The 132,339-nt window shown below is 47.0% G+C and overlaps 3 protein-coding genes across 7 annotated transcripts; all 3 read left to right on the plus strand.

Annotated features, from left to right (window-relative positions):
- The first annotated feature begins 19,647 nt into the window (after positions 1–19,647).
- Positions 19,648–20,418, plus strand: LOC138657295 (uncharacterized). The gene has a single exon (XM_069744990.1). The coding sequence runs from the start codon at positions 19,648–19,650 to the stop codon at positions 20,416–20,418; it is 771 nt and encodes a 256-aa protein (XP_069601091.1).
- Positions 20,419–22,695: 2,277 nt separating this feature from the next.
- On the plus strand, positions 22,696–23,901 carry LOC138657302 (uncharacterized). The gene has a single exon (XM_069745002.1). It carries the CDS (start codon positions 22,696–22,698, stop codon positions 23,899–23,901), a length of 1,206 nt encoding a protein of 401 aa, XP_069601103.1.
- A 57,761-nt stretch (positions 23,902–81,662) lies between these two features.
- On the plus strand, positions 81,663–118,923 carry NAGK (N-acetylglucosamine kinase). Of its 5 annotated transcripts, none has more exons than XR_011317041.1 (11): positions 81,663–81,737; positions 88,521–88,605; positions 89,487–89,585; positions 110,835–110,976; positions 112,293–112,403; positions 112,488–112,600; positions 116,096–116,183; positions 117,257–117,354; positions 117,700–117,778; positions 118,239–118,519; positions 118,648–118,923. XR_011317041.1 is itself a non-coding variant. In XM_069745114.1 (10 exons), exons 1-10 carry the CDS (start codon positions 81,712–81,714, stop codon positions 118,427–118,429), a joined length of 1,032 nt encoding a protein of 343 aa, XP_069601215.1. In that variant the 5' UTR covers positions 81,663–81,711; the 3' UTR covers positions 118,430–118,923. The 5 variants fall into 5 exon arrangements, 3 of the variants coding, with proteins under 3 accessions (XP_069601215.1, XP_069601216.1, XP_069601217.1); XR_011317042.1 differs by having other exon boundaries at positions 81,694–81,903; XM_069745114.1 differs by having other exon boundaries at positions 118,239–118,923.
- The last annotated feature ends 13,416 nt before the right edge of the window (positions 118,924–132,339 follow it).

Here is a 132,339-nt window from a genome sequence, read left to right on the forward strand (position 1 = left end):
GCCCTGGGGACCAAGCTTCACCTGTGGGAAGTGTTACCATTTTGCTGCAACAACATCACCCCAGAGGACCCCTTTAAGCAGGGTTGGTCCCTATTGACCGAGAACCACAGATGGTGTCACGAACAATAGGCTTTATTCACAATTCCCCTTAAAAGAGGGCGCCCAGGGCCACGGACTGGGACGCAGCCACCATGACATCCCCTTTAAGACCAGACCCGGTACTGAGTACCCCACGGCCAAGGTGGGAGACTCATCATGAGCACAGCTGAAACGTGAACGCAGCCTCAACGTGTTATTGCAGCCGAAACGTGTGAATGCAGCTGAAACGTGTGAATGCAGCCACAAAGTGTGAGCGCAGCCTCAACATGTGAGCGCAGCCGAAACATGTGAACGCAGCTGAAACATATGAACGCAGTCGCAAAGTGTGAGCGCAGCCTCAACTTGTGAGTGCAGCCGAAACATGTGAGCGCAGCCGAAATGTGAAAATGTAGCCGCAAAGTGTGAATGCAGCCTCAACGTGTGAGTGCAGCCGAAACATGTGAACGCAGCCTCAACGTGTGAGCGCAGCCAAAATGTGAGAATGCAGCCGCCAACTGTGAGTGTAGCCTCAACATATGAGCGCAGCCTCAATGTGTGAGCATAGCCGAAACGTGTGAGCGCAGCCTCAACAAGTTTTTGCAGCCGAACTGTGTGAACGCAGCCGCAAAGTGTGAGCGTAGCCGCAAAGTGTGAGTGCAACCGCAACACGTGAACCCAGCAACCAGTGAACCCAGCCGCAACATGTGATATAGTCACAACATGTGAGCGCAACTGCAACTTGTGAACACAGCCATAAAGTTAGATTGCAGCCACAACGCGTGAACGCAGCCGCGACATGTGAGCATAGCTGCAAAGTGTGATCACAGCCTTATAAGCCTCAGGCCACTCCCTCTCTTAAAGGTGTAAATCCAATTATAATCTCACTAAAAATCTTAGTAAAAGCTATAAAAACTAAAACAAATGAAATACTGACCCAAGTAACAAGTGTCATCACATCTACACTCTAGCTGTAAGGGGACGACAGCACCATGGGTACCTGCGTGGAGGGTCCGGAACTGAAAAGGCTGCATCCTCTGTTCCCGGGGAGATGCTTTAGTGAGGCGGACCTTCCTCTGTTGCCTGGGGGAAGCTGGAGTGAGGCAGAACTTCTTCCTGACCGAGGGGGGCAGGGATATAAAAGGGGAAAGCGCATGCAGCAGAGGAGTTTGGCACCAACTCAGGGCAGCGCGCAGAGAGGTGAGCGGCGTGCTCTGCTTCCCGTTCCCCCACCGAGTACCGACGGTGTGGCAGCCCCCATCTACTGCAAAGGGGCCACACCAGAGAAAGAGAGAGGCCGAGAGTGCTGCAGCAATCCAGAGAGAGAGGGACTGCGGCGCACAGGGAAGCCGTGTGTTCAGCAGCAGGGACCAATGAGTGCTGCAGTCCCGGAGCATGCGTACAGCGCAGGCCTTCGCCCAAGCACCGCCACCGCTGACAGAGACTGTGAGGAGAGACGTGCATGGTGCTCATTGGTCACCACAGAGCGAGGTGTTGAACGTTCGGGGCTAGTGAGTATTGTGTACGTGCTGCCAGAGATCGGGTGCAGCACCCCGCCGGAGAAGCAGCGCGCCAGTGGTTGTCGGAGCTTCAATCTTGGCGGGAACAGGCAGCGCGCAGCATAGAGAGGAAAGTGCAGCTCTCCCAGTAGCTGACAGAGATCGAGGTGCTCTGTGCTTCATGGCCGTGAGTACAGCGCACGTGCCACAGAGAGAACCGAGTGCTGGGTAGACTTGCATAACCCACTGTACCAGCACATACTTTCCCGCTCACAGGCGACCCTGATTTTGCCAGTGTATATTTGCTGTGCCACGTTGTGCTCGTACAGTACTGTGGCCCGCACCCTTATCAGCCACTGCAGCATATGGACTATGGGTAGCGGAAGGTACCGGAGACACAAGACGAGGCATTGTTGGTAGACTTGTTCTTCTCTTCTTGGAATCCGTCAGACCTGAGATTTCAGGTTTCGCTGTTGCTCTGGATGTGACTGAAGAATAGAATGTAACGAAGTGAAGCAAAGTTCCGGAACATTCTATCTGCGGTTAACCCCTCACGCTTTGACTCTGAACTCTGTTTGCTCCGACACCATTGCCTTTGTCTTGTGTAAGTCGACCCCGATGGTCTGCAGACGGAGACTGAAGACAAATACTATTTCCTTTCGTTCCTATTGTCACGGTGCAGGAAGTCTGCGGCAGCGCTGCGCGTACGAGACGGTGACAACAACGTATAGCTGAAAAGTGACACCTCAATGCCAGACGGGATTAGACAGATCACATAATAGTGATATTAAAGGGCAAGTCTGCCCTAAATGTATCCAGGGAAGGAAGATCGGGGGTTTCTCGGGTGACCACCAACATGGCCGCTATTACCCAACCAACGGGAACCAAGTCAGATTTCTTAAAGGAATTTTCCATTTTCAAAAAAGTGGAGAGTTATAAAATATTAAAAGACCTAATACTTATATGTAAATCCCTTGCCTCTTCAGCGCCTTATTATTTGCGCCTGTAATTTATAGCCCTTTTGTCCTCAGAGAAGGGGGCACCACTAAAATCACTGCACCCCTATAAATATGTCCCTACTTGAGTAATCGGAACAGCACTTTATAAAAAAAACATTATTTAAAGGGATTCTCCAATTTGGACAATCTATACCTTACTGGGATTTCCCAGCAGTGCCCCCGCAGGGGAGAGGAAGTATTACACATCAGTGTCCATTCATATTAATGAGTCGCCTGAGAGATGCTGAAAAGCTCTGGTCCTCCCAAGTGAGAGAGAAAACGCTGATTACAAAGATTGTCGCTTCCTAACCACTGGAGGAGCCCCATCTATGAACGTATAGGGTGGGCTTTAAAAAAAAAACCATTAACCCCAAAATGACAGAAGAGTATTGTCCCACAATAGAGAAGCCGAATCCAAGCTACAAAGTCTAATGCTGCAGCTCCTTGCTACATTTCTGACTTTTTTTGTCGTTTTTTTTTCACCTGTTTTTCCCTCATTATTAAGTTGCGCCTTTTTTAAGGTCTTTTTTTTATATATGTTTTCGCCTGTTTTTTTCTCTTTCCCGATTTGTCCAGCTGGAGTGACCTTTCATTTTAGTGGAAAATCTTGCGCTAAAAAGTAAAAAAAATGTTAAGGACAAAAAAAAAAAAAATACCCCCGATTCATAACTCATGTTTTCTTATGTGACTTTTCCATTTCTGTCTTGTATTTGTTGGCATTTTTTTCTGCACCAAAAAATGGCGCAAGTGGTTCATTAATTTTGCACATGACGGTCTTCATTTTTGTCTTTAGCCTTTTTTGAGAGCAAAAAGATGCAAAATTTGTGCAGAAATTACTGACCTACAAAAAGATGGACATTCACACAAAAAACATGCAGCTTTTCTAAAAAGTCGCATATGATGAATTATTGAAAAATGTCTGGAATAGCCGCAATGACGTAAAAATCCGAAAATTAACTAAACAGCAAAAGAAAAGTTTGTGAACCCCGTGCGTCACTTTGGAAAATTTAGAGCAAAAAAGTCATTTAAAAAAATACAAGGGGCTGGATAAGTTGGGCTTTACATTTTGAGACAGAAATTTAAAGGGTTTTTTTTGCCTTTCAACAGAAAACAGCGGCGTTCTTACTAAAACGGATAGGACAAATAGGTAAAAAAAAAATTGAAAGGGAAAAAAAAAACTTTAATATTCCGGGAAAAAATCGCAAAAATCTAAAATAAAAGCTTAAATTCTGGAGAGAATAAAAGACAGAAATCTGAAATAAGAAAAGAGAAATCTGAGAATTCTTTATTAATAAATGTGAAATAAGAATTTTAAGATTTCATCAGGAGCCTGAACCGGAAGGAAATCTCAGATAGAAAAGGCGAAAAAGACCGAAATTAGAATTCTGAGAGCAAAAGTCAAAATTCTCAGATAAAAAATAAAATCTAAATTCTAAAAGTCAGAAAATAAGAAACTGTGAATTCCTCAGTGACAGAGGACAGGAGGGTCAGAACCCGGGGAGGATCCGCAGCGTCCAACGGGCCAGGAGCCCACACAATCACTGCAGGAATTCCCAGTGGATAAAAGCCAAGTAATCAGTGTGACCCTGACACACGTGTGACCCCCACCCATGTCAGGAAGTTGTCTCCTGTGGGACCCCCTGCCGGGGAGCGGTAACCAGGATTCTTCCCCCAGAACCGCTGCCAGTCTAGACACCGCTTTCACAGTGGGATTAGGAGGTAACTGCTAGTTTTCGGCTTAGGAGGAATCAGCCGCGGACGCCGCCAAAGGAACATTGTGTCCAACAAAGAAAATGTATTTCCTCACCTCGAGCGAAGAACACCTGTCACCTGGGGGGCATGAGGAGCCACACAGGGGGCACCGGCACAGGAGGGGTTAACAGGGGATCAGACTTATCGATAGATCTATTAGCTATCTACTGAATCTACAGAGGAGAGAGATAGATAGATAGATAGATAGATAGATAGATAGATAGATAGATAGATAGATAGATAGATAGATAGATAATAGATAGATAGATAGATAGATAGATAGATAGATAATAGAGAATAGATAGATAGATAGATAATAGATAGATAATAGATAGATAGATAGATAGATAGATAGATAGATAGATAGATAGATAGATAGATAATAGAGAATAGATAGATAGATAGATAATAGATAGATAATAGATAGATAGAAATATAATAGACAGATAATAAATAGATAATAGATAGATAGATAATAGATGATAGATAGATAATAGATAGATAGAAATATAATAGACAGATAATAAATAGATAATAGATAACAGATAGATAGATACTAGATAGATAGATAGATAGATTAATAGATGATAGATAGATAATAGATAATAGATGATAGATAGATAGATAGATAGATAGATAGATAGATAGATAGATACTAGATAGATAGATAGATAGATAATAGATGATAGATAGATAGATAGATAGATAATAGATAGATAATAGATAGATAATAGAGAATAGATAGATAATAGATAGATAATAGAGAATAGATAGATAAATAGATAATAGATAGATAGATAATAGATAGATAATAGATAGATAGATAGATAATAGATAGATAATAGATAGATAATAGATAGATAGATAGATAGATAATAGATAATAGATAGATGATAGATAATAGATAGATAATAGATAGATGATAGATAGATGATAGATAGATAATAGATAGATAGATAGATAGATAATAGATAGATAATAGATAGATAGATAATAGATAGATAGATAATAGATAGATAATAGATAGATAGATAGATGATAGATAATGGATAGATAGATAATAGATAGATAATAGATAGATAGATAATAGATAGATAATAGATAGATAATAGATAGATAGATAATAGATAGATCTATAGATAATAGATAGATAATAGATAGATAGATAATAGATAATAGATAAATAATAGATAATAGATAGATAATAGATAGATAGATAGATAATAGATAGATAATAGATAATAGATAGATAATAGATAGATAATAGATAGATGATAGATAGATAGATAGATAGATAGATAGATAGATAGATAGATAGATAGATAGATAGAACAAATGGAACAGCACAACTATTTAAATAGGTGCAAAATCTCCCAGCAATGAATCCATACACTTGCCAGACATCCAAGAAAAAATAAGTAGCAGGACTCCAAAAATTTCAAAAGTAAAGTTGGACTTTTCTCAAGCCTTGAGAAAGTCTTTTGTATGCCAAAACGTCACCACGCCATGTGGACCTAATTAAAGTCCACCTTTACTTTTGAAATTTTTGGAGTCCTGCTTCCTATTTTTTTTCTTAGATAGATAGAAAATAGATAGATAATAGATAGATAGATAATAGATGGATAGATAGATATATAATAGATAGATAATAAATAGATAATAGATAATAAATGGATAGATAATAGATAGATAGTATATAGATAGATAATAGATGAATAGATAGATAGATAGATAGATAATAGATAGATAATAGATAGATAATAGATAGATAATAAATAGATAATAGATAATATATAGATAATAGATAATAAATGGATAGATAATAGATAGATAGGTAGATAATAGATAGATAGATAGATAATAGATAAATAGATAATAGATAGATAGATGATAGATAAATAGATAATAGATAGATAATAGATAGATAGATAGATAGATAGATAGATAGATAGATGATAGATAGATAATAGATAGATAGATAGATAATAGATAGATAGATAGATAATAGATAGATAGATGATAGATAGATAGATAATAGATAGATAGATAGATAGATAATAGATAGATAGATAATAGATAGATAGATAGATAATAGATAGATAGATAGATAGATGATAGATAGATAATAGATAGATAGATAGATAGATAGATAGATAGATAGATAGATAGATAGATAGATAGATAATAGATAGATAGATGATAGATAGATAATAGATAGATAGATAGACAATAGATAGATAGATAATAGATAGATAGATAATAGATAATAGATAGATAATAGATAATAGATAGATAGTAGATAGATGATAGATAGATAGATAGATAGATAGATAGATAATAGATAGATAGATGATAGATAGATAATAGATAGATAGATAATAGATAGATAGATAGATAATAGATAGATAGATAATAGATAGATAATAGATAGATAGATAGATAGATAGATAGATAGATAGATAATAGATAGATAGATGATAGATAGATAGATGATAGATAGATAATAGATAGATTGATAATAGATAGATAGATAGATAGATAGATAGATAGATAGATAATAGATAGATAGATAATAGATAGATAGATGATAGATAGATAATAGATAGATAGATAGATAGATAATAGATAGATAGATAGATAATAGATAGATAGATAATAGATAATAGATAGATAATAGATAGATAATAGATAGATAATAAATAGATAATAGATAATATATAGATAATAGATAATAAATGGATAGATAATAGATAGATAGGTAGATAATAGATAGATAGATAGATAGATAATAGATAAATAGATACATAGATGATAGATAAATAGATAATAGATAGATAATAGATAGATAGATAATAGATAGATAGATGATAGATAGATAGATGATAGATAGATAATAGATAGATAGATAGATAGATAATAGATAGATAGATAGATAATAGATAGATAGATGATAGATAGATAATAGATAGATAGATAATAGATAGATAGATAGATAGATAATAGATAGATAGATAGATAGATAGATAGATGATAGATAGATAATAGATAGATAGATAGATAGATAGATAGATAGATAGATAGATAGATAGATAGATAATAGATAGATAGATGATAGATAGATGATAGATAGATGATAGATAGATAGACAATAGATAGATAGATAATAGATAGATAGATAATAGATAATAGATAGATAATAGATAATAGATAGATAATAGATAGATGATAGATAGATAGATAGATAGATAGATAGATAGATAGATAGATAATAGATAGATAGATGATGGATAGATAATAGATAGATAGATAGATAATAGATAGATAGATAATAGATAGATAATAGATAGATAGATAGATAATAGATAGATAGATGATAGATAGATAGATGATAGATAGATAATAGATAGATAGATAGATAATAGATAGATAGATAGATAGATAATAGATAGATAGATAATAGATAGATAGATGATAGATAGATAATAGATAGATAGATAATAGATAGATAGATAGATAGATAATAGATAGATAGATAATAGATAGATAATAGATAGATGATAGATAGATAGATAGATAGATAGATAGATAGATAGAACAAATGGAACAGCACAACTATTTAAATAGGTGCAAAATCTCCCAGCAATGAATCCATACACTTGCCAGACATCCAAGAAAAAATAACTAGCAGCACTCCAAAAATTTCAAAAGTAAAGTTGGACTTTTCTCAAGCCTTGAGAAAGTCTTTTGTATGCCGAAACGTCACCACGCCATGTGGACCTAATTAAAGTCCACCTTTACTTTTGAAATTTTTGGAGACCTGCTTCCTATTTTTTTTCTTAGATAGATAGAAAATAGATAGATAATAGATAGATAGATAATAGATGGATAGATATATAATAGATAGATAATAAATAGATAATAGATAATAAATGGATAGATAATAGATAGATAATATATAGATAATAGATAGGTAGATAATAGATAGATAGATGATAGATAAATAGATAATAGATAGATAGATAGATAGATAGATAATAGATAGATAGATGATAGATAGATAGATAGATAGATAGATAATAGATAGATAATAGATAGATGATAGATAGATAATAGATAGATAATAGATAGATAGATAATAGATAGATAGATGATAGATAGATAATAGATAGATAGATAATAGATAGATAATAGATAGATAGATAATAGATAGATAGATGATAGATAGATAATAGATAGATAGATAATAGATAGATAGATAGATGATAGATAGATAATAGATAATAGATAGATAGATAATAGATAGATAATAAATAGATAATAGATAATATATAGATAATAGATAATAAATGGATAGATAATAGATAATAGATAGGTAGATAATAGATAGATAGATAATAGATAATAGATAGATAGATGATAATAGATAGATAGATAATAGATGATAATAGATAGATAGATAATAGATAGATAATAGATAGATAGGTAATAGATAATAAATAGATGATAGATAATAGATAGATAGATAGATAGATAGATAGATAATAGATAGATAGATAGATGATAGATAGATAATAGATAGATAATAGATAGATAATAGATAGATAGATGATAGATAGATAATAGGTAGATAATACATAGATAATAGATAGATAGATAAATAGATAATAGATAATAGATAGATAGATAAATAGATAATAGATAATAGATAGATAGATGATAGATAATAGATAGATAGATGATAGATAATAGATAGATAGATAATAGATAGATAGATAGATAATAGATAGATAGATAATAGATAGATAATAGATAGATAATAGATAAATAGATAATAGATAGATAGATAGATAGATAATAGATAAATAGATAATAGATATATGATAGATAATAAATAGATAATAGATAGATAGATAATAGATAGATAATAAATAGATAATAGATAGATAATAGACGGTGGCGCAGTGGTTAGCACAGCAGCCTTGCAGTGTCGGGGTCCTGGGTTCAAACCCCACCCAGGATAACATCTGCAATGAGTTTGTATGTTCTCTCCGTGTTTGCGTGGGTTTCCTCCAGGTTCTCCGGTTTCCTCCCACATTCCAAAGACATACTGATAGGGACTGTAGATTGTGAGCCCCATCGGGGACAGTGATGATAATGTGTGCAAACTGTAAAGTGCTGCGGAATATGTTAGCGCTATATAAAAATAAAGATTATTAATATTATAGATAATGGATAGATAGATAATATAGATTATAGATAGATAATATATGAAAACATTTATGAAAAAAATTACTGTAATTAAACAATATGAAAATTGTAAAAAACACAATATGAGAAAATATATATATTTTTTTTAAATCTATGATAAAAGGCATAAAAGTACCGAGGCCCCAATTCATCATTTGCTATTTTTTTGTGTCACTTTCCTTTCTTGTTTTGCGGTATTAGTTGACAGTTTTGGCGCCAAATTCTTCAAAATGGTCCACACTATTCATATATTTGGAGCAGTCAAAAATGTTTTTTTTTTCTGTCTTGAACTGTTTTTGCAACTTTTTGGCGCCAAAATTCTAATTTTTCGCAAATAGTGGCGTACTGAAAAATACATCAAGCAAAGCGAAAACATATGAAATTGTTAATCTCAGCCAACAAAGCAGAAATCAAAAACCTCGCAAAAAGCGCAAATAGAAAACTGAATTGAGAGCAAGTGAAAAAGGTGGAAAACACAAAACAAGACAAGAACAGGTGCAGAGTCAATGATGAATCGGGGACCTCGTGTTATTCCAAAACTTCTTCAGAAATCATGTGTCTTTTGGAAGCGTTTATGAAGTTGGGTTTTCTATCCTCTAAAACCCACATCACAGACTCAGTGTGAACTAATCCGATGATCAACCAGGGAAGAAGTAGAAGCGAGACGTGTGAGGACCAGCCTGGATCACGTAGGTCACATTTTATCTCCCAAAGTGGCTCTAAAAGAGAAAAAAATAGTAAAAGACCTTGTGCTTGGAATCAGACAGATCTGTAGGTCCTGATTGTGCTGCCATATGGTAACAGTGACATTTACTCCACTGATATACAGGTCCTTCTCAAAAAATTAGCATATAGTGTTAAATTTCATTATTTACCATAATGTAATGATTACAATTAAACTTTCATATATTATAGATTCATTATCCACCAACTGAAATTTGTCGGGTCTTTTATTGTTTTAATACTGATGATTTTGGCATACAACTCCTGATAACCCAAAAAACCTGTCTCAATAAATTAGCATATCAAGAAAAGGTTCTCTAAACGACCTATTACCCTAATCTTCTGAATCAACTAATTAACTCTAAACACATGCAAAAGATACCTGAGGCTTTTATAAACTCCCTGCCTGGTTCATTACTCAAAACCCCCATCATGGGTAAGACTAGCGACCTGACAGATGTCAAGAAGGCCATCATTGACACCCTCAAGCAAGAGGGTAAGACCCAGAAAGAAATTTCTCAACAAATAGGCTGTTCCCAGAGTGCTGTATCAAGGCACCTCAATTGTAAGTCTGTTGGAAGGAAACAATGTGGCAGAAAACGCTGTACAACGAGAAGAGAAGACCGGACCCTGAGGAAGATTGTGGAGAAGGACCGATTCCAGACCTTGGGGAACCTGAGGAAGCAGTGGACTGAGTCTGGTGTGGAAACATCCAGAGCCACCGTGCACAGGCGTGTGCAGGAAATGGGCTACAGGTGCCGCATTCCCCAGGTAAAGCCACTTTTGAGCTACAGAGAAGCAGCACTGGACTGTTGCTAAGTGGTCCCAAGTACTTTTTTCTGATGAAAGCAAATTTTGCATGTCATTCGGAAATCAAGGTGCCAGAGTCTGGAGGAAGACTGGGGAGAAGGAAATGCCAAAATGCCTGAAGTCCAGTGTCAAGTACCCACAGTCAGTGATGGTGTGGGGTGCCATGTCAGCTGCTGGTGTTGGTCCACTGTGTTTCATCAAGGGCAGGGTCAATGCAGCTAGCTATCAGGAGATTTTGGAGCACTTCATGCTTCCATCGGCTGAAATGCTTTATGGAGATGAAGATTTCATTTTTCAGCACGACCTGGCACCTGCTCACAGTGCCAAAACCACTGGTAAATGGTTTACTGACCATGGTATTACTGTGCTCAATTGGCCTGCCAACTCTCCTGACCTGAACCCCATAGAGAATCTGTGGGATATTGTGAAGAGAAAGTTGAGAGACGCAAGACCCAACACTCTGGATGAGCTTAAGGCCGCTATTGAAGCATCCTGGGCCTCCATAACATCTCAGCAGTGTCACAGGCTGATTGCCTCCATGCCACGCCGCATTGAAGCAGTCATTTCTGCCAAAGGATTCCCGACCAAGTATTGAGTGCATAACTGAACATTATTATTTGATGGTTTTTTTGTTTGTTATTAAAAAACACTTTTATTTGATTGGATGGGTGAAATATGCTAATTTATTGAGACAGGTTTTTTGGGTTATCAGGAGTTGTATGCCAAAATCATCAGTATTAAAACAATAAAAGACCTGACAAATTTCAGTTGGTGGATAATGAATCTATAATATATGAAAGTTTAATTGTAATCATTACATTATGGTAAATAATGAAATTTAACACTATATGCTAATTTTTTGAGAAGGACCTGTATATCATTGATGTAGAATACATTGTATAGTTACATAGTTACATAGTTATTAAGGTTGAAGGAAGACTATAAGTCCATCTAGTTCACCCCATAGCCTAACCTAACATGCCCTAACATGTTGATCCAGAGGAAGGCAAAAAAAAACCATGTGGCAAAGAGTAAGCTCCACATTGGGGAAAAAAATTCCTTCCCGACTCCACATACGGCAATCAGACTAGTTCCCTGGATCAACGCCCTATCAAGGAATCTAGTGTATATACCCTGTAACATTATACTTTTCCAGAAAGGTATCCAGTCCCCTCTTAAATTTAAGTAACGAATCACTCATTACAACATTATACGGCAGAGAGTTCCATAGTCTCACTGCTCTTACAGTAAAGAATCCGCGTCTGTTATTATGCTTAAACCTTTTTTCCTCCAAACGTAGAGGATGCCCCCTTGTCCCTGTTTCAGGTCTAGGATTAAAAAGATCATCAGAAAGGTCTTTGTACTGTCCCCTCATATATTTATACATTAAAATAAGATCACCCCTTAGTCTTCGTTTTTCCAAACTAAATAGTCCCAAGTGTAATAACCTATCTTGGTATTGCAGACCCCGCAGTCCTCTAATAACCTTGGTCGCTCTTCTCTGCACCCGCTCCAGTTCAGCTATGTCTTTCTTATACACCGGAGACCAGAACTGTGCACAGTATTCTAAGTGTGGTCGAACTAGTGACTTGTATAGAGGTAAAATGATGTTCTCCTCATGAGCATCTATGCCTCTTTTAATGCATCCCATTATTTTATTTGCCTTTGTAGCAGCTGCCTGACACTGGCCCCTGAATATGAGTTTGTCATCCACCCATACACCCAGGTTTCATTGACGGTTTTGCCCAGAGTTTTAGAATTAAGCACATAATTATACATCTTATTACTTCTATCCAAGTGCATGACCTTACATTTATCCCCATTAAAGCTCATTTGCCATTTATCAGCCCAAGCTTCTAGTTTACATAAATCATCCTGTAATATAAAATTGTCTTCCTCTGTATTGATTACCCTGCAGAGGTTAGTGTCATCTGCAAATATTGAAATTCTACTCTGAATGCCCCCTACAAGGTCATTAATAAATATGTTAAAAAGAAGAGGGCCCAATACTGACCCCTGTGGTACCCCACTGCTAACCGCTACCCAGTCCGAGTGTGCTCCATTAATTCCCACCCTTTGTTTCCTATCCCTGAGCCAGCTCTCAACCCACTTGCACATATTTTCCCCTATCCCCATTATTCTCATTTTATGTATCAACCTTTTGTGTGGCACCGTATCAAAAGCTTTTGAAAAGTCCATATACACTACATCCACTGGGTTCCCTTGGTCCAATCCGGAACTTACCTCTTCATAGAAACTGATCAGATTAGTCTGACATGAACGGTCCCTAGTAAACCCGTGCTGATACTGGGTCATGAGGTTATTCCTCTTCAGATACTCCAGTATAGCGTCCCTTAGAATGCCCTCCAGGATTTTACCCACAGTAGAGGTTAAGCTTACTGGCCGATAATTTCCGAGTTCAGTTTTTGTCCCCTTTTTGAATATTGGCACCACATTTGCTATACGCCAGTCCTGTGGAACAGACCCTGTTATTATGGAGTCTTTAAAGATTAAAAATAATGGTCTATCAATGACTGTACTTAATTCCTGCAGTACTCGAGGGTGTATCCCATCCGGGCCCGGAGATTTGTCAATTTTAGTGATTTTTAGACGCCGCCGCACTTCCTGCTGGGTTAAGCAGGTGACATTTAATGGGGAATTTTTATCACTAGACATTTTGTCTGCCATGGGATTTTCTTGTGTAAATACTGATGAAAAAAAGTCATTTAGCATATTGGCTTTTTCCTCATCCTCATCCACCATTTCACCCAGACTATTTTTAAGGGGCCAACACTATCATTTTTTAGTTTCTTACTATTTATGTAGTTAAAGAATATTTTGGGATTATTTTTACTCTCTGGCAATGAGTCTCTCTGTCTCAATCTTTGCTGCCTTGATTTGCTTTTTACAGAATTTATTTAATTTTCTGTATTTATTTAATGCCTCCTCACTACCTACTTCCTTTAATTCTCTAAATGCTTTCTTTTTGTCACTTATTGCGCCCCTTACAGCTCTATTTAGCCATATTGGTTTCCTCCTATTTCTAGTATGTTTATTCCCATACGGTATATACTGTGCACAGGTCCTATCCAGGATGCTAATAAACGTCTCCCATTTTCTTTGTGTATTTTTATATCTCAGGATATCGTCCCAGTTAATTGCACCAAGATCCTCTCTCATCCGTTGGAAATTTGCCCTCCTGAAGTTTAGTGTCCTTGTAACCCCTCTACTACACATCTTTTTAAAGGATACATGAAAACTTATTATTTTGTGATCGCTATTTCCCAAGTGACCCCCAACCCTTATATTTGATATGCGGTCTGGCCTGTTGGTTAATATTAGGTCTAGCAGAGCCCCCCTTCTTGTTGGGTCCTGAACCAGTTGTGAAAGGTAATTGTCTCTCATAGTTGTCAAAAACCGATTACCTTTGCTGGAACTGCAGGTTTCTGTTCCCCAATCTATTTCAGGGTAGTTGAAGTCCCCCATAATAATGACTTCTCCTTGAGTCGCAGCTTCATCTATTTGCTTTACGAGGATATTCTCCATTGCTTCCATTATTTTTGGAGATTTATAACAAACCCCTATCAGTAATTTATTATTTTTCCCCCTCCCCTTATCTCCACCCACAGGGATTCTACATTTTCATTAAATTCACCTATATTATCGTGCTGGATGGGTTTTAAGGACGATTTTACATATAGACACACCCCTCCCCCTCGCTTATCTGTACGGTCATTTCTGAACAGGCTATAGCCCTGCAAGTTAACAGCCCAGTCATGGCTCTCATCCAGCCACGTTTCAGATATCCCCACCATGTCATAATTATGCTCCAACAACATTAGTTCTAATTCGTCCATTTTGTTGGCGAGGCTTCTGGCATTAGTATACATGCACTTTATGTTCCTCTCTGTACTTCTATTTCTTAAATTATTAACTGTTCTAACCCCACCCCCCATGCCACCGCCACCCCCAACTTCCTCATTTGTGCCCAGGTCTCTATCTGCACTATCTTCCCCTCCTATAAAATGAATACCCTCCCCCCCAATTCCTAGTTTAAACACTCCTCCAACCTTCTAGCCATTCTCTCCCCCAGCACAGCTGCACCCTCCCCATTGAGGTGCAGCCCGTCCCTAGCGTAGAGCCTGTAGCCAACTGAGAAGTCGGCCCAGTTCTGCAGGAACCCAAACCCCTCCTTCCTACACCAATTCTTGAGCCACTTATTAACCTCCCTAATCTCCCGTTGCCTCTCTGGCGTGGCACGTGGTACCGGCAGTATTTCGGAGAATACCACGTTGGAGGTCCTTGCTTTCAGCTTGCGGCCTAATTCCCTGAAATCATCTTTAACCCCTTCATGACCAGGGGATTTTTCGTTTTTCCATGTTCGTTTTTCGCTCCCCTCCTTCCCAGAGCCATAACTTTTTTATTTTTCCGTCAATTTGGCCATGTGAGGGCTTATTTTTTGCGGGACGAGTTGTACTTTTGAACGACATCATTGGTTTTAGCATGTCGTGTACTAGAAAACGGGAAAAAAATTCCAAGTGCGGTGAAATTGCAAAAAAAGTGCAATCCCACATTGGTTTTTTGTTTGGCTTTTTTGCTAGGTTCACTAAATGCTAAAAATGACCTGCCATTATGATTCTCCAGGTCATTACGAGTTCATAGACACCAAACATGACTAGGTTATTTTTTATCTAAGTGGTGAAAAAAAATTCCAAACTTTGCTAAAAAAAAAAAAAAAAAAAATTGCGCCATTTTCCGATACTCGTAGCGTCTCCATTTTTTGTGATCTGGGGTCGGTTGAGGGCTTATTTTTTGCGTGCCGAGATGATGTTTTTAATGATAGCATTTCGGTGCAGATACGTTCTTTTGATCGCCCGTTATTGCATTTTAATGCAATGTCGCGGCGACCAAAAAAACGTAATTCTGGCGTTTTGAGTTTTTTTCCCGCTACGCTGTTTAGCGATCAGGTTAATACTTTTTTTTATTTGATAGATCGGGCAATTCTGAGCGCGGCGATACCAAATATGCGTAGATTTGATATTTTTTTTATTGATTTATTTTGATTGGGGCGAAAGGGGGGTGATTTAAACTTTTATGTTTTTTTTATTTTTTTCACATTTTTTTAAACTTTTTTTTTTAACTTTTGCCATGCTTCAATAGCCTCCATGGGAGGCTAGAAGCAGGGACAGCACGATCGGCTCTGCTACATAGCAGCGATCTGCTGATCGCTGCTATGTAGCAGAATTGCACGTGTGCTGTGAGCGCCGCCACAGGGTGGCGCTCACAGCGACGGGCAATCAGTAACCATAGAGGTCTCAAGGACCTCTATGGCTACAATGGAGACGCATCGCCGACCCCCGGACATGTGACGGGGGTCGGCGATGACGTCATTTCCGGCCGCCCGGCCGGAAGCGGTAGTTAAATGCCGCTGTCTGCGTTTGACAGCGGCATTTAACTAGTTAATAGGTGCGGGCAGATCGCGATTCTGCCCGCGCCTATTACGGGCACATGTCAGCTGTTCAAAACAGCTGACATGTCCCGGCTTTGGTGCGGGCTCACCGCGGAGCCCTGCATCAAAGCAGGGGAGCCGGCATCGGACGGTATAGTACGTCCGATGCCGGTAAGGGGTTAAGGACCTTCCACCTACCTCTAACTTTGTCATTAGTGCCAATGTGCACCATGACCGCTGGGTCCCCACCAGCCCCTCCCAGTAATCTGTCCACCCGATCAGCGATGTGTCGGACTCGAGCGCCAGGTAGGCAGCACACCGTTCGACGATCCCTGTCTTTGTGACAGATTGCCCTATCTGTTCCCCTAATAATTGAGTCGCCCACTACCAGCACCTGTCTGGCCTGCCCTGCTCTCCTATTTCCCTCCTTACTGGAGCAGTCACTCCTCCGGCTTTCAGAGGACATGCCTGGCTGCAGCAGTGCTACCCCTGTACTGGCACCCCCCTCATCTGCCAACTTAGCAAACTTATTGGGGTGTGCCAGGTCAGGACTAGCCTCCCTGGCACTCTTCCCTCTACTCCGCTTCCTAACTGTCACCCAGCTTCCTACTTCACCATCCTGCAGCTCCATCCCACCATCCCCCCCCTCATCTGTCCCATTGAGCGTCTGCTCCGTGAGCAGAAGACTCCTCTCCATATTGTCTATGGATCTCAGTGTTGCCAGCTGCACATTTAGAGTCAGAATCTGGGTTTCCAAATGCACAACGTGCTCACATCTCGCACAGCAGTATGCACCCTCGATCGGCTGCTCAAGGATTGCATACATGTGGCAAGATGTGCACTGGATGGCATTAACAAGAGTGGAGCACATTTCCTAATGGGGATTGCACCAGACAGAACAGTTCAATAAATAAAAAAAATAAAAAATAAATACAAAGTATTAATAAAATACAGACAGCAATTCAGTAATTCCTCCCTTGGAAACTCCCTGACTCCAAAGTCACTGAATCACAAGTCACACTTACCGCCGTCCACACTTACACTCAGGCCACACTCAGCTCGCTCACACTCGCTCTGCTGAAGATTTATAGATTTTTTTTTTCTCCCTTAACAGCAATCAACCTTGCTGTCCAAATGCACTTCCAAAAAGCCATTCTCCCACTATCGAGAACGTCGTCTACATACCACCTGCACCAGACCCAGTTTTCAGTTCAGTAGTCAGGATCCTCAGAGGCTTCTTATGCATATTTTTGGAGCGGGCTGGATCTCGCATTGTGGTTGTGCTTGCGCCCCTTCCCTTTGTCCTTTCCCTATCCTTGGTTGAACTTGATGGACATTTGTCAGGAATTCTGAGTGACCTTAACTCCCTTAAAGGGAAAGTTGTGGTCAGTAATCTTACACTTTTCACCCTGGCCACTGGGGCTATTTCAGAATCAGACTTCCCGTTTTGCCTACAGATGACTTTTCAGAAGTCTTATTATCAGCAGAGGCAGAAATACAATGACTGAAAACATAATCCACTAATCACAACAGATGCTAGCACAGCTAAACCTGCTCCCTTCACAGTGATCATTGCACACGCTCATTAGAAGCTTCAGTATCGATTTCCTGTAACAACAGGAAGTGAGAGTCTAAAAAAGCTCCAGTGACCGATGCAAAAATCGCAATATATGATTGTGATATGGAATAAAAAAATAAGTAAATAATATAAAAATATTAAAAATATATATGTAGCACAAAAAAAACAAATTAAACAGGTAATTTCCAGATCACACTTTTTAAGAACAAATGTACCGGTCATATCGAAGTCGAACATGTCCAACCCTTCATTCTGTAGATATCTGAGAGGTGGGAACATGGATATACACATAGGTGGTCGATCGGCGGGATGTGAGGCCAGCATCGATCTACAGTATCGTAAGAGGCAATGATTTTGCACTTCTCCGACCCACAAGATCATTATTCTGGGGAAAATCGAGTTGGTTATTCAGGAGTTTTTCAAAATTTTTTGAGAAAAAACAACAACTCCTCAATCAATTTTCACCCAGTGTGTCCTGCAAACCGTTGAGACAGCACAAAGGTAAAACGTTTAGACAATGAAGAATATTCTCGAGGGCCCGGCCGCGCGGGATGTGAACCGCACAACTATCATATCAGGGTTAACATAAAAGTGTCGCATATAATGGGCTCATGGGGGTCCCACCGTGGCGGGAGATTCAGGAATGGACAGTGGGATTCAGGGTCTCAAGAGATCGTCTTATTTTATCCCATTAGACCAATAGTGAGGATCAATGGAAGGATCTCCGAGGAGAAGAGCCGACTGGGTCACGACTCACCTGATCCCGGCATTTTTGGATGTCGCCTACTAATGTGTTTCGTAGGAGTTTTCTAGCCGAATGTCCTGTCCGTTTGGCTCCCTAAAACAAGGGCGTTATGGGCCAAGTAAAGGAGTCGGTCGGCCGTACGCAAATCTTCTGGATTCTAACGGCTAGAAATTGTTCCACCAGACGAGAAGCTCAGAGAAGAACCTGGAGGTCAGGAGAAGACTCTGTGGGTATCGGCCTCCATCCTAGACCCCACAAGGACAACGACTAGCACAAGGTCAGTCAGTCAGGGTAAAAAAAAAAGGAGAACATGGCGTGAATGTGAACAGAAAATCTGGCAAAATAATGAAGCAATTATAGGAGGATTGTCTTATAATAAGCTCCAACCACTGCTGGCCCTCTGCTAGCTGTTAGCAGGGTGCGGCCCTGTACACGAAATCTGCTCCTCTTCTGCTGGACATTATTGGGAGCACGACTGTGAAGATTAAGGCAGCTCCCTCTCTGCTGATCGTTAGCAGTGATGGGGCCCTGACAACTATGACTGCTCCTCTTCTGCTGTACATACATGCTAGCCACCTTAGGGAGAGACCCAAGTTGGGCTAAATGTAGCGGGACGAAAGAGACCGAAAAGCCCTCTACTTAAAGGAAATACATAGTGGATGCTTTCCTCTTCTGCTGCTCATTTGCAGAGTAGAGGCAGTGACAACTCTGACTACTTCTTCACTGCTGGTCATTAGCAATATTTTTGTGGTTGTGAACTTGTGACAACTATGACTGCTCGCCCTCTGCTGGCCATTACCAGTAGTGCAACTGTGACAACTATGACTGCTCGCCCTCTGCTGGCCATTACCAGTAGTGCAACTGTGACAACTATGACTGCTCGCCCTCTGCTGGCCATTACCAGTAGTGCAACTGTGACAACTATGACTGCTCGCCCTCTGCTGGCCATTACCAGTAGTGCAGCTGTGATAACTATGACTGCTCGCCCTCTGCTGGCCATTACCAGTAGTGCAACTGTGACAACTATGACTGCTCGCCCTCTGCTGGCCATTACCAGTAGTGCAACTGTGACAACTATGACTGCTCGCCCTCTGCTGGCCATTACCAGTAGTGCAGCTGTGATAACTATGACTGCTCGCCCTCTGCTGGCCATTACCAGTAGTGCAGCTGTGATAACTATGACTGCTTGCCCTCTGCTGGCCATTACCAGTAGTGCAGCTGTGATAACTATGACTGCTCGCCCTCTGCTGGCCATTACCAGTAGTGCAGCTGTGATAACTATGACTGCTTGCCCTCTGCTGGCCATTACCAGTAGTGCAACTGTGACAACTATGACTGCTCGCCCTCTGCTGGCCATTACCAGTAGTGCAGCTGTGATAACTATGACTGCTTGCCCTCTGCTGGCCATTACCAGTAGTGCAGCTGTGATAACTATGATTGCTCGCCCTCTGCTGGCCATTACCAGTAATGCAGCTGTGATAACTATGACTGCTCGCCCTCTGCTGGCCATTACCAGTAGTGTAAAGGTACCTTCACACTGAACGATATCGCTAGCGATCCGTGACGTTGCAGCGTCCTGCCTAGCGATATCGTTGAGTTTGACACGCAGCAGCGATCAGGGCCGCGCTTAGTAACCCGATGTTTACCCTGGTTACCAGCATAAAAGTAAAAAAACCAAACACTACATACTTACCTTCCGCTGTCTGTCCTCCGGCGCTCTGCTTCTCTGCACTGTGTAAGCGCAGCAGCCGGAAAGCACAGCGGTGACGTCTCTGCTGGCCATTACCAGTAGTGCAGCTGTGATAACTACAGTAGTGCAGCTGTGATAACCCCCAGAACCCTTCCTCCCAACTACCCAGCCCTCCACCTCCAAAACAAACTTCTCCACCATTACAGAAGACGGACTCTCCACTCTACTCTCAAGATCGCATCTCACCACCTGTTCACTTGACCCACTCCCATCCCACTTCATCCCAAACCTCACCACAGTCTTCATCCCAACCCTAACCCATCTCTTTAACCTATCACTAACAACTGGCATTTTCCCCTCAAGCTTTAAACATGCCACAATCACACCTATCCTCAAAAAGCCCTCTCTTGACCCATCCTCTGTATCTAGCTATCGCCCTATATCACTTCTCCCCTTTGCCTCAAAACTACTGGAACAACACGTCCATATTGAACTGTCCTCCCATCTCTCTTCCTGCTCCTTCTTCTACCGCTTTCAATCAGGCTTCCGGTCACACCACTCCACTGAAACTGCCCTAACTAAGGTCACCAATGACCTATTAACCGCCAAGAGCAAGCGACACTACTCTGTCCTCCTCCTCCTGGACCTGTCGGCTGCCTTTGACACAGTGGACCATTCCCTATTACTACAGACCCTCTCATCCCTTGGCATCACAGAATTGGCCCTATCCTGGATCTCATCATACCTAACAGACCGGACATTCAGCGTCTCCCACTCACACACCACCTCCTCACCTCGCCCCCTATCTGTCGGAGTCCCGCAAGGTTCAGTCCTTGGGCCCCTGCTCTTCTCCATCTACACCTTTGGCCTGGGACAGCTCATAGAATCTCCCGGTTTTCAGTATCATCTCTATGCTGACGACACACAGATCTACATCTCTGGACCAGATATCACCTCCCTACTAACCAGAATCCCTCAATGTCTGTCCACTATTTCATCCTTCTTCACCACTAGATTTCTAAAACTTAACATGGACAAAACAGAATTCATCATCTTTCCCCCATCTCACGCGACCTCCCCAACGAACCTATCCATTACAGTAAACGGCTGCCCACTCTCCCCAGTCCCACAAGCTCGCTGTCTTGGGGTAATCCTTGACACTGATCTCTCCTTTAAACCACATATCCAAACCCTTTCCACTTCCTGCCGACTTCAACTCAAAGATATTTCATGGATCCGTACATTCCTAAACCAAGAATCTGCAAAAACCCTAGTCCATGCCCTCATCATCTCCCGCCTCGACTACTGCAACCTCCTGCTCTGTGGCCTCCCCTCTAACACTCTTGCACCCCTCCAATCTATTCTAAACTCTGCTGCCCGACTAATCCACCCGTCCCCCCGCTATTCCCCGGCCTCTCCCCTCTGTCAATACCTGCACTGGCTCCCCATTACCCAGAGACTCCAGTACAAAAACCTAACCATGACCTACAAAGCCATCCACAACCTGTCTCCTCCATACATCTGTGACCTCGTCTCCCGGTACTTACCTACACGCAACCTCCGATCCTCACAAGATCTCCTTCTCTACTCCCCTATTATCTCCTCTTCCCACAATCGCATACAAGATTTCTCTCGTGCATCCCCCCTACTCTGGAATGCTCTACCACAACATATCAGACTCTCGCCTACCATCGAAACCTTCAAAAAGAACCTGAAGACCCACCTCTTCCGACAAGCCTACAACCTGCAGTAACCACCGATTGACCAAACCGCTGCACGGCCAGCTCTACCCTCACCTACTGTATCCTCACCCATCCCTTGTAGATTGTGAGCCCTCACGGGCAGGGTCCTCTCTCCTCCTGTACCAGTTGTGACTTGTATTTTTCAAGATTATTGTACTTGTTTTATTATGTATACCCCTCCTCACATGTAAAGCACCATGGAATAAATGGCGCTATAATAATAAATAATAATAATAATAATAATAACTATGATTGCTCGCCCTCTGCTGGCCATTACCAGTAGTGCAGCTGTGATAACTATGACTGCTCGCCCTCTGCTGGCCAATACCTGACAACTGACTGCTCGCCCTCTGCTGGCCATTATCAGAAGAGCAGCTGTGATAACTATGACTGCTCGCCCTCTGCTGGCCATTACCAGTAGTGCAGCTGTGATAACTATGACTGCTTGCCCTCTGCTGGCCATTACCAGTAGTGCAGCTGTGATAACTATGACTGCTCGCCCTCTGCTGGCCATTACCAGTAGTGCAGCTGTGATAACTATGACTGCTCGCCCTCTGCTGGCCATTACCAGTAGTGCAGCTGTGATAACTATGATTGCTCGCCCTCTGCTGGCCATTACCAGTAGTGCAGCTGTGATAACTATGACTGCTCGCCCTCTGCTGGCCATTACCAGTAGTGCAGCTGTGATAACTATGATTGCTCGCCCTCTGCTGGCCATTACCAGTAGTGCAGCTGTGATAACTATGATTGCTCGCCATCTGCTGGCCAATACCAGTAGTGCAGCTGTGATAACTATGATTGCTCGCCATCTGCTGGCCACTACCAGTAATGCAGCTGTGATAACTATGATTGCTTGCCCTCTGCTGGCCACTACCAGTAATGCAGCTGTGATAACTATGATTGCTTGCCCTCTGCTGGCCACTACTAGTAGTGTAACTGTGATAACTATGACTGCTCGCCCTCTGCTGGCCATTACCAGTAGTGCAGCTGTGATAGCGATGATTGCTCGCCATCTGCTGGCCAATACCAGTAGTGTAACTGTGACAACTATGACTGCTCGCCCTCTGCTGGCCATTACCAGTAGTGCAACTGTGACAACTATGACTGCTCGCCCTCTGCTGGCCATTACCAGTAGTGTAACTGTGACAACTATGACTGCTCGCCCTCTGCTGGCCATTACCAGTAGGGCAGCTGTGATAACTATGATTGCTCGCCCTCTGCTGGCCATTACCAGTAGTGCAGCTGTGATAACTATGACTGCTCGCCATCTGCTGGCCACTACCAGTAATGCAGCTGTGATAACTATGATTGCTCGCCCTCTGCTGGCCACTACTAGTAGTGTAACTGTGACAACTATGATTGCTCGCCCTCTGCTGGCCATTACCAGTAGTGCAGCTGTGATAACTATGATTGCTCGCCATCTGCTGGCCATTACCAGTAGTGCAGCTGTGATAACTATGATTGCTCGCCATCTGCTGGCCATTACCAGTAGTGCAGCTGTGATAACTATGATTGCTCGCCATCTGCTGGCCACTACCAGTAATGCTGCTGTGATAACTATGACTGCTCGCCCTCTGCTTGGCCAATACTAGTAGTGCAGCTGTGATAACTATGACTGCTCGCCCTCTGCTGGCCATTACCAGTAGTGCAGCTGTGACAACTGACTGCTCCTTTTCCGCAGGCCATTACCGGTGGTGCAGCTGTGACAACCACTTCTCAAAAAAATAAAGGAAACACTCAAATATCACATCCTAGATCTGAATGAATGAAATATTCTCATTGAATACTTTGTTCTGTGCAAAGTTAAATGTGCTGACAACAAAATCACACAAAAACCATCAATGGAAATCAAATTTATTATAACTAATGGAGGTCTGGAGTTGGAATGATGCTCAAAATCAAGGTGGAAAATGAAGTTACAGGCTGATCCAACTTCAGTGGAAATACCTCAAGACAAGGAAATGATGCTCAGTAGTGTGCGTGGCCTCCACGTGCCTGTATGACCTCTCTACAACGCCTGGTCATGCTCCTGATAAGGCGGCGGATGGTCTCTCTTAAGGGATCTCCTCCCAGACCTGGACTAAAGCATCCGTCATCTCCTGGACATTCTGTGGTGCAACGTGACGTTGGTGGATGGAGCGAGACATGATGTCCCAGATGTGTTCAATCGGATTCAGGTCTGGGGATCGGGCGGCCAGTCCATAGCTTCAATGCCTTCATCTTGCAGGATCTGCTGACACACTCCAGCCACATGAGGTCTGGCATTGTCCTGCATTAGGAGGAACCCAGGGCCAACAGCACCAGCATATGGTCTCACAAGGGGTGTGAGGATCTCATCTCGGTACCTAATGGCAGTCAGGCTACCTCTGGTGAGCACATGGAGGGCTGTGCGGCCCTCCAAAGAAATGCCACCCCACACCATCACTGACCCACTGCAAACCGGTCATGCTGAAGGATGTTGCAGGCAGCAGATCGTTCTCCACGGCGTCTCCAGACTCTGTCACGTCTGTCACATGTGCTCAGTGTGAACCTGCTTTCATCTGTGAAGAGCACAGGGCGCCAGTGGTGAATTTGCCAATCCTGGTGTTCTGTGTCCAAGCATCCTACATGGTGTTGGGCTGTGAGCACAACCCCCATCTGTGGACGTCGGGCACTCAGACCATCCTCATGGAGTCTGTTTCTAACCGTTTGTGCAGACACATGCATATTTGTGGCCTGCTGGAGGTCATTTTGCAGGGCTCTGGCAGTGCTCCTCCTGTTCCTTCTTGCACAAAGGCTGAGGTAATGGTTCTGATGCTGGGTTGTTGCCTTCCTACGGCCCCCTCCACGTCTCCTGGTGTACTGGCCTGTCTCCTGGTAGCGCCTCCAGCCTCTGGACACTACGCTGACAGACACAGCAAATCTTCTTGCCACAGCTCGCATTGACGTGCCATCCTGGATGAGCTGCACTACCTGAGCCACTTGTGTGGTTTGTAGAGTCCGTCTCATGATACCACAAGTGTGAAAGCACAACCAACATTCAAAAGTGACCAAAACATCAGCCAGAAAGTATTGGTACTGAGATGTGGTCTGTGGTCCCCACCTGCAGAACCACTCCTTTATTGAGGGTATCTGGATAATTGCCAATAATTTCCATCTGTTGTCTATTCCATTTGCACAACAGCATGTGAAATTGATTGTCAATCAGTGCTGCTTCTTAAGTGGACAGTTTGATTTCACAGAAGTTTACTTGGAATTATATTCTGTTATTTAAGTGTTCCCTTTATTTTTTTGAGCAGTGTATATGATTGCTCACCCTCTACTGACCATTACCAGTAGTGTTTCTGTGGCAATTATGACTGCTCGCCCTCTGCTGGCTATTTACTGTAGTGCAGTTGTGACATGTGTGACTGCTCGCCCTCTGCTGGCTGTTACCAGTAGTGCAGCTGTGATAGCGATGAGTGCTCACCCTCTGCTGGCTGTTACCAGTAGTGCAGCTGTGATAACTATGATTGCTCGCCCTCTGCTGGCTGTTACCAGTAGTGCAGCTGTGATAGCTATAACTGCTCGCCCTCTGCTGGCCATTTACAGTAGTGCAGTTGTGACATGTGTGACTACTCGCCCTCTGCTGGCCTTCAGCAGTACTGCAGCTGTGACAACTATGACTTCGCCTCCTGCTGGACATTAGCAGTGATGTGGCAAGGCTGATAAAAGGGGTTGTCGCTGATGGCAATATGCTGGCAAGCACGGAGCACTTCTGCCTCAGTGGCCCTCTGATATGGAAATGTAGTAAGTGGTGGACGCCCCTATACCTGGGGCTTCAATCTTTCTGGCATTAGTGGCCTAAACGGACAATATGCCACCAGTGTCTGGTCTAGACAAGCCAAAGCATCATGTCTGGGGGCATCCACTGTGAATTAGGGAAGTTTAGTAGGCCTATAATGTTAGGAAGTTAGTATGTAGCTTTGTACTGTCAGCGCCCTTCGTATCTGGGCCACCATTTCACTCATTGCGCAATATGACATCGCCACCTGGTGGTCGTCGCGCAGGTTGCAGTCCCATTCATTACGCAGCGAGGCTCATTAGCTTTCCGATCGTGGCTCTAACACCTGCAGAAAATTGTCCTCAATCAAAGTGAAGATGTAAATAATGTCAATTAACATTAAATCTGTTTCTACAGACGTAGCGGGAGACGCACGAAACACTCCATTACTGGGAAATTCAGGTTTCTAGCAAATATCCCAGGACAGACTATTGTGGCGAGATATTGGAAGCAGGCAAAACAATTTAACAGAAACGGTGAGAGAGGGCGAGAGATCTCCGCAGGAATCGGCAATGGTGGGAGATAAAAGCAGAGGAAGCGCAAGCCCTCCTGCCAATTACCCTGTCTTAGATGACATGTTTGCACGGCGCGGTGTATCGGGGGTCTACAGGACCTCCGCCTAGTTTGCTGCTCAGCATTATTTTGCATAACCCCTTAATAACCGGTCTTTTTTTTTTTTCACTTTCAACTCTACAATTTTTAGGAGACATAAAGCTTTTTTTCTGTGGCTTATGCAACTTCATGAAATTTTCTTTTTTTTTTTTTTTAAAAAAAAACAAACTATTATTTTTATGTATTATACAGTGGCATGTAAAAGTTTGTGCACCCCTGGTCAAAATGACTGTTGTTGTGCAGCAAGCTGAAGATGAAATGATCTCTAAAAAGGTCTAAAAATTGCAAAAAGGAAAATGGGTCAGTGCAAAAGTTTGGGCACCCTTGGATATCTGTGAGCTCAGATAACTTTGACCAAGGTTTCAGACCTTAATTAGCCTGTTAGGGTTATGGCTTGTTCACTATCATCATTAGGAAAGGCCAGGTGATGTATATTTCTCAGCTTTAGAAAAACCCAGCCTCCTCTAACCTTGTGCCAAAAAAACAGCAGCCATGGGTTCTTCTAACCAGCTGCCGAGCACGCTGAGAATGAAAATGGTGAAGGCCCACAAAGCAGGAGAAGGCTATAAGAAGATAGCAAAGCTTTCTCAAGTTGCCCTTTCCTGAGTTCAAAATGTAATTAAGAAATGGCAGTTACTAGGATCAGTGGAGGTCGAGATAAGGTCTGAAAGACCAAGCAAAATTTCAGAGAGAGCTGCTCCTAGGATTGCTAGAGAGACAAACCAGAACCCCTGCGTGACTGCAAAAGACCTTTAGAAAGATCTACCAGACTGTGGAGTTCTGGTATATTGTTCTACTGTTCAGAGATACCTGCACAAATATGACCTTCACGGAAGAGTCATCAGAAGAAAACCTCTCCTGCAGCTTTACCATAAAATTCAGGGTCAGAAGCATGCAAAAGAACATCTAAACAAGCCATATGCATTTTGGAAACAACTCCTCTGGACTGATAAGGTTAAAATGGAACTATTTGGCCACAATGATGAAAGGAGGAGAAAAAAGTACACAGAATTTCAGAAAAAGAACATCTCGCCTACCATTAAGCATGGGGGGAAATCAATCAAACTTTGCTGTTGTGTTGCAGCCAATAAAACATTTCACGGGTAGAGGGAAGAATGGATTTAATGAAATTGAAACAAATTCTTGATGCAAACATATCACCATCTATAAAAAAAAAGCTGAAGGTTAAGAGAGAAGAGGATGGCTGCTACAAATGGAGAATGATTCTAAGCTACCTTCGAGTCGGCAGATGGCAATCACCAATATATATGTAATGATTGCATCTCTTATGGTACAAGTAATGTTATATACTTTTTTACGTGCGGACGTCCCAAGGTCCTAAGTCTAGAGAGTCGACCACGGAAGAGACATTGATGTGACAAAGACTTTGGAAGAGATCGCGGAATTAAAAACGTCACCAGGTCGCTTGAATATTGACCGTGGCTGAAATCCTGAGTCTTCTGAAGTAGGAGGGATAGATGTGGTCCACAGTGGCATTAGAGGGGGTGATATTCAAAGAACTACTCGCTCAACATGAAAGCACGTGGATTGCCACTCTAGGCACCATGGTCCCTAGACGAGACATTGAGGTTTTCCCCTCCTCATAGAACCTTCTCTCTCCTCCGCAGTTGCGCTTGTAATAATCCTTTATATAAGTCACATCTCAGAAATAATAATCCGAAGTGGAAGGACAGGATCCCCATCCATCAGAGTCAAATAATCAGATAATTTCGCCGCCCCCTCCTATTTTTATTACTTTTTATATAATACTATTCACACTCCTTTTATTATTATATGCCCACGGTCAGGCCTTTCATATTTAGAATAATTTTTGCCTACATGTTTATATCGAAGAAAAAAATCTGAGTCCTGCAATTATTGACTTGCATTTTATTTAGCGCCTTGTTGTCTGCACTTTATCCTAGCACCTCATGGCACCATCACATGCTTGATAAAGACCTATGTTAGGATTCATCTGATTTTGGATGATATCTATTTGATTTATTCATTTATCCGAACTGTCCCACAGGAAGAGTATCTGTGGTGCCGATGGCAACCAATCAGAGCTCGACTTTTACCAGTGCGACCTATCAGAGCTGAACCTTTACAAGAGTAACCAATCGTAGCCTAGCTTTCGTTTTACCTCAGCAGTGTAAGAAATGACTGAGGCAGCCATCTTCTTCCTATCAGTTGGACGGTTGTGTGGTGAATACGACATGGCGTATTGGTGACAGTGAAGCCCGATGAGCGCACAGGATCATTCACAGAAACACACGACCGTTCTGCTCCCAATTCCAGAACATCCCAATCCCAGCAGGAGTGACGTAACACAGGATCCATGTCCGGTGCTAAAAATAATGGACCTCATGCATTAGGATGCCAGTAATTGTTACAGACGTCCAGGAAAGGATTGTGAGAAGACCCAGGAAAATGATACCAGCATGGCGTCATGTACTGAAATCCCCTCACCAATTGTCAGCAGTGGAAGGGATAAGGGAGGGGAATAAATAGAAAAATGCGAGGATTTTGATTGACTTTTGGGTATGGCGGAGGTCGGCCATTAAAGTGCATACATGCTCAATTCAAAGTCTATGGAGCTGAAGGAGGAAACTTGGGATCTTGTGATCAGTGGGGGCCCAAATGGTGGGACCCATTCAGGAATCAGAAACTAATCACCCGTATGGGACAGTGTTTCAGTCTCACACTTGGACTTGCGATGAGGGCACCTTTACGTATTTTGACGTGGATGAGGAAGGGGCAGAAAAGGGACTTGTTTGCAGGATTGAAGTAGCGGGATGTTGCCCGCTGTATGACTGAATCTTGTGTTGGGTAAGTGTAATAGAGTGCAGGGTTGAGTATGTCACCACAGAACAGACAGACCAACTGTTGAGGGGGATTTATTAACAGGAGTAAGATTCTCCTAGCAGGGAGTAAACAGGGGGTTAGTAGAGATAAAGCAAACAGTATAACAATACACAGCTAGCTAACTGAAGCTATGAAACAGTTAAGGGGAATAGAAATGGTTAACGAGTGTTATTGTAACTTATCAGTCCAGCGAGGTCCTGACTGGAGGCTCCTTATTCCAACGTGGGTACAGTCACCAGCAGCACTTGAAGATTCTGAAGCCTCTCCTCTGTCTCCTGGGAACTGGAGACTCCGGGGTTAAATCTTTGCAGTCTTTTTCTCAGAGTGAAACAGGAAGCAGGAAGTAGCACAGTCACACTGCTGCAGGAGTCTCTGTATGTTGGGCTGGCAGTCTCTCTGCAGTAGCAATGCTACACACACACTGGGCAGTTTACTTATCACACTCAGGGGTCTTGGCTTGTCACTGCAGTCACCGGGGCTGCGCGTTCGGGTCCCTGGGGCTGCGTGCTCGGGTCACTGTCTCTTCGCTGTCAGAGGAAATGTCTTCTCTGATTACGTAGGCTTCCGAGTCCACACCCTCACATACAGCCTTCACTATGGTGGCTATCACAGCCTCAGTGCTCTCACGGGGAGCACTCTCTCTTGGGGAGTGTGGCGCTGCAGCCTGCTTTCTCTCTGGCGCGCTGTCCCCTCTGTCTCGCGTACTCTGCTCTCCCGCTCTTTTCTGACCACACCCCCTCTCTCTTCCTCTCCGCCCCCAGCAATCACATGGTCTGCTCTGTCCAGGGCAGAAAGACCTCCCCCAACAACCCAGCTGTCCGGCTAAGTGGTTCCAGGTAAGGAGCAGGGAAAACAACCTCCTTTGGGCTCGTCTTCCTCTTCACCCCCTTACATAAGGATAGCATATACATAGGTTAGGTTGTTTAAGGTAATGACATGTGATCATGTGGTTAGCAATCTTTTCCTACATTTATAGCACTTTATATCATTGTCGTATATTCTATGACTAAGGGCAGTTATGCCAGAAACGCAAGAAATAAATGGAAGTTTTATTCAAGTAGTTACCCCTTTTTTCCTGTTTTTGCTCATGGCACACTGCTGGTCGGCAGCACGGATAGAGGTACTTCCTACCTATGAAGCGACAAGGCAACGTGAGGCTTTTCATGTTCTTGCACGTTTGTTCATCTACGGTAGTATTTGGTCTACAGCTATTCCAGCTTCAGGAGTAGTTGCAGAAAGATTAAATAACTTTTGATCGTGTTGAATTTGAGGAAACCAGAAAACAAAGTGGAGACAGTAAAGTAATAATATCTGAACTTGGGACCAGCCGCATAGTGACTGTAACAGGACAGAACGTGAGGCAGAGAAATTAGACGTTCTGGGCTCAGTACCAAGAGAACAAGTAGAAAACCAAAGGAAAAGACAAAGGCGTAAGTCAGGTCATGGTCTGGGGTCAAAATACCAGGAGATAGCAGGCAAAAGGACAAGACAAAGGGATAGTCTGAACACGGTCCAAAGGTCAGACAGCAAAAGATCAGAACTCAGAACAACAGAATCAGGCAAACACTCACCAGGAAGCAGAAACTACGTCTGGCAGGGATCAGGGACAGACAGCTCAGTTAAATAGCTTGGGCAATCTCCTGAACAGAAAACACCTGGAGAAAGTCCCACACCTCCCGGTCTCAGCCAAGCTGTCAATGAAATCACCGACAGCTCAGCACACCCATCACAAGATTGGACAGCCAAGCTGTCAACCAAAACACTGACAACTCAACGTGACTCAGTTTCAATAGTCTGGCGCCGACCGCTGTGCCCGGTGTGTGCATTGGTGGTCTGGCGCTGTGTCCCATTTGTCCGGATAGCGGCGTCCATAAACATGTTGATATACGGGATATCATTGGCTTGTTACCGGTCACGTGACTGTAGTGACCGAGATTACATGTTCCCTGCTTCCATGTTTCATGTCGGGCGGTGCGGCTTGGTGCCGGCCGCTGTGTCTGACGTGCACATTGGAGGCGAGGCATGTATCCTATTGGTCCTAGTTATCACACCCATTGGTGTGTAATCATGAGACATCATTGGTCCATTGCGGGTCACGTGACCGGAACGGCTGGATACTTAACACGGATGTTTATCCACCTGAGACCACGCCCCCTTGAGGAAGCGAGATTTATTCTCGCGAAACGCGCGTCGGGGAGTGAGGTCGTGTCCTGGACTGCATCACACAGACTATGGGTAATTAGCCTTTAACCATTTATACTTGCTGCCATGTGGCAATAAGTGCTCTTGACGATCTTGAGGTTTTGGTGCACGGCTGGAGTTATTTAACAGAGTAGTGGAGGAACTTTCTTACCGTACCTGTCAGTATAAGTGTTTATACTCATTTATATCCAGGCCAGTCATTGTACTTTTATATGGTGCATCATTACCGTTTGCAGTTCAGGTTTACGACCCCACGGCGTTTTTGTGCACTATAGGGATCACACTATCTAGTACATCTTTCCATGCTTATATATTATATATGAAATTTCATTTTCTTTGTATTTTTTATTTTTATTCTGTGTGTTCAATAAATTATTTTTTATATTAATAACTCTGGTCCTCCTATTTAATATGCTATTTTTGAGTTAATATTTCTTTGTACTAGTTCTATACGCTGGTTTTCTTGTATATTCAGTTAAATAGCTTGGGCAATCTCCTGAACAGAAAACACCTGGAGAAAGTCCCACACCTCCCGGTCTCAGCCAAGCTGTCAATGAAATCACCGACAGCTCAGCACACCCATCACAAGATTGGACAGCCAAGCTGTCAACCAAAACACTGACAACTCAACGTGACTCAGTTTCAATAGGACAACAAAATAATCACTCACTGAGTAGAGGAATCATGACCGTGACAATGGCGGTACGCTACACAAGGACTTGGGAGTTCCAGCAATGAATGGCCTGCCCTCTCCCTGGTATCTGGTTCACCTACTGATCACAACATGTGCTATGTATGTACAGCAGAAGCCGCGAGGGAGTTGTGCCCTTACCATACCTGTCAGGTGCCGGATAAAGTACAAAGAAGGTAACTGTAGCACTGATTGCAGCAGTTTAACACATTAGATGCAATGCTGAACTGTAATCATCTAAATGGATGGAAAAAGAAGGTGCCTCTAACCTCCTCATTGGGCCCCCATGACGAGGAGGACTTCTACGAATGATTCCATAATGAAAAGAGAATGGTTCCAGCTTCAATAAAATCATGAAAATTTATTCCAATTTTTAAAATGGAGAAACAACTCCTGGGACAGCACCATAGCACATGCGAGGTAGGCTACCTCGCATGTGCTATGGTGCTGTCCCAGGAGTTGTTTCTCCATTTTAAAAATTGGAATAAATTTTCATGATTTTATTGAAGCTGGAACCATTCTCTTTTCATTTATGGAATCCTACTGCGTCTTGTCAGGACGAAGTTCCGGGCTTCTTGCAATGATCGGTGAGCTGGCTTTTGCCGTATATTCTGTTTACTTCTACGAATGCCCTCACCTGGGACAACAGTGACTGATTTGTTGGTTCATGGTAAGAAAACTCATTTCATCCCATCGATATGACGTTCACATCTGAGCTCGGCCTTTACTTTCCAAAAGGAAATAATGGAGCCGTGTCCTCCTTGTTCTGCAGGAACTTGTCCCCTCTCTTTCCGCGCTTCTTGCGGATATAATGGATCGTTGCAGTTTATCCAGGTTCAAGATTATAAAGACCCCCACAAAAAAAAGTGTTTATGTTAACCCATGATTACTGGAGAATAATTCATGTCTTCAAGTCCCAATTAATTACTTGAACACCTGCAACTTCGCTCCGCCGTCTGATGAATTAAAGGAGAAGAATAAAACAAGAAGCGTTCCTTATAAATTAGGTTGATTAACCATAAAATCAATTAAAATACAGTTCTAATGAGGAATAATTCATGGTAAACTGAATTAGGAATTTAATATACCGCAGGATGATTCCAAAATGGTTTTGTAGGGGCCCGGGGTTAATCAATACACGTGACTCCAAATGCATGTGGTCAGAGGACCAAGAAATGGAACTGAAGGAGAAGTTCCGGATACCCTGTAGACAGACAAATAAGTGGCAACTCTGGACACCAGCGCTGATATTCGAATGTATTCGCTAAAAATACGGCTGTGTTCACGTCACAGTTGAGCCCTACATTTGAGTAAAAAAAAAGTTCCTATCCACCTCGTTGGGCTTGTGTACACAGTTGTAACCAGACGTTTACATGCACTATATAAAAAGGCACGTTTTTTCTCAATATCTGACATGAAATGAGAATAAACCCTTCCCATTTTAAGTCAATTAGGATTACCATAATTATTAATATTTGACAACTCATTTAAGAATTTTTGGTTGCAAAGTTTTCGTGTTTATTCCAGAAGAAAACATGCTCCAAACTTCAAAACAGAGCCATTGAAGGAATATTTGTCGTATATAGTGACAATTGCAAAGGATACAGAATCCTAGATCCCAAGACAGACAGAATCCCAATGAGTAACAGTGTAACATTCATTGAAGATCTAAATGATGACATAGTGACATCACTGGAAACGAAAAATGAGAGAACCGACAATGATATAACTGCAGGAACATCTGATGGGAAAGAAGTGGAAATCGATGAAAATCAAAAAACTGAAAGTCAACAGATACAGCTCCATACATGCCATGGTCCAGTCCGGAGTTTATTTTCTTCTTTCCTCTCTAGGGACTGGTCATGCAGAGGTTAATCTCCTGGGATTTTTACTTTTTTTTTTTTCTCTGGTCATGGATCCGCTGCATAACTTGGCGGATCAAGTGTCCAGTTTGACGCAGCTGGTGCGGGATTTTTCTGTGAAACATAGGTCCCTTGTCACATCTCATACCCACTTACAGAAAAAACTGACTGAGACTGTTAAGACCGTGCAGGGAAACACCTCTCATATTGTTAGTCTACCTGGTGACTCTATGGATGTTGTTTTGCACTCTCCGGAACCCTCGGCTAAACTTCCGGACACGTTTTCTGGCGAAAAAGAAAAATTTTACATATTCAGGGAGAGTTGTAAATTATGTTTTTCTCTTAGACCTCGATCGTCTGGGGATTAGACTCAGCGGGTAGGGATTATTATCTCCTTACTTAGGGAGGGTCGCCAATCCTGGGCTTTCTCTCTGCCCCCTACTGACCCTGAACGGAGGCCGGTAGATAGGTTCTTTGAGGCCCTAGGACTTATCTATGACGAACCAGACTGTGTTAGGGTGGCAGAGGAGACCATTATGGGTCTGGTCCAGGGGAAGCACTCAGCCGAATGGTATAGCTCCGAGTTCCGTCCATGGTCCACTGAGGTGTCTTGGGATGACCCACAGTCTACAAAAGCCGAAGTATGGACAAAGCCGTTCTCAACACCAAGATCCACATTTAACAGTATCTTTGCAAATGAAGAAAAAGGTACCTGAGAGTCTGAGTGACCTCTAAACCTGATTGACTCTAAGCTGGTGGCCCACTATAGATTAGGGACAGTTAGGTTGGAGACTCCCTTAAAAATTGTGGCTATTGACTCTACACCTTTCACAAAGGATGGTCTCCATTTCGTTTCTAAAGAATTCACCCTCAGGGTGGGGGCCCTGCACCAGGAGCGCATGTCATGCTTTGTTTTGTATAACCTCCCTGCTGGCCTGGTGTTAGTAAAAAAAAAAGATGGTGGCTTACACCCATGCCTCGATTTTCGAGAACTGAATAAGATCACCGTGAGAAACACTTATCCTCTCCCACTTATGCCTGATTTGTACAATCAATTGTCGGGGGCCAGGTGGTTTTCTAAGTTGGACCTCAGGGGACCATACAATCTCATCCGTATGCGAGAGGGGGATGAGTGGAAAACTGCGTTTCTCACCTCTGAGGGTCTGTTTGAAAATTTGGGCATGCCGTTCGGTTTAACTAACGCACCAGCGGTATTCCAGAATTTCATTAGCCATGTTTTTTCCGACTTTCTTGGACGCTTTGTGGTAGTTTAACTTGAAGATATACTCATATATTCTTGTGATGGACTAAGTCACATGGGTCATCTTCGTGCGGTTCTCCAGAGGCTCAGGGAGAACTCACTCTTTGCCAAACTGGAGAAGTGTTAATTTTTTACTAAAGAATTGTCCTTTCTAGGGGTCTTTTTGTCCGCTGAGGGGTTTCGTATGGACCCTAGGAAAGTACAGGCCATTGTGGATTGGGTGCAACCCAGAGATCTCAAGGGTCTTCAGCGATTTCACCAATTACTACAGAAAATTCATCAAAGTGTTTTCTCAAGTGGTCAAACCCTTCACTGATCTCATTTAAAAGGGGGCTGATCTCAAAAACTGGTCAACTCCAGATGTGGTGGCGTTTTCTTCATTAAAAAAAACGTTTCATGACTGCCCCAGTACTGGTTCAACCTGATTTGTCTAAACCATTTATCATAGAGGTGGATGCCTCTGAGGTGGGAGGGCTGTGTTGTCCCAGAGGCCCACCACATTAACTTAAGACCCTGTGCCTTCTTTTCAAGAAAATTTTCCTCTGCTGAGAGGAATTATGATGTGGGTAATTGGGAGTTGTTGGCCATTAAATTGACGTTTGAAGAATGGAGGCATTTTTTGGAGGGGACAGTCCATCGTATCACTGTCATTACGGATCATAAGAACCTGTCATACATCGAGTCCGCCAAACGTTTAACTCCAAGACAGGCAAGGTGGTCACTTTTTTTTCCCCGATTTCAGTTTTCCATTACTTTCAGGCCAAGGTCCAAGAATGTGAAGGCAGATGCCTTGTCTTGTAGCCTAGATCCAGGATCACCTCCTGAGCCTCCTTCCTCCATTCTTAAGCATGGGGTGGTGGTGGCTGTGGTGTCCCCGAAATTGGAACAGGAGATTCGTGAGGCCCAATCTCTTGCTCTGTCGTCCATACCTGAAAATAAGCTCTTTGTGCCTGTCGAGTATCGGTTAAGGGTGCTTCGGGAGTTCCACGACTCTGCTCTGAGTGGGCATCCTGGAATCTCGGCCACTCGTAAAGCCATCACTAGGCTGTTCTGGTGGCCCTCGTTGACTTCTGACATCACTGGGTTTGTGTCGTCCTATGAAACTTGTGCCCGTGCAAAAACCTCCCACAACCGGCCGGCCGGGGAATTGGTGCCACTGCCAATTCCGGATAGACCGTGGACTCATCTTTCCATGGATTTTATCACCGATCTTCCCCCCTCTAATGGCAAAATTGTGATCTGGGTAGTTGTTGATAGATTCAGTAAACAAGCACATTGTGTACCATTAACAGGCCTCCCTAATGCTGAGACTCTATCTAAACTATTCATTGAGCATGTGATCCGGTTGCATGGTGTGCCTGTCAGTGTGGTGTCTGATAGAGGGGTGCAATTCGTGGCAAAATTTTGGAGGGCTTTTTGTAAAAGGCTGGGCATCAGTCTGACCTTTTCATCGGCCTACCATCCCGAGACCAACGGTCAGAGTGAAAGGACCAATCAGTCTTTGGAGCAGATTTCACGTTGTCTTGTCACGTCTAGATAGGATGATTGGTGCTCTGCAATACCTATAGCGGAATTCGCTTTCAATAATCGTGTCAATCAGTCCACTGGTACTTCTCCATTCTTCTGCAACTATGGGTTTCACCCTCATTTTGGTGAGTTTTTCCGGCTGGATTCGGGGTGTCCAGGGGCTGATTTGGTTTTTCAGCGGTTGAGGGAGGTCTGGAGGGAGGTTCAGAGAAACATTAAGGAGGCTCAGGGAAAATATACATTTTTTGCGGATAAACGATGCTTTGTGGGGCCGGCTTATCAGGTGGGGATAAGGTATGGTCATCCACCAAAAATATAAGGCTGAGAATTCCCTCTGCTAAGTTGAGACCAAAGTTTATTGGTCCATATGAAATTTTAGAGGTGATTAATCCTGTGGCCTTTCACCTGCGTTTGCCTCCATTGTTGCGGATCCCCAATGTGTTCTATAAGGCACTTCTGAAGCTGTCGGTGCCCTCCTCTGGTGAGTCTCCCTCACATCCGCCACCTGTTGTGGTAGATGGCCAGACCGAGTACGAGGTGGAACAGATGGTGGATTCTCGTATGCTCCGCCGTTCACTTCGGTACTTAGTCCATTGGAAAGGGTATGGTCTTGAGGACCGGTCAAGGGTGCCGGCGTGTTCGGTCCATGCTGATCAGTCCGGGTCTTTCTCGCTCGTCATCCAGGGAAGCCTGGGGGGCCTGTGGCCCCCCCATTGAGAGGGGGGTACTGTCATGGGCCAGTCCGGAGTTTATTTTCTGCTGTCCTCTCTTGGGACTGGTCATGCAGGGCTTAATCTCCTGGGCCTCATTCTGGAGTTAGCTGGGCTATTTCAGTCCATCACAGCCTGCTGACCAGTGTTAGTGATACCTCAGGCTTCCAGTTTAGAGCCTCTGACCCTTGTACCTTGGTGATCCTCCTGCCTTTGACTTGTATTCACATGTATGACCCCGACTTATCTCTGACCTCGTCTCCTGGTATCCGTCTCTGCTGTTACCTTCTCTGTCTGGCTTTTTGATTCTCTGGCTTGTACCCCGACCACGTCTTCCGTCTCACGTTTTTGGACTCCGCGTTCATGTTTGGCTCTTTGACCCTCGACTTAGTATTTGACTATGTGTATTGCTGCTCCTTCTTGTACTTCTGTTCCTGATCGTTTCTGACTTGGTTCGTCTGACCTCTCTTTCATTACCTGTGACACCTGTGCTGTTGCTCTGTGTTACTAAGCTTAGTGTTTAAAGGGAACCTGTCACCCCCAAAATCAAAGGTGAGCTAAGCCCACCGGCATTAGGGGTTTATCTACAGCATTCTGTAATGCATTCTGTAATGCTGTAGATAAGCCCCCAATGTATCCTGAAAGATGAGAAAAAGAACCTGTTAGATTATACTCACCCAGGGGCGGTCCCACTGCAGTCTGGTCATATGGGTGTCACGGTCCGGTCCAGGGCCTCCCATCTTCTTACGATGATGTCCTCTTCTTGTCTTCACGCTGCGGCTCTGGCACAGGCGTACTTTGTCTGCACTGTTGAGGGCAGAGCAAAGTACTGCAGTGTGTAGGCGCCGGGAAAGGTCAGAGAGTCCCAGCGCCTGCGCACTGCAGTACTTTGCTCTGCCCTCAACAGGGTAGACAAAGTACGCCAGAGCCGGAGCCGCAGCTTGAATGCAAGAAGAGGACGTCATCGTAAGAAGATGGGAGGCCCCGGACCGCGACGCATATGGAGCGCCCCCAGACACAGGGCCACGAGTTCTCGGTACCGGGCCTCTCTGGTTCGGTTCTGAGGCTGTCACGGTGGCTAGACCCGGTCCGCGACCCTGCTAAGGGGCGTCCAATAAAGGTGGTGCAGTCTGTCAGGGGTTCGTGACGCCACCTGTGGTGTTCAGTCAGGGTGACCGACGCTGCTGTGGGGTCCGCTGGGTTGATGGAATGGCAGCTGGATGGTATACCTTCCCACAGGTGAATTATGTCCCCAGGGCTTCCCAGTAAGGTAGATGGTAATGGTGTAGGGTGCAGTTAATAACGAGGACACAAGGTTGCAGTCTCTTTACCTCATTACTGAAGACTTCAGGATCCTCAATACAGAGCACGTTTAACAGGGCTATCTGAGACCGGCCGGTCCGATGGGCACATCCAGAGTTTCCTTCGCAGATGGAAATCGTTGCCCACCACTATCGCCTGTGTGTTGTAGTCCTACACTGCTGAGCATTCGGAATAGTCCTCACAACTGCTGTTCTCGTTCATTCGTTCTCTACAGCTCTCTCTTTCTTTGGTTCCAGTTCTTTCTAGTTCAACATCCCCCAAGTATGTTATGGCTAGGACGCACCCGTATGACGGGAAGGCCTGGAGTTCTTCCGGGACCCTAGAGACGCCCCTCTCCCACAGTTGCCCCCTATGTCTTCATAGGTGTTTAGGTGAGACAGCCAACCTATAATTAACTGTCCTGCGGAGTTTGAAGTAAGGCCTAGAGTCAGTTACTCCCGCGGTGTTCCGGCCACCAGCTACGCGCCTCAGTAGGATGTTGCCTCGGTCTCATGGCATGACTCCAACTGGTACTCCTTTGTGCTTGATCTCATTTACACTGTTCCACAATATCCTTCCCTTCGTGTCTCTCTCTTGGATACCGCCGCGGGGTGTGCAGGCGCGGTTCCGTTACGTTCTGTTCTGTTCGCTAGGCACCTGCCAGGTTCCCACGCCTGACAGGGACCCCTCTGTGTCTTCTCCCTGCAACACCCCCTGCCACGGGATGTTGCCTGAATCCAACCCAGTCAGCTTCTAACTAACTTCCTCCCCGACCCCTAGTTTTACCAGTGTGAGGAGTGGCCCAATAAATAAAGCCTTTTGCTCCCCCTAGTGGCCGGAGTGTGAAGTGTAAAGTGTTCTGGTGATACCTGGTCAGGAGAATTCCTTCAGTGCCATCAGACGTACCATCACTCCCCTTAGTGGCAGAGCGTCATACTGCAATGACCAGGTCTCTGGAGCGCTGCACTCATATGACCGGACCAGCAGCGGGACCACCCATGGGTGAGTATAATCTAACCTCTTTTTCTCATTTTTCAGGATACATCGGGGGCTTATCTGCAGCACTACAGAAGTTTCCTTCTTAATGAAAATCACATGATTCAAGACATAATCAAAACATTTGGATTGAAAGATGCAAAACCAGTAAAGTCTCCAATGGAAACCAACTATCTAAAGGAAATAAATAGGGAACATAATCTGTTACCGAATAATGAACAATACAGAAAGGCAATGGGAAAATTATTATATCTTGCGACTGTTACAAGGCCGGACATTGCAGCAGCAGTGGGAATTTTGAGCAGGAAGGTGTCAAAGCCAAACAAAATGGATTGGAATGCAGTGAAGAGAGTAATTTGTCATTTGAAAGGGACTAGAAGTGTTAAACTGAAACTACCTGCAAGTGAGAAATGCATTTTAACCGGATACATTGATTCAGACTGGGCTGGAGATCCAATTGACAGGAAATCTACCAGTGGCTATCTTTTCTTGCTCTCAGGCAGACCAATTAGATGGACTAGTAAGAAACAATCTATAGTAACACTGTCATAGACAGAAGCAGAATATGTGGGTGCAGCACATGCCAGTCAAGAAGTTCTATAGTTAAGACAACTGCTAACAGACTTAGGACAACAACTGAGACCAAGAAAGATGTATGAGGACAATAAAGGATGTCTAGTTCTTGCTCAGATGGAAAGAGTTAATCCAAGAACTAAACACATTGATGTGAAGTTTCACTTCTTGAGAGATCACCAGGAACAAGGAATCCTAAATTTAGAGTACTGCCCAACTGAAGATATGACAGCAGATATTTTCACAAAGGCATTGAAAGCTAAAAGACATCAGAGACTGATGAAGAAATTAGGCTTAACTGAATAAGTCTTTACTGTTGAGAAAGGGTGTTGGCAGATATGCAACAGATACAGACTTATTTGTGTGCAGGAGGAGTTTACACTTTTCTGACAGTAGATGGTGATGTTGTTACTGTAATATACTTAGTTGAATGCAATGCATATACTTGTTGTAGTTTGATTTCACGTTCTCTCTGATAAAAGGTCCTTTAGACTTCCTGTTATGCTGTATTAAGAGGCTGATGCATGTACCTCATGTTCTGTGTAGATAAAAGTTGAATTACCCCATATAATCTACTCTCACAAGTTTCTTCTGCGACCAAACTATGCAACAAATTGCAGGTCTCCTGGATTTAATGTCCTTTGCTAAAGGACATATAAGGTGGGCTCTAAGCCAGGTGCTAGCCGGCACAATTGTATGGACTTGTTGTTGTGAGGGACCCCAAGCTTGTCCTGTAAAAGTCAATGGTCTGCAAATGTCTGGACTACTAGACTCTTGTGAGAGGGCCACACTCTCTATCCAATTGATCCCTGGGAAGAAGGTGGGCATCCGTTGCATTCACAGTGATGCTAAAGACTATCCGGTAGCCAGAGTGGTCATTGCTATGGCGCGAGGTACTGCATCCCATGAGGTCAGTGTGATCCAGGATTTATAGGCCAGGAATTTGTGTTGTTTTGAGACTTGTGGGGGAGGGCAGACACCTCTATTGCTTAGGTAAGAAATGGGTTGGCCCTAAGAAAGTTTAACCAATCCCAGAGTCTGACGGTTTTCCCTTTTGAGTAATGGCAGAAGAGGAAGTAGTATCCCCTGAGGCAGACATTCCAGAGATAGGGGTGACCAGAGAAAATTTGGGGTTCACCCAACATGGGGCCTATCTCTAAATGAAGCGTTCAATAACGTCATAAATGGCATAGCACAGGAGTCGGGAGTTAACACCAGGTTTCCCTATTTCATGTTGAGTGGGGAGTTATTGTATTGGGTTACTATAAGGTGTGGGAGGAGATAGTGGAGCAATTGTTGGACCCTATAGACAAAACGTGTTGGGACAGGTCCCATTCAAATGTCTTGGGTGGCCATCATGGGGTGGACAAAGCTCAAGAACAGGTCATGCGGAGGTTCTCTTGGCCCAGATTTCACCAGGAAATCCTAAGGTATTAAGTCTGTCCCACCTACCAGTTAACCACTACCACCTCTAACTTCCAAAATCCTCTCATGCCGATACCCATCAAGGCAGGGCAACAAAGGGATCCCATTGAAACTCTATCTAGGCGGGACAAGCCATAGGGGAACACTGAGGATATCACGAAGGCAGTGACTCAGTCAGTGCTGAGAACAGATTCAGTGGAACTGGGGCCTCAGAGTTGCCAGGACGTTGCCAGGACGTATGCAGGTGGTTGAACATGAAATCCTGATGGAAGCACGCGGGCGGATGAACCAATAGGGGTATAGAACTTCTGAAGGTTGCCATGAGGTGATTTCAAAGGAGATGAGGAAAAAGTTGAACCTGGGCATCATCGAGGAGTCAAAAAGCGGCGAATCCATCCCAACTATCATTGTGTGGAAACCTGGGGAAGAGTCGCGTTTCTGCTACAACCACAGGAAACTAAATGTGGTGTTGAAATATGATGCGTATCCGAATCCGTCGATGATCAATCATGTTATGTCATGTCGATGATCTCATCGAAAAACTAAGGTTAGCCAGATATATCACCACCCTGAACCTAACAAAAAGTTACTGGCAAATTCTTCTCTCTCAACGTGCAAAGGAGAAAATGGCCTTAACTATACCTAACGATTGCTTCCAGTATACCAGAAATCCACTCGGGTTGCAAGGAGCCACAGCTACTTCCAGGAGGCCATGAACCAGATCTTAGCCCCTCACAGTGGAAGCGCTGCCGTTAGCGCGATACGGCCGTTGTCAACCCCTGAACACCTCCTTCTCATCTACACCCCCCCGAGCCGTGAAGATGTTGTTTTAACATGTTTCAATAAAGGACTCAGACCACTCTAGGACTGGTGACTGCTGCCGCATCTTTTTCTCTATTTCTATACTTGGGTCAGCTAAGTGGTTCTGGAGAGCCAGTCTCGATAGCTTGGTATCCGCGACAGCTAATTAAAGTTGAGACATAGGTATGTGCGGAGGGCTCCCAGGGTTTTGGTGGTATATTGGACTTAACTCTGAGATTCACAGTGCTCTCACAATGCATCTATAGATGTCAGTGACGCTCTGTCTAGAGCTTCCTTTGATAGCTGATTGATGTTGGCCGCCTTGCACAAAAGACAGCAGCGGGTCCCAGCTCTGCTCCTCCTCACTTTCATCAACACGTGGCCTCTAATTCTCTGGCCATATGGTAAAGTTCTGGACTTTTGGGAATTGTGTACTTATCCCAAGGGTGGAGGACACAACCCTGCTGTGAAGTGAGATCTCTAGATAATGTATGGGACCTGAATTAATAAATCCAAAATAGAGTCTCCCTCGTCCTTCTCACATGGTATAACCATAAAGCCAGAACCCAGGAATTTATAGAAAGACAACAGGTGCTCATTATTGTTTCCTCTGCCAACAAGATTTAAGCAATGTGGGAAGGCCTAAATCCGATTGTCAGGAAAATTAATGACATTAACTACATCATTGCCCCTGGACCTTAAGGCCCCTTCACATTTAGCGACGCTGCAGCGATACCGACAACGATCCGAATCGCTGCAGCGTCGCTGTTTGGTCGCTGGAGAGCTGTCACACAGACCGCTCTCCAGCGACCAACGATGCCGGTAACCAGGGTAAACATCGGGTAACTAAGCGCAGGGCCGCGCTTAGTAACCCGATGTTTACCCTGGTTACCATGCTAAAAGTAAAAAAAAACAAACAGTACATACTTACCTACAGCCGTCTGTCCTCCAGCGCTGCGCTCTGCTTCTCTGCTCTCCTCCTGTACTGTCTGGGAGCCGGAAAGCAGAGCGGTGACGTCACCGCTCTGCTTTCCGGCTCACAGCCAGTGCAGGAGGAGAGCAGAGCGCAGCGCTGGAGGACAGACAGCTGTAGGTAAGTATCTAGTGTTTGTTTTTTTTTACTTTTAGCATGGTAACCAGGGTAAACATCGGGTTACTAAGCGCGGCCCTGCGCTTAGTTACCCGATGTTTACCCTGGTTACCAGTGAAGACATCGCTGGATCGGTGTCACACACGCCGATCCAGCGATGTCAGCAGGGAGTCCAGCGACGAAATAAAGTTCTGGACTTTATTCAGCGACCAACGATCTCCCAGCAGGGGCCTGATCGTTGGTCGCTGTCACACATAACGATTTAATTAACGATATCGTTGCTACGTCACAAATAGCAACGATATCGTTAACAATATCGTTATGTGTGAAGGTACCTTTAGTGGTCGATGACAAAAGACCATTCAAATCAACATGCTGAAGGAATATCACGACCGATTTCTGCATATTCTGGCCGTCTGCCACCTCCATAGTAATACCTCCAAGGATGAGGACTTCCCCGATCTTTTCCAGGTTGCCCAGTTGGGGGATCCCTCGAACAAGTGCCCCTGGGCTCCCATTTATTGGATACACCAAAGGATGATATTTTCTCTGTATTGAGACCGAGAGCTTCTGCTTTCTCCTCAAAACCGGGGAGGGCTACTTTCACCAGCCACCATGTGGAAATCACCCCATCCAGCAGGCTGCTTACTGGGTTCCAGAGGGTGTTCAAGGCATGATAAAGAACGAACTGCAGAAGATGAAACAACTGAGTATTATTCAGCCATCACACAGCTCCTGGGCCCCTCCTAACATTCAAGTCCTGAAGAAGAATGGTACAACGCGGTTCTGCTTCGATTACCGGAGATTAAACAATGCCACCAAGAGTGACGCTTACCCCATGCCCAGAATTGATGATCTATTGGATCGGCTGGACAGTGCCCAATTTATAACCACATTAGAGTTGAGCAAGGGGTACTGGCAGATACCCCTATAAAGGGACGCTCAGGAGTGCTTGGCCTTCATTACTCCTTTTGGAGTTTTTGAGTTCCTGGGAATGTCTTTCGAGATGAAAAATGCCACCGCTACTTTCCAGAGACTGGTAGATCAGCTGTTAGAGCAATGTCAGGACTTTGCCTGTGCGTACTTAGATGAAATTGCCATTTTTAGCACAACCTGGGAGGAACATCTTAAACATTTGGGCATAACGCTAGACCGTACCCTGACTGCAGGACTGACCTTCCGCCCTAATGAATGCCAGTTGGGGATGGCTTAGGTGCAGTATATTCGGCATAGAGTAGGAGGTGGGACCCTAGTGCCTGAGCCTGTCATAGTGGAAGTGTTGTCTTGTTGCTCTGTATCATTCTGTGTATTCTCCACCTTTTGAAAGGTACAATAATTAAATTAGCTCAGTTACCATCTGCAACCTGAATGTGCCCATGCCTCTTGAATCTCTGCTGACATTTCCTGCCTATTCATTCATGACCCTTCAGCTCTCCAAATGCCGAAAATCACCCCCTTGAGTGCCTTGATCTCTGAGGTACCATTCCCAGGTCTGGGGTTGCCTGAAAACCATCAACTTGTCTGCTACCTCTATAAGAAGATGGCCTGAGGAGGACAGATAGACAAGTAAGATCGATTCTTTGTGGGATGCAGATGCTAAGGCCAGCACCCCAAAGAGACTTGGAGAAACCCAGTGTTACATCCCTTGCTGCTCCCTGGCCTGGCGTCTCTACCTTACCTGCATCGGCATCCCGGGGTGCTGTCCTTGTGTCCTCTGCGGTCCCCCGGTCCGGCGCCTTTTGCTCTGCTCCGGTGTCTCGGCGTGCTGTCAGTCAGGGGGCTTCGCCGCATCTCTTGGGCTCTTCCTGTTCCGCCCTCAGCTCCCGGGTCCCTGTGTGCGCACGCGCCCGCCAGAAGAGGTAGAGTATTGTTTTGGGGACATTCGTCTAAGCTTGGCAGTCATGCTGGGCTTAAGAAGACACTCTCCCTTGTCTCTCGCCACTACTGGTGGCCTACCCTTCGTCAAGATATCAAAGATTTTGTTGCTTCATGCCCGTCCTGCGCTAATAATAAGATTCCTAGGAAATTACCTTCTGGATCCCTGCTTCCTCTCCCAGTTCCATCCGCTCCCTGGCAACATATAGCTATGGACTTTATTACCGACCTACTGCGTTCTTCTGATTGCAGAGTTATTTTGGTCACCATGGATCGCTTCTCAAAAATGGCTCACTTTGTTCCTTTGCTGGGGTTGCTGTTGTGAATTCAGCTTTTGGGCTCCCTCCGGTGGTTGTAGAGGGTAATGCAGTTGTGCCTGGACTGCAGGATTGGACAGGTGTATCTACTAATTGCAAAACTGACTGGGGTATATAGCTTTGCAGGACTCTTTAGTCCCTGCCAATTGTCCATTGTTTTTGGAGGATTCACATCCCTCTGGTCTCTCCTGTTCACTGTGCTTTTCTTCAAAGATAAGTCCTGGCTTTGTTTTTGCTGTCCACCTGCTGTGGACCGTATAGTTCTGTGCATTTTCATGTTTTGTCTTGTCCAGCTTTGTCTGTGAAGTATTTTTTGCAGCCTTGCTGTGTCTCTGGAGATGCAGATATACCCTCCATGTCTTTAGTCAGATGTGGTGTTTTGTATTTTCTGTGGTGGATATTTTCTAGTGTTTTAATACTGACGGCATAGTACTCTGTTCTATTCTTTCTATTTAGCTAGTATGGCCTCCTATGCTAAATCCTGATTTCATGTCTGCGTATGTTTTTTCCCTCTCCTCTCACAGTTAATATTTGTGGGGGGCTGTCTGTACTTTGGGGATTTTCTCTGAGGCAAGATAGGTTTCCTGTTTCTGTCTTTAGGGGTAGTTAGTTTCTTAGGCTGTGTCGAGGGGTCTAGGGAGTGTTAGGTACCCCCCACGGCTACTTCTAGTTGCGCTGCTAGGTTCAGGGTTTGCGGTCAGTACAGGGGCCACCTTCTCCAGAGTACGTCTCATGCTGCTCCAAGGCCACCAGATCATAACAGTACAACTGGCCAACAATGAGTTAATTGCATCTCAGAAGAAGGGAGGGAAGGTTTTGAGCCATTTTTTTTCCTTAGTCTGTTCCTCCCTCTTAATCTCTGGGTGGCTGCGGAACCTAGTAATAACATGAGTGTTCAGGAGTTAGTTTCTCGTGTGGATCAGCTTGCTGCTAGGGTACAGGGTATTTCAGATTATATTGTTCAGACTCCTGCCTTAGAACCTAGGATTCCCACTCCTGATTTATTCTTTGGTGACAGATCCAAATTTTTGAGTTTCAAAAATAACTGTAAACTGTTTTTTGCATTGAGACCCCGGTCTTCTGGTGATCCCATTCAGCAGGTTAAAATTATCATATCCCTGCTGCGTGGTGACCCACAGGATTGGGCATTTTCCCTGGAAACTGGCAATCCTGCTTTGCTTAATGTTGATTCGTTCTTTCAAGCATTGGGGTTATTGTATGATGAGCCTAATTCTGTGGATCAAGCTGAGAAGATCTTGTTGGCCCTGTGTCAGGGTCAAGAAGCGGCAGAATCGTATTGCCAGAAATTTAGAAAATGGTCTGTACTGACTAAATGGAATGAGGATGCCTTGGCATGATTTATTCGATGAGCCCAAATCCAGTTCCCTTCCACCGCAAAGGGACTGTGATTGTGCTATTGACTTGATTCCAGGTTGTAAGTTCCCTAAGGGTCGACTTTTCAACCTATCTGTGCCAGAACATGCCGCCATGCGGAACTATATTAAGGAGTCTTTGGAGAAGGGGCATATTCAGCCATCTTCTTCACCATTGGGAGCAGGTTTTTTTTGTTGCCAAGAAGGATGGCTCCTTGAGACCCTGTATTGATTATCGCCTCTTGAATAAAATCACGGTCAAATTTCAATACCCTTTGCCTTTGCTTACTGATTTGTTTGCTAGGATTAAGGGGGCTAGCTGGTTTACCAAGATAGACCTTCGAGGGGCATATAATCTTATTTGTATTAAGCAGGGTGACGAATGGAAAACTGCATTTAATACGCCCGAAGGCCATTTTGAATACCTTGTGATGCCATTCGGACTCTCTAATGCCCCATCTGTGTTCCAATCCTTCATGCATGATATCTTTCGGAGTTATCTTGATAAATTCATGGTTGTATATTTGGATGATATTTTGTTTTTTTTGCGATGATTGGGAGTCTCATGTGAAACAGGTCAGGATGGTATTTCAGATCCTCTGTAGTAATGCTTTATTTGTGAAGGGGTCGAAGTGCCTCTTTGGAGTGCAGAAGGTTTCTTTTTTGGGCTTCATTTTTTCTCCCTCATCTATAGAAATGGATCCGGTTAAGGTTCAGGCCATTCATGATTGGATTCAGCCCACATCTGTGAAGAGCCTTCAGAAATTCTTGGGCTTTGCTAATTTTTATCGTCATTTCATTGCCAACTTCTCCAGTGTGGTTAAACCTCTGACCGATTTGACAAAGAAAGGCGCTGATGTGACGAATTGGTCCTCCGCGGCTGTTTCTGCCTTTCAGGAGCTTAAACGCCGATTTACTTCTGCCCCTGTGTTGCGTCAGCCAGATGTTTCTCTTCCATTTCAGGTTGAGGTTGACGCGTCTGAGATTGGGGCAGGGGCCGTTTTGTCTCAGAGGAATTCTGATGGGTCCTTGATGAAACCGTGTGCCTTCTTTTCTCAGAAGTTTTCGCCTGCGGAACGCAATTATGATGTCGGCAATCGAGAGTTGTTGGCTATGAAGTGGGGATTTGAGGAGTGGCGACATTGGCTTGAGGGGGCCAAGCACCGTATTGTGGTCCTGACCGATCATAAGAATCTGATTTACCTCGAGTCTGCCAAACGGCTGAATCCTAGACAGGCTCGATGGTCCCTTTTTTTCTCCCGTTTTGATTTTGTGGTCTCGTACATTCCTGGTACTAAGAATGTTAAGGCGGATGCCCTCTCTAGGAGTTTTTTTCCTGATTCCCCTGGGGTTCTTGAGCCGGTCGGCATTCTGAAGGAGGGGGTGGTCCTTTCTGCCATTTCCCCTGATTTACGACGGATTCTTTAGGAATTTCAGGCTGATAAACCTGACCGCTGTCCAGTGGGGAAACTGTTTGTTCCTGATAGATGGACTAGTAAAGTGATTTCTGAGGTTCATTGTTCTGTGTTGGCTGGCCATCCTGGGATTTTTGGTACCAGAGATTTGGTTGGTAGGTCCTTTTGGTGGCCTTCTTTGTCGCTGGATGTGCATTCTTTTGTGCAGTCCTGTGGGATTTGTGCGCGGGCTAAGCCTTGCTGTTCCCGCGCTAGCGGGTTGCTTTTACCATTACCGGTCCCCGAGAGGCCCTGGACACATATTTCTATGGATTTTATTTCCGATCTTCCTGTTTCCCAAAGGATGTCGGTTATCTGGGTTGTCTGTGACCGATTTTCTAAGATGGTTCATTTGGTGCCTTTGCCTAAATTGCCTTCTTCTTCTGATTTGGTTCCGTTGTTTTTTCAGCATGGGGTACGTTTGCATGGTATTCCGGAGAATATTGTGTCCGACAGAGGTTCCCAGTTTGTTTCTAGGTTTTGGCGGGCCTTTTGTGCCAAGCTGGGCATTGATTTGTCTTTTTCTTCTGCATTTCATCCTCAGACAAATGGCCAGACTGAGCGAACTAATCAGACCTTGGAGACCTATTTGAGATGCTTTGTGTCTGCTGATCAGGATGATTGTGTGACTTTTTTGCCATTGGCCGAGTTTGCTTAATAATCGGGCTAGTTCGGCTACTTTGGTTTCGCCTTTTTTTTGTAATTTTGGTTTTCATCCTCGTTTTTCTTCTGGGCAGGTTGAGCCTTCTGACCTTCCTGGTGTGGATTCTGTGGTCGACAGGTTGCAGCAGATTTGGGCTCATGTGGTGGACAATTTGGTGCTGTCTCAGGAGGAGGCTCAACGTTTTGCTAACCGTCGTCGGTGTGTTGGTTCCCGGCTTCGGGTTGGGGATCTGGTTTGGTTATCTTCCTGTCATGTTCCTATGAAGGTTTCTTCCCCTAAGTTTAAGCCTCGATTTATTGGTCCTTATAGGATTTCTGAGATTATTAATCCGGTGTCCTTTCGCCTGGCGCTTCCGGCCTCTTTTGCTATTCATAATGTCTTCCATAGATCTTTGTTGCGGAAATATGTGGAGCCCGTTGTTCCCTCTGTTGATCCTCCGGCCCCTGTGTTGGTCGATGGGGAGTTGGAATATGTTGTTGAGAAGATTTTGGATTCTCGTTTTTCGAGGCGGAAGCTTCAGTACCTTGTCAAATGGAAGGGTTATGTGTTATGGACCTGGTGTTTAGGAGCACCCGGAACGACCTGATGGTTAAACTCACACAGGACAAGCTCTGGGAAGTGGGAGCTCTGATGACCGCAACCTCTAATCCTATCACACAACTAGAAATAGCCGTGGAGCGTACCTAACTCGGCCTAAACGCCTCTTCACAGCCTAAGAGCTAACTAGCCCTAGAGACAGAAAATAAAGCCTACCTTGCCTCAGAGAAATTCCCCAAAGGAAAAGGCAGCCCCCCACATATATTGACTGTGAGTTAAGACTCACAAACACAGAAATGAAACAGGTTTCAGCAAAGGGAGGCCAGACTTACTAAACAGACTGAGGATAGGAAAGGTATCTTTGCGATCAGCACAAAAAACTACAAAAAGACCACGCAGAGTGTGCATAAAGACCTCCGCACCGTGAGTCGGTGCGGAGGTGCCACTCTGCATCCCAGAGCTTCCAGCTAGCGAGACAAAATCATGATAGCAAGCTGGACAAGGAAACCATGACGAAATAATTAACTAGCAGGGACTTAGCTTCTGCTGGAGTAGACAGGTCACCAGAAAGATCCAAGAGCGAACTGAACCAGTACAAGAACATTGACAGCTGGCATGGAGTAACGATCTGAGTGGAGTTAAATAGAGCAACCAGCCAAAGAATAAACTATGTCACCTGTGGAAGGAACCTCAGAAGCAGCAGCTCCACTCACAGCCACCAGAGGGAGCCCATGGACAGAACCCACCGAAGTACCGAAGTACCATTCATGACCACAGGAGGGAGTTCGATAACAGAATTCACAACAGTTATGGCCAGGAGGATAATTCTTGGGTTTCTGCCTCTGATGTCCATGCCGCTGATTTGGTTCGTACCTTTCATCGGGCTCATCCTGATCGGCCTGGGGGCTCTGGTGAGGGTTCGGTGACCCCTCCTCAAGGGGGGTACTGTTGTGAATTCAGCTTTTGGGCTCCCTCCGGTGGTTGTAGAGGGTAATGCAGTTGTGCCTGGACTGCAGGATTGGACAGGTGTATCTACTAATTTAAAAACTGACTGGGGTATATAGCTTTGCAGGACTCTTTAGTCCCTGCCAGTTGTCCATTGTTTTTGGAGGATTCACATCCCTTCTGGTCTCTCCTGTTCGCTGTGCTTTTCGTTAAAGATAAGTCCTGGCTTTGTTTTTGCTGTCCACCTGCTGTGGACCTTATAGTTCTGTGCATTTTCATGTTTTGTCTTGTCCAGCTTTGTCTGTGAAGTATTTTTTGCAGCCTTGCTGTGTCTCTGGAGATGCAGATATACCCTCCATGTCTTTAGTCAGATGTGGTGTTTTGTATTTTCTGTGGTGGATATTTTCTAGTGTTTTAATACTGACCGCATAGTACTCTGTTCTATTCTTTCTATTTAGCTAGTATGGCCTCCTATGCTAAATCCTGATTTCATGTCTGCGTATGTTCTTTCCCTCTCCTCTCACAGTTAATATTTGTGGGGGGCTGTCTGTACTTTGGGGATTTTCTCTGAGGCAAGATAGGTTTCCTGTTTCTGTCTTTAGGGGTAGTTAGTTTCTTAGGCTGTGTCGAGGGGTCTAGGGAGTGTTAGGTACCCCCCACGGCTACTTCTAGTTGCGCTGCTAGGTTCAGGGTTTGCGGTCAGTACAGGGGCCACCTTCTCCAGAGTACGTCTCATGCTGCTCCAAGGCCACCAGATCATAACAGGTTGCCTTCTGCTCCTGGGTTGGCGAAGATCTTCATTAGTCATATCTTCAGACTTCATGGATTACCTCAACACATTGTGTCCGACAGGGGAGTTCAATTTACCTCCAGGTTCTGGAGAGCCCCCTGCAAGCTCATGAACGTGACTTTAGACTTCTCCTCTGCATATCACCCCCAGACCAACGGTCAAGTGGAACGGATTAACCAGGTCTTAACTTCCTATCTTCGACATTTTTCTAACGCTCATCAAAACGACTGGGTCAGCCTGGGCGGAATTTGCATACAATAATCATTCCGGTGAGTCTTCCACCAAATCTCCCTTCCTAATTGTTTTCCGGCAACATCCCAGTATGCCTCTTCCTTTCTCTCCGGTCTCAGGTGTTCCTGCAGCCGATTTCCTGGCTTTAGAGTTTTCTAAAATTTGGGAGGAGACTAAAACTGCTCTTGAAAAAGCTTCTGGTAGGATGAAGAAACATGCAGTTAAAAAATGTTTGGACTCACCCCTTACCTCCCAGGCGATAAAGTTTGGCTCTCATCCAAATACGTTTTACTAGAGATTCCTTCTTACAAGTTGGGTCCACGTTACATTGGCCCTTTCGAGAACTCAAAATGGATCAATGACGTTGCCTATAAATTGAAGTTGCCTACCTCGCTCTGCATCCCTAATGCCTTCCATGTGTCTCTCCTTAAACCTGTGGTACTTAATCATTTTCATTCTTCTTCCTATACTACTTCCCAATCTGTTTGCGCTGAGAACGTTTTTGAGGTTAGGGATGTACTTGCCATGAAGAAGGTTAGAGGGAGAACTTTCTTCTTGATTGACTGGAAGGGTTTTGGTCCTGAGGAGAGATCTTGGGAACCTCGGGAGAACATTGATGCACCCCGTATTCTGGGCAGGTTTCTTTCCAGTCTTAGGAAGAGGGAGTGTAAGGGAGAGGGTACTGTTACATCCCTTGCTGCTCCCCGGCCCGATGTCTCTACCTTACTTTCTCCGGCATCCCAGGGTACTGTCCTTGCATCCTCTGTGGTCCCCCGGTCCGGCGTCTCTCACTCTGCTCCAGCATCTCGGCTTGCTGTTGGTCGGGGTATTCGCTGTGTCTCACGGGCTCTTTCTGTTCCGCCCTCAGCTCCTGGGTCTCGATGCGCACGCGCACACACGCCCCCTGGCTGTCTTAGGTTGTGGCTGCGCTCAGCTCGACTCAAATATTACGGCTGACACCTAATTGGTCATGCCACTCAGCCAATTGGTGCTACGTGCTTGGAATATCAGGCAGCTTCCTCTCTGGGAGGTGCCTGATTATTGTGTGAATTTCTCATTTACAATCAGGTCTTCGGGTGTCTTGTTTAGCCCTTGCCTTGCTATAGTTTGACCCTGCATTTGCTTTCTTCCCAGTGTTGCCCACTGCCTACATCCCCGGTAGACCCCAGTTACTGTTTCTCCGTCCTGCTTCCCCCACTGTTCCTTGGCCTCCTCTCACACCCCTCAGGTCCCCTGGCTTGCCCGTACCTCTAGTCCTTGTTTCCGTTCTTACTTTTTTTCTTGATCCTTCCTAGTCTGCCTCTACGAGCCGCCCTCTTGGTACCGGCTGTCATGGTATTTGAGTCCCCTGGGCTTGCCTCTAACGGTCCTTGCATAGGACCAAGTCCAGTTCACCCAGGGGAGGTTTGGTACCATGGCCCAGATGGTTCACTCTAGGGTGCTCTCCTCTGAGTCGTTACACCCGGATTACCCTGGAAGGTACTGCTGGAGGAGCCCTATACGGAAACGTAATTGGAGCAGCACTGCCATATCGATCTCTAAGCGGAGGATTTCACTCTCATCTCGTGAGGCATTTATCTCATTACTGGACTGCATCTGTGTTCCTGGACTAACTTTATTCTCTGTATGGGTGATATGGCGCTTTTTCCATCCTGAGCTTTGCACTGTGCCTTAAAAGTAGTTGTTGACCACTTATGGGGTATTGGCGCACTCAGGAAAAATTGCACAACAAATTTTGGGGTCCATTTTTTAATGTCTCCATTGTGAAAATAAAAAAAATGGGTATAAAAGAACACGTGGGAATTTTTTTTTTTTTTAATAAACTTTTGTGAAGCACCTGGGTGTTCAACGTGTTCACTACACATCTAGATGCATTTATTGAGAGATCTAGTTTCCAAACTGGGGTCACTTGTGCGGTTTTTTCAATATTTAGGCACATCGGGGCTCTCTAAATGAGACATGGCATCCGCCAGGGTCGGCTCCAGGTTTTTGTGGGCCCCTGGTGAAAGAGTCTCGTCTCAGTGGGCCCCTTTAACACATATCACGATTCATGATGCACAGATACGGCAGATAAATATAGGTATAGTACAATGCCAAAGATTTCACCTCTTACATTACATGAGTGATATCTATTGTAAAGTCTACAATAGCTCAGAAACCGGTGAATCCTCGCAGCTCACAGTGCAAGCCCTGGAGGGATACAAAAGTCTGCAGTCGGAGTGTCAGAAGATTTTTCATTGTAGACTAGACAGTATAGTCCTCCATACAGTTTTATGAGCACCAAACAGTCCTCCATACAGTATAATGGACCCCATACATTGCTACATTCAGTATAATGGGCCCCAAATATTGCTCCATGCAGTACAATGAGCCCCACATAGTGTGCTATACAGTATAATGAGCCCATAAATTGCTTCATACAGAATAATGGGCCCCTTTTAATGCTCCATACAGAATAATGAGCCCCATATATTGCTCCATACAGTATAATGGGCCTCATATATTGCTCCATACAGAATAATGGGTTCCTTATAATGCTCCATACAGAGTCATGAGCCCCATATATTGTGTCATACAGTATAATGAGCCCCATATATTGCTCCATACAGAATAATGGGTCCCTTACAATGCTCTATATAGAATAATGAGCGCCATATATTCCTCCATACAGTATAATGGGTCCCGTATAATGCTCTATACAGAGTTATGAGCCCCATATATTGTGCCATACAGTATAATGAGCCCCATATATTGCTCCATACAGAATAATGGGCCCCTTATAATGCTCCATACAGAATAATGAGTGCCATATAATGCTCCAAACAGAATAATAGACCCCATATAATACTCTATACAGAATGGGCCCCAAGGTGTCTCAGCACACATCTAGATACATTCCTTGAGGGGTCTAGTTTCCAAAATCGGGTGATGTGGTCCATGAAAAATGGTTTTGTAAATTTTGTTGTAAAAATGAGAAATCACTGGTCAACTTTTAACCCTTCTAACTTCCTAACAAAAAATTATGTTTCAAAAATGGTGCTGATGTAAAAGTAGACATGTGGGACATGTTATTTATTAACTATTTTGTGTGACATACCTCTTTGGTTTATGGGCATAAAAATTAAAAGTTTGAAAATTGTGAAATTTTCAAAATTTTTGCCAAATTTCCAATATTTTATCAAAGTAAACAAATCATATTGAAGAAATTTAACCTTATCATGAAGTACAATGTGTCACGAAAAAGCCATCTCAGAATCAGTGGGATCCGTTGAAGCGTTCCAGAGTTATGACCTCATAAAGTGACGCTGGTCAGAATTAAGAAATGACACTCGGTCATTAACGAACAACATGACTCGGTCCTTAATTGTTAAAGATTATGACGGATAATAATCTTAAGACTGTTTTACACAAGGACCAAGTGCCCGCGTGCCCAAATGGCTGCCAGAAAGCTTTAATCCCTCCAAGGGCAATGCGCGCGCAGAGTTTTTTTTGCTGAGTTTTTGAAGTGGAAACTGAGCAGAAACTCCAAGTTTTGAGATTTTGAGGAGATTTTAGAGCATTTCTGCTCAGCTTGCCACATGCCACACAGCCTAGGTGCAGTTTTCATTATCCAGATATTGTAGCATAATTAATCTTTTTTTCTTTTCTTTTTTTGGAGTAGACGAAGACTAACGTGCAGCATTTATAAGCTCATTGAAAGGATTGTGCTCTAAAGAGCAAAAAAACAAAAGAACCGAAAGATAAAACATCTTTAAATTTGACATAAAAACGTTAAAAAGTAAATAAAAAAGATAATACATTTAATACAAAAACTGGATTTAAAAAATAGGCAATTTTCTGATGATGGCTTCCCTTTAAGGAAATCCAGTACTTCCTCCACATTGCATCAAGGTTTACAGCCAGCCAGTCTCTACCCGACCCTGATGAAGGGCGAATGCTCCATAATAGACAGTCTGTACATGAGCTTTGTTGAAGGGTCAGACATTGATTTACTTGATTTACTACCCCTCCTAGATGGTGATGTGTGATAGCTAATTTGCATACTTTTCTCCCATGGATCATTGCCTGTAGATCTCCATATTCCAATGGTCTCCTTAATTAAGACCAGAACTTTTCTTACTTTTTTCGATAGCAGAACCAGTGCTAAACGAGACACCGCAAAGCTAGGGAAACACGGCACATTGAAGAATATTGCGGCGAGGCCGCTCGATGCCGTCCCATCACACTATGGAGTGTTCATATAAAAACTTGGAAAATCCACAGATTTGCATCCGGTAGAAGCCGAGAGGAAAGATTCTTTTTTTGGAAGAGTGGACTCAACGACTTTCAAAAACTATTCCTCATAAAAAGAAATGGAAATCGGTTCCATTCAGACAAAAGGGTCCCGGTGTGGACCCCGGAATCGAACGGGAACATAGAATAATTCACCGTCCGTATTATCGCTCTCCCGCACCTGTGACTACCGGTGATCTCATCACACACAATCTACCCACTTAAGAATTAAGTTGATTAAACTCCAGATTTTTTGGGGGGAATATGTGAAATTAAATTCCCCTTAATCTTGTCTGCTGCAATGATGTTAATATCACACTTATTACCATTACCATTTGTCTGTGTGTCTGGTGGATCCTTATGTTAATTCATATTTGACGCTGTATAATACGGGCTTAATCATGGGTCCTCCGTACAGGTGCGAGGCGGAGGGATGGGAAACCTAATCAGCGAGAATATACAGACTTATTTATTTAAATTGTGATACGGAATCAATAAAATATGAGATTAGCTCAGCTGTCGCACCCGTCACCTGCACTAATTATTGAGGCAGGCCTCACATTAACCCCTTTTCTTATGGCGTTGTATACAAAGAACAGAAAAGAAAGAAAATTTTCATATTCCGACCTTGATGTTGACCAAACTTGATAGAACATGAAAAGCAAATCACCGAGATTTGGGGATGATACTATTGTTGGGAAAGAAGACTAAGGATACTAAAGTTCGAAAAGAGCAGACGCTTGAGAATTGTGCCAAAAACAGTAATTCCGAAATCCATGTTATCTGGATGACTCTCTGGTATATGTCCCTGTTAGGGCCAATTCTAACTTTCCTTCTGCCCAGGTCAAAAATGGTGCAAAATAAACCCGCAGTGAATGAACAAAATCCATCATCGTTTTTTGGGTTTTGCTTTCATGGTATTCATTGGATGCTAAAAGTGACTTGTGAACATGATTCTCCAGGTTAGTGGGACTACAGCAATACCAAACTACCCTAGATGGTTTTTGCAAAAAAAAAACCTGTTTGGCTTCCAATGCCATCATCACCAAAACTACCATCAGAACACAAATACATCACCAGCACCTCCATGAATACATGAACACATCACCAAAACGATTATCAGTACGTTAACACATCACTGGAACTATCATCAGTACATGAATACCAGATCCTGAACCTCCATCAGTACATGAGCACAGCACCAGAACCTCCATCAGTACATGAGCACAGCACCAGAACCTCCATCAGTACATGAGCACAGCACCAGAACCTCCATCAGTACAGGAGAACAGCACCAGAACCTCCATCACTACATGAGCACAGCACCAGAACCTCCATCAGTACATGAGCACAGCACCAGAACCTCCATCAGTACATGAGCACAACACCAGAACCTCCATCAGTACATGAGCACAGCACCAGAACCTCCATCAGTACATGAGCACAGCACCAAAACCTCGATCAGCACAGAAGCACATCACCAGACTCTGCAACAGTACATGAACTCATCACCAGAATTATCATCTCTACATGAATACCCCCTCTTTATACTGTCTCCCACAAGCTGCCCATTCTCGATACTATCACCCCACATTGTCCTCCCCATACTGCTCTGTCTCACATTTCCCCCTTTCTTGCACTCTGCGCCCCCCATACTGACCCCTCACTAACAGTCCTTTGTCTTTGGCTGTGACATCAGCAGCTTGATGAGGTGACCTCATCACACTGCAGCCTATGGGTATGTCTACAGGATGTAAATACAGTGAATAATGAGCCGACTGTGGAGTTAGGATGTGGCGGTGTCCAATCGGGAACACACATCAGAGTGGCTGATCACTAATGCAGCAGAGCCGAGCCTTGATGTAGCAGAGTGAAACAGTGCAGGGTGGAACAGAGCAGCAGAGCTAAGTCTGTAACGAAGCACCTGGATATAGTAGAGTGGAACTGTGCAACAGACATGAGTCACAAGGAGTCATTTTGATGCAGCAGAGTGGAACAATGAAACAGTACAGCATATGTCAGGAGACTGAGGTGACATAGCAGAGCCCAGTGGAATAGCAGAGCTGGGTATGTCAGGAGATTCCCATGTAGAAATGTAGCAGAGCCCAGCAGCACAGCAGAGCAAGGTAGTTCAGATGTTTCAGTAATGAAGTAGAGCAGCGGTGAGAATGCAAACTACCTGAATACTTAGATGGCCCGCCGCCCAAACCGGTCACTGAGGCCCAGATGTGTGACCTCAGGGGCGTGCACAAGGCCAGGGGAAGCCAGCTGCCAAAAAAGGAGGTCGGAGAGGCCAGAAAAGATCAGAAACATTATGTTTTTGGTGATCAAAGAAAATTGAGTCTCCAGATTTGTAATAGAAATCTAAACACAAGAGCTATGGATGGATTCTGTGGTTATCCTGTCTGGTCTCAGCTTTAAAGAACCTGATAGCATGTAACGAGCCTGAACCGGGGGTCCCGGAAATACACCTGGACCCCGGAGGGCCAAACTATAGCCCTTATGTATCCAGTCACTACACGAAAGAGTGATCTCTGGGAGGTGCGTGACTGGTGGGATTACACGCAGGGCGCGAAGAAAGAAAACGAATGCGCCTGTAGCGCCACCTAGTGGGACCTTGTAGAATACGGTACAGTGGGTGCATAACCGTCAGCACAACATTGGGTAACGATTAGTCGCGACTCGTTCTCCGACATATAAAGGAGGTCAAAATATTCATAAAGTGACTGAAATATAGTGAAGCTTATATGAGGACTCGAGTCTAATGTGTCTCACGCTTAATTTCTTCCTGCGAATGATTGGAATTACAGGTTCTAATAGTTCGCTGCATGAGATGATGCGATAGTCGCGCACATCGCAACGTATGAAAAACAGAAAGAGGGACAGATAATGCGCAGGGGCAAATTTTGTCCACACCCCAATCCGCACCCATTTACCGTGTCTTTCTCCTCCGGCAGGAGGAGACGTCAGAGGGGCGGTGGTGGTGAGGGACATTCTGCAGGACGTAGACCCCAATCCAGGACTGTCTGCTGTATCCGGGACAGTTAGGACTAGAGATGAGCGGATCGGTTCACGGGACTCTGGTCCGGGTCATTGGTCCCAGGCAGCAGGACGGAAGCCGCAAATCTCTAACCTCCCACATCCCCGGCGGCTTTTGATCCCCCAGGTCCGGAGCGACGTCATCTGTGCGTCCGGCTCATCTCTAGTTGGGACCTGGGGATTATTTTTCTTTCCTTCATTCACAGTCGCAGCCGCCAGAACTTTCTCATCTTTCTGTAACGTCACTATACGACCTTCGGCGTCTGTAAGGCCGTGTTCACACGGTGCAGAAATCCTGTGTTTTTTGTTTTCTGCAGGATCCGCACCAAACTACACAATAACAATCTTCTCCGGCTATTACACAGTATTGCTGCATGTTTAGGCCTTTTCTCCCTTATTTGGTCTAGATGAGTGTTTTTTTTTTTATAGGACAGAAAAGCTTTGATTCTGTACTTATTAAAGTATCTGCAGTTTTTTTTCATGCATTTTTTTTTCAGGCCCCAAAACCTCAGAGATGCACTCCGGCACCGTTCTCATGAAATCACATCCACTTTCCTTGGACAATTAAACCCAGCAGAATTTATGAGCAAAAACAGCAGCAGAAAAAATGCAGCATTTATGCTAGGTGTGAACATGGTGTAAATGTCCAAGTAAAGTGCATGTGATTCCATGAAATCTCCGTCCTCGGTGGCTCTAACGTGGGGGTTTTCGTTAGAAGCTTCTATGTGGAGCCTGAAAAAAAAAAAAGAAGGTAAAAAAGAAAGCTGTTGCATTTTTAAACGTAGAATCAAAGCTTTTCTGTACTATAAAAAAGCATTAAAAACGCGGCTTCACATCTGCAGCGAAAATTAATCAAATAAGGTGGAAAGCGCATAAAAGAATCACAGCAAACACGCCATATACCGAGGAGACGGTTATTGTGTCATGTGGTGCCGACACTTACCGAAAACAAGGTGTACAGAAAACGTCACGTGTAAATACGACCTCAGTGTTACATTTTATTTATATTTTTTTCTGGGTTTAATAGAGAAAAAAAATGAATAAGGACAAGTTTTTCACCATGTAATAATGTGATCGCTGTGTTGTGCGGGTTGTTACAATTACAGGGACACCAAGTATGTCTTTTTTGGGTTTTGTATTTTCTCCCTCGTCTATAGAAATGGATCCTGTTAAGGTCCAAGCTATTCATGACTGGATCCAACCCACATCTGTGAAGGGTCTTCAAAAATTTTTGGGCTTTGCTAATTTCTATCGCCGTTTCATTGCCAACTTTTCCAGTGTGGTTAAGCCCCTTACTGATTTGACGAAGAAAGGCGCTGATGTAACGAATTGGTCCTCTGCGGCTGTTGACGCCTTTCAGGAGCTTAAACGCCGATTTACTTCTGCCCCTGTGTTGCGTCAGCCGGATGTTTCTCTATCTTTTCAGGTTGAGGTCGACGCTTCTGAGATTGGGGCAGGGGCCGTTTTGTCTCAGAGGGATTCTGATGGTTCTTTGATGAAACCGTGTGCTTTTTTTTCCAGAAAGTTTTCGCCTGCGGAACGCAATTATGATGTCGGCAATCGGGAGTTGTTGGCTATGAAGTGGGCATTTGAGGAGTGGCGACATTGGCTTGAGGGAGCTAAACACCGTGTTGTGGTCCTGACCGATCATAACAATCTGATTTACCTGGAGTCGGCCAAGCGGCTGAATCCTAGACAGGCTCGATGGTCCCTGTTTTTCTCCCGTTTTGATTTTGTGGTCTCGTATCTTCCGGGATCTAAGAATGTTAAGGCTGATGCCCTCTCTAGGAGTTTTTCGCCTGATTCTCCTGGAGTCCTTGAGCCGGTTGGCATTCTTAAGGAGGGGGTGATTCTTTCTGCTATCTCCCCTGATTTGCGGCGGGTGCTTCAGGAATTTCAGGCTGATAGGCCTGACCGCTGTCCTGTGGGGAAGCTGTTTGTTCCTGATAGATGGACAAGTAAGGTGATTTCTAAGGTTCATTGTTCAGTGTTGGCTGGTCATCCTGGGATTTTTGGTACCAGAGATTTGGTTGCTAGGTCCTTTTGGTGGCCTTCCTTGTCACGCGATGTGTGTGCTTTTGTGCAGTCCTGTGGGACTTGCGCCCGGGCCAAGCCTTGCTGTTCCCGCGCTAGTGGGTTGCTTTTGCCTTTGCCGGTCCCTGAGAGGCCCTGGACGCATATTGTCATGCCGTTGCTGCCGCCGCCTCTTCCCACTGCAGCTCGCCGGGTGCACGCGCGCGCGCGTCGCATTCAGCTCTGCGCGTGCGCACATCTGATTCCTCTGTTGGCGCTCTTTCCTGTCCTCTCTGTCATCCTGGAGGACTGTAACCCGGAAGTAGCTCCCATGCTGCTATGTAAACTGCTTCCTGCTGCTCCTCTGTGCCTGATGTTCATTTGTGTTTACAAGTGCTTCTGGCCACCTGTGGTCTCTGTGCGTTCCTAGCTCTCTGACTTTGGGTCTCCTCCGCCCTCTGCAGTGCCTGCCTGTTTCCTGTGTTCCTGCCTTGTTCCTTCAGTTCCTGTTCCTCTGCGGTACCTGCCCGGCTCCTATATCTTTTCCTTGCTCCCGTCAGCCTCAGTGTCTCCATATTGTCCTGCCAGCCTCCGTGCCTCCGTAGCGTTCCCATCTTCTCCCTTGTCTCAGTAGTTCCTTTCTGTTCCCTCTTTCCCTTTGTGCCTGCTGTGTCACCATCTGATCTCAGTCGACCCTCCAGCTTCCGTGGCGATAGTCTCTCACGGGCCTGCCCCTAACTCTCCCTGTATAGGGGGCAGTCCACCTGGTCAGCTCGTCCGAGAGGGGTTCGTCATCACGGTCCAGTGGGTCCACTCTCCGTTTTTCACTGTTTGAATCTACATGCTCTATAGGACTGCACTCGGGTGACATCCGAGTGCAGCCAGATTCTTACAGCGTCACAGTAACATCAGGCCATGGACCCCGCTGGAGTCTCCGCCACTCAAAAGGAGTTACTCTTTTTGCGTGAAAACCAGACTAGGATCATGTCATTTTTAAAGAATATGGAGTCTCGCCTAGCGGCTTTACAGCCTTCTGATCCTGGTATTGCTCCGCAGTTGGTTGCCCTTCAGCAGGAGCTAGGTCAACAACGGGACACTCAGTCCCATATTTTGAATTTTTTGGCCTCCATTAATGATCGGCTTCTCTCCCTCCAGAATGTGGCCTCTGTTTCCACTCCTGTCTCTGCGCCACAACCCTCGCCCCGACTTGCTAGACCTCCTCGGTATGGTGGGGATCCTAAAGCGTGCCGCGGCTTTTTTAATCAATGCCAGTTGCATTTTGAATTGTCTCCGCTACTTTATCCTACCGACCGAGCTAAGGTTGCTTTTATAGTATCCCATTTGGAGGGTGAGGCTTTGGCGTGGGTTAATCCCCTCTGGGAGCGTGATGATCCTTTGGTCTCCCAACTCAATCCGTTCCTGGATACCTTCCGTAAGGTTTTTGATGAACCTGGTCGTCTGGTCTCTACCACTGAGTCCCTCTTTAACCTTTACCAGGGTACTCTCTCTGTAGCCCAGTACGCCATCCGTTTCCGGACTCTGTCCTCAGACCTTGGGTGGAATAATGAGGCTTTGGTTGGAGCGTTTTGGCGTGGTTTGTCTTCACGGATTAAGGATGAGCTGGCGGCACGGGACACTCCCACCTCTTTGGATGATCTAATCTCCTTGGCTATACGCATTGATCTGCGCTTTCAGGAGCGCACTCGTGAGCTTGCCAGAGAGAGGAGACCTCTTCGCCAGACCACTGTTGCTCGAGGGACTTCTTTTTCTCTAGCAGCCCCGGTGGCTTCTTCATCTTCTCCTGAACCCATGCAGGTCGATCGCCTTAAGTCTTCTGAGCAACGCCGCAAGGAGAGACTCGCACAAGGTCTTTGTTTTTACTGCGGCAGTGCCTCTCATCTTTTACGCGCTTGTCCTCAGAAGCCGGGAAACGCATCCGCCTAGGACAGGTAAGAGAGGCCTTCCTAGGTGGTTATGATTCCTCTCCGCCTCTGGTTTTGTCTGTTATTCTACATTTAGGTTCCCGTCACTTTTCTCTGGAGGCTTATGTTGATTCAGGAGCGGCTGGGAACTTTGTTCAGCTCGAGGTTGTTAACAGGCTTGGGATACCTGTTAGACCCTTGGAGACTCCTAGACAAATAGCTTCCGTCGATGGTCAGCCTTTGCGGGAGACCGTCAACTTGGTTACGGAGGAAGTCGAACTTCAGATTGGAGCTCTTCATCGTGAACAACTGGCCTTTTATGTTTTACCTTCTTTGTCTCATTCTTTCCTTTTGGGTCTTCCTTGGTTGAGAGATCACGAACCCACGCTGGACTGGCGTACTGGAGATGTTCTACGGTGGGGACAGTCTTGTCTGAACAGGTGCCTGCTTCCCGTCAAGCCTGCGTCCTCCTCTCGGTCTGCTTCGGAATCCGTGGGAATTCCTCCAGCCTATTGCGCTTTCTCGGACGTCTTTAACAAGAAGGAAGCGGAGATTTTGCCGCCGCACCGCTCTTATGACTGCCCGATAGACCTTGTTCCTGGTTCTACTCCACCTAGGGGTCGTATTTACCCATTGTCTCCTACCGAGACTCAAGCCATGTCCGAATATATTCAAGAGAATCTGGCCAGAGGCTTCATTCGAAAGTCTTGCAGGAGCTGGGTTCTTCTTCGTTAAAAAGAAGGACGGTTCTCTTCGCCCATGTATAAACTACCGGGGTCTCAACACCATCATGATCAAAAACAAGTACCCACTTCCTCTTATACCTGAACTCTTTGATCGTCTACGTGGAGCACGAATCTTTACCAAATTGGATCTCAGAGGAGCTTATAATTTGATCCGTATCCGTTCTGGTGACGAGTGGAAGACTGCGTTTAATACCAGAGATGGTCATTATGAATATTTGGTTATGCCATTCGGTTTATGCAATGCACCCGCAGTCTTCCAGGAGTTCGTAAATGATGTTTTTCGGGATCTACTTTACACCTGTGTTGTAGTGTACTTGGACGATATCCTTGTGTTCTCTCCAGATCTGTCTACTCACAGAAGAGATGTACGGCAAGTACTTCAGCGTTTGAGAGAGAATCGGCTGTACGCAAAACTGGAAAAATGTGTCTTCGAACAGTCATCTCTACCCTTCTTGGGTTTCATCATTTCCGACGCTGGTTTGTGTATGGATCCGGGAAAAGTTTCTGCCGTGCTCAACTGGCCGCGTCCTCTTGGAGTGAAAGCAATTCAGCGATTTCTTGGATTTGCTAACTACTATCGGCAGTTTATACCTCACTTTTCCTCTCTTTCAGCTCCAATCTCCTCCATGATTCGGAAGGGTGCCAATCCTCATCTGTGGTCGTCTGAGGCCGAAGAGGCTTTCCGGTCCATCAAGCAAGCCTTTGCCTCAGCTCCTATTCTTCATCGTCCAGTGGCCAATAAACCCTTCATCCTTGAAGTAGATGCCTCTGCAATTGGAGCTGGAGCTGTGCTCTCGCAGAAATCCTCTTCTGGTCGTCTTGTGCCCTGTGGTTTTTTTCTCAAAGATCTTCTCCTCCTCAGAAAAAAATTATTCCATCGGTGATAAAGAACTTTTGGCAATCAAGTTGGCATTAGAGGAGTGGCGGTACCTCTTAGAAGGGGCTTTACATCGTTTTATAATCTACAGGCAGGCCAGGTGGGCCTTGTTTTTCGCCAGGTTTGACTTCGAACTTCGTTTCTTGCCAGGAAATAAAAACTCCAAAGCCGACGCTCTGTCTACGTCATTCCAGGTGGTGGATTTGGAGGACGAGCCTGCACACATCATTGATCCTGCCAGAGTCATCACAGTTGCTCCAGTCTCTCTCACTTCGTTGCCTCCGGGTAAGACCTTTGTCGCTGAAGGGAACAGGAGACGTGTCTTACTTTGGGGTCACGCCTCCAAACTGGCTGGACATGTTGGTTTCAAAAAAACCTTTCGTTTGATCTCTCGTTTTTACTGGTGGCCAACGTTGTCTAAGGATGTCCAAAGTTTTGTCGCCTCTTGTCCTTCCTGTGCCAAGAATAAGATTCCCAGGCAACTACCTTCTGGGCTTTTACATCCTTTGCCAGTACCTTCCACTCCGTGGCAACATTTATCTATGGATTTCATCACTGATCTGCCTCATTGTTCTGGTTCCACCGTCATCTTCGTGGTCATGGACCGTTTCTCCAAGATGGCTCATTTCATCGCTCTCCCAGGTTTACCTTCTGCTCCCGAATTGGCAAAGATTTTTGTTCACCATATTTTTCGTCTTCATGGTCTTCCTTTACATATTGTTTCTGACCGAGGTGTTCAATTCACCGCCCGCTTCTGGAGATCCCTCTACAAATCTATGAACATTTCGCTTGATTTTTCTTCGGCCTACCATCCACAGTCCAATGGCCAGGTGGAACGTACTAATCAGACCTTGGTAACTTATCTCCGTCATTTTTCCAATTCTCATCAGAATGATTGGTCTGACTTACTGCCATGGGCTGTTTTCTTACAATAACCATCCCAGCGAAGCCACTAACAAATCTCCATTTTTTATCGTCTACGGTCAACATCCTGGTCTTCCTCTTCCGGTTCCTCCTGTCTCTACTGTACCAGCGGCTGATCTTCTGTCTAGAGAGTTCTCCAGGGTCTGGCAGGAGACCAAGTCCGCCCTCGAGTTGGCTCAAGTTAGGATGAAGAGACATGCGGACAAAAAACGTCTTGATTCTCCTATATTCCATCCTGGGGACAAGGTTTGGGTTTCTTCTAAATTTATCCGTCTCAAAATCCCTTCACATAAGCTGGGTCCTCGCTATATCGGTCCATTCGAAGTTTTGTCTCGTATTAATGACATTTCTTACAAACTTAAGTTGCCTGCCTCTCTGCGTATTTCTAATTCTTTTCATGTGTCTCTCCTTAAACCTGTAGTTTTTAATCAGTTTCATTCTTCTAACCTTTGTTCTCCTTCGCCTGTTTCCGAGGATGATGTCTTTGAAATTAGGGACATTTTAGCCATGAAAAAACTTAGAGGGAGAACTTTGTTTTTGGTTAACTGGAAGTGTTTTGGTCCTGAGGAGAGGTCCTTGGAGCCTCGAGAGAACATTCGGGCTTCTCGTATTTTGTCCCGGTTTCTTTCTAGTCTTAAAAAGGAGGGGCGTAAAGATGGGGGTGCTGTCATGCCGTTGCTGCCGCCGCCACTCCCCACTGCAGATCGCCGGGTGCGCGCGCGCGTCGCATTCAGCTCCGCGCGTGCGCACATCTGATTCCTCTGTTGGCGCTCTTTCCTGTCCTCTCCGTCATCCTGGAGGACTGTAACCCGGAAGTAGCTCCCATGCTGCTATGTAAACTGCTTCCTGCTGCTTCTCTGTGCCTGATGTTCATTTGTGTTTACAAGTGCTTCTGGCCACCTGTGGTCTCTGAGCGTTCCTAGCTCTCTGACTTTGGGTCTCCTCCGCCCTCTGCAGTGCCTGCCTGTTTCCTGTGTTCCTGCCTTGTTCCTTCAGTTCCTGTTCCTCTGCGGTACCTGCCCGGCTCCTATATCTTTTCCTTGCTCCCGTCAGCCTCAGTGTCTCCATATTGTCCTGCCAGCCTCCGTGCCTCCGTAGCGTTCCCATCTTCTCCCTTGTCTCAGTAGTTCCTTTATGTTCCCTCTTTCCCTTTGTGCCTGCTGTGTCACCATCTGATCTCAGTCGACCCTCCAGCTTCCGTGGCGATAGTCTCTCACGGGCCTGCCCCTAACTCTCCCTGTATAGGGGGTGGTCCACCTGGTCAGCTCGTCCGAGAGGGGTTCGTCATCACGGTCCAGTGGGTCCACTCTCCGTTTTTCACTGTTTGAATCTACATGCTCTATAGGACTGCACTCGGGTGACATCCGAGTGCAGCCAGATTCTTACAGCGTCACACATATTTCCATGGATTTTATTTCGGATCTTCCTGTTTCCCAGAAGATGTCTGTTATCTGGGTTGTTTGTGACCGGTTCTCTAAAATGGTCCATCTGGTACCTTTGCCTAAGTTGCCTTCCTCCTCAGATCTGGTTCCATTATTTTTTCAGCATGTGGTTCGTTTGCATGGCATTCCGGAGAATATTGTGTCTGACAGAGGTTCTCAGTTTGTCTCTAGATTTTGGTGGGCCTTTTGTGCTAGGATGGGCATTGATTTGTCTTTTTCTTTGGCGTTTCATCCTCAGACTAATGGCCAAACTGAGCGAACTAATCAGACCTTGGAGACCTATTTGAGATGCTTTGTGTCTGCTGATCAGGATGATTGGGTGGCTTTTTTGCCGTTGGCCGAGTTTGCCCTTAATAATAGGGCTAGTTCGGCTACTTTGGTTTCACCTTTCTTTTGTAATTTTGGTTTTCATCCTCATTTTTCTTCTGGGCAGGTTGAGCCTTCTGATTGTCCTGGTGTTGATTCTGTGGTGGACAGGCTGCAGCAGATTTGGACTCATGTGGTGGACAATTTGACGTTGTCTCAGGAAAGGGCTCAACGTTTTGCCAACCGCCGTCGGTGTGTTGGTCCCTAGCTTCGTGTGGGGGATTTGGTTTGGTTGTCTTCTCGTCATGTTCCTATGAAGGTTTCTTCTCCTAAGTTTAAGCCTCGGTTTATTGGTCCTTATAAAATTTCTGAAATTATTAATCCGGTGTCTTTTCGTTTGGCTCTTCTTGCCTCTTTTGCCATTCATAATGTTTTCCATAGATCTTTGTTGCGGAGATATGTGGTGCCCGTTGTTCCCTCGGTTGACCCTCCTGCCCCGGTGTTGGTTGAGGGAGAGTTGGAATATGAGGTTGAGAAGTTTTTGGATTCTCGTTTTTCGAGGCGGAGGCTTCAGTATCTTGTCAAGTGGAAGGGTTATGGCCAGGAGGATAATTCTTGGGTTGTTGCCTCCGATGTCCATGCCACCGATTTGGTTTGTGCTTTTCACTTGGCTCGTCCTGATCGGCCTGGGGGCTCTGGTGAGGGTTCGGTGACCCCTCCTCAAGGGGGGGGTACTGTTGTGAATTCCGCTCTTGGGCTCCCTCCGGTGGTTGTAAGTGGCACTTTTGTGAGTTCTGCTCTTGGGCTCCCTCTTGTGGTTTCTAGTGGTATGGCTGCTCCTTGGAGTTAGCTGTCATCAGCTGCCTCCACTTATCTTCTCTTCTGCTCGGCTATTTAGGTCTGGCTCTGTCTTCAGCCAGTGCCACTTGTAAATGGTTCCTGGTTGGATTCACATCTCTTTGGAGTTCCCTGTTATCCTGACCAGTTCAGCTAAGCTAAGTTTTTGCTTGCTCTTTTCTGTCCATAGATTGTGGACTTATCCATTCTGTGCTTTCTATGTTTGTCCAGCTTATCAGTGTGAATTAATTCTGTCTTGCTGGAAGCTCTGGGAGGCAGATTTGCCCTCCACACCTTTAGTCAGGTGTGGAGTTTTTTTTGTAAACTCTGCGTGGATTTTTGTAGTGTTTAATACTGACCGCACAGTATTCCATCCTGTCCTATCTATTTAGCTAGACTGGCCTCCTGTGCTCATCCTGGTTTCATTCTGTGTATGTCTTTTCCCTCTCCACTCACAGTCATTATTTGTGGGGGGCTAATCTATCCTTTGGGAATTTTCTCTGAGGCAAGATAGTTTTCCTGCTTCTTTCTTTAGGGGTAGTTAGCTCTTAGGCTGTGACGAGATGCCTAGGGAGAGTTAGGAGCATTCCACGGCTACTTCTAGTGTTGTGTTGAGCTTAGGGACTGCAGTCAGTCAGTATAGTTACCACGTCCTTCAGAGCTCGTTCCATGTTGCTCCTAGACCACCGTATCTTAACATATAGCCCCCCACAAATATTGACTGTGAGAGGAGAGGGAAATAACATACGCAGATATGAAATCAGATTTTAGCATAGGAGGCCGTACTAGCTAAAAAGAAAGAATAGAACAGAGTACTATGCGGTCAGTATAAAAACACTAGAAAATATCCACCGCAGAAAATACGGATGACCACATCTGACTAAAGACATGGGGGGTATATCTGCATCTCCAGAGAAATAGCTAGGCTGCAAAAAATCCTTCACAGACCAAGCTGGACAAGACAAAAACATGAAAATGCACAGAACTATAAGGTCCACTGCAGGTGGACAACAAAAACAAAGCCAGGACTTATCTTTGTAGAAAACACAGCAAACTGGAGAGACCAGCAGGGAAGTGAATCCTTCAAGAACAATGGACAACTGGCACTGACTAAAGGATCCAGCAAAGCTATATACCCCAGTCAGTCCTGCAATTAGTAGATACACATGTCCACTCCTGCAATCCAGGCTCAACTGCATTACCCTCTACAACCACTGGAGGGAGCCCAAAAGCTGAATTCACAACAGTACCCCCTCCTTGAGGAGGGGTCACCGAACCCTCACCAGAGCCCCCAGGCCGATCAGGATGAGCCCGATGAAAGGCACGAACCAAATCAACGGCATGGACATCAGAGGCAGAAACCCAAGAATTATCCTCCTGGCCATAACCCTTCCACTTGACAAGGTACTCAAGCTTCCGCCTCGAAAAACGAGAATCCAAAATCTTCTCAACAACATATTCCAACTCCCCATCGACCAATACAGGGGCCGGAGGATCAACCGAGGGAACAACGGGCTCCACATATTTCCGCAACAAAGACTTATGGAAAACATTATGAATAGCAAACGAGGCCGGAAGCGCCAGGCGAAAGGACACCGGATTAATAATCTCAGAAATCCTATAAGGACCAATAAATCGAGGCTTAAACTTAGGGAAAGAAACCTTCATAGGAACATGACGGGAAGATAACCAAACCAGATCCCCAATCCGAAGCCGGGAACCAACACACCGACGACGATTAGAAAAACGTTGAGCCTCCTCCTGAGACAGCACCAAATTGTCCACCACATAATCCCAAATCTGCTGCAACCTGTCGACCACAGAATCCACACCAGGAAGGTCAGAAGGCTCAACCTGCCCAGAAGAAAAACGAGGATGAAAACCAAAATTACAAAAAAAAAGGCGAAACCAAAGTGGCCGAACTAGCCCGATTATTAAGGGCAAACTCGGCCAATGGCAAAAAAGCCACCCAATCATCCTGATCAGCAGACACAAAGCATCTCAAATAGGTCTCCAAGGTCTGATTAGTTTGCTCAGTCTGGCCATTTGTCTGAGGATGAAATGCAGAAGAAAAAGACACATTAATGCCCAGCTTAGCACAAAAAGCCCACCAAAACCTAGAAACAAACTGGGCACCTCTGTCGGACACAATATTCTCAGGAATACCATGCAAGTGAACCACATGCTGAAAAAACAACGGAACCAAATCAGAAGAAGGCAATTTAGGCAAAGGCACCAAATGAACCATCTTAGAAAATCGGTCACAGACAACTCAGATAACCGACATTCTTTGGGAAACAGGAAGATCGGAAATAAAATCCATAGAAATATGTGTCCAGGGCCTCTCAGGGACCGGTAATGGCAAAAGCAACTCACTAGCGCGGGAACAGCAAGGCTTAGCCCGCGCACAAATCCCACAGGACTGCACAAAAGAACGCACATCCCGCGACAAAGAAGGCCACCAAAAGGACCTACTAACCAAATCTCTGGTACCAAAAATCCCAGGATGGCCAGCCAACACAGAATAATGAACCTCAGAAATCACTCTAGTAGTCCATCTATCAGGAACAAACAGCTTCCCCACAGGACAGCGGTCAGGCTTATCAGCCTGAAATTCCTGAAGAACCCGTCGCAAATCAGGGGAGATGGCAGAAAGAATCACCCCTTCCTTCAAAATGCCGACCTGATTAAGGTACGCGTCTCTGACTGGGGAGCACATAGAGAGAGCTGCACGTAAAGGATGTCCGTGCCAATTCCCCCCTAGCATCACGTGAGCAGGCCAGCGTGGAAGGTGAGCTTGCCACAAGGGGCCCCGGGGGCGCAGGCGTGAGGGAGGACGAGGCCGGACCAGATAAGGGCAGAGAAACATCTGGCTGACGCAACACAGGGGCAGAAGTAAATCGGTGTTTAAGCTCCTGAAAGGCAGAAACAGCCGCAGAGGACCAATTTGTCACATCAGCGCCTTTCTTGGTCAAATCGGTTAGAGGTTTAACCACACTGGAGAAGTTGGCAATGAAACGACGATAAAAATTAGCAAAGCCCAAGAATTTCTGAAGGCTCTTCACAGATGTGGGCTGAATCCAATCATGAATGGCCTGAACCTTAACCGGATCCATTTCTATAGATGAGGGAGAAAAAATGAAACCCAAAAAAGAAACCTTCTGCACTCCAAAGAGGCACTTTGACCCCTTCACAAACAAAGCATTATTACGGAGGATCTGAAATACCATCCTGACTTGTTTCACATGAGACTCCCAATCATTGGAAAAAATCAAAATATCATCCAAATATACAACCATGAATTTATCAAGATAACTCTGAAAGATATCATGCATGAAGGATTGGAACACAGATGGGGCATTAGAGAGTCCGAATGGCATCACAAGGTATTCAAAATGGCCTTCGGGCGTATTGAATGCAGTTTTCCATTCGTCACCCTGCTTGATACGAATAAGATTATATGCCCCTCGAAGGTCAATCTTAGTAAACCAGCTAGCCCCCTTAATCCTAGCAAACAAATCAGTAAGCAAAGGCAAGGGGTATTGAAATTTAACCGTACTCTTATTCAAGAGGCGATAATCAATACAGGGTCTCAAGGATCCATCCTTCTTGGCAACAAAAAAGAACCCCGCTCCCAACGGTGAAGAAGATGGCCGAAAATGCCCTTTCTCCAAAGACTCCTTAATATAGCTCCGCATGGCGGTATGTTCAGGCACAGACAGGTTGAAAAGTCGACCCTTAGGGAACTTACAACCTGGAATCAAGTCAATAGCACAATCACAGTCCCTATGTGGTGGAAGGAAACTGGACTTGGGCTCATCGAATACATCCTGAAAGTCTGACAAAAACTCAGGAACTTCAGCAGAGGGGGAAGAGGAAATTGACATCAAAGGAACGTGACCATGAACCCCCTGACAACCCCAACTAGTCACAGACATGGATTTCCAGTCTAACACCGGATTATGTAGCTGTAACCATGGAAAACCCAGCACAATATCATCATGCAAATTATGCAACACCAGAAAACGACAATCTTCCTGATGGGCTGGCGCCATGCGCATGGTCAGCTGTGTCCAAAACTGAGGTTTATTTTTAGCCAACGGTGTAGCATCAATGCCCCTCAAAGGAATAGGGTTCTGCAAAGGCTGCAAAGGAAAACCACAACGTCTGGCAAATTCTAAGTCCATTAAGTTCAGAGCGGCGCCTGAATCCACAAATGCCACGACAGAAAATGATGATAATGAGCAGATCAAGGTCACAGATAACAGAAATTTAGGTTGTATAGTACTGATGGCAACAGAACTAGCGATTCTCTTAGTACGCTTAGGGCAATCAGAAATAACATGAGCAGAATCGCCGCAGTAAAAACACAACCTATTCTGACGCCGGAATGTTTGACGTTCAGCTCTCGACAAAATCCTATCACACTGCATAGGCTCAGGGCTCCGCTCAGAGGACAACGCCACAGTGTGCACAATTCTGCGCTCGCGCAAGCGCCGATCAATCTGAATGGCCAGAGACATAGAATCACTCAGACCAGCAGGCGTGGGGAACCCCACCATAACGTCTTTAACGGATTCAGAAAGACCCTTTCTGAAAATTGCCGCCAAGGCATTCTCATTCCATTTAGTCAGTACAAACCATTTTCTAAATTTCTGGCAATACGAGTCTGCCGCTTCTTGACCTTGACACAGGGCTAACAAAATTTTCTCAGCCTGATCCATAGAATTAGGCTCATCATACAACAAGCCCAATGCCTGAAAGAACGAATCAACATCAAGCAAAGCAGGATTGCCAGTTTCCAGGGAAAATGCCCAATCCTGTGGGTCACCACGCAGCAGAGATATGATGATTTTAACCTGCTGAATAGGATCACCAGAGGACCGGGGTCTCAATGCAAAAAACAGTTTACAGTTATTTTTGAAACTCAAAAATTTGGATCTGTCACCAAAGAATAAATCAGGAGTGGGAATCTTAGTTTCTAAGGCAGGAGTTTGAACAATATAATCTGAAATACCCTGTACCCTAGCAGCAAGCTGATCCACCCGAGAAACTAATTCCTGAACATTCATGTTAATACAAGACTCCGTAGCCACCCAGAGACTAATGAAAAGAACCTAGCACTCAACTTGATGCTTTAGTGCAAATTTTATTGTAGTACCCAATAAACGTTTCGGTCCCTCATACGGACCTTCGTCAGTAACTACATGTGAAAAAAAAAATAACCAAATATAAACAAAAATAATAAAAAAGTAATCATACAAAACAAAGTATATACATAGAACATTTGAAGAAGAAACAGCATCCATATAGAACACAGGTCAAATGAATAAGCGATATATACGCTGAGGAGGGCTACACTGAGTATCGAGGCATAATTTGTTCCACATGACGGAGTAATAGAAGACAAAACAGAAAAAGTGGAAAGGGAAAGAGAGGTACATACCGTACTAAATTGTGGTGAATGAGACCATAGGGTCACAGGGCACTAAAGGGAGCGGCGTCTGGGGATAATGAGAGAGTCCTGTAAAAGACCCCTATGCACCTGTGAACTAGTGGTGTGGGAGGATATTAGTTATGGCATACCTTATAAGTAAACCGGACTGGAATGGTACTAAGGGTAAACAATGAAACAAAGTTACATACCGGTGTGCTGAAAGCAGGACAGAAACCGCGCTGTACTGTGATTACCATGAATAATAGAGAAGAAGCCACCCAGAGGTAAAGAGAGGAACAGACCAAACAGGCTAAGGAAAAAAAATGGCTCAAAATCTTTCCACCCTTCTTCTGAGATGCAATTAACTCATTGTTGGCCAGTTGTACCGTTATGATCTGGTGGCCTTGGAGCAGCATGAGACGGACTCTGGAGAAGGTGGTCCCTGTACTGACCGCAAACCCTGAACCTAGCAGCGCAACTAAAAGCAGCCATGGGGGGTACCTAACTCTCCCTAGACCCCTCGGCAGAGCCTATGATCTAACTACCCCTAAAGACAGAAACAGGAAACCTATCTTGCCTCAGAGAAAATCCCCAAAGGATAGATAGCCCCCACAAATATTGACTGTGAGAGTAGAGGGAAATAACATACGCAGATATGAAATCAGATTTTAGCATAGGAGGCCATACTAGCTAAAAAGAAAGAATAGAACAGAGTACTATGCGGTCAGTATAAAAACACTAGAAAATATCCACCACAGAAAATACGGATCACCACATCTGACTAAAGACATGGGGGGTATATCTGCATCTCCAGAGAAATAGCTAGGCTGCAAAAAATCCTTCACAGACCAAGCTGGACAAGACAAAAACATGAAAATGCACAGAACTGTAAGGTCCACTGCAGGTGGACAGAAAAAACAAAGCCAGGACTTATCTTTGTAGAAAACACAGCAAACTGGAGAGACCAGCAGGGAAGAGAATCCTTCAAGAACAATGGACAACTGGCATAGATTAAAGGATCCTGCAAAGCTATATACCCCAGTCAGTCCTGCAATTAGTAGATACACCTGTCCACTCCTGCAATCCAGGCACAACTGCATTACCCTCTACAACCACCAGAGGGAGCCCAAAAGCTGAATTCACAACAACTGCCTTCATTACCTTTCTTATAAGGATTGTGCAGGTATATAAATACATTGTATATTGCAGTGCATTTATATGTATCAGTATAATCTGCATGTGGGGTCAGAGCCTGCACAGCAGCTTCAAGTATACAAACCTCTGCCGCTGATGTCAGTGGAGCTTCAGCTGCTGATTACAATTATAGACGTTATAGGTTAAGGTTCAAAATTACATTTTGTCGTTGTTTCCTTTTGTTAGTAGTTTTATAGGAACAAAAAAATCTGACTTCTTCTTCCCCTCCAGAATACAGGGACATAGAGATACACTGGTATATACAATGTATCTCTATGGACCTGTATCATCTGTTTCTGGGGTCACTGCATGCAATACAGCACAAGATTACCAAATCCTGCTATGTTTATTATTGTGGCCTGTGGTTCTTATTTAAGAGCAGAGATATGCCGACCCCACCCCCGAGGTGGAGGATTTACGGAGCAATGACAACGTCGGAGAGAGGTGAGTATTGGAAGTCATGACAAAGCCTTGACTTGCCGGGACAGCGGGACTGAGCCCTCAAATTGGGACAGTCCTGCTGAATCAGGGATGGTTGGGAGCTATGGTAAGTCCAGTGGATAGCACAGGAACATAAGTCAGTGATGACTTGAATATACAGCCGAAATCCTACAGCAACGATTGGGATCAGAATTATCTCTGATCACGGATATCTAACTTCGTAGATTCTGCAGTCAATAGTAATTGTGGCATCGAGGGAGCGTATGTAGTTATGGCCTACATGCAAAAGGTCATACCACCATTTATCAAGTGATTCTGAATCAACAGGGAATCCAGAGGGAGCAGAGACCAGCGGGATAGTGGGAGAATCAAAACCGAATTTGAGATTGGGGAATGACTTATTTTGCTTTTTTATACTAATCTGAGCTTTTTAATCATAGAAACAGCATTGTCGCGGTGACCCCTTTAAATTCAACACCCTTTAAGAATTCGGGTGGTATGTAATGAGCACCAGGCAGATCGCCTCCATTGCACAAAGAGTTAAATTCTGTATGTCTGAGACACAAGTCACTTATCGGGGTCTATGACGAGCCTCCATTGATTTTCCAGACAGGGATTTTAGCACAATGACGAAGGTCAGTTATCGCCTCCGTTTGAAGATCTCACCCTAGGACTCTGATAAAAGGGATTTAGTGTCATGGCTTCCCCCGAGTATGTGGCTGTTATGGCACCGCTGTCTGTGTCATGATCACCCTCATGTGTCTCTGACACTTTCACCTCACACCCGTTGGCCGCTCCATCATTAATGGGACCTGAGGCTCCTGAACCTCCGATCCGCTGACGTAATCCACATGAAAATATGGAACAAAACCAAATAATATTCGAGGTGCAAAGCAAAGGCTTGTAAATATGTCTGCATTACATCTGGTGAAAAAGGAAAATAAGGCTGCGTTCACATTAGCGGTGCGTCGGGCGCAGCCGCAGCGACGCATGGGTCATGCACCCCTATATTTAACATGGGGGCGCATGGACATGCGTTGTCTTGCGTTTTGTGATGCATGCGTCTTTTTTGGCGTGTCAGGGCGCAGAGGACGCAAGTTGCATTTTTTTTGCGTCCAAAAGCAAGCCAAAAATGGACGCATGCGTCACAAAAACATGCGTTTTTGCATGCGTTGTGTGTTGCGTCGCCGACGCAACACACAACAAAGCAAATGTGAACGTAGCCTAATAAAAACCCAAAAAGGAGATGGAAAAGGGGACAAGTAACAGGAATGGGAGGAATAAAGAACGGAGCGCCGGAGGGAGTGCTAATGGTTTTCTGAAGATCTGGAGGTAGCGTCACCCTAGATCCACCGGGCAGAGGTGGGTCACTCTCTGAACCACCTCCAGCAGCCACAGAGGGGGTAAAGTACTAGGTTTCCTCTTTCTTGGATGTAATTACACTTTTTATCGGTATGATATGGTAAGGCGGACCTGTTGTGTCAGGTGACTTCTCAGAATAAGCTGTCATGTCCATTACATAACTTGTGTCCTCCTGACATTTTCACCATTTTCCTCCCCTATAGATTTGTCTGTAATGTCCAGTGTTCCCCTCAGGTAGGGACTATGAGCTACGATGTCTCTCCTGACCAGTGCCCACTACAGATGGGGACATCCTGCTCAGTCTCAGCTGTACTCGCATCCCTTAGCAGATTCAATGGAAGACAATGGTGGAGCAAGGAGCCGTCAATGCCCGGCTCCACCATCCAGCCTGTGTGCCCTCTGACGCTTGGCACAGGAGACACGATGACATGACTAGACGAAACCTGCTGGGCCTAGCCTCACACAGCATGAAACAATGCAATTTTACTCGCCCATTCTGGGTGAGATTAAATTGTGGGGGCATTATATTGTGTAAGAACCACTGGGGGCTCATCATACTGTCTAAATATCATACTGTGTGAGGGGCACGAGCGAGTATCATACTGTGTGAGGGGCACTGAGGGAATATCATCATACTGTGTGAGGAGCAATGAGGGAATATCATGCCGTGTGAGGAGCACTGACGGAGTATCATACTGTGTGAGGGGCACTGAGCGAGTATTATACTGTGTGAGGGGCACTTAGGGAGTTTCATACTGTGTGAGGGGCACTGAGGGAGTATCATACTGTGTGAGGGGCACTGAGGGAGTATCATACTGTGTGAGGGGCACTGTGGGGGCATCATACTGTGAGGGGCACTGAGGGAGTATCATACTGTGTGAGGGGCACTGAGGGAGTATCATACTCTGTGAGGAGCACTGAGGGAGTATCATACTGTGTGAGGGGCACTGAGGGAGTATCATACTGTGTGAGGGGCACTGTGGGGGCATCATACTGTGAGGGGCACTAAGGGAGTATCATACTGTGTGAGGGGCACTGAGGGAGTATCATACTCTGTGAGGAGCACTGAGGGGGTATCATACTGTGTGAGGGGCACTGAGGGAGTATCATACTGTGTGAGGGGCACTGTGGGGGCATCATACTGTGAGGGGGACTGAGGGAGTATCATACTGTGTGAGGGGCACTGAGGGAGTATCATACTCTGTGAGGAGCACTGAGGGGGTATCATACTGTGTGAGGGGCAGTGAGGGAGTATCATACTGTGTGAGGGGCACTGAGCGAGTATCATACTGTGTGAGGGGCACTGTGGGAGTATCATACTGTGTGAGGGGCACTGAGGGAGTATCATACTGTGTGAGGGGCACTGAGGGACTATCATACTGTGTGAGGGGCACTGAGGGAGTATCATACTGTGTGAGGGGCACTGAGGGAGTATCATGCTGTGTGAGGAGCACTGAGGGAGTATCATACTGTGTGAGGGGCACTAGGGGAATATACTGTGTGATGGGCACTGAGGGAGTATCATACCGTGTGATGGACACTGAGGGAGTATCATACAGTGTGAGGGGCACTGAGGGATTATCATACTGTGTGAGGGGCACTGAGGGAGTATTATACTGTGGGATGGGCACTGAGGGAGTATCATACTGTATGAGGGGCACTGAGGGAGTATCATACTGTGTGAGGGGCACTGAGGGAGTATCATGCTGTGTGAGGAGCACTGAGGGAGTATCATACTGTGTGAGGGGCACTAGGGGAATATACTGTGTGAGGGGCACTGAGGGAGTATCATACTGTGTGAGGGACACTGAGGGAGTATCATACAGTGTGAGGGGCACTGAGGGATTATCATACTGTGTGAGGGGCACTGAGGGAGTATTATACTGTGGGATGGGCACTGAGGGAGTATCATACTGTGTGAGGGGTACTGAGGGAGTATTATACTGTGGGATGGGCACTGAGGGAGTATCATACTGTGTGAGGGGCACTGAGGGAGTATCATACTGTGTGAGGGGCACTGAGGGAGTATCATGCTGTGTGAGGGACACTGAGGGAGTATCATACTGTGTGAGGGGCACTGAGGGATTATCATACTGTGTGAGGGGCACTGAGGGAGTATTATACTGTGTGAAGGGTACTGAGGGAGTATCATGCTGTGTGAGGAGCGCTGAGGGAGTATCATGCTGTGTGAGGAGCACTGAGGGAGTATCATACTGTGTGAGGGGCACTGAGGGAGTATCATACTGTGTGAGGAGCACTGAGGGAGTATCATGATGTGTGAGGGGCGCTGAGGGAGTATCATACTGTGTGAGGGGTACTGAGGGAGTATCATACTGTGTGAGGGGCAGGCAGTGGGGGAAGGACTGGAGCTGGGGTGGGTGGTGTGGGGCAGGACTGGAATCGGAGGAGGGCGGTGTGGGGCAGGACCGGAGTCAGGGGAGGGCGGTGTGGGGAAGGACTGGAGCCGGGGAGGGGCGGTGTGGGGCAGGACTGGAGTCGAGGGAGGGTGGTGTGGGGCAGGACAGGAGCCGGGGGCAGGACAGGAGCCGGGGGTGGGCGGTGTGGGGCAGGTCCGGAGTCGGGGAAGGGCGGTGTAGGGCAGGACCAGGGGCGGGCGGTGTGGGGCAGGACTGGAGCCGGGGGCGGGCGGTGTGGGGCAGGACTGGAGCCGGGGGCGGGCGGTGTGGGGCAGGACTCGAGTCGGGGGCGGGCGGTGTGGGGCAAGACTGGAGCCGGGGGAGGGCGGTGTGGGGCAGGACTGGAGTTGGGGGAGGGCGGTGTGGGGCAGGACTGGAGCCGGGGGCGGGCGGTGTGGGGCAGGACTGGAGCCGTTGGCGGGCGGTGTGGGGCAGGATTGGAGTCGGGGGAGGGCGGTGTGGGGCAGGACTGGAGTCGGGGGAGGGCGGTTTGGGGGGAGGACTGGAGTCGGGGGAGGGCGGTGTGGGGCAGGACTGGAGTCGGGGGAGGGCGGTGTGGGGCAGGACTGGAGCCGGGGGCGGGCGGTGTGAGGCAGGACTGGAGCCGTTGGCGGGCGGTGTGGGGCAGGACTGGAGTTGAGGGAGGGTGGTGTGGGGCAGGACAGGAGCCGGGGGCGGGCGGTAAGGGGCAGGTCCGGAGTCGGGGAAGGGCGGTGTAGGGCAGGACCAGGGGCGGGTGGTGTGGGGCAGGCCTGGAGTTGGGGGAGGGCAGTGTGGGGCAGGACTGGAGCCGAGGGCGGGCGGTGTGGGGCAAGACTGGAGCCGGGGGTGGGCGGTGTGGGGCAGGACTGGAGATGGGGCAGGACTGGAGTCTGGGGAGGATGGTGTGGGGCAAGACTGGAGCCGGGGGTGGGCGATGTGGGGCAGGACTGGAGTCGGGGGAGGGCGGTGTGGGGCAGGACTGGAGTCGGGGGAGGGCGGTGTGGGGCAGGACTGGAGCTGGGGGCGGGTGGTGTGTGGCAGGACTGGAGCCGTTGGCGGGCGGTGTGGGGCAGGACTGGAGTCGGGGGAGGGCGGTGTGGGGCAGGACTGGAGTCGGGGGAGGGCGGTGTGGGGCAGGACTGGAGTTGGGGGAGGGCGGTGTGGGGCAGGACTGGAGCCGGGGGCAGGCGGTGTGGGGCAGGACTGGAGCTGTTGGCGGGCGGTGTGGGGCAGGACTGGAGTCGAGGGAGGGTGGTATGGGGCAGGACAGGAGCTGGGGGCAGGTCCGGAGTCGGGGAAGGGCGGTGTAGGGCAGGACCAGGGGCGGGTGGTGTGGGGCAGGACCAGGGGCGGGTGGTGTGGGGCAGGACAGGAGCCGGGGGAGGGTGGTGTGGGGTAGGGCAGGACTGGAGCTGGGGCAGGACTGGAGTCGGGGGATGGCGGTGTGGGGAAGGACCGGGGGAGGGCGGTGTGGGGAAGGCTCGGCGCCGGGGGGGGGGCGGTGTGAGGAGGACCGGGGGCGGGCGGTGTGAGGAGGACCGGGGGAGGGCGGTGTGGGGCAGGACTGGAGTCGGGGGAGGGCGGTGTGGGGCAGGACTGGAGTTTGGGGAGGGCGGGGTGGAGCAGGACCGGGGGTGGGCGGTGTGGGGAAGGCTCGGCGTCGGGGGCGGTGTGAGGAGGACCGGGGGCGGGCGTTGTGAGGAGGACCGGGGGAGGGCGGTGTGGGGTAGGACAGGAGCCGGGGGCGGGCGGTGTGGGGCAGGACTGGAGTTTGGGGAGGGCGGGGTGGAGCAGGACCGGGGGTGGGGGGTGTGGGGAAGGCGCGGCGTCGGGGGCGGTGTGAGGAGGACCGGGGGCGGGCGTTGTGAGGAGGACCGGGGGAGGGCGGTGTGGGGTAGGACAGGAGCCGGGGGCGGGCGGTGTGGGGCAGGACTGGAGTTTGGGGAGGGCGGGGTGGAGCAGGACCGGGGGTGGGGGGTGTGGGGAAGGCTCGGCGTCGGGGGCGGTGTGAGGAGGACCGGGGGCGGGCGGTGTGAGGAGGACCGGGGGAGGGCGGTGTGGGGCAGGACTGGAGTTTGGGGAGGGCGGGGTGGAGCAGGACCGGGGGTGGGCGGTGTGGGGAAGGCTCGGCGTCGGGGGCGGTGTGAGGAGGACCGGGGGAGGGCAGTGTGGGGCAGGACAGGAGCCGGGGGCGGGCGGTGTGCGGCAGGAGCCGGGGGCGGGCGGTGTGGACCATCGCCGTGTAGCCGTCACTTCCTGCCGTCAGCTGATCCGCAGACAGCCGCCATGCCGGTGCACGGAGGAGTGGAGGGGTGAGGGGAGGACACGGGTTCGGTTTATCGTTGTGTAGCTGCGGAGAGGCTCAGTTACAGGCGGGGCAGCGCGGACGGTTCTGCTCCATCTCTCCGGGAGACGCTGCGGATTGTCCCAGCCGCTGATCTCCTGCACGGAGCAGCCGGATAATACACAGACGAGGCGGTTTGTTATTCGTCAGTTTTTTCTTTTCTGTTTTTCATAGGTTTAACGCTATAACAGCGGCACCTCAGGGCGTTAATGACAGGGTCAGGTGACTTTGGGCCCTCATCTCACACCTTTGTGCACACGTTGCGGATTGGGGGCAGGATTTTCTGCACAAAGTCTGCATCTCCTGGCAGAAAACGCAGCTGCAGATTTGCCACAGATTATAAGTGGATATTGTGCGTTTATGTTGCGGAATTGATGCGAATTTTCTGCATTTTTTACCCCTGCGGATTTCTATAATGGAAGGGTCAGAAACGCTGCAGATCCGCACAATAGAAGTGACCGCTCCTTCTTTTGATCCGCAGCTTTTCCGTGTGGAGTTTTCCGCACCATTAGCACAGCGGTTTGTTTTTTTTCTATTGATTTACATTGTACTATAAATCACTGTGCGGATCTGCAGCGTTTCTGCACGGAAAAATCTGCTGCAGAGCCGCACTAAATCCGCATCGTGTGCACATAATACATAGATGTGTCTAGTGTTAGGCTGCGTTCACACTGCGTTGTGTGAACTAGTTTAACGGACTACGTTACACCGCGGTGTAACGTAGTCCGTTAACGCCGCCATTACTTGCAATGGCGAACGCATCGCTAGCACATACCCACAATGGGCGTGCGCTAGCGATGTGCCGTCATTGAGTGGCGGACCCGAGACGCGGGCTGCAGTGCTTCCGGGTCCGTCACTAGTAGCGCAGATGGAGCTAGCAGATGCTCCAAGTGTGAACCTAGCCTTACTGTGAGATCAGTGGCCCAAAGGCATTTAACCCTTTCATTAATACCCTTCGGTGCCCATTTTTGTGCCAGGTTTATAGTATTTGTGGCTGCCCGGTGTCTGCCCTGAGGCTCCCCGGTGTCTGCCATGAGGCTGCCCGGTGTCTGCCCTGAGGCTGCCCAGTGTCTGCCCTGAGGCTGCCCGGTGTCTGCCCTGAGGCTGCCCGGTGTCTGCCCTGAGGCTCCCCGGTGTCTGCCCTGAGGCTGCCCGGTGTCTGCCCTGAGGCTGCCCGGTGTCTGCCCTGAGGCTGCCCGGTGTCTGCCCTGAGGCTCCCCGGTGTCTGCCCTCAGGCTCCCCGGTGTCTGCCCTGCGGCTCCCCGGTGTCTGCCCTGAGGCTGCCCGGTGTCTGCCCTGCGGCTCCCCGGTGTCTGCCCTGAGGCTCCCCGGTGTCTGCCCTGAGGCTCCCCGGTGTCTGCCCTGCGGCTCCCCGGTGTCTGCCCTGAGGCTCCCCGGTGTCTGCCCTGCGGCTCCCCGGTGTCTGCCCTGAGGCTCCCCGGTGTCTGCCCTGAGGCTCCCCGGTGTCTGCCCTGAGGCTCCCCGGTGTCTGCCCTGAGGCTCCCCGGTGTCTGCCCTGAGGCTCCCCGGTGTCTGCCCTGAGGCTCCCCGGTGTCTGCCCTGAGGCTCCCCGGTGTCTGCCCTGAGGCTCCCCGGTGTCTGCCCTGAGGCTCCCCGGTGTCTGCCCTCAGGCTCCCCGGTGTCTGCCCTCAGGCTCCTCGGTGTCTGCCCTCGGGCTCCTCGGTGTCTGCCCTCGGGCTCCCCGGTGTCTGCCCTGAGGCTCCCCGGTGTCTGCCCTGCGGCTCCCCGGTGTCTGCCCTGAGGCTCCCCGGTGTCTGCCCTGAGGCTCCCCGGTGTCTGCCCTGAGGCTCCCCGGTGTCTGCCCTGAGGCTCCCCGGTGTCTGCCCTGAGGCTCCCCGGTGTCTGCCCTGAGGCTCCCCGGCGTCTGCCCTCGGGCTCCCCGGCGTCTGCCCTCAGGCTCCTCGGTGTCTGCCCTGAGGCTCCCCGGCGTCTGCCCTCAGGCTCCTCGGTGTCTGCCCTCGGGCTCCCCGGCGTCTGCCCTCAGGCTCCTCGGTGTCTGCCCTCAGGCTCCCCGGCGTCTGCCCTCAGGCTCCTCGGTGTCTGCCCTGAGGCTCCCCGGCGTCTGCCCTCAGGCTCCCCGGCGTCTGCCCTCAGGCTCCCCGGTGTCTGCCCTCAGGCTCCCCGGTGTCTGCCCTCAGGCTCCCCGGTGTCTGCTCTCAGGCTCCCCGGTGTCTGCCCTGAGGCTGCTCGGTGTCTGCCCTCAGGCTCCTCGGTGTCTGCCCTCAGGCTCCTCGGTGTCTGCCCTCAGGCTCCTCGGTGTCTGCCCTCAGGCTCCTCGGTGTCTGCCCTCAGGCTCCCCGGCGTCTGCCCTCAGGCTGCCCGGCGTCTGCCCTCAGGCTCCCCGGGGTCTGCCATGAGGCTGCCCGGTGTCTGCCCTGAGGCTGCCCGGTGTCTGCCATGAGGCTGCCCGGTAGCTGCCCGGTGTCTGCCCTGAGGCTGCCCGGTGTCTGCCCTCAGGCTCCCCGCTGCAGTGTTATCACTGTGAGGATTATTGGTTGTTGTTAAACCTATAAAAACAGAAAAGAAAAAATCATTGAAACCGAGATCAGCCATCAGCCTCATTACACACAGGGTGGTCTGCCATATCACGGAGGCTCCTGGGAGAGTGTGGGGGGGGGGCACACAGAGGCTCCTGGGAGACTGTGGGGGGCACAGGGAGGCTCCTGGGAGAGTGCGGGGGGGGGGCACAGGGAGTCTCCTGGGAAACTGGGGGGACACAGGGAGGCTCCTGGGAGAGTGTGAGGGGGGGGCACACGGAGGCTCCTGGGAGACTGGGGGGGGCACAGGGAGGCTCCTGGGAGAGTGTGGGGGGGGGCACAGGGAGGCTCCTGGGAGAATGTGGGGGGGCACAGGGAGGCTCCTGGGAGAGTGTGGGGGGGCACAGGGAGTCTCCTGGGAGACTGTGGGGGGGCACAGGGAGTCTCCTGGGAGACTGTGGGGGGGCACAGGGAGGCTCCTGGGAGAGTGTGGGGGGGCACAGGGAGGCTCCTGGGAGAATAGGGGGGAGGCTCCTGGGAGAGTGTGAGGGGGGGGGGCACACGGAGGCTCCTGGGAGACTGGGGGGGGCACAGGGAGGCTCCTGGGAGAGTGTGGGGGGGGCACAGGGAGTCTCCTGGGAAACTGGGGGGACACAGGGAGGCTCCTGGGAGAGTGTGAGGGGGGGGCACACGGAGGCTCCTGGGAGACTGGGGGGGGCACAGGGAGGCTCCTGGGAGAGTGTGGGGGGGGCACAGGGAGGCTCCTGGGAGAATGTGGGGGGGCACAGGGAGGCTCCTGGGAGAGTGTGGGGGGGCACAGGGAGTCTCCTGGGAGACTGTGGGGGGGCACAGGGAGTCTCCTGGGAGACTGTGGGGGGGCACAGGGAGGCTCCTGGGAGAGTGTGGGGGGGCACAGGGAGGCTCCTGGGAGAATAGGGGGGAGGCTCCTGGGAGAGTGTGAGGGGGGGGGGCACACGGAGGCTCCTGGGAGACTGGGGGGGGGGGCACAGGGAGGCTCCTGGGAGAGTGTGGGGGGGGGCACAGGGAGGCTCCTGGGAGAATAGGGGGGAGGCTCCTGGGAGAGTGAGGGGGGGGGGGCACACGGAGGCTCCTGGGAGACTGGGGGGGGCACAGGGAGGCTCCTGAGAGAGTGTGGGGGGCACAGGGAGGCTCCTGGGAGAGTGTGGGGGGGGGGTACACAGAGGCTCCTGGGAGAGTAGGGGGGAGGCTCCTGGGAGACTGTGGGGGGGCACAGGGAGGCTCCTGGGAGAGTGGGGGGGGGCACAGGGAGGCTCCTGGGAGAGTGTGGGGGGGCACAGGGAGGCTCCTGGGAGAGTGTGGGGGGGCACAGGGAGGCTCCTGGGAGAATAGGGGGGAGGCTCCTGGGAGAGTGTGAGGGGGGGACACGTAGGCTCCTGGGAGACTGTAGGGGGGCACAGGGAGGCTCCTGGGAGAGTGTGGGGGGGGCACAGGGAGGCTCCTGGGAGAATAGGGGGGAGGCTCCTGGGAGACTGTGGGGGGGCACAGGGAGGCTCCTGGGAGAGTGTGGGGGGGGCACAGGGAGGCTCCTGGGAGAATAGGGGGGAGGCTCCTGGGAGAGTGTGAGGGGGGGGGCACACGGAGGCTCCTGGGAGAGTGTGGGGGGGCACAGGGAGGCTCCTGAGAGAGTGTGGGTGGGGCACAGGGAGGCTCCTGGGAGAATAGGGGGGAGGCTCCTGGGAGACTGTGGGGGGGCACAGGGAGGCTCCTGAGAGAGTGTGGGGGGGCACAGGGAGGCTCCTGGGAGAGTAGGGGGGAGGCTCCTGGGAGAGTGTGGGGGGCACACAAAGGCTCCTGGGAGACTGGGGGGGCACAGGGAGGCTCCTGGGAGAGTGTGGGGGGGGCACAGGGAGTCTCCTGGGAGACTGTGGGGGGGCACAGGGAGGCTCCTGGGAGAGTGTGGGGGGACACAGGGAGGCTCCTGGGAGAATAGGGGGGAGGCTCCTGGGAGAGTGTGAGGGGGGGGGGCACACGGAGGCTCCTGGGAGACTGGGGGGGGGCACAGGGAGGCTCCTGGGAGAGTGTGGGGGGGGGGGCACAGGGAGGCTCCTGGGAGAATAGGGGGGAGGCTCCTGGGAGAGTGAGGGGGGGGCACACGGAGGCTCCTGGGAGACTGGGGGGGGCACAGGGAGGCTCCTGAGAGAGTGTGGGGGGCACAGGGAGGCTCCTGGGAGAGTGTGGGGGGGTACACAGAGGCTCCTGGGAGAGTAGGGGGGAGGCTCCTGGGAGACTGTGGGGGGGCACAGGGAGGCTCCTGGGAGAGTGGGGGGGGCACAGGGAGGCTCCTGGGAGAGTGGGGGGGGGCACAGGGAGGCTCCTGGGAGAGTGTGGGGGGGCACAGGGAGGCTCCTGGGAGAATAGGGGGGAGGCTCCTGGGAGAGTGTGAGGGGGGGACACGTAGGCTCCTGGGAGACTGTGGGGGGGCACAGGGAGGCTCCTGGGAGAGTGTGGGGGGGGGTACACAGAGGCTCCTGGGAGAGTAGGGGGGAGGCTCCTGGGAGACTGTGGGGGGGCACAGGGAGGCTCCTGGGAGAGTGGGGGGGGCACAGGGAGGCTCCTGGGAGAGTGTGGGGGGGCACAGGGAGGCTCCTGGGAGAGTGTGGGGGGGCACAGGGAGGCTCCTGGGAGAATAGGGGGGAGGCTCCTGGGAGAGTGTGAGGGGGGGACACGTAGGCTCCTGGGAGACTGTAGGGGGGCACAGGGAGGCTCCTGGGAGAGTGTGGGGGGGGCACAGGGAGGCTCCTGGGAGAATAGGGGGGAGGCTCCTGGGAGACTGTGGGGGGGCACAGGGAGGCTCCTGGGAGAGTGTGGGGGGGCACAGGGAGGCTCCTGGGAGAATAGGGGGGAGGCTCCTGGGAGAGTGTGAGGGGGGGGGCACACGGAGGCTCCTGGGAGAGTGTGGGGGGGCACAGGGAGGCTCGAGAGAGTGTGGGTGGGGCACAGGGAGGCTCCTGGGAGAATAGGGGGGAGGCTCCTGGGAGACTGTGGGGGGGCACAGGGAGGCTCCTGAGAGAGTGTGGGGGGGGCACAGGGAGGCTCCTGGGAGAGTGTGGGGGGCACACAAAGGCTCCTGGGAGACTGGGGGGGCACAGGGAGGCTCCTGGGAGAGTGGGGGGGGGGGGCACAGGGAGTCTCCTGGGAGACTGTGGGGGGGCACAGGGAGGCTCCTGGGAGAGTGTGGGGGGACACAGGGAGGCTCCTGGGAGAATAGGGGGGAGGCTCCTGGGAGAGTGTGAGGGGGGGGGGGGCACACGGAGGCTCCTGGGAGACTGGGGGGGGGGGGGCACAGGGAGGCTCCTGGGAGAGTGTGGGGGGGGGGCACAGGGAGGCTCCTGGGAGAATAGGGGGGAGGCTCCTGGGAGAGTGAGGGGGGGGGCAAACGGAGGCTCCTGGGAGACTGGGGGGGGCACAGGGAGGCTCCTGAGAGAGTGTGGGGGGCACAGGGAGGCTCCTGGGAGAGTGTGGGGGGGTACACAGAGGCTCCTGGGAGAGTAGGGGGGAGGCTCCTGGGAGACTGTGGGGGGGCACAGGGAGGCTCCTGGGAGAGTGGGGGGGGCACAGGGAGGCTCCTGGGAGAGTGTGGGGGGGCACAGGGAGGCTCCTGGGAGAATAGGGGGGAGGCTCCTGGGAGAGTGTGAGGGGGGGACACGTAGGCTCCTGGGAGACTGTGGGGGGGCACAGGGAGGCTCCTGGGAGAGTGTGGGGGGGCACAGGGAGGCTCCTGGGAGAATAGGGGGGAGGCTCCTGGGAGACTGTGGGGGGGCACAGGGAGGCTCCTGGGAGAGTGTGGGGGGGGGGGCACAGGGAGGCTCCTGGGAGAATAGGGGGGAGGCTCCTGGGAGAGTGTGAGGGGGGGCACACGGAGGCTCCTGAGAGAGTGTGGGGGGGCACAGGGAGGCTCCTGAGAGAGTGTGGGGGGGGCACAGGGAGGCTCCTGGGAGAGTGTGTGGGGGGGGGGCACACGGAGGCTCCTGGGAGAGTGTGGGGGGGGGCACAGGGAGGCTCCTGGGAGAGTGTGGGGGGGGGCACAGGGAGTCTCCTGGGAGAGTGTGGGGGGGGCACAGGGAGGCTCCTGGGAGAATAGGGGGGAGGCTCCTGGGAGACTGTGGGGGGGCACAGTGAGGCTCCTGTGTGAGGGGCCATACGCTGGGATCTGAGTGCATTCACCATGTATTTATTGGCTCCTACTAATGACCCCCAATGTTCCTCTCCAGGGGGGGGACGCACTCCAGAGCCGTGCTGATCTCAGAAGATGGCCGGATCCTGAGTGAGACGGAGGGACCCTGCACCAACCACTGGGTGAGACCCCGCGGGGGATTACTGCGGGCGGGGACTGTCCGGGACTGCGCTAGCCACCGCCACAGCAGGAGGCTCACACAGCTCCACACACCACCCAGTGGCCGATCTTGGGTACTGCAGCTCCGAGCAGCCACTTCCATTTTTTTTTTACCAGTTTTCAGCAATAATCTTTGTAGTACTTGTGGCCCCTGAATAGACTGTTAATATGTGAGGGCCCCTGGGCCAATAATGACCTGAGCGAAGGCTAACAAGAGTTCTTTGTGAATCATCAGCTACCGTACACATGCAACCAATCGTCTGCAGAGAGAGCAAAATGCTGCAAAGTCATCGATCCCACTAGGCAGCACATTGGTGGGGGATAAGCGGACGATAAGGTGCAGCCGTATTAACCCCTCCCTGGCCTGTTAGGTGCCGGTATCTTACTGGAACAGCCGCGAATGGAGCGAGCTCTGATCACTGCTGCTCGTGTATTTACATGCTGCTGACAATCATCTATGTAGTGCGATTGTGGGGGGGTCTATGGGTTGTCGGTGCACGTTTGGTATCGCTGTACTCGTACCGACCGGCAGGATCATGTCAGATTATTTGTACAGAACAATAAATGTAAAATCGGAACCCCAAAAATCTATATAATGGTGGTAATCCATTTTTATTTCCCCCCAGTTTACCTGTACGTAGTAAATCAACCCTCGTTATGGACGAGAAATCTGCCTGTGAAAATGCGTCTCATCGATGGCACCTTATGTCGCGCTCAGGGGTTTCTTGGGATCGGACATGTTTGAGAATCCAACATGTCTGATCGTTGGTTCTTCTGTTGAAGGAGAGGCTGATAGTCGCTCGGTGCATCGGGGGCCGATTCCACTTCTGCTCTTGTCTTTCAGTTGATCGGCACGGACAAATGTTTGGAGGTGATCAATTCCATGGTGACGGAAGCTAAACAGAAAGCCGGGCTGGACCCCCATGTTCCCATCAACAGCCTGGTAAGACCAGAGAGGTGGGAGCCATAAATCGTCCTTACGTCAAGTGTTGTTGCGGCCAAAAAAGAATAAGTATTGCGCCGCCCTCCTTCTGCTTCTGAGTGCCCGTAGGAATGTATCCGGTCCCGTCATGTCCATAAACGTCTTATCTATCAACATATAAAATCAACCTAGACGGTAAATGCCATAAAAAAAAAGAAATTTAGCTGCCAGACTTGTGGTTTTTCGGTGGCGACACTTCTCTTACCGCACATTATACATACCGCAGGATGATGAGTATAAAATAATCAGCTCAGCACGCTAAACACAAGCCGCCGCACCGGACATCGGCAGAAAATAAAACCGCCACAGGTCTCGGAAAATGGCGACAACGGCAATGATCTATTATAGTCCGGTGTGGCCAGAATCGCGCTGATCCGGACAATCGCTTCTTTTTTTCCTTTTATTTCCCCCCCCCCCCCAATCACCACCTCCCATGTAAACAGTAACACGAATATAAACATGTAAAAAGCAAGAAAATGGGGGAAAATGTCATCTGGTTAAAAAAACAAAACAAAAAACGATCATAAAAAAAGTTGGGCTGTGATGGATGGGGCACTGCGGCGTTCCTGGTGCTCCGTAGCCCGGTCTGTAGTACCGCAGTCAGACCTGGCATTAGTAGCACACAGGTCCACGCTGTGCCCTGCACAGTAATGCCCCCTGTGTGCCCCTACACAGTAATAATGCCCCCTGTTTGCCCCTACACAGTAATAATGCCCCTCTGTGTGCCCTTACACAGTAATAATGCTCCCTGTGTGCCCTGCACAGTAATAATGCCCCCTGTGTGCCCCTACACAGTAATAATGCCCCCTGTGTGCCACTACACAGTAATAATGCCCCCTGTTTGCCCCTACACAGTAATAATGCCCCCTGTGTGCCCCTACACAGTAATAATGCCCCCTGTGTGCCCCTACACAGTAATAATGCCCCCTGTGTGCCCCTACACAGTAATAATGCCCCCTGTGTGCCCCTATACAGTAATAATGCCCCCTGTGTGCCCCTACACAGTAATAATGCCCCCTGTGTCCTACACAGTAATAATGCCCCTTGTGTGCCCCTACACAGTAATAATACCCCCTGTGTCCCTACACAGTAATAATACCCCCTGAGTCCCTACACAGTAATAATACCCCCTGTGTCCCTACACAGTAATAATGCCCCGTGTCCCTACACAGTAATAATGCCCCGTGTCCATACACAGTAATAATGCCCCCTCTGTGTCCTACACAGTAATAATGCCCCCTGTGTGCCCCTACACAGTAATAATGCCCCCTGTGTGCCCCTACACAGTAATAATGCCCCCTGTGTGCCCCTACACAGTAATAATGCCCCCTGTGTGCCCCTACACAGTAATAATGCCCCCTGTGTCCTACACAGTAATAATGCCCCTTGTGTGCCCCTACACAGTAATAATACCCCCTGTGTCCCTACACAGTAATAATACCCCCTGAGTCCCTACACAGTAATAATACCCCCTGTGTCCCTACACAGTAATAATGCCCCGTGTCCCTACACAGTAATAATGCCCCGTGTCCATACACAGTAATAATGCCCCCTCTGTGTCCTACACAGTAATAATGCCCCCTGTGTGCCCCTACACAGTAATAATGCCCCGTGTCCCTACACAGTAATAATGCCCCCTCTGTGTCCTACCCAGTAATAATGCCCCCTGTGTCCTACACAGTAATAATGCCCCCTCTGTGTCCTACACAGTAATAATGCCCCCTCTGTGTCCTACACAGTAATAATGCCCCGTGTCCTACACAGTAGTAATGCCCCCTGTGTGCCCTGCACAGTAGTAATGCCCCCTGTGTCCCTACACAGTAATAATGCCCCCTCTGTGTCCTACACAGTAATAATGCCCCCTTTGTGCCCTGCACAGTAATAATGCCCCCTGTGTGCCCTGCACAGTAATAATGCCCCCTGTGTCCTACACAGTAGTAATGCCCCCTGTGTGCCCTGCACAGTAATAATGCCCCCTGTGTGCCCTGCACAGTAATAATGCCCCCTGTGTCCCTACACAGTAATAATGCCCCCTCTGTGTCCTACACAGTAATAATGCCCCGTGTCCCTACACAGTAATAATGCTCCTCTGTGTCCTACACAGTAATAATGCCCCCTTTGTGCCCTGCACAGTAATAATGCCCCCTGTGTGCCCTGCACAGCAATAATGCCCCCTGTGTGCTTCTACACAGTAATAATGCCCCCTGTGTGCTCCTACACAGTAATAATGCTCCTTATAATAACGCCCCTCCTGTAGTGCCTCCTTATAATAATGCCTCCTTATAATAACGCCCCTCCTCTGTAGTGCCTCCTTATAATAATGCCTCCTTATAATAACGCCCCTCCTCTGTAGTGCCTCCTTATAATAACGCCCCTCCTCTGTAGTGCCTCCTTATAATAACGCCCCTCCTCTGTAGTGCCTCCTTATAATAACGCCCCTCCTCTGTAGTGCCTCCTTATAATAACGCCCCTCCTCTGTAGTGCCTCCTTATAATAACGCCCCTCCTCTGTAGTGCCTCCTTATAATAACGCCCCTCCTCTGTAGTGCCTCCTTATAATAACGCCCCTCCTCTGTAGTGCCTCCTTATAATAACGCCCCTCCTCTGTAGTGCCTCCTTATAATAACGCCCCTCCTCTGTAGTGCCTCCTTATAATAACGCCCCTCCTCTGTAGTGCCTCCTTATAATAACGCCCCTCCTCTGTAGTGCCTCCTTATAATAACGCCCCTCCTCTGTAGTGCCTCCTTATAATAACGCCCCTCCTCTGTAGTGCCTCCTTATAATAACGCCACTCCTCTGTAGTGCCTCCTAATAATGCCTCCTTATAATAATGCCCCTCCTCTAGTGCCTCCTTATAATAACGCCCCTCCTCTAGTGCCTCCTTATAATAACGCCCCTCCTCTGTAGTGCCTCCTTATAATAATGCCCCTACTCTGTAGTGCCTCCTTATAATAGTGCCCCTCCTCTGTAGTGCCATCCTTATAATAATGCCCCTCCTGTGTAGTGCCTCCTTATAATAATGCCCCTCTGTAGTGCCTCCTAATAATAATGCCTCCTTATAATAATGCCCCTCCTCTGTAGTGCCTCCTTATAATAATGCCTCCTTATAATAATGCCCCTCTCTAGTGCCTCCTTATAATAATGCCCCTCCTCTGTAGTGCCTCCTTATAATAATGCCCCTCCACTGTAGTGCCTCCTTATAATAATGCCCCTCTGTAGTGCCTCCTAATAATAATGCCTCCTTATAATAATGCCCCTCCTCTGTAGTGCCTCCTTATAATAATGCCCCTCTGTAGTGCCTCCTAATAATAATGCCTCCTTATAATAATGCCCCTCCTGTGTAGTGCCTCCTTATAGTAACGCCCCTCTGTAGTGCCTCCTTATAATAATGCCCCTCCTCTGTAGTGCCTCCTAATAATAATGCCTCCTTATAATAATGCCCCTCCTGTGTAGTGCCTCCTTATAATAATGCCCCTCCTCTGTAGTGCCTCCTTATAATAATGCCCCTCTGTAGTGCCTCCTAATAATAATGCCTCCTTATAATAATGCCCCTCCTCTGTAGTGCCTCCTTATAATAATGCCCCTCCTCTCTAGTGCCTCCTTATAATAATGCCCCTCCTCTCTAGTGCCTCCTTATAATAACGCACCTCCTCTGTAGTGCCTCCTTATAATAACGCCCCTCCTCTGTAGTGCCTCCTTATAATAATGCCCCTCTGTAGTGCCTCCTAATAATAATGCCTCCTTATAATAATGCCCCTCTGTAGTGCCTCCTTATAATAATGCCCCTCTGTAGTGCCTCCTAATAATAATGCCTCCTTATAATAATGCCCCTCCTCTGTAGTGCCTCCTTATAATAATGCCCCTCTATAGTGCCTCCTAATAATAATGCCTCCTTATAATAATGCCCCTCTGTAGTGCCTCCTTATAATAATGCCCCTCTGTAGTGCCTCCTAATAATGCCTCCTTATAATAATGCCCCTCCTCTGTAGTGCCTCCTTATAATAATGCCCCTCCTCTCTAGTGCCTCCTTATAATAATGCCCCTCCTCTCTAGTGCCTCCTTATAATAACGCCCCTCCTCTCTAGTGCCTCCTTATAATAACGCACCTCCTCTGTAGTGCCTCCTTATAATAACGCCCCTCCTCTGTAGTGCCTCCTTATAACGCCCCTCCTCTGTAGTGCCTCCTTATAATAATGCCCCTCTGTAGTGCCTCCTAATAATAATGCCTCCTTATAATAATACCCCTCTGTAGTGCCTCCTTATAATAATGCCCCTCTGTAGTGCCTCCTAATAATAATGCCTCTCCTCTGTAGTGCCTCCTTATAATAATACCCCTCCTCCCTAGTGCCTCCTTATAATAATGCCCCTCCTCTGTAGTGCCTCCTTATAATAATGCCCCTCTGTAGTGCCTCCTAATAATACCTCCTTATAATAACGCCCCTCCTCTGTAGTGCCTCCTTATAATAACGCCCCTCCTCTGTAGTGCCTCCTTATAATGACGCCCCTCTGTAGTGCCTCCTTATAAGAACGCCCCTCCTCTAGTGCCTCCTTATAATAATGCCCCTCCTCTGTAGTGCCTCCTTATAATAATGCCCCTCTGTAGTGCCTCCTAATAATAATGCCTCCTTATAATAATGCCCCTCCTCTGTAGTGCCTCCTTATAATAATGCCCCTCTGTAGTGCCTCCTAATAATAATGCCTCCTTATAATAATGCCCCTCCTCTAGTGCCTCCTTATAATAATGCCCCTCCTCTAGTGCCTCCTTATAATAATGCCCCTCCTCTGTAGTGCCTCCTTATAATAATGCCCCTCTGTAGTGCCTCCTAATAATAATGCCTCCTTATAATAATGCCCCTCCTCTGTAGTGCCTCCTTATAATAATGCCCCTCTGTAGTGCCTCCTAATAATAATGCCTCCTTATAATAATGCCCCTCCTGTGTAGTGCCTCCTTATAATAACGCCCCTCCTCTGTAGTGCCTCCTTATAATAATGCCCATCCTCTGTAGTGCCTCCTAATAATAATGCCTCCTTATAATAATGCCCCTCCTGTGAAGTGCCTCCTTATAATAATGCCCCTCCTCTCTAGTGCCTCCTTATAATAATGCCCCTCCTCTCTAGTGCCTCCTTATAACGCCCCTCCTCTCTAGTGCCTCCTTATAATAACGCACCTCCTCTGTAGTGCCTCCTTATAATAACGCCCCTCCTCTGTAGTGCCTCCTTATAATAATGCCCCTCCTCTGTAGTGCCTCCTTATAATAATGCCCCTCTGTAGTGCCTCCTAATAATAATGCCTCCTTATAATAATGCCCCTCTGTAGTGCCTCCTTATAATAATGCCCCTCTGTAGTGCCTCCTAATAATAATGCCTCCTTATAATAATGCCCCTCCTCTGTAGTGCCTCCTTATAATAATGCCCCTCCTCTCTAGTGCCTCCTTATAATAACGCCCCTCCTCTCTAGTGCCTCCTTTTAATAACGCACCTCCTCTGTAGTGCCTCCTTATAATAACGCCCCTCCCTGTAGTGCCTCCTTATAATAATGCCCCTCCTCTGTAGTGCCTCCTTATAATAATGCCCCTCTGTAGTGCCTCCTAATAATGCCTCCTTATAATAATGCCCCTCTGTAGTGCCTCCTTATAATAATGCCCCTCTGTAGTGCCTCCTAATAATAATGCCTCCTTATAATAATGCCCCTCCTCTGTAGTGCCTCCTTATAATAATGCCCCTCCTCTGTAGTGCCTCCTTATAATAATGCCCCTCTGTAGTGCCTCCTAATAATAATACCTCCTTATAATAACGCCCCTCCTCTGTAGTGCCTCCTTATAATAACGCCCCTCCTCTGTAGTGCCTCCTTATAATAACGCCCCTCCTCTGTAGTGCCTCCTTATAATGACGCCCCTCTGTAGTGCCTCCTTATAATAATGCCCCTCCTCTGTAGTGCCTCCTTATAATAATGCCCCTCTAGTGCCTCCTTATAATAATGCCCCTCCTCTAGTGCCTCCTTATAATAATGCCTCTCCTCTGTAGTGCCTCCTAATAATAATGTCTCCTTATAATAATGCCCCTCCTCTGTAGTGCCTCCTTATAATAACGCCCCTCCTCTGTAGTGCCTCCTTATAATAACGCCCCTCCTCTGTAGTGCCTCCTTATAATAACGCCCCTCCTCTGTAGTGCCTCCTTATAATAACGCCCCTCCTCTGTAGTGCCTCCTTATAATAACGCCCCTCCTCTGTAGTGCCTCCTTATAATAATGCCCCTCCTCTGTAGTGCCTCCTTATAATAATGCCCCTCCTCTGTAGTGCCTCCTTATAATAATGCCCCTCTGTAGTGCCTCCTAATAATAATACCTCCTTTTAATAACGCCCCTCCTCTGTAGTGCCTCCTTATAATAACGCCCCTCCTCTGTAGTGCCTCCTTATAATAACGCCCCTCCTCTGTAGTGCCTCCTTATAATAACGCCCCTCCTCTGTAGTGCCTCCTTATAATAACGCCCCTCCTCTGTAGTGCCTCCTTATAATAACGCCCCTCCTCTGTAGTGCCTCCTTATAATAACGCCCCTCCTCTGTAGTGCCTCCTTATAATAACGCCCCTCCTCTGTAGTGCCTCCTTATAATAACGCCCCTCCTCTGTAGTGCCTCCTAATAATAATGTCTCCTTATAATAATGCCCCTCCTCTGTAGTGCCTCCTTATAATAACGCCCCTCCTCTGTAGTGCCTCCTTATAATAACGCCCCTCCTCTGTAGTGCCTCCTTATAATAACGCCCCTCCTCTGTAGTGCCTCCTTATAATAACGCCCCTCCTCTGTAGTGCCTCCTTATAATAACGCCCCTCCTCTGTAGTGCCTCCTTATAATAATGCCCCTCCTCTGTAGTGCCTCCTTATAATAATGCCCCTCCTCTGTAGTGCCTCCTTATAATAATGCCCCTCTGTAGTGCCTCCTAATAATAATACCTCCTTTTAATAACGCCCCTCCTCTGTAGTGCCTCCTTATAATAACGCCCCTCCTCTGTAGTGCCTCCTTATAATAACGCCCCTCCTCTGTAGTGCCTCCTTATAATAACGCCCCTCCTCTGTAGTGCCTCCTTATAATAACGCCCCTCCTCTGTAGTGCCTCCTTATAATAACGCCCCTCCTCTGTAGTGCCTCCTTATAATAACGCCCCTCCTCTGTAGTGCCTCCTTATAATAACGCCCCTCCTCTGTAGTGCCTCCTTATAATAACGCCCCTCCTCTGTAGTGCCTCCTTATAATAACGCCCCTCCTCTGTAGTGCCTCCTTATAATAACGCCCCTCCTCTGTAGTGCCTCCTTATAATAACGCCACTCCTCTGTAGTGCCTCCTAATAATGCCTCCTTGTAATAATGCCCCTCCTCTGTAGTGCCTCCTTATAATAATGCCACTCCTCTGTAGTGCCTCCTAATAATGCCTCCTTATAATAATGCCCCTCCTCTAGTGTTTCCTTATAATAATGCCCCTCCTCTGTAGTGCCTCCTTATAATAATGCCTCCTTATAATAACACCCCTCCTCTAGTGCCTCCTTATAATAATGCCCCTCCTCTGTAGTGCCTCCTTATAATAATGCCCCTACTCTGTAGTGCCTCCTTATAATAGTGCCCCTCCTCTGTAGTGCCATCCTTATAATAATGCCCCTCCTGTGTAGTGCCTCCTTATAATAATGCCCCTCTGTAGTGCCTCCTTATAATAATGCCTCCTTATAATGCCCCTCTCTAGTGCCTCCTTATAATAATGCCCCTCCTCTGTAGTGCCTCCTTATAATAATGCCCTTCCACTGTAGTGCCTCCTTATAATAATGCCCCTCTGTAGTGCCTCCTAATAATAATGCCTCCTTATAATAATGCCCCTCCTCTGTAGTGCCTCCTTATAATAATGTCCCTCTGTAGTGCCTCCTAATAATAATGCCTCCTTATAATAATGCCCCTCCTGTGTAGTGCCTCCTTATAATAATGCCCCTCCTCTAGTGCCTCCTTATAATAATGCCCCTCTGTAGTGCCTCCTAATAATAATGCCTCCTTATAATAATGCCCCTCCTCTGTAGTGCCTCCTTATAATAATGCCCCTCCTCTCTAGTGCCTCCTTATAACGCGCCTCCTCTGTAGTGCCTCCTTATAATAATGCCCCTCTGTAGTGCCTCCTAATAATAATGCCTCCTTATAATAATGCCCCTCTGTAGTGTCTCCTTATAATAATGCCCCTCTGTAGTGCCTCCTAATAATAATGCCTCCTTATAATAATGCCCCTCCTCTGTAGTGCCTCCTTATAATAATGCCCCTCTATAGTGCCTCCTAATAATAATGCCTCCTTATAATAATGCCCCTCTAGTGCCTCCTTATAATAATGCCCCTCTGTAGTGCCTCCTAATAATAATGCCTCCTTATAATAATGCCCCTCCTCTGTAGTGCCTCCTTATAATAATGCCCCTCCTCTCTAGTGCCTCCTTATAATAATGCCCCTCCTCTCTAGTGCCTCCTTATAATAACGCCCCTCCTCTCTAGTGCCTCCTTATAATAACGCCCCTCCTCTGTAGTGCCTCCTTATAATAACGCCCCTCCTCTGTAGTGCCTCCTTATAATAACGCCCCTCCTCTGTAGTGCCTCCTTATAATAATGCCCCTCCTCTGTAGAGGGCTCCTTATAATAATGCCCCTCTGTAGTGCCTCCTAATAATAATGCCTCCTTATAATAATGCCCCTCTGTAGTGCCTCCTTATAATAATGCCCCTCTGTAGTGCCTCCTAATAATAATGCCTCCTTATAATAATGCCCCTTCTCTGTAGTGCCTCCTTATAATAATACCCCTCCTCTCTAGTGCCTCCTTATAATAATGCCCCTCCTCTGTAGTGCCTCCTTATAATAATGCCCCTCTGTAGTGCCTCCTAATAATACCTCCTTATAATAATGCCCCTCTGTAGTGCCTCCTTATAATAACGCCCCTCCTCTGTAGTGCCTCCTTATAATGACGCCCCTCTGTAGTGCCTCCTTATAATAATGCCCCTCCTCTAGTGCCTCCTTATAATAATGCCCCTCCTCTGTAGTGCCTCCTTATAATAATGCCCCTCTGTAGTGCCTCCTAATAATAATGCCTCCTTATAATAATGCCCCTCCTCTGTAGTGCCTCCTTATAATAATGCCCCTCTGTAGTGCCTCCTAATAATAATGCTTCCTTATAATAATGCCCCTCCTCTAGTGCCTCCTTATAATAATGCCCCTCCTCTAGTGCCTCCTTATAATAATGCCCCTCCTCTGTAGTGCCTCCTTATAATTATGCCCCTCTGTAGTGCCTCCTAATAATAATGCCTCCTTATAATAATGCCCCTCCTCTGTAGTGCCTCCTTATAATAATGCCCCTCTGTAGTGCCTCCTAATAATAATGCCTCCTTATAATAATGCCCCTCCTGTGTAGTGCCTCCTTATAATAACGCCCCTCCTCTGTAGTGCCTCCTTATAATAATGCCCATCCTCTGTAGTGCCTCCTAATAATAATGCCTCCTTATAATAATGCCCCTCCTGTGAAGTTCCTCCTTATAATAATGCCCCTCCTCTCTAGTGCCTCCTTATAATAATGCACCTCCTCTCTAGTGCCTCCTTATAATAACGCCCCTCTTCTCTAGTGCCTCCTTATAATAACGCACCTCCTCTGTAGTGCCTCCTTATAATAACGCCCCTCCTCTGTAGTGCCTCCTTATAATAATGCCCCTCCTCTGTAGTGCCTCCTTATAATAATGCCCCTCTGTAGTGCCTCCTAATAATAATGCCTCCTTATAATAATGCCCCTCTGTAGTGCCTCCTTATAATAATGCCCCTCTGTAGTGCCTCCTTATAATAATGCCCCTCTGTAATGCCTCCTTATAATAATGCCCCTCCTCTGTAGTGCCTCCTTATAATAATGCCCCTCCTCTCTAGTGCCTCTTTATAATAATGCCCCTCCTCTCTAGTGCCTCCTTATAATAACGCACCTCCTGTAGTGCCTCCTTATAATAACGCCCCTCCTCTGTAGTGCCTCCTTATAATAATGCCCCTCTGTAGTGCCTCCTAATAATGCCTCCTTATAATAATGCCCCTCTGTAGTGCCTCCTTATAATAATGCCCCTCTGTAGTGCCTCCTAATAATAATGCCTCCTTATAATAATGCCCCTCCTCTGTAGTGCCTCCTTATAATAATGCCCCTCCTCTGTAGTGCCTCCTTATAATAATGCCCCTCCTCTCTAGTGCCTCCTTATAATAATGCCCCTCCTCTGTAGTGCCTCCTTATAATAATGCCCCTCTGTAGTGCCTCCTAATAATAATACCTCCTTTTAATAACGCCCCTCCTCTGTAGTGCCTCCTTATAATAACGCCCCTCCTCTGTAGTGCCTCCTTATAATAATGCCCCTCCTCTGTAGTGCCTCCTTATAATAATGCCCCTCCTCTGTAGTGCCTCCTTATAATAATGCCCCTCCTCTGTAGTGCCTCCTTATAATAATGCCCCTCTGTAGTGCCTCCTAATAATAATACCTCCTTTTAATAACGCCCCTCCTCTGTAGTGCCTCCTTATAATAACGCCCCTCCTCTGTAGTGCCTCCTTATAATAACGCCCCTCCTCTGTAGTGCCTCCTTATAATAACGCCCCTCCTCTGTAGTGCCTCCTTATAATAACGCCCCTCCTCTGTAGTGCCTCCTTATAATAACGCCCCTCCTCTGTAGTGCCTCCTTATAATAACGCCCCTCCTCTGTAGTGCCTCCTTATAATAACGCCCCTCCTCTGTAGTGCCTCCTTATAATAACGCCCCTCCTCTGTAGTGCCTCCTAATAATAATGTCTCCTTATAATAATGCCCCTCCTCTGTAGTGCCTCCTTATAATAACGCCCCTCCTCTGTAGTGCCTCCTTATAATAACGCCCCTCCTCTGTAGTGCCTCCTTATAATAACGCCCCTCCTCTGTAGTGCCTCCTTATAATAACGCCCCTCCTCTGTAGTGCCTCCTTATAATAACGCCCCTCCTCTGTAGTGCCTCCTTATAATAATGCCCCTCCTCTGTAGTGCCTCCTTATAATAATGCCCCTCCTCTGTAGTGCCTCCTTATAATAATGCCCCTCTGTAGTGCCTCCTAATAATAATACCTCCTTTTAATAACGCCCCTCCTCTGTAGTGCCTCCTTATAATAACGCCCCTCCTCTGTAGTGCCTCCTTATAATAACGCCCCTCCTCTGTAGTGCCTCCTTATAATAACGCCCCTCCTCTGTAGTGCCTCCTTATAATAACGCCCCTCCTCTGTAGTGCCTCCTTATAATAACGCCCCTCCTCTGTAGTGCCTCCTTATAATAACGCCCCTCCTCTGTAGTGCCTCCTTATAATAACGCCCCTCCTCTGTAGTGCCTCCTTATAATAACGCCCCTCCTCTGTAGTGCCTCCTTATAATAACGCCCCTCCTCTGTAGTGCCTCCTTATAATAACGCCCCTCCTCTGTAGTGCCTCCTTATAATAACGCCACTCCTCTGTAGTGCCTCCTAATAATGCCTCCTTGTAATAATGCCCCTCCTCTGTAGTGCCTCCTTATAATAATGCCACTCCTCTGTAGTGCCTCCTAATAATGCCTCCTTATAATAATGCCCCTCCTCTAGTGTTTCCTTATAATAATGCCCCTCCTCTGTAGTGCCTCCTTATAATAATGCCTCCTTATAATAACACCCCTCCTCTAGTGCCTCCTTATAATAATGCCCCTCCTCTGTAGTGCCTCCTTATAATAATGCCCCTACTCTGTAGTGCCTCCTTATAATAGTGCCCCTCCTCTGTAGTGCCATCCTTATAATAATGCCCCTCCTGTGTAGTGCCTCCTTATAATAATGCCCCTCTGTAGTGCCTCCTTATAATAATGCCTCCTTATAATGCCCCTCTCTAGTGCCTCCTTATAATAATGCCCCTCCTCTGTAGTGCCTCCTTATAATAATGCCCTTCCACTGTAGTGCCTCCTTATAATAATGCCCCTCTGTAGTGCCTCCTAATAATAATGCCTCCTTATAATAATGCCCCTCCTCTGTAGTGCCTCCTTATAATAATGTCCCTCTGTAGTGCCTCCTAATAATAATGCCTCCTTATAATAATGCCCCTCCTGTGTAGTGCCTCCTTATAATAATGCCCCTCCTCTAGTGCCTCCTTATAATAATGCCCCTCTGTAGTGCCTCCTAATAATAATGCCTCCTTATAATAATGCCCCTCCTCTGTAGTGCCTCCTTATAATAATGCCCCTCCTCTCTAGTGCCTCCTTATAACGCGCCTCCTCTGTAGTGCCTCCTTATAATAATGCCCCTCTGTAGTGCCTCCTAATAATAATGCCTCCTTATAATAATGCCCCTCTGTAGTGTCTCCTTATAATAATGCCCCTCTGTAGTGCCTCCTAATAATAATGCCTCCTTATAATAATGCCCCTCCTCTGTAGTGCCTCCTTATAATAATGCCCCTCTATAGTGCCTCCTAATAATAATGCCTCCTTATAATAATGCCCCTCTAGTGCCTCCTTATAATAATGCCCCTCTGTAGTGCCTCCTAATAATAATGCCTCCTTATAATAATGCCCCTCCTCTGTAGTGCCTCCTTATAATAATGCCCCTCCTCTCTAGTGCCTCCTTATAATAATGCCCCTCCTCTCTAGTGCCTCCTTATAATAACGCCCCTCCTCTCTAGTGCCTCCTTATAATAACGCCCCTCCTCTGTAGTGCCTCCTTATAATAACGCCCCTCCTCTGTAGTGCCTCCTTATAATAACGCCCCTCCTCTGTAGTGCCTCCTTATAATAATGCCCCTCCTCTGTAGAGGGCTCCTTATAATAATGCCCCTCTGTAGTGCCTCCTAATAATAATGCCTCCTTATAATAATGCCCCTCTGTAGTGCCTCCTTATAATAATGCCCCTCTGTAGTGCCTCCTAATAATAATGCCTCCTTATAATAATGCCCCTTCTCTGTAGTGCCTCCTTATAATAATACCCCTCCTCTCTAGTGCCTCCTTATAATAATGCCCCTCCTCTGTAGTGCCTCCTTATAATAATGCCCCTCTGTAGTGCCTCCTAATAATACCTCCTTATAATAATGCCCCTCTGTAGTGCCTCCTTATAATAACGCCCCTCCTCTGTAGTGCCTCCTTATAATGACGCCCCTCTGTAGTGCCTCCTTATAATAATGCCCCTCCTCTAGTGCCTCCTTATAATAATGCCCCTCCTCTGTAGTGCCTCCTTATAATAATGCCCCTCTGTAGTGCCTCCTAATAATAATGCCTCCTTATAATAATGCCCCTCCTCTGTAGTGCCTCCTTATAATAATGCCCCTCTGTAGTGCCTCCTAATAATAATGCTTCCTTATAATAATGCCCCTCCTCTAGTGCCTCCTTATAATAATGCCCCTCCTCTAGTGCCTCCTTATAATAATGCCCCTCCTCTGTAGTGCCTCCTTATAATTATGCCCCTCTGTAGTGCCTCCTAATAATAATGCCTCCTTATAATAATGCCCCTCCTCTGTAGTGCCTCCTTATAATAATGCCCCTCTGTAGTGCCTCCTAATAATAATGCCTCCTTATAATAATGCCCCTCCTGTGTAGTGCCTCCTTATAATAACGCCCCTCCTCTGTAGTGCCTCCTTATAATAATGCCCATCCTCTGTAGTGCCTCCTAATAATAATGCCTCCTTATAATAATGCCCCTCCTGTGAAGTTCCTCCTTATAATAATGCCCCTCCTCTCTAGTGCCTCCTTATAATAATGCACCTCCTCTCTAGTGCCTCCTTATAATAACGCCCCTCTTCTCTAGTGCCTCCTTATAATAACGCACCTCCTCTGTAGTGCCTCCTTATAATAACGCCCCTCCTCTGTAGTGCCTCCTTATAATAATGCCCCTCCTCTGTAGTGCCTCCTTATAATAATGCCCCTCTGTAGTGCCTCCTAATAATAATGCCTCCTTATAATAATGCCCCTCTGTAGTGCCTCCTTATAATAATGCCCCTCTGTAGTGCCTCCTTATAATAATGCCCCTCTGTAATGCCTCCTTATAATAATGCCCCTCCTCTGTAGTGCCTCCTTATAATAATGCCCCTCCTCTCTAGTGCCTCTTTATAATAATGCCCCTCCTCTCTAGTGCCTCCTTATAATAACGCACCTCCTGTAGTGCCTCCTTATAATAACGCCCCTCCTCTGTAGTGCCTCCTTATAATAATGCCCCTCTGTAGTGCCTCCTAATAATGCCTCCTTATAATAATGCCCCTCTGTAGTGCCTCCTTATAATAATGCCCCTCTGTAGTGCCTCCTAATAATAATGCCTCCTTATAATAATGCCCCTCCTCTGTAGTGCCTCCTTATAATAATGCCCCTCCTCTGTAGTGCCTCCTTATAATAATGCCCCTCCTCTCTAGTGCCTCCTTATAATAATGCCCCTCCTCTGTAGTGCCTCCTTATAATAATGCCCCTCTGTAGTGCCTCCTAATAATAATACCTCCTTTTAATAACGCCCCTCCTCTGTAGTGCCTCCTTATAATAACGCCCCTCCTCTGTAGTGCCTCCTTATAATAATGCCCCTCCTCTGTAGTGCCTCCTTATAATAATGCCCCTCCTCTAGTGCCTCCTTATAATAATGCCCCTCCTCTAGTGCCTCCTTATAATAATGCCTCTCCTCTGTAGTGCCTCCTAATAATAATGTCTCCTTATAATAATGCCCCTCCTCTGTAGTGCCTCCTCTGTAGTGCCTCCTTATAATAATGCCCCTACTCTGTAGTGCCTCCTTATAATAATGCCCCTCCTCTGTAGTGCCTCCTCTCTAGTGCCTCCTTATAATAACGCACCTCCTCTGTAGTGCCTCCTTATAATAACGCCCCTCCTCTGTAGTGCCTCCTTATAATAATGCCCCTCCTCTGTAGTGCCTCCTTATAATAATGCCCCTCTGTAGTGCCTCCTAATAATAATGCCTCCTTATAATAATGCCTCTCCTCTGTAGTGCCTCCTTATAATAATACCCCTCCTCCCTAGTGCCTCCTTATAATAATGCCCCTCCTCTGTAGTGCCTCCTTATAATAACGCCCCTCCTCTGTAGTGCCTCCTTATAATAATGCCCCTCTGTAGTGCCTCCTAATAATGCCTCCTTATAATAATGCCCCTCTGTAGTGCCTCCTTAGAATAATGCCCCTCTGTAGTGCCTCCTAATAATAATGCCTCCTTATAATAATGCCCCTCCTCTGTAGTGCCTCCTTATAATAACGCCCCTCCTCTGTAGTGCCTCCTTATAATAACGCCCCTCCTCTGTAGTGCCTCCTTATAATAATGCCCCTCCTCTGTAGTGCCTCCTTATAATAATGCCCCTCCTCTAGTGCCTCCTTATAATAATGCCCCTCCTCTAGTGCCTCCTTATAATAATGCCTCTCCTCTGTAGTGCCTCCTAATAATAATGTCTCCTTATAATAATGCCCCTCCTCTGTAGTGCCTCCTCTGTAGTGCCTCCTTATAATAATGCCCCTCCTCTGTAGTGCCTCCTTATAATAATGCCCCTCCTCTGTAGTGCCTCCTCTCTAGTGCCTCCTTATAATAATGCCCCTCTGTAATGCCTCCTTATAATAATGCCCCTCCTCTCTAGTGCCTCCTTATAATAATGCCCCTCCTCTCTAGTGCCTCCTTATAATATTGCCCCTTCTCTCTAGTGCTTCCTTATAATAACGCCCCTCCTCTCTAGTGCCTCCTTATGATAACGCCCCTCCTCTGTAGTGCCTCCTTATAATAACGCACCTCCTCTGTAGTGCCTCCTTATAATAACGCCCCTCTGTAGTGTCTCCTTATAATAATTCCCCTCCTCTGTAGTGCCTCCTAATAATAATGCCTCCTTATAATAATGCCCCTCCTCTGTAGTGCTTCCTTATAATAATGCCCCTCTGTAGTGCCTCCTAATAATAATGCCTCCTTATAATAATGCTCCTCCTCTGTAGTGCCTCCTTATAATAATGCCCTCCTCTGTAGTGCCTCCTTATAATAATGCCCCTCCTCTCTAGTGCCTCCTTATAATAACGCCCCTCCTCTCTAGTGCCTCCTTATAATAACGCCCCTCCTCTCTAGTGCCTCCTTATAATAACGCCCCTCCTCTCTAGTGCCTCCTTATAACGCACCTCCTCTGTAGTGCCTCCTTATAACGCACCTCCTCTGTAGTGCCTCCTTATAGTAACGCACCTCCTCTGTAGTGCCTCCTTATAATAACGCACCTCCTCTGTAGTGCCTCCTTATAATAAGGCCCCTCCTCTGTAGTGCCTCCTTATAATAAGGCCCCTCCTCTGTAGTGCCTCCTAATAATAATGCCTCCTTATAATAATGCCCCTCCTCTGTAGTGCCTCCTTATAATAATGCCCCTCTGTAGTGCCTCCTAATAATAATGCCTCCTTATAATAATGCCCCTCCTCTGTAGTGCCTCCTTATAATAATGCCCCTCTGTAGTGCCTCCTAATAATAATGCCTCCTTATAATAATGCCCCTTCTCTGTAGTGCCTCCTTATAATAATACCCCTCCTCTCTAGTGCCTCCTTATAATAATGCCCCTCCTCTGTAGTGCCTCCTTATAATAATGCCCCTCTGTAGTGCCTCCTAATAATACCTCCTTATAATAATGCCCCTCTGTAGTGCCTCCTTATAATAACGCCCCTCCTCTGTAGTGCCTCCTTATAATGACGCCCCTCTGTAGTGCCTCCTTATAATAATGCCCCTCCTCTAGTGCCTCCTTATAATAATGCCCCTCCTCTGTAGTGCCTCCTTATAATAATGCCCCTCTGTAGTGCCTCCTAATAATAATGCCTCCTTATAATAATGCCCCTCCTCTGTAGTGCCTCCTTATAATAATGCCCCTCTGTAGTGCCTCCTAATAATAATGCTTCCTTATAATAATGCCCCTCCTCTAGTGCCTCCTTATAATAATGCCCCTCCTCTAGTGCCTCCTTATAATAATGCCCCTCTGTAGTGCCTCCTTATAATTATGCCCCTCTGTAGTGCCTCCTAATAATAATGCCTCCTTATAATAATGCCCCTCCTCTGTAGTGCCTCCTTATAATAATGCCCCTCTGTAGTGCCTCCTAATAATAATGCCTCCTTATAATAATGCCCCTCCTGTGTAGTGCCTCCTTATAATAACGCCCCTCCTCTGTAGTGCCTCCTTATAATAATGCCCATCCTCTGTAGTGCCTCCTAATAATAATGCCTCCTTATAATAATGCCCCTCCTGTGAAGTTCCTCCTTATAATAATGCCCCTCCTCTCTAGTGCCTCCTTATAATAATGCACCTCCTCTCTAGTGCCTCCTTATAATAACGCCCCTCTTCTCTAGTGCCTCCTTATAATAACGCACCTCCTCTGTAGTGCCTCCTTATAATAACGCCCCTCCTCTGTAGTGCCTCCTTATAATAATGCCCCTCCTCTGTAGTGCCTCCTTATAATAATGCCCCTCTGTAGTGCCTCCTAATAATAATGCCTCCTTATAATAATGCCCCTCTGTAGTGCCTCCTTATAATAATGCCCCTCTGTAGTGCCTCCTTATAATAATGCCCCTCTGTAATGCCTCCTTATAATAATGCCCCTCCTCTGTAGTGCCTCCTTATAATAATGCCCCTCCTCTCTAGTGCCTCTTTATAATAATGCCCCTCCTCTCTAGTGCCTCCTTATAATAACGCACCTCCTGTAGTGCCTCCTTATAATAACGCCCCTCCTCTGTAGTGCCTCCTTATAATAATGCCCCTCTGTAGTGCCTCCTAATAATGCCTCCTTATAATAATGCCCCTCTGTAGTGCCTCCTTATAATAATGCCCCTCTGTAGTGCCTCCTAATAATAATGCCTCCTTATAATAATGCCCCTCCTCTGTAGTGCCTCCTTATAATAATGCCCCTCCTCTGTAGTGCCTCCTTATAATAATGCCCCTCCTCTCTAGTGCCTCCTTATAATAATGCCCCTCCTCTGTAGTGCCTCCTTATAATAATGCCCCTCTGTAGTGCCTCCTAATAATAATACCTCCTTTTAATAACGCCCCTCCTCTGTAGTGCCTCCTTATAATAACGCCCCTCCTCTGTAGTGCCTCCTTATAATAATGCCCCTCCTCTGTAGTGCCTCCTTATAATAATGCCCCTCCTCTAGTGCCTCCTTATAATAATGCCCCTCCTCTAGTGCCTCCTTATAATAATGCCTCTCCTCTGTAGTGCCTCCTAATAATAATGTCTCCTTATAATAATGCCCCTCCTCTGTAGTGCCTCCTCTGTAGTGCCTCCTTATAATAATGCCCCTACTCTGTAGTGCCTCCTTATAATAATGCCCCTCCTCTGTAGTGCCTCCTCTCTAGTGCCTCCTTATAATAACGCACCTCCTCTGTAGTGCCTCCTTATAATAACGCCCCTCCTCTGTAGTGCCTCCTTATAATAATGCCCCTCCTCTGTAGTGCCTCCTTATAATAATGCCCCTCTGTAGTGCCTCCTAATAATAATGCCTCCTTATAATAATGCCTCTCCTCTGTAGTGCCTCCTTATAATAATACCCCTCCTCCCTAGTGCCTCCTTATAATAATGCCCCTCCTCTGTAGTGCCTCCTTATAATAACGCCCCTCCTCTGTAGTGCCTCCTTATAATAATGCCCCTCTGTAGTGCCTCCTAATGCCTCCTTATAATAATGCCCCTCTGTAGTGCCTCCTTAGAATAATGCCCCTCTGTAGTGCCTCCTAATAATAATGCCTCCTTATAATAATGCCCCTCCTCTGTAGTGCCTCCTTATAATAATGCCCCTCCTCTGTAGTGCCTCCTTATAATAACGCCCCTCCTCTGTAGTGCCTCCTTATAATAATGCCCCTACTCTGTAGTGCCTCCTTATAATAATGCCCCTCCTCTAGTGCCTCCTTATAATAATGCCCCTCCTCTAGTGCCTCCTTATAATAATGCCTCTCCTCTGTAGTGCCTCCTAATAATAATGTCTCCTTATAATAATGCCCCTCCTCTGTAGTGCCTCCTCTGTAGTGCCTCCTTATAATAATGCCCCTCCTCTGTAGTGCCTCCTTATAATAATGCCCCTCCTCTGTAGTGCCTCCTCTCTAGTGCCTCCTTATAATAATGCCCCTCCTCTGTAGTGCCTCCTTATAATAATGCCCCTCCTCTCTAGTGCCTCCTTATAATAATGCCCCTCCTCTCTAGTGCCTCCTTATAATATTGCCCCTTCTCTCTAGTGCTTCCTTATAATAACGCCCCTCCTCTCTAGTGCCTCCTTATGATAACGCCCCTCCTCTGTAGTGCCTCCTTATAATAACGCACCTCCTCTGTAGTGCCTCCTTATAATAACGCCCCTCTGTAGTGTCTCCTTATAATAATGCCCCTCCTCTGTAGTGCCTCCTAATAATAATGCCTCCTTATAATAATGCCCCTCCTCTGTAGTGCTTCCTTATAATAATGCCCCTCTGTAGTGCCTCCTAATAATAATGCCTCCTTATAATAATGCTCCTCCTCTGTAGTGCCTCCTTATAATAATGCCCTCCTCTGTAGTGCCTCCTTATAATAATGCCCCTCCTCTCTAGTGCCTCCTTATAATAACGCCCCTCCTCTCTAGTGCCTCCTTATAATAACGCCCCTCCTCTCTAGTGCCTCCTTATAATAACGCCCCTCCTCTCTAGTGCCTCCTTATAATAACGCACCTCCTCTGTAGTGCCTCCTTATAATAACGCACCTCCTCTGTAGTGCCTCCTTATAATAACGCACCTCCTCTGTAGTGCCTCCTTATAATAACGCACCTCCTCTGTAGTGCCTCCTTATAATAACGCACCTCCTCTGTAGTGCCTCCTTATAATAACGCACCTCCTCTGTAGTGCCTCCTTATAATAAGGCCCCTCCTCTGTAGTGCCTCCTTATAATAATGCCTCCTTATAATAATGCCCCTCCTCTGTAGTGCCTCCTTATAATAATGCCCCTCTGTAGTGCCTCCTAATAATAATGCCTCCTTATAATAATGCCCCTCCTCTGTAGTGCCTCCTTATAATAATGCCCCTCCTCTCTAGTGCCTCCTTATAATAATGCCCCTCCTCTGTAGTGCCTCCTTATAATAATGCCCCTCTGTAGTGCCTCCTAATAATACCTCCTTATAATAATGCCCCTCCTGTGTAGTGCCTCCTTATTATAATGCCCTTCCTCTGTAGTGCCTCCTTATTATAACGCCCCTCCTCTGTAGTGCCTCCTTATAATAACGCCCCTCCTCTGTAGTGCCTCCTTATTATTATTATTTATATAGCACCATTGATTCCATGGTGCTGTACATGAGAAGGGGTTACATACAAGTTACAAATATCACTTACAGTAAACAAACTAACAATGACGGACTGATACAGAGGGGCGAGGACCCTGCCCTTGCGGGCTTACATTCTACAGGATTATGGGGACGGAGACAGTAGGTTGAGGGTTGCAGGAGCTCCGGTGTTGGTGAGGCGGTAGCTCCGGTGTTGGTGAGGCGGTAGCTTCGTTGGTGATGATGAGGGGCATTATAATAATGCCCCTCCTCTGTAGTGCCTCCTTATAATAATGCCCCTCCTCTGTAGTGCCTCCTTATAATAATGCCCCTCCTCTGTAGTGCCTCCTTATAATAATGCCCCTCCTCTGTAGTGCCTCCTAATAATAATGCCTCCTTATAATAATGCCCCTCCTCTCTAGTGCCTCCTTATAATAATGCCCCTGAGCAGGGGTGCACATACTGTAGAAATGAAAGGACCCCTTTTTTTATAATCCATTTCACAACACACAGGCTCGGTAACAGAATTGCACACTTCCCACTTCCCAACTTTAAGACGAGGAGGATATGGATTACGGTACTTGGTTATTTCGCCCTTACTGATGCCCCTTAGTATTCTCGTCCACTATGATACTCCTTCCATGGCCCCCATAAAGTATGATGGCCCCCAAACATTCCCCAGCACATAATAATGTTCCCACATTCCTCCCCCCACACAGTATGATGGTCACCCCAGCCCCCCACCTACGGAGCATGATAGTGACCATGCACAGTATAATGGTCTCCCCCAAAGCTCTCCATATAGTATAATGGTCCCACCACAGCCCCCCATCTGGCAGTTGTCAGAATTGCCAACTGACCAGTCCTGCCGTCACTGCCATAAATGGAGTCATTTTATTCCTCCTTCTCCCTTCACCCCCTGCTGGATTGGTGTCTGGGCGTATGATAGCGGCACTATTTTTATGTTTACAGGGCATGTCATTGAGTGGCGGAGACCTGAAAGAAGCCACCAATAAACTGATCGAAGAGATGAGCCGGCGCTTCCCAGAGCTCAGTGAGAACTACCTCATCTGCAACGACGCCATTGGAGCGATGGCCACAGCTACAAAGCTGGGTACGCTGCAAAAATCTCCCGCATTGGTAAAAATGAGGCATGGGTCAAGATGATAGAGGTTTCACAGGTTCTCGAACCGGAGAGAACGTCGGTAGTGATTCATAGGAGTGACCCACCAGCACCAGGAACCCCCACAAATAACCCTATGGTTCCAAATACATGGTCACCAAATGTGGGAAGCGCCAATTTAACATTTTTCCTTTTGGCAAATTCTGAGCTCGGAGTTCCGGCAAAGGTTGGAAAAGCTTTCCGCTAGGGTTGGAAAAGCTTTCCGCTAGGGTTGGAGGGGCTTTCCGCTAGGGTTGGAGGGGCTTTCCGCTAGGGTTGGAGGGGCTTTCCGCTAGGGTTGGAGGGGCTTTCCGCTAGGGTTGGAGGAGCTTTCCGCTAGGGTTGGAGGAGCTTTCTGCTAGGGTTGGAGGGGCTTTCCGCTAGGGTTGGAGGAGCTTTCCGCTAGGGTTGGAGGAGCTTTCCGCTAGGGTTGGAGGAGCTTTCCGCTAGGGTTGGAGGGGCTTTCCGCTAGGGTTGGAGGGGCTTTCCGCTAGTGTTGGAGGAGCTTTCCGCTAGGGTTGGAGGAGCTTTCCGCTAGGGTTGGAGGAGCTTTCCGCTAGGGTTGGAGGGGCTTTCCGCTAGGGTTGGAGGGGCTTTCCGCTAGGGTTGGAGGAGCTTTCCGCTAGGGTTGGAGGGGCTTTCCGCTAGGGTTGGAGGGGCTTTCCGCTGGGGTTGGAGGGGCTTTCCGCTAGGGTTGGAGGAGCTTTCCGCTAGGGTTGGAGGGGCTTTCCGCTAGGGTTGGAGGGGCTTTCCGCTAGGGTTGGAGGAGCTTTCCGCTAGGGTTGGCCATTTTTGTCACACAAGTCCTGGAGGACTCCTCTGTTCCCATCAGTCTTCCAAGCATTCAGATGGGGTCGGAAAGCGAAGATCTGGGGACTGGACGATTACTCTCCATGTGTGTTAGGAACGTAGTAAAAATACATTGGAAAGAGGAGATACAGCTGTGGAATTTTGCCCATTTATACGAGAAAATAAAACCCTTCTGGTCCTGGGGGTAAAGATTGGAATATTGTCCGTCTGCAGCATTATACAGATTGGACCACGATAATTAATGACCATTCTGGTGTTTGGTGTCCGGACCTTCTGGCTCCAGTAATGAGAAGCATGTATGGTGTGGGGCAAAACTGGGGTAACACAGGATCCAAGGCCAACAAATAAGTGTTCAGATACAGATACCTGTTGTTCCAGTAGACGGCCATGAGCAGATTATCAGAAGCCCCAGGAACTCTTCGTCTCTGGGTTAATACTCTACTAATTGCATCCTCCAGGGGGCATAGTGCTGATATCAGGGACCGGATCGAACTGCAAACTGGTGAACCCGGATGGTTCTGTGAGCGGCTGCGGAGGCTGGGGGCATCTGATGGGTGATGAGGGATCAGGTAAGAGCGATGCAGCAGAGCTTCTACAGGAATCTTGTATGTTGCGTGTAAATTGTGCCCTTTCCCGTTGATCTCGCTCTGCAGCATACTGGATGGCTCACCGTGCCATGAAGATTGTGTTTGACACCATTGACAACCTGGTGGATCCAGAATATGACATCAGCTATGTGCAGGAAGCCATGTTCAGCTACTTCCAGGTAATATTTCTGGCATGAGGATCCTAGAGATCTCATAAAATCCAAACGTGAGTCCTGTGAATGGGCTAGTGACTTTATAATTGTGTTTTTGCCACATGTGGATTAATGGGAGACAACATGGCTACATGGATTTTACTACTGCAGCCTCTGTCTGTCATTACTACTCTCAGGCCGGCGTCACACTCGGCGTAAGACAATACGGTCCGTATTTTACGGCCGTAATATGCAGAAAAGTCCCCAAAATAGTGGTCCGTAGCTCCTCCGTAGGCAGGGTGTGTCAGCGTATTTTGCGCATGGCATCCTCCGTACGTAATCCGTATGGCATCCGTACTGCGAGATTTTCTCGCAGGCTTGCAAAACCGACATACGGCTATACAAGGGATCCATGTGCTCAAAAAATAATAAAAACATATGTACTGTTATATATATATATATATATATATATATATATATATATATATATTTTTCATACAGCGCTAGATAGCTTACCGGCTTTTAAGCTATCTCCTTCCTAAACCCGACATGATATGAGACATGATTACATACAGTAAACCATCTCATATCCCCATTTTTTTGCATATTCCACACTACTAATGTTAGTAGTGTGTGTGTGCAAAATTTGGCCGTTCTAGCTATTAAATTAAAGGGTTAAATGGCGGAAAAAATTGGCGTGGGCTCCCGCGCAATTTTCTCCGCCAGAGTGGTAAAGCCAGTGACTGAGGGCAGATATTAATAGCCTGGAGAGGGTCCACGGTTATTGGCTCCCCCCTGGCTAAAAACACCTGCCCCCAGCCACCCCAGAAAAGGCACATCTGGAGGATGCGCCTATTCTGGCACTTGGCCACTCTCTTCCCATTCCCGTGTAGCGGTGGGATATGGGGTAATGAAGGGTTAATGTCACCTTGCTATTGTAAGGTGACATTAAGCCAGATTAATAATGGAGAGGCGTCAATTATGACACCTATCCATTATTAATCCAATAGTCTGAAATGGTTAAAAAAACACAAACCTTATTAAAAAGTCTTTTAATGAAATAAAAACACAGATTGTTTTAATATTTTATTATTCTGGTAATCCACCTGAAGACCCTCGCTCTGTGACAAAGAAAAAATAATAAACCAACAATATCCCATACCTTCCGATGATCTGACACGATCTGATGTAAATCCATCTGAAGGGGTTAATTTTTATTACAGCCAGGAGCTCTGCTATAATGCAGCTGTGCTCGTGCCTGTAAAACCCCGGGGAATGAAGGTAATGTAGGTCAATGACCTGTTGTTACCTTCATTCGCGGTGAGGCGCCCTCTGCTGGTTGTCCTCATATGAACTCGAGCCTGGGAACTTTTCTGATTTTTTTATTTTTTTTTTCCCCCATGCTCGAGGGACATCCAGCAGAGGGCGCCTCACCGTGAATGAAGGGAACTACAGCTCATTGACCTAGTTTCCATTCATTCGCTGGGGTTTTACAGTCAGGAGCATAGCTGCATTAGCAGAGCTCCTGGCTGTAAAATAATTTAACCCCTTCAGATGGATTTACATCGTGGGACAGATCATCGGAAGGTATGGATATTGTTGGTTTATTATTTTTTCTTTGTCACAGAGCGAGGGTCTTCAGGTGGATTACCAGAATAATAAAATATTAAAACAACCTGTGTTTTTATTTCATTAAAAGACTTTTTAATAATGTTTGTGTTTTTTTTTTAACCATTTCAGACTATTGGATTAATAATGGATAGGTGTCATAATTGACGCCTCTCCATTATTAATTAGGCTTAATGTCACCTTACAATAGCAAGGTGACATTAACCCTTCATTACCCCATATCCCACCGCTACACGGGAATGGGAAGAGAGTGGCCAAGTGCCAGAATAGGCGCATCTTCCAGATGTGCATTTTCTGGGGTGGCTGGGGGCAGATGTTTTTAGCCAGGGGGGGCCAATAACCGTGGACCCTCTCCAGGCTATTAATATCTGCCCTCAGTCACTGGCTTTACCACTCTGGCGGAGAAAATTGCGCGGGAGCCCATGCCAATTTTTTCCGCCATTTAACCTTTTAATTTAATAGCTAGAACGGCCAAATTTTGCACATACACACTACTAACATTAGTAGTGTGGAATATGCAAAAAAAAAATGGGAATAGGAGATGGTTTACTGTATGTAACCATGTCACATATCATGTCGGGTTTAGGAAGGAGATAGCAAAAGCCGGCAATTGAATTACCGGCTTTAAAGCTATCTCGCGCTGGAAGAAAAATATATATATATATATATGTGTGTGTATATATGTATGTGTGTATGTATGTGTGTATATATATATATATAATGTGTGTATGTATATATATGTATATGTGTGTATATATATGTATATATCTAATATATAATTGCCTAGAATACTACTTCCTGCAATTTGTGCCAACTTCCGTGGCTTTGTCCGGAGCTAATGTCCGGAGCTAATGTCCGGAGCTAATGTCTGGAGATAATGTCCGGAGCTAATGTCCGGAGCTAATGTCCGGAGCTAAGTGACGTCAACAGTGTCCAGTGTCTGATTGGTTGCCGCCTGCTGCGAGCGACCAATCAGAAACGTGCCGTACTGTGACACACTCCGCCCGCCATTTTGGTGTGATTTTTGAATTTTTACCTCACAGCAAGTTTCTACTGCGTGGAGGCGGGCCCAGTGACGTTGCTCTTCAAGCTCCTGCCGAATTTCGTCAAAAAAATGATAATACCATTTACCAAAACTATATATATTTAGTTGTGAAGTGGTTCAGTGACATTTTCACACCAATTTTGAACTTTTGTCAAGAGCTGGTGAGTGCAGCCATTTTTTGTTCTTTCTTACTATTATTTATTAATTGTATTATTCTTACATTTGAATAAATAAAGTATATATGGATTCTAGACTCCCGATTCTTTAGAATCGGGCTGCCATCTAGTGTGTGTATATGTATATATATGTATATGTATATATATATATATATATATATATATATATATATATATATATATATATATATATATATATATATATATATATATATATATATATATATATATATATATATATACATATATATACACCTATTCTATGTGTACACATTTATTCTACCTATTCTACTGTAAGCTGTCAGTGTGATTTTACTGTACACCGCACTGAATTGCCGGCTTTTCTCTCTAACACCGCTGCGTATTTCTCGCAAGTCACACTGCTGGTTAGTGTGTAATCCGTATTTTTCTGGCTTCCATAGACTTTCATTGGCGATTTTTTTTTTTTTTTTTTGCGCAATACGGTGACAAATGCAGCATGCTGCAATTTTCTACAGCCGTAGAAAGCCGTATAATACGGATCAGTAAAATACGGCAGATAGGAGCAGGGCATAGAGAATAATTGGGCCGTGTGTAATGCGTGTTTTACGGACGTATTTTATGCGCTCATACGTCCATAACACTCGCTAGTGTGACGTCGGTCTCACTCGTGACTGATCTTGGTGATTGCAGGTCTCTGAGCGGATGGGAATCCTCACCCACCTCTACCGTGAGTTCGAGAAGTCCAGGATAGCGGGATTCTGCCTGAAGTTAGCAGAGGGTAAAGCAACAAAGACAATGCTTCAGTCACTATTCACCCCAACAATAGGCGTCCTTGGTCTGTTATAGGGGTGCAGATGCGGGTGCAGGCTAGTTCTATTGTAGGGTCGCGGGTGTGGGCTGGCTCTCTTTCTGGAGTGCCGGTGGGGGTCGGCTCTGTTGCTTTGGTGCCGGTGGGGGCCGACTCTGTTGCTGGGGTGGTGGGGGCCGACTCTGTTGCTGGGGTGCCGGCTCTGTTGCTGGGGTGCCGGTGGGGGCCGGCTCTGTTGCTGGGGTGCCGGTGGGAGCCGGCTCTGTTGCTGGGGCGCCGGTGGGGGCCGGCCCTGTTGCTGGGGCGCCGGTGGGGGCCGGCTTTGTTGCTGGGGCGCCGGTGGGGGCCGGCTTTGTTGCTGGGACGCCGGTGGGGGCCGGCTTTGTTGCTGGGGTGCTGGTGGGGGACGGCTTTGTTGCTGGGGCGCCGGTGGGGGCCGGCTTTGTTGCTGGGGCGCCGGTGGGGGCCGGCTTTGTTGCTGGGGTGCCGGTGGGGGCCGGCTTTGATGTTGGGGCGCCGGTGGGGGCCGGCTTTGATGGTGGGGGCCGGCTTTGATGCTGGGGCGCCGGCTCTTTTGTGGGGATGCGGGTGCGTGCCGGCTGTTGCTGGGGCGCCGGTGCGGGCTGGCTCTGTTGCTGGGGCGCCGGTGGGGGCCGGCTCTGTTGCTGGAGCGCCGGTAGGGGCCGGCTCTGTAGCTGGGGCGCCGGCTCTGTTGCTGGGGCGTCGGTAGGGGCCGGCTTTGTGGGGGTGCAGGTGCGTGCTGGCTCCGTTGCTGGGCCGCCGGTGCTGGCTCTGTTGCTGGGACGCCGGAGGGGGCCGGCTCTGTTGTTGGCATGTGGGCCGGCTCTGTTGCTGGGGCGCTGGTGGGGGCTGGCTCTGTTGCTGGGGCGCTGGTGGGGGCCGGCTTTGTTGCTGGGACGCCGGTGCTGGCTGGCTCTGTTGGGGTGCGGGCCAGCTCTGTTGCGGGCTGGGGCTTGGGCTTGTCTCCATGGTAACCTGATGTACAGATGTGACCGGGTGTTGTCTGTATTTCTTTATTTCAGGGGCTAACAAGGGAGACGCCTTATGTCGTTCAGTGTTTCGCTCTGCTGGGGAAATCCTCGCTCGCCATGTCGTAGCCGTGATGCCACAGATTGATGAGGTGAGTGCACGGCGGTGACATTGTGGCCGCACACTATGGCAGATGTACTATGGCCCATTGTGCAGCACTTTTGTGGGTATTACATGGCGCCATTATTTGGGCACATTTTCGACATGAAGCCATAGATTTTCTTGAAGGACCTGCTGGAGGTAAAGGAATGCTGACCTTGTGCTGGACACTGTATGGCGGTATTATTTGTGCACTCTTTATGGCTAGTTTGATGTGCAGCCTCATTAGTCAGCTGGCCTCAGGATGCAGGTCGCCTCGGAGCAATAGTGGTTCTTGCCAGCGATGGAGTAAGGGAGGCCGCAGCTTTACCCGATGTCTCCACCATTCTGCTTTTAGGTCTTATTCCGGGGGGAGCTGGGTCTCCCGGTGCTCGCTGAAGGCTCCGTGTGGAACAGCTGGGATCTTCTAAAAGACGGTAATTTTTATTACTACAGTTTTGCGGTCTGTTTTGTTCTGTGTGTTGTCCAGTTGAGCGCAACTTTTTGGGCACATTCAGAGGTCTGAGAACGGACTGACGTCCCGGCCGGCAGCTCTGGATGTGAATGGAGCATTTGTGGCGCATGGAGAGTAGCCCTCCGTATATTCATCACTTGTAAGATTAGGAAACCAAGAGCGACGTCTCATCGTAGACTCTAGTCACATCCAAAGCTGCATAACAAAATGCTGTTTCCTTTTTTTTTTCTAGCTTTATTATAATGGGATGAGACAAATCATTCACTGGTGGCTGGTCCGAGTGTGTATTTGTCCATTTGGCACTTAGTTTGCAGCTTTGGCTGTGACCGGAGAAGAGAGTATAACGTAACTGTATTAGTAATTTGGCAGGTTGCACAATGGTGGTGGCGGTACTAAGGTGGGTTATTGATGTTCCCTTCCAGGGTTTATCGAGGTCCTGGACAAGGCTCGTAGCGGCCCCCACGGGCGCCATCTTTCCCAGTTCAGTCTCCTAAAGTTAAAGCGGTCCTCCGCCGTGGGAGGAGCGAGCCTCGGAGCAAAGACCATCGGGATCGATTTACCGATCATCTACCAGGATAACGTCCATGTCTTCTACAGTCACCGTTTTCAATAACTCTTGGGGGTCCTCCATGCTTTACACTGCAGTCTGCGCCAAGCGCGGGCAGATCCAGGCAATGCTATACACAGATTGCATGGGAAGAAGGTAACGCTTTAGAGATTGTGGGACCCCCTTCACATCTTTTTGAGGGGGGGGTTTGTTATTACTGGGTCATTATTTAGCCGTTTGGGAGAAAATACTGTAAAATATATAAAATTTTTGTCTACATCCAGAGGCAGAAAATCTGCATTGACCTGCAGCACAATGTTCCAATGTCTCAGACCAAGCACCTGGTGTGCAACTGTAGCAAACCCTCAGCTGTGGCAACACCAAAGACTGGTTTTCCAGCCTCAATACTTGATTGATTCTACACACCTCATAACTTGACCAGTTTCACTCCAATCGCCTTTTTATTTTTTTTTTTTTACATAAGTGTTTGATTAAAAGATTAACCAGAATGTATCGTCAATGATTCGATTACTTTTATCAATAAAAATCTGTAAATCTGATGTGTTGTTTGGTCCGTAAAGAAAGAAGGAAACCTCGTGATCCGAGGAGGAGGGCGGCCCCATAATCCGTTCTTTCCTGATCCATACCTGTTGTTTTTTTTCATTTCTGCCTTTCCTGGCAAAGATCCGCTCTTCAGTGCAAAGTTTGTGAACTTTTCAGAACTTTACATATTTCTCCATAAATGCAAAACTGCATCAGATTTTCACAGAGCCCTAAAAATAAATCAAAGAAATGAATCAAATATGTTTAGACTTAGTCATGTTGTAAATTATGAAAATGATCCAATATCTCTAAATCTGTGAGCAGCCAAAGTATGTGAACCTTTAGGGATTAATACATCAAGATGACAGGGTTCTAGGGTTTTCAATCAATGGGATGACGATCAGGTGTGAGTGGGCGACCTGTTATAACAGGAATTTATCAAGGTCTGATAACACAGTGTTTGCGGAATTGTATTGTGGCACGAATTAAGGATATTTCTGAGCTCCTCAGAAGACGAGATGCTGATCAGACCGGGAAAGGTTACAAAACAATCTTCAAATGGTTTTTATTCCACCGATCCAGACAGATTGTTTACTAATGGAGGAAATTTAAGACTGTTATTACACTCTTCAGAAGTGGTCGATTAACACAAATTGCTGCAAGTGTAATAGACTGTAAGGTCACCAAGGAACCCAAGATCACCTCTAAGCAACTAAAGGCTTATATCACGTTTGCTCATAGTTAAAGGAGTACAATGTACGGTTTAGTCAATAGATCTTGGAATACAAATAAGTTCCATCGTTGGATGTGTTAAATAATGTTATAAATATGCCTTGTAATGGCTGTGTCCAACCATGTAGGAACATGCTCAGCACATACTACAGCTCCTGGCTAAGGGAGGAATACAGTATACAGACAGGATAACCGGGAATTGCAGCTGATTCGTTCTGTGAGTTAAAACATTACCCTGCCAGTTTAAAAACAATGTTTTTTCGGTCACCCATGTTTGCACCACGAGAGAGGGGGATCAGCCCTTCAAGGACAGGAAACTTTCAAGATAAAAGGGCGGCTCCTCTTTCCGCTGAAGTTTGTTTCCTGTCCTTGATGTGGAACCCTCAGTAATTCGAAAGAGGATTGCTGGCCCTGGGGCGGCCGGTGGTTGGCAGGGCACAGGCTCTGCAACGACCGTCGCCAGAGTGTGCTGGAAGCGCCACGGAGGCCACACTGTGGTATCCTCCCTGAGCGGGGCACGAACAGGCGATTTCTGGTACTCATCAGCCATTCATCCCAGGGAATAGCGCATACAGCATGCAGGGGAGAACAGGTGAAGCCGGACCGCAGTGCTGGCACGGACGCACAGTAACACTCACCTGGGTGGGGGTTTCTCAGGAGGCGCCACGGGAGCAGCAGGCTAATGGTCACAGTACGGAACACCAGCAGGCAACCGGGCTACAGCAGGCTGGTGCGCGTCAGAGGCGCAAACCGTAAGTAAACGGGCCCGGAAGTCACGTCCTGGATGACGCATTTGCATACAACTTTCGGGGGTGGGTACCGGAAGTGGTTGTGTACACAGGCCGGCAGTTCCCACATGGGTATGTAAAGGGACCGCAGGCAGGATGTGGGTAAGATGGAGGCGTAGCAACCGCATGACCTGCTTGCGCAGCCACCACTACAGTAGCAGCTGAAGAAACCGGATAAGAGACACTCATCCCCTTAAGCAGGCACCCCAGCCGCCACGTACAGATCGACGGGGCAGCAGCAGTGGGGGTTACTGGGTTAGCTTGCGGGGTACAGCAGGATCCAGCAGCCGTCACAGCTCTACTTAGGATTAAGGCGCCTGCAGTCTCCAGGGGAGATGTTTCGGATGTCATCCAGCCTCCTGATCCAGTACCTGTATAAAGCTTTTGAGTGGTGAGTGATCTACGAGAAAGTTCAGCAGGCTAATGGCTCTTTCCTTTTTCTCTCTTTTTGCTTTTTCCTCCATTTCTCCCTGCCTTTATTTTGTTTTCGGCGGGAGATAGGAGGTCCCTAGAAAGTGTATAGGAAAAAAACCATACGGAGTGCCCCCTCTGTGGACAAGGGTTGTCAAGAACACGGTCAAAAAAGCTTTGTCAGGCATGCATAGAGTAGACTATGGCGGAGATATCCCCTAATTTTGCTGCCAGCCTGAGATCCTTGATTAAAACGGAAGTACAGAGATCGGTTAGTTGAATCGCCCATTCACAGGATGAGAGCATTAAGGCAAGTTAGAGATCTAGACTGTCCCCTTCATCACCTGAGGATTCTGCAGGGTCAGAGGAAGAGGGCCTGTGGGAATCCAATCAGACTTCCACCTCATCGGACAGTGACACAGAGGGTCGGTATTGTTTTCCCTTAGAGGAAACCCATAAGTTGGTGAAATCCATAAGGTCCACAGTGGGTCTGGTTGATCAGAAATCCAAAAGGCCGGTAAAGGACTTTATGTTCGAGGGCCTCGAAAAGAGAAAACTCAGAACTTTCCCAGTGAATGAACAAGTGCAGAACCTCATTAAGAGGGAGTTGGAAAGACCAGACAGAAAGGGGCAATGTATGGCTTCCTTTAAGAGGAAAGATCCCTTTGAAGAAGTTGCTACTTCTTGGGCTGAAGCCCCTAAGCTGGATGTAGTAATATCTAAGATCTGGAAATTCTTCCTGCCATTTGAAGATTTGGGTTAGCTAAAGAATCCGTTGGATAGGAACACTGACAACTTCCTTAGAGCAGCATGGGAGTCCTCCGCAGGTGCCATAAAACCAGCTATTGTGGCAACTTGTACAACCAGATCTGAGAGTTTAGCTAGATAACTTGGAGGATCAATTGGAGCAGAAGGCCCCAAGGGATACCATCCTGGCCTCAATCCCAACCATTAAAGGGGCAGCAGCATTCCTGGCAGACGCTTCCGCAGACTCAGGTAATTTGGCAGCCAGATCAGTCACATTGTCTAATGCGTGTTGTAGGGCGGTCTGGCTAAAATGTTCGCCGGGGACATGCAGGCGAAAGTTAAACCATGTTCTCTCCCCCCCCGTGAAGGGAAATTCCTGTTCTGGCCTGCCCTTGACGAAATACTGGAGAAAGCTGGAGACAGCAAAAAGGGTTTTCCGAAGGCCCCCTTTCCATTATTTCAGTGGTCCTTTAGGAAAGGACATTGCGTCCACAAGAAGCCATCCAAAGATCAAAACAAACCGGAAGAACGATCTATGGGAGGCAGGGGTTTCATCTTCGGGAGAAGAAGATCAAAAGGAGTTTTCGGCTAGGTTAGTTTCTACCCTTAGAAGCGGAAAGCCAGTAACCACAAAGATCTATGGAAGGACATGGAGAAAATTGTTATCCTTCTCGGGGGCGGAGTTCATTAAGAAAGGGCTAGAGCTTGAGTCTTTCAGTTAAGGCCCCGTCACACATAGCGACGCTGCAGCGATACCGACAACGATCCGGATCGCTGCAGCGTCGCTGTTTGATCGCTGGAGAGCTGTCACACAGACAGCTCTCCAGCGACCAACGATCCCGAGGTCCCCGGTAACCAGGGTAAACATCGGGTAACTAAGCGCAGGGCCGCGCTTAGTAACCCGATGTTTACCCTGGTTACCATCGTTAAAGTAAAAAAAAACAAACGCTACATACTTACCTACCGCTGTCTGTCCCCGGCGCTCTGCTTCTCTGGTCTGGCTGTGAGCACAGCGGCCGGAAAGCAGAGCGGTGACGTCACCGCTCTGCTTTCCGGCTGCCCGGCGCTCACAGCCAGAGCAGAGAAGCAGAGCACCGAGGACAGACAGCGGTAGGTAAGTATGTAGCGTTTTTTTTTTTTTACTTTAACGATGGTAACCAGGGTAAACATCGGGTTACTAAGCGCAGCCCTGCGCTTAGTTACCCGATGTTTACCCTGGTTACCAGCGAAGACATCGCTGAATCGGCGTCACACACGCCGATTCAGCGATGTCAGCGGGACCTCAACGATCAAAAAATGGCCCAGGCCATTCCGAGACGACCAGCGATCTCACAGCAGGGGCCTGATCGCTGGTACGTGTCACACATAACTAGATCGCTACTGAGATCGCTGTTGCGTCACAAAACTTGTGACTCAGCAGCGCTCGCTAGCGATCTCGCTATGTGTGACGGGGCCTTTAGCATCCTTAAGGTGCAGGCCTCAGCCCTAGGGGTGCTATACAGTGGTGACCTGGCAGGTAATAGGTGGATGCCCAGGGTCCTCAAAGCCTGTGGTAGAGCCAGATCAATTCCCGCCTGTAGATCCCCTCTATGGGACTTAACTATAGTTTTGACAGAAGGCCCCTTTGAGCCTTTACATCCTGCCTCAAAGTATAATCTTACTAAAGTCATCTCTGCTAGTGACCTACACATCAGCCCACACAATAAGTGACATCCAGGATTTGTCAGCCGATCTCCCTTACGCTCAGGTTCTGGAGGATAAGGTAGTTTTGAGGTTGGACCCCGCATATCTCCCTAATGTTGTTAAAAAAATTTCACAGGTCATAGGAGATTATATTACCATCTTTCTGTTCTAACCCTAGCAATCCTAAAAAGGAAAAAATACATACCCTAGACGTTAGATGTTTGCTGCAGTATTTAGAGGTTATGGAACCATGGAGGAGACAGAAGGCCCTCTTTGTATTTTTCCAAGAGGTCTAGGTAAGGTCTTAAGGTATCTAAACGGACCTTAGTGAGATGGGTCAGAGAGGCTATTAAGTTAGCTTATGTCGGTGCAGGTAGGGCCATCCCAGAAGGTCTGAAGGCCTGTGATGGTGTGATATGCTATGTGGGTATCATTTTTGTGTATATTTCTATTTTACTTATTTTCATGGTCTCTTGTAGGAGTTATTTGCTAATTGATGAATGGCTATTGCTGCCATCTGATATCAGCCCCCACAGTACTGTATTGTATGCCAATGACATGTTGACCTAGTTTGTTAACCCTGCTGTTTTGTTCGCATTTACTATACACTTGTAGTGTTCCGGGTCACTATGACCCGAACAGAACAGCAGGGTTAAAACAATGAGCCCCTGAGACCTTCCCCCTACTGACCTGTGAATGAGGGAGACTTGTAAATATCAGGGAGGTGACACACAGATGAGTCCTGTGTGGAATGATGATGTGTTCACAGGATCTCAGAGAGAAGAGTATATGGACTATGCTATCCTCTGTCTGCTGGATTGTTGGACTTTTATCCTGTTACTAAACTGCATTCGTGTTCTGGACTATTTTATCCTTTGTGCGGTGGATCGTTTATGGACCTTTCGTATTTTTGCATAAAGGTCATGGAATTGTTTTCTATACTCTAGCTCTGTTGATTTGTGTGGTACCGGAGGACCCCGTGACAAGGCCAGTTCCACAAGAGCCGTGGTGGCATCCTGGGCAGATGTCTCCATTGAACAGATTTGTAAGGCGGCCACATGGTCCTCCCCATCCACCTTCTATAGACACTACTGTATAGGCTGAATCTGTCTGCTTCCTCTGACTTCACGTTTGGGAGAAGGGTTCTACAAGCTGTGGTCCCTCCCTAAAATATAATAATCTGTAATAATCTGATGGTGCCATCATGGGTCACTGAAAAACACGGATATTACTTACCGGTAATGTTTTTTTTCACAACCCATGATGGCACCCTTATATTCCCTCCCTGTTTAATCACTCTTTTGATCGGTGGATCTTTGTTTTGTTCATACACCCTTTTTTGGTGTTGGTGGATGTTAAGGATGAATAGGAGAATAGATGTATGATTTATGTGTGCACACTAACCTAGGAGTTTCCTCATGTGCTCTGTAAACCAACTGATGCAGAGTGAAGAGCCATCCTTTTTATCTTGAAGGTTTCCTGTCCTTGAAGGGCAGATCCCCTCGCTCGTGGTGCTGTCATGGGTTACGAAAAAAACACATTACCGGTAAGTGATATCCGTGTTTACCTCACGTGAAGCGGTCTAACATTTTGGGCCCAATTTTTATTTTGGTTCTTTATCTTCTTTTAAGATGTGTTTAAACCGGATATAGTTTTAGGTCAAATTTCTGCAAAAATGTGAAAAACTCTGAAGGGTTTACAAACTTTAAAGAACCACTGTACCTACTATAACACTGCTCCTATATACAAGAATATAACGACTATAATACTGCCCTATATGTACCAGAATATAACTACTATAATACTGCCCCCTATGTACCAGAATATAACTACTATAATACTGCCCCCTATGTACCAGAATATAACTACAATAATACTGCCCCCTATGTACAAGAATATAACTACTATAATACTGCTCCTATGTACCAGAATATAACTACTATAATACTGCCCCTATGTACAAGAATATAACTACTATAATACTGCCCCCTATGTACAAGAATATAACTACTATAATACTGCTCCTATGTACCAGAATATAACTACTATAATACTGCCCCTATGTACAAGAATATAACTACTATAATACTGCTCCTATGTACCAGAATATAACTACTATAATACTGCCTCTATGTACCAGAATATAACTACTATAATACTGACCTTATGTACAAGAATATAACTACTATAATACTGACCTTATGTACAAGAATATAACTACTATAATACTGCTCCTATGGACAAGAATATAATTACAATAATACTGCCCCTATGTACAAGAATATAATTACAATAATACTGCTCCCTATATACAAGAATATAACTACTATAATACTGCTCCTATGTACAAGAATATAACTACTATAATACTGCTCCTATATACAAGAATATAACTACTATAATACTGTCCCTATGTACAAGAATATAACTACTATAATAGCACTATGTTATGGTGGCCTCTACTTCACCCACACTCCTTGCCCTGGCAATAAACATGATGGAGGAGTGGGCCTTCTCCTTCTCCTTTCTTCCAACTGTACCTTTAACACAATCCCACCTCTACCACACTGTCCGCATCTACTCCCCCTACAACCTCCAAAGGACCATCATATACCGACCTCAGGGCCCGACCACTGCCTTTATTGACCAATTCTCCACCTGGCTCCTTCACTTTCTCTCTGCTGACATTCCCACCATCATCATGGGTGATATCAACATCTCCATTGACACCCACGAGTCAGCAGCCTCCAAACTCCTGTCCCTTACTTCATCCTTTGGTACTCAGTGGTCCTCCTCAGCCACCCACACAGTCGGACACACATTAGACCTTGTCTTCACCCGTCTCTGCTCCCTATCTAACTTCACAACCTCTCCTCTCCCTCTATCTGACCACCATCTACTCACTTTCTCATCCCTGTGCTCCTCACCATGTCCAGCAACATGCGCACCCACGCAGGAACCTCGCACAGCTAGACACCCACACGCTCTCTGACTAGCATCCATATCCTCACTCCACGACACACACTGCCACTGCTTTCTACAATACCACTCTCGCAGCAGCTATGGACATGGTCGCCCCTGTCATGCATAGCAGAGTGCAACGAACAATTAGACAACCCTGGCACAATAACATCACTAAAAAGCTTCGGAAAGTATCAAGAATTGCAGAACGGCGTTGGAAGAAAACACATTCGCAAGATGATTTCACTGCACTCAAACAAGCAACACTGGCATTCAAATCAGCTCTCACCTCTGCTAAACAAGCCTACTTCACAACCCTCGTATCATCCTTATCCCACAACCCCAAACAGTTGTTCAACACTTAACTCCCTCCGCCGACCACTGCTCCCTCCGACTTCCCTAATCGTTGCCGAGGACTTTGCCCTGCACTTCAAAAGTAAGATCGACCAAACATGGCAAATCTTTGTCGTCAAACCACCACAACCCCTTAATATACCAGACCAATGCCCAAACCCCATAACTTCCCTCTCCAAAATCACTGAAGGGGAGCTTGGTCATCTTCTCTCCAAATCACACCTCACCACTCTGCACTTGACCCCATCCCATCCCACCTCCTCCCCAACCTCACCACCACACTAATCCCATCCCTAACCCATCTCTTCAACCTATAACTAACTTCTGGTACCCTCCCCACTGCTTCCAAACATGCCACAATCACACCTATCCTCAAAAAGCCATCCCTTGACCCAAGCGCTATGTCCAGCTACCGCCCCATATCTTTGCTTCCATTTGCATACAAACTCCTTGAGCAGCACGTCCATGCTGAACTTTCCTCTCACTTTGCATCTAACTCTCTCTTGGACAACCTACAATCTGGCTTCTGTCCCCACTATTCCACTGATACTGCCCTGACCAAAATAACTAACGACTTACTTACAGCCAAAGCTAACAGACATTTCTCTATACTCCTCCTAGACCTGTCCTCCGCCTTCGACACAGTTGACCACTGCTTCCTACTACAGATCCTCATCCTTTGGGGTCAAAGTTGACCACTGCTTCCTACTACAGATCCTCTCATCCTTTGGGGTCAAAGACCTCACCCTATCTTGGATCTCCTCATACCTTGCCAACCGCACATTTAGCGTTTCCTACTCCCATACTACCTCTTCATCTCACCCCCTCTCTGTTGGAGTCCCTCAAGGCTCTGTCCTAGAACCCTTACTCTTCTTAATCTATACACTCGGCCTGGGACAACTCATAAGGTCCTATGGCTTCCTTTACCATCTATATGCCGATGACACTCAGATCTACCTCTCTGGCACAGATGTCACCTCTCTGCTCTCCAGAATCCCTGAGTGTATCAGCCATATCCTCCTTCTCCTCTCGCTTCCTCAAGGTCAATGTGGACAAATCTGAACTCATTATCTTTCCTCCATCACGCATATCTTCCCTACCTGATCTATCTATCAAAATAAATGAAATTACACTTCCCCTGTCCCCAAAATCCACTGCCTCGGAGTAACCCTGGACTCTGCCTTGTCCTTCAAACCGCACATCCAAGCTCTCGCCACCTCTTGTCGCCTCCAGCTCAAAAATATTTCCAGAATCCGTCCTTTTCTCAACCCACACTCTACCAAAATGCTTGTGCATGCCCTAATCATCTCCCGCCTCGACTACTGCAACATCCTCCTCTGTGGCCTACCTTCTAACACTCCTCGCACCCCTCCAGTCCATCCTTAACTCTGCTGCCCAACTAATTAATCTCTCTCCTCGCTACACTCCTGCTTCCCCTATTTGCAAATCCCTTCACTGGCTCCCAATTTCCCAGCGTATCCAGTTTAAATTACTAACACTGATCTACAAAGCCATCTGTAACCTTTCTCCTCCATTTATTTCCACACTAATCTCTCAATATCTTCCCTCAAGTAATCTCCGGTCCTCCCAAGACCTCCTCCTCTCCTCCACGCTTATTCGCTCCTCACCCAATCGTCTCCAAGACTTCTCCTGACTATCCCCCATCCTCTGCGCCCCAACACGTCCAGTTATCAACCACATTTTGATCCTTCAAAAGAAACCTGAAAACCCACCTCTTCAAGGAAGCTTACAGGCTGTAATGACCACACGGCCACCTCAACACCATTGGAGCTACTGCAACCCTCGACCTACTGTCTCCTTTCCCATAATCCTGTAGAATGTAAGCCCGCAAGGGCAGCGTCCTCTTCCCTCTGTACCAGTCTGTCATTGTTAGTTTTGTCTACTGTAAGTGATATTTGTATTTTGATGTAACCCCTTCTCATGTTCAGCACCATGGAATTAATAGTGCTATATAAATAAATAATAATACTATAATACTGTCCCCCATGTACAAGAATATAACTACTATAATACTGCTCCCTATGTACAAGAATATAACTACTATAATACTGGTCCCTATGTACAAGAATATAACTACTATAATACTGCCCCTATGTACAAGAATATAACTACTATAATACTGCCCCTATGTACAAGAATATAACTACTATAATACTGCCTCTATGTACAAGAATATATCTACTATAATACTGCTCCTATGTACAAGAATATAACTACTATAATACTGCTCACTATGTACAGGAATATAACTACTATAATACTGCCCCTATGTACAAGAATATAACTACTATAATACTGCTCCTATGTACAAGAATATAACTACTATAATACTGCCTCTATGTACAAGAATATATCTACTATAATACTGCTCCTATATACAAGAATATAACTACTAGAATACTGCTCCTATATACAAGAATATAACTACTATAATACTGCTCCCTATGTACAAGAATATAACTACTATAATACTGCTCCTATGTACAAGAATATAACTACTATAATACTGCTCCTTAGTTCAAGAATATAACTACTATAATACTGCTCCTATGTACAAGAATATAACTACTATAATACTGCTCCTATGTACAAGAATATAACTACTATAATACTGCTCCTATGTACAAGAATATAACTACTATAATACTGCTCCTATGTACAAGAATATAACTACTATAATACTGCTCCTATGTACAAGAATATAACTACTATAATACTGCCCCTATGTACAAGAATATAACTACTATAATACTGCCCCTATGTACAAGAATATAACTACTATAATACTGCCCCTATGTACAAGAATATAACTACTATAATACTGCCCCTATGTACAAGAATATAACTACTATAATACTGCCCCTATGTACAAGAATATAACTACTATAATACTGCCCCTATGTACAAGAATATAACTAGTACTAGATGGTGGCTGATTGTAACGCATTGGGTATTCTAGAATATGTATGCGTAGTGTGTAGCACAGCCCACGCAGTACATTGCGCAGCCCACGTAGTACATTGCGCAGCCCACGTAGTACATTGCGCAGCCATGTAGTATATAGCAATGTGGGCATCATATCCCTGTTAAAAAAAAAAAAATTAAAATAAAAAAGTTATATACTCACCTTCCATTGGCCCCCGGATCGAAGCGGTTACCGACGCTCCTCGTGTGCTTCGGGCTCAAGAGTGCATTGCGGTCTCGCGAGATGATGACGTAGCGGTCTCGCGAGATCTCAATGCATGGAGCGGTTACCGGAGCGTTGCGAGGAGCGGGAAAGGCCTGTTGTGGATCCAAAGGGCTGACGCACGGTGAGTATATAACGATTTTTTATTTTTTTTATTACTTTTTCCAATAGATTTTTTTACTATTGATGCCGCAGCGTTAAGGGAGTGCGTTACACTGCGGCATAACGCGCTCCGTTAGCGCTGCCATTAACCCTGTGTGAGCGCTGACTGGAGGGGAGTACGGAGCGGGCACTGATTGCTGGGAGGAAGGAACGGCCTTATTGCCGCCGGACTGCGCCCGTCGCTGATTGGTCGTGGCAGTGGTCGTGGGCGTTTTTGCCACGACCAATCAGCGACTTGGATTCCATGACCGACAGAGGCCGCGACCAATGAATGAAAATCGCCGTGTCTGCATTTGTCTTTTGTACTATTTTTTTATGACAAATTTTCATTCCTGTGAATCACTGACCTAATATTTAGTTGTTACCCCACAGTTTTTTTTAGAACGGCTTCACATCTATGTTGTGTAGAGTCACCAACTTCTGGCCCCGGTCACCCGTTATTCCAGCCCAGGATGCTTGGACTACATCCCACAATTTTTTGCTATTTGTTGGTTTTGCCTCAGGAACAGCATTTTTGATGTCACCCACAAGTGTCTATAGCAGTGTTCCCCAAGTTCGGTCCTCAAGAGCCACCAAGAGGTCGTGTTTTCTAGATTTCCTTAGTATGGCCCAGATGATGGAATTATTGCCTGTCTAGATGATGGAATTCTCACCTGGGCAATACTAAGGCAATCCTGAAAACATGACCCGTTGGTGGCTCTTGAGGACCGACCTTGGGGAACACTGGTCTATAGGATTAAGGTGCGGGGATTGGGCTGGCTGCTCCAGAACCTCAATTTTGTTGGACTGGAACCAAGATTTTACTCATTTACTGGTGTTTAGTGTCACTGTCTTGTTGAAATCCCCATTTCAAGGGCATAACCTCTTCAGTGTAAGGCAACATGACCTCTCCAAGTATTCTACTATCTGCAGACTGGTCCATGATCTCCGGTATGCGGCAAATAGGCCCGGCCCCATAGTAAGAGAAACCTTTCCATATCACGATGCTTCACCACCAGGCTTCACGGTCTTCAGAGTGTATTGTGGCCTGAATGTAGAGTTTGGAGGTCGTCTGATGAACGTTCTGCGGCACTTGGACCCCAAAAGAACAATTTTACTTTCTTCAGTCCACAAAATGTTTCTCCATTTCTCTTTAGGCCGGTTGATGAGTTCTTTGGCAATTTGTATCCGCTTCAGTATATGTCTTTTTTTTCTAACAGTGGGACTTTGCGGGGACTTCTTGGTAACAGATTAGTGTCACGCAGGCATCTTCTATCTGTCACAGGTCACGCGAGACTGTCTGTGATCATCCTGGAGCCGATCATTGGCTGAGCCTTTGTGATTCCATCCATTAGAATGGTCGTCTTACGTTTTCTTCCACATCTCTCTGGTTTGGCTTTCCATTGTAAAGCATTGTAGATCATTTTAGCTGAACAGCCGATCATTGTCTGCACCTTTTACCCTCTCCCAATCAACTTTTTAATCAAAGTATGCTGTTCTTCTGAAAAATGTCTCAAACGACCCATATTTCTCAGGCTTTCAAGGAGAAATGCATGTCCAACATGACCTGGGTACACCCTTAGATAAGGGCCACCAGATTCACACCTATTCACAGAATGATGGACCTCCACCCTCGTACACTACTGTATTACTATGTACGTGTCTCCTGACATAACCATCTGCTTCTATGTAAAAGAACTCCTGCCACTTCTTGTTGGCACACACGTTATACAGGATGTCTCACAATTCTCCCCTATTATAACGACGAGAGATGAGTAGATCTATCCACTGTGATTAAACTAAAAGTTCCATTTCTAGAAATTCTCTGGTCCTGAGGTAGGCTATCACAGTCACTATAAAAGATAGAAGCAGCAGCCATTTAAGGATTTTACACCATAGAGATAGGTGCACATCATGAGGACCGAAAAAGAACTACGGTAATCTGACTGTGCTCTACTACTGACATGCTGAAACAGTTCGAAAATGGGAGTGATGGTTTCAATCGGAGATTAATAATACAAAGATTATGATACAGGCAAGTGTAGGACCTGCAGAGTCAGTGTGACTGAATAGTGAGCTGCAGAATGTGACTGTGTACTTCCCTAAGCACAGAATCTTCATTGTGTGACTGTGAATAAGGAGGCGCTGGACCTGCAGAGTCAGTGTGATTGTTAATAGGGATGTTCTGGTCCTGCAGAGTCAGTGTAATTGTGAATAGGGATGTTCTGGTTCTGCAGAGTCAGTGTAATTGTGAATAGGGATGTTCTGGTTCTGCAGAGTCAGTGTAATTGTGAATAGGGAGGTTCTGATCCTGCAGTCAGTGTAATTGTGAATAGGGAGGTGCTGGTCCTGGAGTCAGTGTGATTGTGAAGAGGTAGATGCTGGTCCTGCAGTCACTGTAACTTCGA

Source organism: Ranitomeya imitator, chromosome 1 (genome assembly GCF_032444005.1).
Source record: "Ranitomeya imitator isolate aRanImi1 chromosome 1, aRanImi1.pri, whole genome shotgun sequence".
Classification (NCBI taxonomy): Eukaryota; Metazoa; Chordata; class Amphibia; order Anura; family Dendrobatidae; genus Ranitomeya; species Ranitomeya imitator.

Excerpts from the sequence above, each read along its gene's own strand:
- LOC138657302 (XM_069745002.1), top strand. The coding sequence starts at position 22,696 with ATGACTGCTCGCCCTCTGCTGGCCATTACCAGTAGTGCAGCTGTGATA.
- NAGK (XM_069745114.1), top strand. The coding sequence starts at position 81,712 with ATGCCGGTGCACGGAGGAGTGGAGGG. Across the intron at positions 112,404-112,487 it reads GATGGGTGATGAGGGATCAG|CATACTGGATGGCTCACCGT; the intron begins GTAAGAGCGATG and ends CTCGCTCTGCAG. Across the intron at positions 117,779-118,238 it reads CTGGGATCTTCTAAAAGACG|GGTTTATCGAGGTCCTGGAC; the intron begins GTAATTTTTATT and ends GTTCCCTTCCAG.
- LOC138657295 (XM_069744990.1), top strand. The coding sequence starts at position 19,648 with ATGACTGCTCGCCCTCTGCTGGCCATTACCAGTAGTGCAACTGTGACA.